This window comes from Corythoichthys intestinalis, chromosome 9 (genome assembly GCF_030265065.1).
Source record: "Corythoichthys intestinalis isolate RoL2023-P3 chromosome 9, ASM3026506v1, whole genome shotgun sequence".
Taxonomy (NCBI): domain Eukaryota; kingdom Metazoa; phylum Chordata; class Actinopteri; order Syngnathiformes; family Syngnathidae; genus Corythoichthys; species Corythoichthys intestinalis.
The window spans coordinates 4170326-4314504 of NC_080403.1; the positions used below are offsets into that span (position 1 = coordinate 4170326).

Below are 144179 nucleotides of genomic sequence, written 5' to 3' on the forward strand. Positions count from 1 at the left end.
TAAGCCAGGTCTTCTGCAAGACCAGTGCCATGTCATTACCTCCTCACAGACCTTATGATTGCGCCATCAACCTCGTCCCCGGGTCCACGATCCCCAGGGGACGGCTCTACTCGATCTCTGGTCCCGAGAGACAAGCCATGAAGGCCTACATCCAGTCCTCGTTAAAGTCAGGGTTAATCCGCCCTTCGTCCTCTGCTGCTGGGGCAGGGTTTTTCTTCGTGGGGAAGAAGGATGGAGGCCTGCGTCCATGTATTGATTATCGCCAGCTAAACGATATAACGATTAAGAACCGTTATCCACTCCCATTAATGTCATCAGTTTTCGATCAGTTGCAACAAGCTAAGGTGTTCACAAAGCTTGACTTAAGGAATGCTTACCACCTAGTTAGGATACGGGAGGGGGACGAGTGGAAGACGGCATTTAACACTCCAGATGGCCATTATGAATACCTCGTGATGCCGTTTGGTCTTACCAACGCCCCTGCTTTCTTTCAGGCATTGATTAATGACGTCCTACGGGAATTTTTAGACCGCTTTGTATTTGTTTATTTAGATGATATTTTGATCTATTCACCTGACCTAGCCACTCACCAGCAGCATGTAGCCACAGTACTAGAAAGACTCTTAGACAACCAACTGTATGTTAAGGCAGAGAAAATCCAATTCCACGCCGACACCATCTCCTTCCTGGGTTTTATCGTAGCCCCTGGTAAGGTTCAGATGGATCCGGCTAAAGTCAGCGCTGTTGTTAACTGGCCAACACCCAATAGCCGCAAGAAGGTCCAGCAATTCCTGGGATTTGCTAACTTCTACAGGCGGTTTATTCGAGGCTTCAGCGCAATAGCGGCTCCCCTCCATGCTCTCACTTCTCCACAGGTGCGGTTCTCGTGGGCCCCTGAGACAGAGGCCGCCTTCCAGAGCCTAAAGACCCGTTTCACCACAGCACCAATACTAAACATGCCTGATCCACGCCGCCAGTTTGTGGTGGAGGTTGACGCTTCCAATGAAGGCGTTGGGGCCATCCTCTCACAGCGCTCTGAACAGGACGGAAAGATTCATCCCTGCGCCTTTCTTTCGAGGAAACTCTCCAAAGCTGAGCGGAACTATGACGTGGGAGACCGAGAGTTACTGGCAGTGAAGACCGCTTTAGAGGAGTGGCGTCACTGGTTGGAGGGGGCGGAGCACCCTTTTCTGGTCTGGACAGACCACAGGAACTTGGAATACCTCAAGACTGCGAAGAGACTAAATGCTCGTCAGGCCAGGTGGGCGCTCTTCTTTAACCGCTTTTCATTTTCCATCTCTTACAGGCCGGGGTCCCAAAACAAGAAGGCTGATGCCCTCTCTCGCCTCTACGACCCTGAGCCTGTGGCCAAGGAGCCTGAACGCATCCTACCTCTGAACTGTGTGGTAGGGGCGGTGACTTGGCCAATAGAAAAGGAGGTTAAGCTAGCTAATGGGGGGGGCCCTTCACCAAGGGGGTGTCCAGAAAACCGTTTGTTTGTCCCGATCGACTTACGCCCCCGGGTGTTTCAATGGGCTCACTCCTCGCAGCTTTCCTGCCATCCGGGAGTTCGGCGGACAATGCACGCCATCTGCCGGAGGTTCTGGTGGCCGGGCATGGAGCCGGAGGTCCGGGAGTACATTAAGGCGTGCTCGGTCTGCGCCCAGAACAAGAACTCAAACCGCCCACGCATGGGTCTGCTACAGCCTCTGCCTATCCCCTCCAGGCCTTGGGCAGAAATTTCCATGGACTTCGTCACAGGACTGCCGGTCTCACAAGGCAACAACACCATTCTCACAGTCATCGACAGATTCTCGAAGATGGCCCGCTTTATCGCTCTGCCTGCCCTGCCCTCCGCCAAAGATACTGCTGAGATCATGATGCGGCAGGTGTTTCGGGTCCACGGATTCCCCAAAGACATTGTTTCAGACCGGGGGCCCCAGTTCGTGTCCCGGTTCTGGGGGGCTTTCTGCAAACTGATCGGAGCCAAACCCAGCCTCACCTCTGGGTATCATCCGGAATCCAATGGCCAGACCGAGCGCCTGAACCAGCAGTTGGAAACCGGCCTCCGGTGCCTGGTGTCCCAGAACCAATCGACATGGAGCAACCACCTGGTCTGGGTCGAGTTCGCCCATAATACGCTGCCCACCTCAGCTACGGGTATGTCGCCGTTCAAATGCGTGTTTGGCTATGACCCTCCAGTTTTCACCACCCAGGAGCCTGAGGTCTCCGTTCCCTCCGCCCACGCCTTGGTCCGCCGCTGCAGGCGCATCTGGGAGGCTGCCCGTCTGGTCCTTGCCAGACAGGGGGACAGGATGAAAAGAATGGCGGACCGTCGACGTCGCCCGGCGCCTGCCTACCAGCCAGGGCAGCGGGTCTGGCTCAACGCCCGGGACCTCCCTCTTCGAGCCTCATCAAAGAAATTAGCACCCCGCTTTGTTGGACCGTTCCCCATCTCCAAGGTGGTGGGACCAGTGGCCGTCCGACTGCGCCTTCCTCGCACCCTTCGGATCCACCCCACGTTCCACGTGAGCCAGGTGAAACCCGTGGTGGAGAGTGCCGTGCTGCCAACTCCGCCCCCGCCACCCCCGATGGAGATTGACGGTGGTCCTGCTTACAAGGTCAAGCGGCTGTTGGCGGTCCGGTCCAGGGGCCGGGGTCGCCAGTATCTCGTTGATTGGGTGGGATACGGCCCTGAAGAGAGACAATGGGTGCCCTCCCTCATCCTTGACCCGAGCCTCATCGCAGACTTTCACAGGGACCATCCTGAGATGCCTGGTCCGTCTGGGATCCGGTCCTAGAGGGGGGGGTTCTGTCACACCTGGGTGTGGGTTGTCATGTCTTGGTATTGTTTTCTCTTCCTGCTTTATTTTGAAGGCTCAACCTCCTGTTTCCACCACTCACCCTTCCTGCTGTCTCACCTGTCTCTGATTATGATTAGCTATTGTTCCCACCTGTGCCCCATTCCTCATGTGCTTAAATTGTTTGTCACTCCCTAGTCTTGTGCCAAAGTGTCTTCGTCCTTCGTCGTCACTACAGCCTGCATTCATAGTCCAAGATATTCTACATTGTGAGTTAATTCATAGTATTCTACAGTTGTGTTCTTTTATGCCTAGTGCCAAGTCCTTTGTTATAATATTCTACTCCAGTGCATTTTGCCTGGCTCTCTTGTTTCTTGTTTTTATTATTTTTGTTTCATAGCCCGTTATTTCCTCCTACTGGAGCGCCCTCAGTTTGTACTTGCCTTTGACCATTTTAAGTTATTAAAAGACTGAATTCTGCATCTGAGTCCGCTCATCTTGTCTAAGTGTGACAGAATGATAGCTTGTTTCTGAACCAAGAGTGGTATTTACTAGTCTTGCATATGTTTTTTCCAGCCATTTCATGTGAGGTGTTTTTCTTGTTACCACTGTTGCTTGGTGTGCTTAGTTGTAGTATTTCTGAATATCTATGTATATCAATGTATATCGACAGCAAATTGTTAAATGATCTTTTCAAAAATGTTTTTTTAACATGTAGAGGGTATTCAAACAAATACATCCGAATAAATTAGAATTATTAAAATACTGTCAAAATATCCTCAAAAGTTTAATTAATTGTCAAGTAAAAAGTGTCTGAAAGTAGCCTGACGCCCAACCCCCTTCCACAGATAATGGCTGAAAAATTTCCCCCAACCTCCCTTCCACAGCTAATGGCTGGTTGCAAGTAAAGAAACAGCATTCTGACTTGTTTACGTTTGCATTCAAACACATTTTGCTTTCATTCAAGTTACTTTTTTTCTCGATTGAAAATATATATTTTGATTGAAAGAACTTTTTTTGGCTTGACCAAGAAATAAACAAATCTAGCTACAAATCTATCAACCTACAGTGGGCTCAAAGCTGTGATTGATTCTCATAACATTTTGTCTGTCTTTATTTGTAGGCAATTTTTGCATTCAAACACATTTTGCTTTCATTCAAGTGACTTTTGTTTTCAATTGAAAATATATACTTTGATTGAGGTAACCTTTTTTTTTTTTTTTTTTTTTTTTTTTTTTGATTGACTAAGACATATACAAATCTACCTACAAATTTGACAACCTACAGTAGGCTTTCAAAGCTGTGAATTGATTCTAATAAAATATAAAAACATATCAAAAGCAAAATAAATATACCAACAAAAGAATTTTTTTGTCTGTCTTTATTTTGAGGCAACTTTTGCATTCAAACACATTTGGCTTTCATTCAAGTGACTTTTGTTTTTGATTGAAAATATATACTTTGATCGAAGGAACCTTTTTTCTTGGATTGACTAAGACATACACAAATCTACCTACAAATTTATCAACCTGCAGTAGGCAAGTAATAAAGAAGTGTTTAGCTGAAGAGGGGGTGGGGCGAAAAAGGCTCAAGTCAGGCTACTTTAGCTGAGGAGGGGGTTGGGCCAAAGAGAAAGCAGCCTCACTCAGCAAGGTTTCGCTCCTGCCATGTAGTTCTAGGCTGGGCCCTCATTTTTCCCATCATGAGTGATGCCCCACGAGGAGAGATTTTACATGGAGCCCCAGTCCAAGGTAGATTATCAGTCATGTTTAGCCCTTTCCATTTTCCAACAATTGCTGCAACTGTTGATTTATTCTCACCAAGCTGCTTTCCAATTGTCCCGTAGCCTTTTCCAGCTTTGTGGAGCTAATCAATTTTTTTATCTGGTGCCTTTTGAAATCTCTCTGGTATTGCCCATGGTAACGGGTGGATTATAACTGACTGTGGGGTGCACAGGTGACAATGATGAGCTCAAACGGGTGGGGTAAAGGTGGACTTTTTTTAAGTTAGAATGACAACTCTTTGAGTGTCATAATTATTGCTGATTCTCAGGTGCAAATACTGAACTGAATCCCAGTAGATAAAAATATATAACAAATAAATTTTAAAAATCAGACAATGTGATTTCTGGATTTTTTTAGATTGTCTTTATGAGTGGAAATGCATTTATCATTGAAATTTCAGACCTCCACCTCTTTTCAACTTGCAAAATCACAAGGAGTGCAAATAATTGCTCCTCATTGTATACCAAGAAGTCCCAGGAAAACAAAAAAATCTTGATAACCTTTCAAAAAGTCCAGTGTAGAGGATAGAGGCTGTATAAGAGGTACATTTATGTGTGTTTTCTATAGTATTTCATCGTTTTGACTTGATAGTTTTGATTTGCTGTGATTACTCTTGTTTGAATCCTGTGCATCAATAAATACGAGGAAGAAAAGACAAAAATTAACTTCGTCAGACTCTTATTTCAGTTTTACATTTGATACTGATTCAATGTTCTATTTTCTGCAGGCATCACAAATATACTGTTATAACAAATATTGCTAGCATATAAAGGCCCCACAAATACACTGTCAGAGATATTTTTTCCGACAGTAAAATCGTAAAACAATACACATTATTAAAATGTGCAAAACCCCATAAATGTAGCTTGACTTGAACTGACACATAATATTACATGAATAGTACTACTGTTGTGTGTTCCCCTCCATTTGGGCCGCATACCAACACAAGTGGTTGCATTTCCATATGAACGGCTGTTGTCTGTCGGACAACGACTTGCTAATTCAAAAGCACTTGGGTCATTTAGGCCACCTCTGGGTTTTTTCGGAGGAGAGGCCAAATTGGCCATTGCTTGGGACTGTTAGGAGTAGCAGAATTCTCTGGGACTTCTAGTGTTAAACCTCCAACTATAGCACACCACAATCAGACAGCCTCACAGTGCAAGAAATTCATGGACTTCTTCACTACCAAAATACACAATATCCGCGCGTCTTTCTCCCATACTTACAGTTCTGTCACATTATGTGACATTGCACCCGTCACCCACAACCTGTCTCACTTTTCCCCCACAGTGCAGCAGGAGGTCGAGAAGGTCATCAATAAATCCAAACCATCCACTTGCTCCTTAGACCCCTTCCCTTCCCCTCTGCTTAAAGCACACTGCCACTCCATTAGCCACTTAATAACAAAAATTATCAATCTTTCCCTTCAAACCGCCATGTTCCGGCCACCCTCAAAACAGCTATCATCAAGCCCCTCCTCAAAAAACCCACTCTTGATCCTGATCCTCTGTCAAATGACAGACCCATCTCCAATTTCCCCTTCATTTCCAAAATTCTTGAAAAAACTGTATCCATCCAACTCCATAACTACCTGAAATCAAACCGTTTATATGAAAAATTCCAATCTGGTTTTCGTGCATCCCACAGCACCGAGACAGCGCTCATCAGAGTCACCAACGACCTTCTGATGACCTCTGACTCCGGTTCTACTTCCCTCCTTATTCTTCTCGACCTCTCTGCTGCATTTGATACTGTTGATCATCACATCCTCCTTCACCACCTCCAACACGATATAGGTATCTCTGGCACTGCCCTACAGTGGTTTAACTCATACCTCACGGGAAGGACCGAGTTTGTAGCCTTGGGGGATGCTAAATCCCGCCCTAACACTGTCGTCTGCGGAGTCCCCCAGGGCTCTGTGCTCGGTCCAACCCTCTTCACCATTTACATACTACCCCTCGGTCGTGTCGTCAGCAGGCATGGAATACAATTCCATTGCTATGCTGACGACACACAACTATATTTCAAGGTTACTCCGTCCTCCTCCCCCCCCTCCTCTGTTTCTCAACTTGACTCCTGCCTGGAGGAGATAAAGGCTTGGATGAGTGAAAACTGCCTGCAGCTGAACAGCTCCAAAACAGAAGCCATTCACATTGGTACCCCTCACCAGCTCCGTTCCGCCCCCATTTCCTCAGTATCCTTTTTCCGCCACAACTTTTCCCTCTCCCCTTCTGTGACTAATTTGGGGGTCCGGTTTGACCCCCATCTTAGCTTTAATGATCACATCAATTACATTTGCAAAACCTCCTTCTTTCACCTCCGCAATATTGCCAAATTCCGGCCATCTCTCTCCCGTCCTGCTGCAGAGAGACTCGTACATGCCTTTATCTCCTCCAGGTTGGACTATTGCAATGCACTGCTCATCGGGATCCCTGGCAAGAGCCTACAAAGGCTTCAGTATGTCCAAAACAGCGCTGCCAGGGTCCTGATGAGGGTGCGTGAACATGAGCACATCACCCCCATCCTCCGCACCCTCCACTGGCTCCCTGTTCACCGCCGTATTGAATTCAAAATCCTCCTTCACACCCATCACTGTCTACACGGTGTAGCCCCCACCTACCTCACCGAACTCCTCACATCACATACTTCAGCCAGAACCCGGTCAGGCCAACAGCTCAGTCTACTCCCGCCCAGGACTCGGCTCAAGACTATGGGCGACAGGGCCTTTACAGCTGCTGCTCCCCGTCTGTGGAACACCCTCCTAGACCACCTCAGAGGCCCGCAGATGGTGGATGCATTTAAAAAAGGACTAAAGACTCACCTTTTTAAAAAAGCTTATTTTAGCTAATTTTAATTGACTGCCTTACTTTTATCTGATTGGTGTCTGATTTTATCTGTGCTTGTGTCTGTTTTGCTCTTACTCTCTTATTCTTAGTCTTTTTCATTTTATTTATTATTATTTTCTTTATTGCCAATGTGCACTTTGAGATTTATTTTCCAAATGTAAAGTGCGTTATAAATAAAATGCATTATTATTATTATTATTATTATTATTATATCTAGGAGCTAGGTTTTGAAGGTGTACAATTAGCTTAGGATCAGTCTTCCCTGGTGGAGGCATGCGCTCTACTGGCAAGACAGTTGAGGAACATCTGCGCTAAAATGAGGCGACCGCAGGAGGTATGCGAATGGCATTCAACCACCATGTCGAGCGTTGGAACCCGTGCTAATGTGCAAGTGCCTCTCAAAAAACATCCTACTAATTACTTCCCAACCCCCTCAGAACACACTCCACACACACACAACCCCCTAGCAAAGTTAAAATTGAAGCATGAAGCGAAGGCTCTGTCTCACATTCTTGGGTTATTCGAAAAAAAGAGAGGCTGCTTAGAGATGCAATCAGGCAGTCATCAACAGTGGACCTGAATAGTAACTGTAAAATAAACCATCATAAACATCTTGAATATCGCTGCGAATTTTGGCACATTGTTTTGAATTTATATGTGAATAGATGTGATGAATAAAATTGGTTATTTCAGCCTTATTTACTGTAAATAATGGACACATTTCAAAAGATTCATTTTCTTTTGGGTGGGATAATAGCTCGTGGATTCAGTGTGTATGTGTGGCCCTGTCATAAGTCAATGATTTTATATATACAGTGTATACGAATTATAGCTACATGCCTCAATTGCTGGATAATAGTGAGTGATGGGCTCACACCGGAAGTGTCATGGAAGTAATTATACTGTAAATAATGTTCGCCCATGTGTGTGTGTGCGAGTGTGTCTTTGTGTCTTACTGCTTGACAGCCAAGGGCAGACAGGCATGACATCATATTTCTTCCTCAGTGTATAAGCTCTAATAGAGGAGGGAGCAAGAGAGTAAGTTTGAAGGATGTTGACATATGATGCATCGTTGCTTCAATGGTATGTCTTTGGCCAATAACTTGAAGCACCTCATGATTTATTTTTTTAATCCCCAACATATTTATGCCTAAAATGTATTCTGGAAACTACATATGTGAAATTTAAGAATGAGATGTATCACAAAAGTGAGTAAACCCCTCGCATTTCTGCACACATTTAAGTACAGTATATCTTTTCATGGGACAACACTGACAAAATGACACTTTGACACAATGAAAAGTAGTCTGTGTGCAACTTATATAATAGAGTTACTTTATTTTCCCCTCAAAATATAGCCATTAATATCTAAACCCCTGGCAACATAAGTGAGTACAACCATTAGAAACTACATCCCTAACTGTCCAAATTGAGTACTGCTTGTCATTTTCCCTCCAAAATGTCATGTGACTCGTTACAGGAGTGCTGTCAGCATTGCTTCAGAGATTGAAGAGGTGGGGGGAGTCATTCCCACCACCATGCTTGACTGTAGGCATGACACACTTATCTTTGTACTCCTCACCTGGTCGCCGCCACACATGCTTGAGACCATCGGAACCAAACAAATTAATCTTCGTCTCATCAGACCGTAGGACATGGTTCCAGTAATCCATGTGCTTTTTTGACATGTTTGCGGGCTTTCTTGTGTACCGTCTTCAGAAGAGGCTTACTCCTGGAGTGACAGCCATGCACACCAATTCGATGTAGAGTGCGGTGTATGGTCTGAGCACTAACAGGCTGACCCCCCCACCTCTTCAATCTATGCAGCTATGCGGACAGCACTCCTGTAACGAGTCACATGACATTTTGGAGGGAAAATGACAAGCAGTACTCAATTTGGACATTTAGGGATGTGTGTAGTTTCTAAGGGGTGTACTCACTTTTGTTGCCAGGGGTTTAGATATTAATGGCTATATTTTGAGTTATTTTGAGGGGAAAATATATTAACTCTATTATATAAGCTGCACACAGACTACTTTTCATTGTGTCAAAGTGTCATTTTGTCAGTTTTGTCCCATGAAAAGATATACTTAAATATTTGCAGAAATGCAGGGGTGTACTCACTTTTGTGATACACTGTAGAACATCTCATTCTTAATATATATATATTTTGACACGGATTTGGGTTATGAGGGGTTACGGCAGGTGTGAAAGTGGAAAGAATTTCTTAAAGGAACTCCCTGACATTACATGTTACTACAGAGCCAGAATTAAAAAAAAAAAAAAAAAAAAAAGAAATCCTTGGTTCCTTCAAAAATCACCGAAATGCAAAGAAAACTGCTTTTGGCACAGTTATACATACAACACACAATAAAACACAACCGGTCTTACACATGCATTCGGCTCCGTGAAGCTGGCCCCCATCCAAGGGCGTAGGTTTGTTTAGGGACGGCAGGGACATAACACTACCAACTTTTCAGGATGCTCAAATTGTCCCCACCAACTTTTTAGCAACCTTATTTGCATCATATAAAAGGTTCAGTTATGTAGGTCATTTAGATTGTCTTCCCATACTATGTTGTAGGAATAGAATAGACCCTAACATTATTAAGTGAATTACAGTACTTTAAATATGTTCAGACTTACATTGACCCCGTTTTGAATTTTGAGTGGAATTAAGACCCATGTTTATTTTTTTGCATTCCTGGATACTTTAGAGACGATTTTATATTTATTTTTTATTTATTATTTTTATATTATTATTTATTTATTTAGTTTATATTTCTTGTGTATAAAAATATAATCTGTGTTCAAAAAATGCAATTCAAATTTGGTAATAAAATCCAGACATTCTTTATATAGTAGTTTTTCAAAACAAAGGTTTGAATCGAAAGGTGTTTCACCTGAACCAATACACATGCACGGCAAAAACCCACCTCCTTAAAACGAAAAAAAAAAAAAAAAATCCCTTGTTTTAAGTGTAAATCTACTAGAAATAAGTGAAATTATCTGCCAGTGTTTCAGGTAAATTTGAATCAGATTTCTTAAAATAAGAAAACTAGCAAGCTGAAAGTAAGCTTAACAGACTTATTTTAGGCAAAAAGTTTGTATATTCAATCTTAAAAAAACGTGTCAGAAATGTTCTTAATTCAAGAATAGATATTTTTCAAAACATTATTTAAAAGCATTTTTTCTTGATTTAGGAGAATAATGACTGACTTTTAGATGTATGGGCTTAATACAAACAAATAGTGATATTTACTAAAAGTAAGTAGAAGAATCGACGCATTAATCTGTTAACTGGCCTTTAATAATCAACACAAGATGGAGAAAATTATTCGATTAAGATGTTATACTTTAAATTTGAAGTGTGAAATTTAGTATAAGTCAATAAGATTTATTTTGCATTAATCATTTATCTTATCAATTAATTAGGTGCTCATTGGTGAGAAATATAGCCCTGACCACCGTTCACCCAATCTGTTTGGTCTTATTAATGTCCCGTCCCCAGCAAAAAGTGTATATGGAGGTTATGCTGTTATATCGTCCCTACCAATATTGAGACCAAACCTACACTCTTGCTCCATCAGATGCAAATTTATATAAAAACAATGTCAATCGTTTGTGTTTATTTAAGCTACGTTTGTGCTTGTTTGTGCTTCATAACGCTTTATTTTGCACATAAGAGGACTTCTGTGTACTTAATTTTACTTAAAGCACATTCGCAACATGCAGGTAGCGTTCAAGACCACATTGTTTAGTTACTTTAAGTACCACCACAAGACCATGTTATTTTTTCTACATCGATAGTATGTGTATTGTTTGTCAATCTATTAACTGCAATCAGTAACTCAAATCCTCAGAGGAAAACCAACAACAAAAGCAACAAACAAAGCAGACAAAAACAACAGAGGGATTGCATACAAGGGTTTACTGAACACACACAAAAAAACACGACATCGCGAAAAGGGTCCATGACAGTCAGTTGGGATCAATAAAAACCCATAGGAAAACCGCGGTGAGATACTGACGAACAAAAAAAAAAAAAACAAGGCAAGGATGCAACTAGAAACCAAGAGATCTGGAATGCAAACTGTGAAATGTCAGCAAGTCAATATCACGGCAACCCGCCTAGGATTGGTTTAAAGACACTGCTGATGAGCTGGAATTGGATTCAGGTACGAACTCACCCCACAGCTCTGTAACAACACAATCTGACCAGCAGCAGAATGTGAGAAAATCATGCCAGTCGTCATATTAGCTTTGCTAGTATAGAGCACAGCTATTATTCCAGTCCAACCCAACCGTGCCATCACCTCATGCATGCATTGCGCGCGTAAAACATAGCACCCTCCGTAGATCAAAACATGTACTAAATATTATAGATTTATAAATCAATAGCAATATTTTATGAGTTTCTAATAACATATTTTAGTAACTGGAGAACAACTGTGGTTTATTAGAGTCTACAACTCTTTCAGTCTAATATACTGTACTATTCTAAAAAAATAAATCAGCTAGCACTCTTTTTTTTTCCAGGGTAACATTTGATTTTTGACATGAGCCAAATCCTCCATCTTTAGAGAAGTGCAAACAACCAACCTTGCAGCACCCGTTGCGAATAGAGGTGGTGGTGCAGTTCAGGCGAAAGATGGGAATTCATGTTTCGAGTCTTGAAATGCACAGCACCGCCGGCGGCCCTGCTACATTTGGTGATAAATGTGGCGTAGCAAAAAGGCCCCAGAGACTCTGCAAAGACAGGGCGGGTTCATTGGTTGTGCACCCAGCCTGCCTTTCCTGACCCCCATGGAAATCAGTCACCCAACATTCAAGCAGAGAAGAGGCACCGGAGACAAAGTATTGGGGAAAAGAGTGCAAGAAAAAAGGAGTGCGAAAAAGCATTGAGAGTTCACTCAATGGTAATCAATTTGTGTTGAAAGATCTTAACACTTTCCATATGGGAATTGTATTCTTTGTGTGTGTGTCAAAAAGGCCAACTCAGATGATAAACACCATTTATTTTTCCGCTTAACAAGAATGCTGCGTGCTTATTTGGAGTGAACCATTTGGGAACTATCTCAAGTCATTTATTTAACCTTAAACCTGCATGTGCCCTACAAGAACTTACAAGCTTAATATCAGGGTTAAAGGAGTTTATGATCAATGTTCTCTCAAAGCTGCGCGCGTGCGCAATCACACTCTGCTTGCACTTACTCAGTGCACAAGAAAATCTATTCAGTGCACAAAATCAAATTCAACAGAAACGTATTGCAGCGTCACTAGAATTACTGTCGGTGCCGTAGTGATGTGTCAGTGTGACACTCCTATTGGTATGGTTGATATGGCAACGCGACGCTGCTATTGGCGCGTTCGATATGGCAACACAGCGCTCCCATTGGTGGGTTAGTACACCATGATTGTATATAGTTGTGAGGTGCATGACTTGGGTGGGCGCGAAGGAAAATAAAGAGTGAAAAGTGAAAAGTTTGCTTGCTTGCTGCTTTAACAGTGAAGCCCAGACTTCCTTCTCCCCAGCCACTTCAACGAGCTCCTCCAGTGGGATCCCAAGGCGTTCCCAGGCCAGCTGAGAGACAAAGTCTTCAGGTTGTCCCGCCGGTGGGACATGCCCAGAACACCTCTCATGGGAGGCATCCAGGAGGCATCCGAACCAGATGCCCGAGCCACGCCAGCTGGCCCTTCTCAATGCGGAGGAGTAGCGACTTGACGCAGAGTCCCTCCCGGATGACCAAGCTTCTCACCCTTTCTCTAAGGAAGAGCTCGGACACCCTGCGGAGGAAACTAATTTCGGCTGCTTGTATCCGGGATCTTGTTCTTTCGGTCACGACCCACAGCTCGTGACCATAAGTGAGGGTATGAACGTATATCGACTGGTAAATTGAGAGATTCGCCTTTCGGTTCAGCTCCTCCTTCACCAATACGGACCGGTGCAGAGTCCACATTAGTGCAGACGATGCACCTGTTGAACTCCCGCTCAACCTACCCTCACTCGTGAAGAAGACCCCAAGATATTTGAACTCCTCCACTTGGGGCAGGACCTCATCCCCACCCTGGAGAGGGCACTCTACCCTTTTCCGACTGAGGACCATGGTCTCGGATTTGGAGCTGCTGATCTTCATCCTAACAGCATCACACTCGACTGCGAACCGCTCCAGTAAGAGTTGGAGGTCATGGCTTGATTAAGCCAACAGCACCACATCATCTGCAAAAAGCAGAGATGCAATGCTGAGGTCACCAAACCGGACCCCCTCAATGCTTCGGCTGCGCCTAGAAATTCAGTCCATAAAAATTATGAGCAGAATCAATGACGAAGGGCAGCCTTGGCAGAGTCCAACCCTCACTGGGAATGAATTTAACTTACTGCCGGCAATGTGGACCAAACACTGACACCAGTCGTACAGGAAGCGAACAGCCCTTACCAAGAGCCTTGGTACCCCATAATCCCGGAGCACCTCCCAGAGGACTCCCCGAGGCACACGGTCGAATCTCTCCTCCAGATCCACAAAACACATGTAGAGTGATTGGGTGAACTCCCATGCACCCTCGAGGACCCTGCCGAGCGTGTAGAGCTGGTCCACTGTTCCACGACCGGGACAAAAACCACACTGCTCCTCCTGCATCTGAGATTCGACTTCCCGACGGACCCTCCCTCCAGCACCCCTGAATAGACTTTATCGGGGAGGCTGAGAAGTGTGATCCCAAGCGTTGCAGTATTAATTAATATCTAGTATTAGAACTGAACAACAAAATTGTTTTCTGTACCATTTTGCAACGTAACTCAATCAGCAACAGGTGTCCAGCCAATAATACGATACAGTTAAATTGTCCGGTATGAGTGCGTGCGTAAGTGGTTGTATGTCTTCTTGTGCCCTGCGATTGGCTGGCAACCAGTTCAGGTGTCCCCTGCCTACTGCCCATAGTTAGCTGGGATAGGGTCCAGCACCTCCGTGACCCTCGTGAGGAAAAGCGGCATGGAAAATGAATGAATGAATGAATGAGTTCATTTCACTTACGCTACGCAGCCAATCATAGCAGTGACAGTGTATATGTGCCCTGCCCAAACACGCCGTGGATTTCAGCTAGCTATCAACAGTGCAGCAGAGTTGAGAGACGCAAATGCTAACCCCTTATCATGGCTAAAGGTACGTTTAGTGTTAGTAAAATAGAAATGCAGTTCTTTTAAGATGGAATGGCTGTCGAATTATTTGCAAAACAAGTGGTGAAACTAAGTGAGATTCTTGTCTTTTTTTTTTTTTTTTTGACTTTTTTTTTAATCTGTCCTGTAAAGCTGTTTAGACATGGAGAATATGAAACTTGAGTGTCCTTATTGTCTGAACATTTTTAATGTGTGAGTTTGATATATTCCTATTGTAGTTTTTCATTATGTTTTTTATGTATTAACTCACCCAGGCCACAACTAGACCTTACCATGGCCAAAGCAGGACTTTTCCTATGGTTAAAGCAGGACTCATACATATAAATAGTACACATCTCATGAACAACGACATTTTTTAATTTTTCATTTTAACTCGACCAAATCAATATATTAAAACTAAAGTAATAACAATTGCTGCAGTAATCTCATTCTTTTAATAAGCCAAGGTTTTGAACAGGCGTGGTACTAGTGTGTGGCCACAGCGTACCCATCTGATGTTGCTCACAGTTGCCCTCAGTGTGCTTAGGGAGCTTGTGTGGCTGCTCAGACACATGAAAAATTAGAGGGAAAATTGTTTACGATAATCCAGTTTTGAATAGGTTAGTATGTATTGAGTTAGCAACTACAGTGCCTTGCAAAAGTATTTGGCCCCCTTGAACCTTGCAACCTTTCGCCACATTTCAGGCTTCAAACATAAAGATAGAAAATTTTAATTTTTTGTCAAGAATCAACAACAAGTGGGACACAGTCGTGAAGTGGAACAAAATTTATTGGATAATTTAAACTTTTTTAACAAATAAAAAACTGAAAAGTGGGGCGTGCAATATTATTCGGCCCCCTTGCGTTAATACTTTGTAGCGCCACCTTTTGCTCCAATTACAGCTGCAAGTCGCTTGGGGTATGTTTCTATCAGTTTTGCACATCGAGAGACTGACATTCTTGCCCATTCTTCCTTGCAAAACAGCTCGAGCTCAGTGAGGTTGGATGGAGAGTGTTTGTGAACAGCAGTCTTCAGCTCTTTCCACAGATTCTCGATTGGATTCAGGTCTGGACTTTGACTTGGCCATTCTAACACCTGGATACGTTTATTTTTGAACCATTCCATTGTAGATTTGGCTTTATGTTTTGGATCATTGTCCTGTTGGAAGATAAATCTCCGTCCCAGTCTCAGGTCTTGTGCAGATACCAACAGGTTTTCTTCCAGAATGTTCCTGTATTTGGCTGCATCCATCTTCCCGTCAATTTTAACCATCTTCCCTGTCCCTGCTGAAGAAAAGCAGGCCCAAACCATGATGCTGCCACCACCATGTTTGACAGTGGGGATGGTGTGTTCAGGGTGATGAGCTGTGTTGCTTTTACGCCAAACATATCGTTTTGCATTGTGGCCAAAAAGTTCAATTTTGGTTTCATCTGACCAGAGCACCTTCTTCCACATGTTTGGTGTGTCTCCCAGGTGGCTTGTGGCAAACTTTAAATGAGACTTTTTATGGATATCTTTGAGAAATGGCTTTCTTCTTGCCACTCTTTCATAAAGGCCAGATTTGTGCAGTGTACGACTGATTGTTGTCCTATGGACAGACTCACCCACCTCAGCTGTAGATCTCTGCAGTGCATCCAGAGTGATCATGGGCCTCTTGGCTGCATCTCTGATCAGTTTTCTCCTTGTTTGAGAAGAAAGTTTGGAAGGACGGCCGGGTCTTGCTAGATTTGCAGTGGTCTGATGCTCCTTCCATTTCAATATGATGGCTTGCACAGTGCTCCTTGAGATGTTTAAAGCTTGGGAAACCTTTTTGTATCCAAATCCGGCTTTAAACTTCTCCACAACAGTATCTCGGACCTGCCTGGTGTGTTGCTTGGTTTTCATAATGCTCTCTGCACTTTAAACAGAACCCTGAGACTATCACAGAGCAGGTGCATTTATACGGAGACTTGATTACACACAGGTGGATTCTATTTATCATCATCGGTCATTTAGGACAACATTGGATCATTCAGAGATCCTCACTGAACTTCTGGAGTGAGTTTGCTGCACTGAAAGTAAAGGGGCCGAATAATATTGCACGCCCCACTTTTCAGTTTTTTATTTGTTAAAAAAGTTTAAATTATCCAATAAATGTTGTTCCACTTCACAATTATGTCCCACTTGTTGTTGATTCTTGACAAAAAAATTAAATTTCATATCTTTATGTTTGAAGCCTGAAATGTGGCGAAAGGTTGCAAGATTCAAGGGGGCCGAATACTTTTGCAAGGCACTTTAAGCACACTTAATACTTATCTCGCGAACTCACAGGGCCTTACGAAGAATGGATTAGCAAAGTCAATTAAAGGAAATGTGTAAAGTCTTAGGAGCCGGTGAACAACTGTAAGGGCAGGGGTCGAGGACATTTTCCTGTAGAGGGGTTGCAGATTATTCTTTCAGTCCTTGGCTAACAGGTCATAAATTGGGCAAGCAAATAAGCTGAAAAAGCTACAAATTCTGTGTCGTTTCATCAACTGGGTTAACTGGGCGATGTTGTCTAATGTGAGAATACTGGAATTTTGGGGTTAGGCAGTTTATACAGAGGTAATGGTTTTAGAAATATTCTACAACTAACTGAGGGCACTCCTACTCATTTACGCAAGTCTAGAAATATGCTTCATTCTTTCTTCCTTTGTTTTTTTTTTCTATTTTGTTGTTAAATATACAGTAGTACCACTACATAAGAATTTAATTAGTTCCAGGACCTGGTTTGTAAGTGGAAATGGTTGTATGTCAAATGGGATTTTCCCATAAGAAATCATTAGAATTCGATTAATTTGTTCCACAGCCCAAAAACCTATGTTAATCCTAATTACACATAACAAAACAAATAAATTATAAATAAAAAATGGCAATGATATAATAATACAGTGTGACTGACGCGAGAGTGAGGTGCATTAGAGTCGAATGCTTTTACTTTCTTTTTCATGTTACTGACAGTAGCCGTGTTGTGTTGCACAAGTTCTGAAATGTTATTAAAAACCTGACGAAGCCGTGTCGTCGAGCCATTTCACTGACGCGCACAACACGCTCATATTTTTTTATCATTTCCTTCTTTCATTTTCAATTTCAATGGTAAGCATCACATTTTTCTTTTTTTGCCACCTGCACTAACCTTCTTGGGACCCATGTTGATGTCTCTCACCCAAAAATCCGATGTACTAGCATCATGCGGGAAAACAATGAAATTGCGACGCTGTCTTAAATTGTCGTATTTCGAGCAGGCCATCATACGTCGAGACAAATGACGAGTTGAATCTCTCGAAAGGATCGGATGTCGAAGCGATCATATGTCGGGGTAACACTGTATTTATTTAAAAAAATAATTTTGAAAGCCAGTAAGATGATAAGAAGCAATTACCGACTAAAATGTGACATTGAGGAGGAGGTAATGGAGGTTAAATAGAATGAACATCTTCAGTGGACTGGAATGATAGCAGTGGTTCATTTATGTCCTGCTGATGAAGACTAATTGGTTATTAGTTGTTCAGGCCTGCACATGTTGTCAAGCGTACGTCATATCTCCATGTTCCACCGACATTTTAGGGAAAAAAGTACCACTGTGTATGTCTTTTTTTAAATGGCCTAATGGTTCCTTTTCAGTATCATGTAATCTGACAACAGTGCGTGTGGGCGTGCATGTGCATGTGTGTGCGCGTGCGTGCCTTTGTGTGTGGGTAGGCTTTGCCAAGCAGGCAATTAAAGTACTTCATTAGTTCTTTGTTAGCTCATCCCATCATCATATGGCAGACAGTGATAAGGCATTTCATGCTTTTCTCGCTCTCTCTCCTCCGTCTGTCTGTCGGTCTGCAGGGAGCAGATATGCTATCAGAGAACTGTCTATCAAATCCGGCTTCGCCACCTTCTACTGAGGTGCTTGAACCTACTGAATAGCAGAATAGTTGAGGAAGCTGCAACTTAGCATCCAAATGGAACAGCTGGACTGGTTTTGTGGGAGCAGCAGGGGCTGTCAACTGGGACCATTTCCTGGCCATCCATGCTAGAATCTGATTTAGACCAACGATCTCCCACCAGTAAAAATGTGCTCTCTTCACCATTGGGGAATAATTTGATTGGCCTTACTATTAGAATTGAGAGGTTCCTTATCTCTAGTTCATGGCCAAAAATGTTTGATTCAAAGGCATAGGCTTGATCTCGACGTTGGTAGGCAGTGTAACCTGCATGTACACTTTTTGTTGGGGACGGGACATTAATAATACCTAACGGATTGGGTAATCAGGGGTCAGGGCTACATCTCTCTCGAATATGAGCCTAATTAATTGATAGGCTAAATAATCACTGAAAAATAAATCTGAATTGCGATATACTAACTTTTGTGTGTATTGGTTCAGGTTCGATTCAAACCTTTGTTTTGAAAACCTACTAAAGAAACATTTCGAAAACTTCCAGAATAAATGTCCGGTTTTTAGCAGCAAACATAAATATAATGAACATAATTCACTTAATAATGGTAGGGTCAATTCCATCCTTAGAACATATAGGAAGACAATGCAAAACATGCAGATTCAATTATAAATAATATATAAATTCGTTATTAATAAATTTTATATACAATAACTACTTATTATAGAATAGAATAGAATAGAATAGAATAGAATAGACCTTTATTGTCATTATACAGTTGTACAATGAAATTGTGGAGTATCTCCCTTTACAGTGCAGGATAAGATAAGTTAAAATCTCAAAACTGACTTGCAAGTATAAAGTATGAAATATAAAATGTGTATGATATAGTCCTATAATTCAGGCAGTGCAAATAATCGATGTGGTGTTACCAGGATGTGAACCTCATCTTTCAACAATCATATAGCCTATTCCTATGCCTTGCGTTTTCTGGTCAGCTTCCTTGACTTGTACAAGTCCCTGTTCCTCGCTGTCTCCTTTCTGCCCTCCTCGACTCTGCGCCTCTTCCTGCCAGTCGGCCACTCCAAGGCCTTGTTCTTCCTCGCTTCTGAAGTCACATCCTTGGAGAAGTTCGCACCAAAACAGTTGAAGAGGGACCTGCTGATGTGTGGCAAAATGGTGTTGGCCAGACTGTGCCCCCCCTGGCACCTGTACCCCTGAAGGTCGGGTCTGAGGCTGCCAGGAACTCCAGCAGGTGGCTGAAGCCGGCACTGAGGAACTGCGCTACTTCTTGTGCTTCCTGCACATCAGGGAGTCCCATAGCAACATTCCGAAGGACGCCATGTGGGCCATGGGAAGAGATGGCCGCTTGAGGACTGCCCGGCCCGTCTCCAGTTCTCCCTTGTCCTCTGTCACTTGTCCAAGATGTCGGCCGTGTCCCTGTGTTCCTCTTTGCCCTTGGTCATGGCGAGGAGCCTCAGCCCGGCGACCGTGTTGGGGTTGACGTCTGCCATGATGAGTCTGACGTTCTGTTTCTCGATCAAAGAGCACGCCAGCACCTTCTGGGCCTTGACTGACTTGTAGTTCTCCAACCTGGCCAGCACTTTCAGGCTCGAGAATCGGGCCGCCCTCATCCTCTCAGGCTCCTAAAAAACATGTTTGTTTTAGAAAGATACTGTAGGTGTTTTGATTAATCTTTTTTTAATAAAGTGAATAATGTTGGCCACTTACTTCAGCCCCAGAAGTGTGCTGGTGCCCATTTTTAAGAACAAGGGTGATGTACAGAGTTCTGGCAACTACAGTGAAATAAAGCTTATGAGCCACACAATGAAGCTATGGGAAAGGGTTGTTGAAGCTAAACTGAGGGCAGAGGTGAACATCTGTAAGCAGCAGAATCGTTTCATGCCAAAAAAAGAGTACTAAAGATGCAGTATTTGATTTGAGGATGCTGACAGAGAAGTAAAGAGAAGGTCAGAAGGAGCTGCATTATGTCTTTGTGGATTTGGAGAAGGCTTATGACAGGGTACCCAGAGAGGAACTGTGGTTTGTGATCTGTGGTGAGAGCAGGGAAGAGGTGAAAAAGAAACTAGAGGTGTGGAAGTTTGCCCTCGAAAGGAGGGGAATGAAGTTTAGCCGTAGCAAGACGGAGTATGTGTGTGTAAATGAGAGGGACCCAAGTGGAAGAGTGAGACTACATGGAGAAGGTGGAGGAGTTTGAGTTGAGTTTGAGTGGACTGCTCAACAGTCCAGCGCAATGGAGAGTGTGGAAAAGAAGTAAAGACGCGTGTGCAGGCAGGCTGGAACGGGTGGAGAAAAATGTCAGGTGTGATGTGTGATAGAAGTGTTTCAGCTAAAATCAAAGGAAATCTTTATGAAACTGTGGTAAGATCAGCGATGTAGTATGGTCTAGAGACAATGCCACTAAGGAAAAGACAGGAGGCAGACCTGGAGGTGGCAGACATGAAGATGCTGAGGTTTTCATTGGGAGTGACTAAGATGTATAAGATCAGGAATGAGCATATCAGAGGGACAGCGCATGTAAGAGGATTTGGTGATAAAGTCAGAAAGGCCAGACCTAGATGATTTGGGCATGTCCAGAGGAGAGATAGTGAGTATATTGGCTGAATTTCAATATGCCAGGCATGAGGTTGAGAGCAGTGGTCTCCAACCAGGTTCTCAAAGGCCTGCTGTGGGTACAGGATTTCATTCTAACCAGACGAATGACAACACTTTTTCACCAATCTGGTGTTTTACAAGTGCAATCAGTTGATTGCAGTCAAGAACTGCTTGTTTTAGCAGAAACCTCATTGGTTCAACAATCTGTGCTGGATCAGCAGGAACCAAAACCACAAACAACAGTGGGCCTTTGAGGACCGGGTTGGAGACCACTGGTCTAAACCAAAGAGGAGGTTTATGGATGTTGTTAATGAGGACATGAAGGTAGTTGTTGTGAGAGCAGAGGATACAGAGGACAGAGTTAGATGGAGATACTGTAACTGATTCGCGGTGGCGACCCCTCAAGGCAAAAGCTGAAAGGAAAAGAAGAAGGATGTAACAGGTTCCCCTACCAAAGTCGGGCACAATCATTTAACATGGATCTATGGGCAACTTGCCTCCGTGGTAGAGTACTTGTTCCCCACCACAGAGGTTGTGAGTTCGATTCTCTGCTCTGGTGACCTCATCTAAGCATCTTTGAGCAAGATCCTGAACCACACGTTGCTCCTGGTGCTGCGCCATTAGTGGATGAATGAGGATATAGTGTCATGTAAAAGTGTAACTCCATTACCAAAATGAACCAAGACTTATGTGTTTCCCCAAGTGACAGTATTTTTCAAACAGACAACCCTTTATTGGTAGCAGTAAGTACAATTATGTTTTTCACGAGCTGTCATGAAAAAGTTAGCATTGAACCAATGCTATCCCATACATCAGTACCATCAGTACGGTTTAAGTATGGCGATGGCAGGTCAATAAGCTTTTCCTCTGATGTATTAAAGATACTCGACATACTTTTCCTCTAAGCTGACAGGCGGTTCCCCACAATGTTGCTTTGTTTGTAGCTCCCTGCATTTTTTTTAACACTGACCATAGACTTCATAATGATATTGACGGGACACGGAGCCGGGGCCATTTAAAAGGGGACCTGCATTGCCGTCAAAGCTGACCGAGTGGAATCACAGACAAAGTTTTTTTTTGTGGAAAGTTCTTGTGAACAAATGCCTAAATCCCTGAATTCTTTATAGATATGGACGTAAAAACGTCTCGATTCTTGGTTAAAAGCAAAAAAAAACAAAAAAAAACAAAAAAAAACCCTGCAGTTAGCATTTATTTTACGTAAATATGTCGGAGTACGTTGCTAGTCTGTTGGTCAATGTGGCGGCCGCCATATGTAAACAGAGCTTTTCCAGTGAAAATTCTTAAGTGAAAATAAATGCTTAAATCCCTAAATTCTTTATAAATATGAACGTATAACAGTCTCGATTCTTTGTTAAAAGCAAAAAAAAAAAAAAAAAAAAAAAACAACAACTTGCAGTTAGCATTTATTTTACGTAAATATATGAAGTACGATGCCAGTCTGTTGGTCAATGTGGCGGCCGGCTTACAAAAAAATGCTTTTTACATTAAAAATTCTTGTGATTTAACAAAAAATATTACCAATCAATCAAAAATATAACCAAACCTAAAGACAATCTTTCCTGTTTGTATGCTGTACAGCTTTCATACTTTTTCAACATAAATCCGTCGTTGGATCGCTACATGTGCCGCAACGACCGACCGCGAGTAACTGAAGCGGATTGTGGGATGGCCCCCTACTTGAAGGCATGGCACAATGAAGTTCGAATCTAACTCGTCAATATCATTATGAAGTCTATGCACTGACATTGTTCATTTTTGTTTTCAAAATTAGATTGTACAATTAGGGGATGGCGTGGCTCAGTGGTGGAGTAGTTGTTCCCCCAACCCTGAGGCTGTGGGTTTGATTCTCCACCCTGATGAACTCGCCTAAGTATCCTTGAGCAAGATACTGAACCCCGCATTGCTCCCGGTGCTGTGTCACCAGTAGGTAGATGGCAATGTAGTGTAAAGTGCTTTGAGTACCTTGAGAGGTAGAAAAGTGCTATACAAGTATAACACCATTTACCAATTACATGCCTCCCCAATCTAAAAGCGAACTCAATAAATGTTTTAATGCAAATAGAGCATCTGTATTGTGGCCATATTAGTCCAGGAGATTTCATCACTGACCCCCTGCAATGGTCCCTTTTTGCCAACACCCCTACCCCCAATGTGTTAATCATTCATCTTTTTTTAAATTTCCTGTTTTAATATGTAGTCACTTTTTCCCTTCATGGTCCCATAGTCAGTACTCCTGTGTCTCATTTGCAATCATTCCAGGGTCTGTGTTTGCCCAGTTTCTCAGCCTTGTTTTCACAATCATTGTTGTACGAGAATGTGTATATGCGCGTTTGTGTTCTCCAGCTGTTTGTTCCTAATGTTTAGATTTAGTATTCAGATTTCCATTTGGTGTCCTTGCTTTGTTTACACTACCTCCTCTGACCTGTCTCACAATGCTTTAGCATTCCAGGTTTAGAACAGCCGGATATCAATTTTACTGATGGGGAAACAAACCTTCAATGTAAAGGTGATGCAAAGCTACTGTGCTGTTAGATGTAGCTCTCCACCTGTCCAGCAGATAGAAGCAGAGATCCCAAGCCTAGCTATTGCAAACAGCACCTTTTTTCTGACTGCACTACTGCTTCTATGCAACCTCAAGGCCCAAACTCCTGTCTTTTAAAACGAGGTGTTTCAAAACCCTGCAATACCATATATTGCTCTACTTTAAAGACAGCGTCTATTGGCAATATTTCATAACGCCTCATTCTAAACCATCAGATTTCAACATGAAAATTAAAAAAAAGTTTAAAGGCTGAATTTTGAATTTAAACTGTAAATATTTGGGTGCCACAATCTTTCAATCGTGATCTAGGATCTTTAAGTGTATAATGAGGTGGGAGGTGGGGTGATTTCAAAGTGCGATCGCTGACAGGAGTTGTCTTGATATTTCATATTTACATATCTTCCTATTAATAAACTATTGCACTCATACGAATTTTTATTGCTATAATAGTAGCTACATATAACGTGCCTATAAAGCCTATGAAGGGGTCATGTTTTCCCACCAAAATACAGCATTTTGTCAGTATTCCTTTGTGTCCCAGTTTATGTACATATGGGTCCAAAAGTAGTTAGGTCAGCCTCTCTCACCCTATTCCTAGAAGCTGGTTGGAGTGGCTTGAATGGGCTGGGTGACTGCCCTGGGGCGTGGATGGGTTCCCATCGATTATGGCCACAGGTGGGCGTATGCTGTGCCTGTTCCCCCCTTGGATGGTGGTGGTAGCCAGCGCTCGGCTTGTCTGAAGGCTCATGTGAGCATTTTTATTCTTTGCATGACTAAAATACACGTTAAAGTGGTTACACGTATGACTGGGTGTAACTAGACACATAGTGTTATATAAAACTGTTGGAGCCAGGATCAGATATTAAACAGCTAAAGGTAGGATGTCGGCTCATAAATGTCTTATAGGTGATTCGTTCTTATACTGGGTTCCCCACTACAAATCACTAACATTGCTTGTTCACTCACCTGCCCTATTACACTCCTATCTGACTTATCTCCTTTCTGATTACTGCAATTTTTTCTTTCTTTAAAAAAAAAAAAAAAAAAAAAAAATAATAATAATAATAATCTTTTTTTTTTTTTTAGTTTGTTCCCAGGACAAATCAATTTACAAAGAAACCGTATGTTTTTGTATTTTACATGAGGAGTATTTAACATTTGTAGGATGGGATGTAAAATGCCCTCTCATTCTGCAATGACCCTTGTATCTCCTTTACTTACAGTATGTAAAGTATGCAGAACAAACTAGTTATCCAAAGCTTACCAAATCACATCTGTTTCCTTGGAGGCCACTTCATACTGTACTTTTCTCATACTTTATACTTTAGTATTAAATATATGTATACTGTATGCAGGGGTGAAAGTAGCTAGAATTTCTTAGCGGAACTCCCACATAAAAATCTCACCACAGAGCCCAAATTATTTATTTATTAATATTATTTTTTTGATTGGGTCAATCATCCTCAATGCAAATAAAACTGGCTTTGGCACAGGTACAACTAGAACACAACAGGTTTTACACATGCATTATATGCATTGCACTTACTGTAGCAAGGCATTCATGCGAAACTGTCATTCAAATTTGTATTTTTTCATTTTGCAATTTGTAAGCTAACATAACGAAAACACCAGTGACCCCATCCTCCACCTCCTAATTGTTATTTTTCCTCATTTCTTCACATCTAAATGCAAAACCTAAATTTTGACTACAGTACTTAAGAACACATTGACTTTTTTGTTTTTGAATAATAAAGATATAAATAAAATACAGTGACAAAAATAAGTACAAATGACTTGCATTATGCACAGTGATATGACATATATTTTGAAGATAATGCAATAGTACAATACATTGACTATTTTAAATGCTAAGGATATAAATTATTAATGAAGAAAAATAAGTCCAAATGTGCACATTAACATGGAAGATGTTCTGAACCTCCCTATCAGAGCAAATACAATAAAATAAGCCTTTACAGCCCTTTCCTTTCTCTTAAAGATCAGCTCAACTTTCTGTTGCATTACCCTTTTTATCACATTAATGTACCAAGCTTGTCTCCCCCCCCCCCCCCCCCCCCCCCGAAAACGTGTGTATTTGAACCAATCAGAGTTAAATATCCATGCTGATCACATGTCAGCATGTCAACCAATGGAGCAGACAACTAAGTCCAAGCACATTGGCACAACTCTTCAGACTCGGATACACTGAGAGACAGAGACGCTGGGCACAGCTCCGTGGAATAAATAACGAATACATTTCGGTGGAAGCGGATTACGCTAGACAAGCACTTTAATAGGCTTGTTGTTAACAATTTTGTATGTAAATCTGACGTTAGTAGATTGTTTTCTTCTTGGAGTTGCGCGTGTGGCAATCCCGATAGCAGGTGACCGTGCGCTGGATCCAGCGTCAGCTCACCAAGTTCGCATAGCAATCACTTCTGATGAATGCCTCAGTGCACCAGATGCGGCCGGGATCATCAGTCTGACAGTCCAAATGATAGGTCATGCACTGGTCCGAGGCGGACCGTGCAGACTAGCGTTAGAAATCTAAAATTCAACGGTCGACATGTGACGTCACAACAGCACGCACCTTGAAGGCGGGAATCCGCTGCGACACTAAACAGGAGAATATGCAGGATTCAGGATACGTCATCTTGGCGTATGGACATTTTTATGGTCAGGGCTTCATTCAAAGTCATAATTGTGTTTTGAAGTCACTTCTTGACTGATAAATTCAATCAAGCGTTAATAAAATGGCCGGTGTATTCAAGTGATCTGCCATGTCTTTCAGCAAGTCAAGGGAGAAAGCATTTAGTCTATGTCGCTGTAAATGTTTCAATGTTTGAATCCTAACTGAGCCCCTACTCCTTGTGTTTGTGTATTTGTGTCACTTCCTTGATTGCACAGATGGGTGAGCTTGGGACAAGGTGCCGCTGATCATCGTCAGCAGCTTACTTTTAGTCCTTGGCCTCACATCATCACCAAATCAACAACTCACCAGCGTGACTTTCAGCTAACAAAGATTCTTGTAATTCTGATACTTAGGTTGTTTTTGTCCCCCCCCCCCCCCCCCGGATCCTGTACTGCTTGCCTTCTAGAATGCCTGCCTGCCTATTCACCTGTTCTATCACCAAATTGCCTACCGGATTCTTTGGACACTCCCGCTCATCATCAGTAAACTCTTGTTACCACTCCTAGTTTGCGTCAGAGCTTAGGTCCCCCGTTACTCTAGAACCTTAAATACAATACGTTGTTCACTGTCTAAAAATGGGTAATCGTTAATGTGAAGTTGCTTCTTCCAATTAAAATATTTTGTGAAAAAACAATGTTTTTATTGTTATTGTGCATTAATATGTTAGCATTAATAAATGGCATGAGAAAGAAGTGTTGTCGTTATTGCTTTTAATTTAGTTGGCAAAATAAACACATTACAGTGTGATGCATTGAACAGGATGGACCTCAAATGTAATACTAATACTAATACTATATTTTGCTATCTGGGCAGGCAGGTTTTTGCATGGGGTTTTGACTGTTGCCGCCATATTTTTGGGATCAAAGCACCGTTTTGGCCTGTTTCATCCCCAAATCTTTTGCCAAAAGGGAGGTTCTGGTCCATTGCGGCCGACTTTCATCCCCTGACTATACGTAGTTTGTAATAAATTCAGGGACATCATTGTTTACATTTCATTGTACCATGTCTAGCAGTGTAACTAAGTACTATGTATAAATTACATACGCGAAGCAAAAAAAGGCAACATTGACCTTCCCCTCCTAAAAACCCTCCCATTGGGAGCCCTATAAACAAATGCAAAGAAATTATATAACCTTGCTTTCACATAAGGCAAATGGTGGACTGAAATTACGTAGATCTTATGTATCTGCATGTAGTGATCATGATGCACTTGGAGAGCATGCACGCAAGCAGGGAAGAGGTTGAAGTCATTGGGCTTGGGTAGAAGAAGGGGGGCAGGGGATGCACCCTGGAGCTGACTTGTGACGCGCCACTCTACCTCTGCTAGACTAGAGATGTCAGAGCAGCTTCCCTCATGTCTGTGTCATCGGTGCAAGTCACACTAGTACACCATCACATGCCCAGATGAGCAAACAGACTTACAAACAAATATTTATGCACAAGGACAAGCAGACACATCACATGCATATGCTCATACAACACACAGACACACACCATGATGTGTTAAATAATTACTGCAACGCTCTTGTTTAAAAAAAAAAAAAAAAAAAAAAAAAATCATGCACCAGTGAGTTCTGATTTGTCTACATGTGCAAATTTTGAAATTCATTCATGGATATTCATGGATGACTGTTAAAATCTACTCAACTCATTCTTAAACAAGAATTGTCATTTAAATCAAACAAATGTTTTTATTTACAAAAACCTTACCTCACAGGTCTGAGATCTAGGATTCAATCCTAGGCTCTGGCTTTCCTGGTGGAGTTTGCACATTCCATCAGTGCCTGCGTGGGTTTGATCTGAGTACAGCGCTACCTCGACATACGATTGCTTCGACACACGATCTTTTTGGCTTCCGACATAAAATTTGACTCGCCATTTGTTTCTACAGCATGGGTCCCCCTTCCCATGGACTCACCACCTGTTGGAGGGGCCAAGGAGGTGTGAGCATACTTAGCCATGGTCTTGAGATCTGGGTCATGACCCAAATGACATGGTTGTTTTTGTAAGAAGTCCGCGGGGTGTCTTGTTCTCCCTTTCAGTTAGGGTGAGAAGCCAGGTCATACAGGAGGGGCTCAGAGTGGACATTGAGAGAGGACAGATAAGGCGTGTGATTAGGATGATTCAGCCAAATATTCCCAATCTGGAGTTAGGGATATGCAACAGGAGACTGTGAAAAATTTTATAGTATTTTGATCAGCGACATGACATTATTAGATTGTATTTGGGTAACAATGCACTATTTAATTTAACTTAGGACTATGTTGTTTCACCACACAAGAAGGCTTGCTTGGTTACTAGCGTATAACTATAACTATACGTACTATGAGATCCGTTCATACATTGACCACACAAAGGTCTTTTTTAGAAAGTGCAAAGTTTGGAAAATTACTTCCATGGTCTTCTCTTCTCTCAAAAGTCCTTTAATGAAAGCAGATTTAATTCCTTGATGCTGAAATTTGGTAAATTGAGGTTGTTTTATATTTAGTCTTATCTAAAAAAAATAAAGACGATAACTCATGTTTTGTAAAGATGTTCACGATAAGTATGATTCAATATAGTTTTCCTGACAACTTTTGGGTCATTTTAGGGTGCCAAGCCGTGGTATAAATTCTACCACATTTGAATGCATTTTGACTCAAGTGAAACATATATTGCCATCTTCAGTGTATTTGCTATCAGACAGTCACCTGAAATCTCAGTTACTCAGGCATCACGCTCTGCAGCCGTTCCTGCTGTGTCTATGCGCATCAGCGTGAGCCCAGTCGGAACATATCAGCGTTGTCCAAATGAACTAGGTCATGTTGGGGGGATGTCTTGGAGGCAAACATTTATTTGTATGTTGGCTACGATGGAAGACGTGGTGTGAAGCGTGATGTCAAGAGATCACGCAGCCATGCAGGTCCTCCGGCAACTTGACTCAGCTTTCCCTGTAGGAGGTCACTTTTTGCTTTCACACTTCTGCAAATCTATCAAGTCGGTTTCCACCAGGCTGGGATGTTTTTGTTTTTTTAAGGGTTCGTTGTGGCGTTATTTTTTTCCCAAGACTGTAAAAAAAAGTTTTGTTCCTTGCAAGGTATATTTTACATGAGCTATCCCTTGATCGCAAACATTGTTTCATTACTTGGAACAGATTGTATGAGAATTACCAGCTGTTTCTGATAAAGGGTAAGATATACTGTATATTAAAAGCGTAACGGTATTTATATTTGTCATGTACCGTCACAGTACGGACATCACGGTTTGGTGCACTCAGTTAGACAGCGAATACGTTCGAATGAAAAAGTAGAAAACAAAAACAAAATCATACTGAAGTTACTTCTCCTTTACTCCAAGGGCGGTAGAGGTAAAGCGCTTCAACCAACAACCAACATTAGGGGAGAAAGAAGAACTAAAGTCGAGGAAGTAGAAATTATCAATGATCACTAGGAAAGTTATGGCAAATGTACAGCGTGGGGAGTATCAAAGTATTAGTAACAGTGTTGGGAATAACGCTGTTGTAAATAACGGCGTTACATAACGGCATTATTTTTTCAGTAACGGGGTAATCTAATTATTTTTTCCGCCGTTACAATGCCATTACCGTTACTGACGGTCAAAAGTGGTGCGTTACTTACTTTGAATAAATTGAAGAAACCACCAGCCGTAGCGAGTCTACTCTGCTCTGTTTATTTGTCATCAAAGACTTAGCGTGCATTCAGGTTCATGGCAATGAAAATAGTAAACACACATAGCCTACCTTTGCAAGAACGATAGAGTTGCCGTTTGATACGGTCATAATGAGCAGGTCCTGCACCCATCCGCAGCAAAACTGTTCGTAGCTTTGTAGCGATTTGTAATTTCGGAATCGCTAGTGAGTTTAGTAACATACACTAAACAATAAATACAGCAGAATGTCCATTTCGAGTAATTGTGGAAGCCTGTCGACATCTTTACTCCATTTGTCTTTGGCTTGCTCGTAAGGCTCGACATCCTTAAGTGTGACCACATATCTGTTCGCTTTAGTAACGAGTTTGTCTCTTTATTGAACTGGCAAGTTAAAGTTTAATGTCCCGTGAGCCAGACCTGCTTCCAATATGGCTGCGTTGTTGTCAAATCTCACGTGATCCCCCATTCTGTGACGTAAACGCTCGAGCCTAATAGCGCACGTACTTCAGAGCCGGTGTTTTCACACAAACCGGAACAGCGCGTGCGGCAAACACACACACGCAAAAGAGATGCAGAGGGATATGATGGCAGAGTATTCAGAGGAAAATTTGTCCTTTACGAGGTGGAGACACTATTTCAAGTGGGTCGAAATTAAAGGAAAGAACTTGCATGTAAAGTGTAATTCATGTCCCGGGGCAAAGCTTTTGTCGACATCTGTGGTAAGCAATTCAAATCTGTTTATTTTTGTTGCACTTCAAGTGTAGGATGAATCTGTTACTGGTGAGGTGCAATAAATATTACAAGGTTCTATAACACAACTACCTGTCTGTTCTTCTTTATTCAACTGACTCGAATACTGCTCAGAAAATTTCAAATTCTTTGACATACAACAATTTCTTTTTAAAGTAACAGAAATAGTTACTTTCCGTGGTAACTAGTTACTTTTGCTTTAGAGTAATTCAGTTACTAACTCAGTTACTTTTTGGAAGAAGTAGTGAGTAACTATAACTAATTACTTTTTTAAAGTAACATGCCCAACACTGATTAGTAAGTTGTATATAAAGTAGTTAGAATCAGTATTATATAACACTTTTTGAAGTGCAGCCTATTTAGTTTATATTTTCAAATCAGTAAATGTTAAATTTGCTTTAGTCTTAGGCTGAAGTAATTGAAACACTGAGCGAGTATTTATTTTTGCATTACAGGTAGTCGAATATATTTTGAAGATGAAGCAAACATTGACTTTTTTTTATTTTTTATTATTATAAGGAAATGAATAAGTAGCCTTACTTAAATGACAAAAAAAAAAAAAAAAAGTCCAAAGTGCACTTTAACACAGAAGATGTTCTGATGTTTCTAAACCTCCCAGTCAGAGCAAATAAAAAATGGAATAAAATAAACCTCATCAACTCTTTCCTTTCTCATAAAGATCTGATCCATTCTTCGTTTCATTGCCCCTTTAATTCAACAAGCTTGTTTTTTCCCTCTATTTGTTGTTCCAAAAAAACCTGTGCATTTGAACCCATCAGAGTTAATTGTCCATGCCGATCACATGTCTGTATATCAGCCAATTGAACGGACAGCAGGGTCCATTTTTTTTTTATTTTCATTTTTTAAACTTTTTGCTGTGTACATGTGCACAGCGACACAACTTTAAAGATACTGAGACAGAGACCCTGGGAAAAACTACATAGAATAAATAAATAAATATAAGTGGAAACGGATTACGCTACACAACACTTTATCAGGCTTGTTGGTAACACATGTGTACTCAAATCTGATATTAATTGATTGCTCTCATTGGAGATGCGTGTTTGGCAGCGTGGCAGTTTTTTTTTTCAACATGGGGTTTTGACAGTTGACGTCATATTTTCGGGATCAAAGCACCGTTCTGGCTCACTTTCCACCCTGATGTTACGTTCAGTAAACTCTGGGAGCTGCAATTACCAGCTATACTGTTATGTTGCCTTTTGTATCCTGAAATTTCTTTCGTAACAAGAGGCAATATTTTCTCGTTGTGGTGTGTCTTAACATACAAATTCTATATGTAAAGATGTTTGTAAGTAGAGATAGCACGATTTGATTGTCAATTTTGGGACACATCATCAGTAGTGCTCCATCGAATCATGGGGTGTTTCGGCCTTTGATCACTAAACACCCTCATCGATGGCAGCCAGCGACAGGTTGATCACGCCCGCGCTTGTGTCCCATGCCCAATCAGATGTTGTGCAGGTGCAGTCCTCAATTGGAGGTGGGAGAGATTAGTGAGGGAAAAGGGGGGGGGGGGGGGGGGATCTATGAGCCCAGCAAGAGTCCTTCCTCTTCATCCAGATCCACTGGCTGCTTCTTTCGGCCGCTTCAGAGATTGATCTAATTGTCTGCCGAAGGGTCTGCCCATGGATTCCCAGGTCTTTCAGCAGCCTGATGGTGGAAGAAGCCACAAACCCTCTACATCCTACCTCCATGGGATAGACCTTGGCTTTCCATCCTCGCTGTTGCGCATCTGCTGCCAGTTCTGTATAGCGCAGCTTCTTGCACTCATAGGCCTCTTCCACTGAACTTTCCCATGGGACTGTGAGCTCCGTGATGTATACGGACTTCAGTGAAGGGGACCAGATTACCAAGTCTGGTCTTAGGGTGGTGGCTGCAATCTCTGCAGGGAAGATTAATCGCTGGCCAATGTCGACCAGCATCTTCCAATCCCCGGCCATAGATAGCTGTCCAACTTCTGGCTTGACAGGAGGATTGTTGGGCTTTTTCTGTCCCTCTCGGATGAATGCTGACGGTGCTGTGATGGAAGTGGTGGCTTTGAAGGGCAAAGAGTTGATGGCATTTCTCTTGCTTTCAAGCACTGCTGCCAAACTCTTGAGGACCTGGTTGTGCCTCCAGGTGTAGCGGCCTTGTGTGAGGCTGGTCTTACAACCGGTCAGGATGTGTTTGAGAGTTGCAGGAGTTGGGCAGAGGGCACAGGTTGGATCTTCGCCATACCATTGGTGGAGGTTTTTTGGAGATGGGAGAACATCATTGGTAGCTCTGCTGATGAACTGATGTTGCTTGCCTCCATTCCCCAGAGATCCCTCTAGCCGAGCTTTCTCTTCTCCAGGCCTTCCCACCTCGTCCATTGTCCCTACTTGGCCAAAGAGACAGCCTTGGCAGTTCTTTGACCCTCCTCCTGGCGGCGCACCTCCTCCACCACCATTTTCCTTCTTTCTGATGTTGAGGCCTTACGCCTCATTGGCTTGCTTTCTGTGAGGCCAAAGCCTCCTCTTCCCAGCTGGACGTGTCCCACAATGTCGCTGTGCCTCAGGGCTGCCGTGGCATGCTGCACTGCACTGGATGGTGTCCAGTTACGTCCAGTTGAAAGGGGTGGTGCTGCTTCACTGATGATCTGGTCTCTGGAGTCCGTCAGAGTCATCTGGAGCCTCACTTTAGAGCACTTGTATTCTTCAGTGAGGCTTGTGACGGGCAGCTCAAGGACCCCTTTGCCATAGAGGCTGATGTTGTTCAGACAGCGTGGAACACCTAGCCATTTCTTCACATAGCCGGTGATGGCTTGTTCCATCTTTTCCACAGTTGTCAGTGGTACCTCATAGACAGTGAGTGGCCACATTACTCGAGGGAGAAGTCCAAATTGCAGACACCAGAGCTTGAGCTTCCCTGGCAGTGGGGTCTTTTTTGATGTTTTCCACACTGTTGGTGATGTCCTGCCGTAGCTGCTGCACTTGGTCTTTGTCCCTAAGGCTTGCGTTGTACCATCTGCCAAAGCTTTTGACAGGTTGCTCGGCCACCATTGGTATTGGGTCATCACCAATGCAGAACTTCACGTTTCTGAGCTCTCTGTTGACTATCGAGATGCTCCGTGACTTGTTCGGCTTGATTTTCATCCGGGCCCACTTGATGTTTCCCTGCAGTTTTCCAAGTAGCCGCCTGGTGCAAGCTGCAGTAGTGGTCAGAGTGGTCATGTCATCCATGTATGCCCGGACAGGTGGAAGGTGGATCCCGCTCCTGGTTCTCTCACCCCCCGCCCCCCCCACCCATTTTGATGCCCTGATGATGATCTCCATGGCCATTGTGAAGGCCAGGGGTGAAATCGTACAACCTGCCATGATGCCTACTTCTACACGCTGCCGTGATGTTATGAAATCGGCTGTTTTGAAGCACAGTTGCAGGTCTTCGAAGTAGGCTTTAACCAAGGTGGTGATGGATGGTGGAACATGGAAGAAGTTGAAGGCTTCCCAGAGGAGGTCATGGGGAACTGAGCCAAAGGCATTGGCCAAGTCGAGGAAGATGACATGAAGATCTCTTTTGTCCTTCTTTGCCGCTTGGATCTGGTGCCAGATCATAGTGGTGTGCTCCAAGAAACCAGAGAACCCGGGAATGCCAGCCTTCTGTACGGATGTATCGAGATACTTGTTCTTTTCTAGGTAGGTGGAAAGTCTCTGCGCCACCACACTGAAGAAGATTTTCCCCTCGACGTTGAGAAGGCAGATTGGCCGAAATTGACCGATTTCTGCCGCATCCTTCTCCTTGGGAATTATAACTAATATGATGGTTTACCATGCATAGGGTCTCCAAAAATGTCTACTGCCTAGGAATAGCCCCAATCTGATCATGTGATCGGAAATTGGGCCGATCACACCATTTTTCAGGGGATCGGAATTAGGGTTGTGCCATCTTAGGCACCCCACGATTCGATTCGATTACGACTCAGGGTGCTACGATTCGATTATTAAACGATGAACATGTTATTGACGATGATCACAATTATCATGATTATCGATGCATCGTACATTACTAATTAATAAACTAGCCAAACAAATTCATGTCCATTATTTATATATCCTAATGATTCCACAGGAACGATGGAAACATGCCCATACAACAAAAAGCTGCCCTTAAACTTTTTATTTTTTTGTCACAAGAAAGTGCAAAAACATTAACCATTTTAAAGGCAGTACTTATTTCTCAACATGCGCATGCAACACAGCTAACCTTGAGATGCTCTTTTTCACAAGAAGGTGCAAAAATATTAGCTGTTTCAAAGGCAGTACTTATTACTCTCAACAATACAATAAAATTTACACTGGTGGAATGAATTCCACATTTTCTGGAAACAAACAAAGTGTCTTTAGAAATAAGACTTCTTTTAACTAATATACTTTCTTGTCACATATTTCTGCACTATTTCACATGTTTCTAGTGTTACCGCTGTACTTAATCCTGGTTAACTTATGTACACCAGCAAACAACACACAAATGGACACGTTAGCAAATTCGCTAATTAGCATAGCGCTCGGCGCTAACTAGCAACATGTCAAAAACAACAACAATAAAGGCTAAACAGTACAAGAGGGTTTGTGTACTCACCTCTCATAGACGGACATGGGACTTAGCAAAACACTAGACTTTAACACGACTTGAACCTTCTGCTGGACAACCGAAAGACAAGGAGCAATGAACTATCTCTCTTCCCCCCTCGCTCTAAAAAACAACTTGGGCACAGAAGCGCGACCGCCAGGTCCCTGCCTGTCTCATACACAAATTTATTTTCCAGTCTTTTGAAAAGGAGTATATCTCTCGCTCAGCAACCGGCAGCATCCATCATAACGTTGTGCGTGCGTCCGTTAAAGGTGTCTGGGCGGCAGACGTGTCTTTAATTTCGTTCCGCTACAAGCGGCTATCAAAGTTATTAGGGAAAATGACAAATTTTGGAACATTTATGACTCGAAATCGAATCACCACGTGTCGAATCGCGGTGCATCTAATAATCGATTTTTTTTGGCACTCCCTTAATCAGAATCGTGTGAAAAGGATCTGGTTTTTAATGAAAAAAAAACACATTTTTTTTTCTGCTTAATGCTCATACAGCGCCACACCCTCCCTCATGTTGAGCAGTGCGGCCAAACTGTCCAGTGCAGCTTGGGTTTGGTACTTAAAGGTAACGATGATTGACAGGTTTGTCACTTTGATCTTGCCAGAGAAGCTTGGTAGCTCAACGATCGAAGGCACAAATGTGTCGATCATTGTTCACAGCACAGTTTAACTGTGCTGTGACAACTCACTGTGTAAGTCAGTGGTCCCCAACTACCGGTCTGCGGACTGATACCGGTCCGTGAGCCAATTGGCACCGGTCCGCACGAGAAATAATATTTCCATTTTAAATCATGTGTACACCATCAATGCTGAAATATAGATATTAGGATTCAATGGCGTGCTGCACCTCAGAGTTGCCAGATCAAAACAATCTCCAGCCCAAAAACCCGCCTATTTCAGCAGGAACCTATCTAATCTGTCAACACTGCTGCCCTTACGCACTCACTGCACATGCGCTATTCATGCAACAAATATGACGGCACACTGTGAGTACATTTCAGAAACTCTTCTTCTTTTTGTAACAGTGCCAACGACGCCTGTGTGATAAACACTCTCAGGAGAAAAGGAATCTGACAAATTAGCCAGATTGCCGGAATCGCGCCAGCCGTACCGCTGGACCCGCGCTGGCGCAGCTCCAATGACCCGGGCCAGCGGAAATCCGAAAACCTGGCCAAAAGGCCAAACTCCGCGAGTTCACCTAAATCTTAACCCCTTGTACTGACTCCATTTTGAAAGCTGGAAAACGGCTTCGAAGCACAAGTTGACAATTTATTCAGGTCGACAGCGATCAAATGGTAAGGCAAACAGAAAATAGACTCAGGCGAGGATTCAGGGTTACCATATCAAATGTCAACAAAAGTTTCCCAAGAAAAATCACAACGAAATTAAACATTCAGTCTTTTTGAAGGCTCTCGCAGGGCGGGCTGTGGGCGGAAGAAGGGTGTGTTTAGGCGTTGTTTAGGATTATTGTCTTCTGTGGATTCGACAGGAGAATTTGAAAAATTGTAACGCTTTACCGGTCCGCGGTGAGAAAAAGGTTGGGGACCACTGGTGTGAGTGAGAGGCTGTTTTCAGCAGCGTGAGCGTCAAAGTGTGAATGGATTTGAGTGTACTCAGTTCAAAGAAGCTTTTAATAAAGACAAGCATTTTTATACATTATTCTTGTTTGAAAATAATTCACATTATGAAGACGGCATGGTGGGACAGTGACATGTTTGGAAATTTTGGATTGGATCGGGACTCGCTATCGGCAGATTCTCAAAATCAGGTGACTCGGACTCGGGTGCAAAAATATGCGATCGGGACATCTCTACAACATCGTAACTGTATGATGTTCTTCAGTTATGCCAACCCCAAACAGTAGGACAATAACACAGCACAGCCATTATAATCTATAGGTCTTTATTTATTTTTGCAGATAACATATATTGCAACCATGCTTTTTCATAAACACATCTAAAGACATTTATTATATATATATATTTATATATGTATTTTTTTACATGTAATATTTTACATCAGGCCCATGAAACAGCTAAAAATATACAAAACAATATTCTTTGACTAGACATTTCTGACATTATTTTTATCATCTGCATTATTACTCTATTCTGTTATGATCGTTTGTACAGCGAAGAGAGATGTGCTTGAGTTTTTCCGAGATGATAATATTGCCGAAAACAGCATTTTATTTTTTATTTTTATTTTTTTTTATATTTTCTGTTTTTCTTCCACATTGAATCAACAGAAAAAATAGAACAAAAAATAGGTTGTACGCACATTCACAGATACATGTATTACACAGTCCAGTTTACAACATCATTATTCAAGAGAGAAAACTGCAGTGTGGTAACTGTACAAAAAATGCACCGAATCCTTCGTCGTCGTCGTGTCCTTTCATTTATGCACTTCAAAAGAAAATACATAAATAAAAGACAAGGAACGGGATGGATTCAACCTGATTCCTGTCGCATGTAGCTGCCACAGAAGCAAATCTTATTATTTCTGTCATAATAAATTTCTTTTTTTAGTCTTTCTTTACAGTAATAAGTTAAGACAAGTTATCATTTATTGATCCCCAGAGGGATTATTCAGGTAATTCATCTAAGTCACTCACACAATGTCAGTCCTTTATTTCTTTACGTCATATTGCCGTGCAAACTTGATATGTAATGATAGGTTTTCTGTTACCCTATAAAAAGGAGTCACCAGGATTTACACCGATCCCACCCAATGTGAAAATCACCTTCATTCGATAGCTCTTTCATCAATATTAGAAAAGAACTGAGGGCAGAAAGAAAGTCCACGCGCACGCAAACAGACACACACAGGTTTGGATCTGTTTTTAAAGATAAAGGGTCAAATGTTTCATATAGAAGTTGAAAATGTGATTTTCATGCATTTCTTCAAATGGTGGCCCTACCTAAAATGCCTATTTGAGATAAATGAACGCCTTCTTTAAATAAATGCTGCTCACACACCAACATTACGGTGTTAACAAAACCTTCTTGGTTTCCGCTGCTAACCAAATTCACCAGTACCTAGCATAGCATGTGAACAATCTCTCAGAAGTCTAAAGACACCGATTTTAACTTGAGTTCCTCCAGGAGTGTGAAAAATTATTTAAACAAGACGACAAGAAGAAGAATAAATGCGAGGGTAATTACTGAAATTATTTAAAGTCAAAGACACTGTTGATCAAACAGCAGCATTAAAAAATAGGTCTGTTTGCACATGGTTGCTAAGCTAAACAGCAAGGCAGAAAAAATGATTTAATGTTAAAGGGGAAGTTCTAAATTTTTTAAATTAGGCTTAATCTTCAAGTTAGTGGGGGCTTAATTAGTTGGTGGAGTTGATTTAAACAAATTCCGTGCAGTTTGTCAGTTATTTGTTAGTTTCATGGCACCAGAGTGGCTAAGTTAGTGCGATGGTCAATGGTCCCATCTTAGCATGCCAATAAAAAACAAAATATGCATGCATGAGAATCACTGACGACCCATACAGTCAATAGTGTTGGCTATATTTTCAGGATAAAGTTATTAAAACTTACCATTACATATAAATAATTGTAGTATGAACAGCAACATTTGTAATCCAGGAGCTCTGCAGGGAACAGGCTACAGAGAGGAGTGATATTTTTTCCACCGGTGTGTTTGTCGTAGCCAGCAGCTAGTAACCACAGTTTATATTGTTTCTCGTTCTTCATAGGGATGTGAAAACTTTAATTTGTCCATTTCTTCTGTTTTCACAGTCTCTAAATGTACATTTCATTTTGTTGCCGTTCTTCAGTCAAGACTAACTAGACTGATGCTGCATTCGAGGAAGGTAGGAAGTCAGAGTTTTCCAACCTCCAACCAGGAAAAATATCATTGAAGCGCCACTCGAGCTGGGAGGCCCTAGTCGCAAAGTCTAGGGAAAGTCAAGGGGAAAAAAGTACCCCAACTTCACGAATTGCTTAAATCTGACGTCACTCGCCAAAACGGCACTGCCCGACGAAAAGCCGACTGTCAATAGTAAAACTAAAGAAGGCAGTTAATTAGAGTCTGCTATTTACCTTAGCCATCGTTTTTTCTCCACTATTTGATCGCTTACGCGATCAGCCATCTTGCTGTTTAGATTCACTTGGAACGTTTTGAGGTGCCAACTGGTACCATCCGAGTAGGATAAGTCAGATAAGTTCACCTTCCTCGAATGCAGCACTAGCACGAGTGGCCAAAGCACTCCTTTGTGCTTTGCATTGTGCATTGTGGTTGCATTACGCATCGAAAAAAATAGTCCTGCAAAATCAAATGAATTACTGCAGTTTGGTGTGACATTGTTTTGGCCGCATGGATAATTGCAACACTGATCTGCATTTTGAATTTTGTTTGACTCTGTTAGACCTGTCAATATTGTTATTTTTAATAATGACATGCTAAAATGGGACCATTGACTCACGCTACCTTAGCCACTCCGTTGCCCTGAAACTAACAGATTACTGACGGAATTTGTTGATGGGGAGAATGCCACCAGGGACTAGGGGGCAGCGCCGTTCCATAGTAATGTTATCCCTACTAATAGTGGGAGGGTGAATAGTTGGATGAGACGTTTATGATGTTGCTCCACAGATATTTGTGGTTCACTCATGAATAAATACCCGTCTTTGTCAATATATGAGAATTATAAATTGACATTGAGGGGTATTTCTTCAATTAAAATCAGCTCCACCGACTAATTAAAACCCTGATAACTCAAAGATTAAGGCTAATGTATTAAATTCTGAACTTCTGCTTTAAATTGGGACAGCAGGTTGAAAGATGACTTGCATTCTTGCAGTGTTGTTTTCCTCAATGATGACTGTAACGAAAATATTTCGTAGACAAACAATTTTTTCATGACGATGATGAGACTATAACGAGCTAAAAACGTGTCTTGGGAGACTAAAACGTAACAACACGAATGCCAGTTTTTGTCTGACAAGACGAGAATGAGACGAAAATGCGCCATAGTTTTTGTCACATGTTCACAATGTGTGTCTGGTTGTGTCACTCATGCATACCTGTCAAGTTGTACGGTTTCGGCATAATTTGTACAAGTGAGCACTGATTTTTAAATTTGTACGCTGTATGTTAAAAATCTGTATGTTTTTCGTGCATTACGTTTTTTTTCCCCGTTCGGATTTTGTCACCGTTTCGGCAACGAGACAATGTGCGTTACTATGCGTTACTACGTTGGTTGAATGACTTGGGAGTGGGAAAGAGGGAAGAGTGTTGTGATGCTGTTGCAAATGCGATTCTAGGCCAGGTGGCTCCAATATTTCCTGACTGTAGCCGACAGCCTACAATCCATGCCCACTTGATGCTACACTAGATATCTCATGCATATAGAACTAGATGCGAAATGACAGACTTGGCGCCCTTAGTAAACAGCCGCCATCTTAAAGCAGCAGACTTCTCAGAAAGGCTCTGTTGTAGTGAACCTTCCAAGCAAACCTAAGTAATTTTTTATCTAAAATTCTCCTAAATCGGCAAAATCTTGACTTGAATCTATCTTTAAATGAAGAAACAGTTTTAAAACTTTCACATTTCGAAAGTAGACACAAGGGAAGTAATGCAAAAACGGGAGTAAACTTTAACAGTTGATTCACAACAATAAATGACTTCCAAACATAGCAAAGGTTACTATGTTTTTTTTTGGTTGTCGTTTTGAATAAAAAAAAAAAAATGAAAGAAAACCCCAGTTACTTTGCCAAGTAGCTAATTAATCTTACATTCAGGCAACTAAGTTACTAACTCAATTACTTTTTGAGAGAAGTAATTTGTAACTGTAATTAATTACTTTTTTAAAGTAAGATTAACAACACTGGTCATAAAGACTCAGTCTGCAGAATGAAATGTGACAAAGGCGGAGATTTTATTCTGCCAATTTCTTGACGAACACAATTTGCTGATCCCTTCTCAAAATTAGCAAAAGAAATGTTCCCTGACTCAAAGATTGCATCTGTAAGTTAATTTTATCAATTGACCTTTTTAATTTATAATTGGACACACAAACGAACTATCTGCAAGTTAAACTGAATTGCGTGCTGAAGTGTCATTAAGTGCAGCCATCAAAAAACGTGATCGAAATTGCCAAAAGTAACAAAAGTCACTGTTAAATTTTAGTAATCATGATGTAGCTCAAGATATACAGTATATTGTTCTTTGATTGCACCAGGTTATATGTGACAATATTACCAAAATATTCATATTATATTCAACAATGAGTTTTATTTTTGTTTCATATTGCATGGTATATAGAACGTTGTGAGATTAGTCACCAATTTGTAAGGGCATACGCCACTATTTGTAAGAATGCCAACGGCCTCGGGTTGACAGGTATGCTCATGTGACATGCTGCGCCCACCCGCTAGGTTCCTCTCCAGTCGTTCCATTGCCTGTTTTGAGATACAAACCTTAAGATTAGTCTTCTTTTCTTGGCACAAGAGAGAATATGCAATGTTGCTTTGGCCTTTAAAGGTCTGTGCTGAGTCACCATCACACACTAAATGTAACTCGTAGCGTTAGCATAGCATTCACATTCACGTTAGCATCAGGCTATTGATAACGACGAGAGTCCTCGTAAACTCTCTGTGCTGAGTGATCATCGCACACTAAATGTAACTCGTAGCATTAGCATAGCATTCACGTTCGCGTTAGCATCAGACTATCGCTAATGGCGAGTGTCCTCTTAAACTGTCAGTCAACTTTTTTAAATTACAGTTCGTGGCGTCCTGGTGGGTATAATTATTTTTTTTTCCATTTTACAGACAAAAGCATTTTTATTAAACATCGACTAAAACTAGACGAAATTAGTGTTGAATTTTCATCAACAAAAGTAGAAGTAGAGATAATCATTTTGAGATGATTAAAATATGACTAAGACAAATAAGTATTGTCTTCCAATAGACTAAGACGAACATTAAAAGGGCTGCCAAAAACAACACTGCATTCTTGGTTATTCTACAAAGTTGTGCTCGTCCATGTTTAAGTTTTGTCAAGTGGAGGCAGGATTTTTAACTCCACAATGTTGTAAACCACATGACTTAAGATGATCTAATGCTATGCGGAGATGGCTTTGGCTACAATTACCCTTATAAGTTTTCTGGCATGCATTTGCTCAGCGATTGTCCATATTTATGTTCTATTATATGGATAGGGTAGCTTGCACTCTGACTTGACTTGGTTATAATGCTGTTCATGTTTGTTTTGTCACTCCACAATATTGTACACATTTCTTTTATTCATTCTGCCCGGTTTAGCCCTAGTTCTAGCTGTACAGTATGTGCTTAATCTGCCTTATTGTTTTCATTTGAACGGAATTTTATACATGACATAAATTGTAATATATATTTTGCTTAGAAATCATTACTCAATGTTATTTGGATAAAATATTCTTGTACAAATAAAGGCCTCTCTGCTAATAGATGTTTCTTCCCCTACCTGTGGGATTCAGTGTATCATATCTGGGGGCATTTGATCATGTCCACCTTTGTTCCTGAGGAGTTGGTCAGTAGTTTTATATAGTCAGTCACAGCGGCTCTGTCATCTTTAGCTTATTTTTCCAAATTCAGACTCCTGCCTGAATGCTTGTGGAATTATAACAAATAATAGGATGTTGACATGATTAACAGATTGCTTGTTGTGGTCACTTCATCGCATGGTGAAACTGACTTTGGACCTGTAATATTCAAACCATTGTGTGCGCTTTGTCTGGTCGTACTCAGTCTGAAATAAATACCTCAGCGATATTCTATTAAAAAAATAATAACACATAATAATAATTTCAACAACATTCTGTACATGGTTATATTTCTTCATAAAATCAAGATAAAACTGTCAACAGTGATGACAGTCTTTTGCTACATATCCTACTGAAGTATATTTATTTATATAATTATTTATTATTGTTTCATTTATTTACTTTTTTTTTTGCTGTTGTCTTGAAGTTCAAACTCGTCAGACTATAATTGTGCTTTTCAAAGGTGTAAGCCCCCAGACGTGGCTGGTAAACAGTCAGGATCAGCATTTGGCCCCATTCGCATTCCATTTTAATAAATGTCTTTCAAAAATTCCATCTAGAACATGACAAGTAATTCATGTATTTACTTAATGTACAAGCAAAAATGCACTGAATCGGATATTTGTCTTTTTTTTTTTTTTTTTTTTTAACAGTTAATGTAGTTTAACTGGTAAACGTTTGAATCAATACAGCCCTCCTAATTTAAATTACATTTTGTCGTGGTTTGTGTGCCCCCCCCCCCCCCCACTCCTATTTAATGCTCTAAAACATCTCTTTTGAATTTCATAAGTACACAAACTTGGCTGGGTAGTTTCCTCTGTATGATACAACACTCAAATAATAAACAGATTTCTAATAACAATAATAATCTGAAATGTGGTCAGGTTGGTCTCACGTGTCCCCAGGAGGTAGGTGAATGAAAGCAGACGTGGACGTCTGGTGGTCGTTCCCAACCTTGATTCCGCTTCTCGTGGGGCGTGTTCGGAGCCCGACGGAGAACAACTGAGACAAGAGAGACGCACACGAGGTTCTAGATGTACGCCTCCTCGGTGGCAGGGTTCTGGTTCTGACTTTCCGTTTGCTGCTCTGGACCGTTTTCCTGAGTCTTCACCAGTACCACTGGCTTGATCATCATTCTCAGACGCTGCCAAGGAAAGATGACCACACAGTCTTTATTTACATGAATCCTTTCAATCTTCATTGCTTTTTCTTGATCTATTTCATTCATCCACAGATTGAGTTATATAATCGATCCAAACTTCCTTCCTTCTTTGAGCTATTCTTCCCTTCAATCCCTACTTCTTTCTTTGATCTATTAGACCATACAATGCTCTGTCAGTTTTGGTCTACCCATTAAGTAGCATATAGGCATCCATTCTATGATCAAAATCCCATCTACCTATCCATTAACATATCAGTGCATCGTTCTGTGATCCTTCCATACAATCATCCTTCCTATTTCTCATCGATGTAACATTCATCCTTTCTTCTTTCACCCGACTACCCTCCTGTATTTGATAAATAGCCATCCACCCACACAACCGTAAACCCATACATATGTATTGAAGAGCCATCCATGCATGGATCAATCTTTCTTTGAACTTTCATCCATCCATCCATCCATCCATCCATCCATCCATCCATCCATCCATCCATCCATCCATCCATCCATCCATCCATCCATCCATCCATCCATCCATCCATCCATCCATCCATCCATCCATCCATCCATCCATCCATCCTTTTTCTTTCATGTGACATCCATCCATACATCCATCTATTGTCTTTCATGTGACATCCATCCATCCATCCATCCATCCATCCATCCATCCATCCATCCATCCATCCATCCATCCATCCATCCATCCATCCATCCATCCATCCATCCATCCATCCATCCATGCAGAAGTCATACAATATAGCAGGTCATGTTTTATAACAATTCTACAAACCAATGCTGATGTTTTCATTTTTGTGGTTCTTTGTACATGAGTCACCCTTAAAATTCGATCAGCATCCACATCATACTCAGCACAATTAAAATGAAAACGGAGCAGCTCCAAGGCACCGTCCACATTTTGTGAGCAGCACTTATAAGCTACAATGTACCGTCTGATTGCTACAATTAAGACAATCAGCTGCCACTGTGTCTCCTGACACCTGCACGTTGCCGCCGACAGCCTATGTAATTAGCGCCCATTTCCTGCCACACGGGTGCCTGTCAAGCTCAGCCATTAGCTAGATGTGTGCTCCCCCGCTTGACGCACCTGCAATAACTGTGCATCCTAATGTAAATGATGCACCAAAAAAACAGGTATTAAATGAAGTTAGTTGTTGAGATGTTGAGAATACTAAAAATGCATTTTAATCATTTCCCTGCATACAATCTGCAGTCATCTTAAGTAGTGCAACAGAACTCATTACGATCTCCATTTTCCAAATCCTTTTATCTAATGCTTGACTTCTCTTGGCACTTATCCCATCTTCACGCCTCATGCTCACGTGTTTGCTTATTACAGTAGTAGTGTTGTGTCTCGCTGCTCTGTTAATACACTAAATCGCATTACGCAAAGCTCGTCAATATGAAAAGTGAAGCCACACTCTGTCGCTAGGGTGATAGTTTTTAAATTCTCAAATGAATGTGCGGGCAACAGGGAAGCTAGGTCAGTCAGAGTTTGTGTTTTAACGCTCAAAATGCGACGTTTACAGTAGTGCTACTGTGCATCCACAAAGTAATTACAATGCTTTATGTTTTTCCACATTTTTTTTTTTTTAGTTTTGCCCCTATTTCAAGATAAATTTTGTGTGATTTTGAGTGAGAGAGAAGTCTCTTTCAGACATTTTCTGAAGTCTAGTTATGTTCCAGTATTTACCTGTTGTGTGTGAATGCAATGTGCCAGCTCAGTTTGATCAGATATTAGCTGTAACTTTAACGGCTCACGACCTAGTCTGAAGTCCTTACCGTTACATTATATGTAAATCACATTACACATCATTATTACATTACATTATATCGGGTCAATGTCCTTCTGAGTGTAGCAGGTAATGTTCTGCTTCAGAGCAGAGGTTGATGACGGTGCTATCACGATTCATTTCCTCTATTTCTTTGACTGTATGACAAAGGGGCCGTTTATATGGTGATGCTGCGACACTAAGACGCAAAGATTGTCTTGCCTCCAAAGTGCGCTCTTCTTTGTGTGCGTAAATACATTTATTTTTGTGTGTACATGTGCTCTTACTTCCGTGTGGAAGAACTACCTGCTCTATGCTTTCTCTGCCAAAATTCAGTGGTAACTCGACATACGATCGCTTTGACACGCAATCTTTTCAACACCCGACGTAGAATTTGACTCGCCATTTGTTTTTACATCCACCGACATGCTTTTGCAATATGACGATTTATGACAGCGCCGCAGTTTCTTTGTTTCGCCGGAAAACGGACGCAAGGCGGATTTTCTGGTGAGAGAAATCAATACTGGTTCCAAGAAGGTTAGTGCAGGTGGGTAAAATGAAGATGAAAATGATAGGAAAAATATGAGCATGGTGTGTGCATCCGTGAACGTCGATCTCGACGGTCATGCTCCGACCTCCGTTCGCCAGGTAACAATTATTATTGTGGTAACATCGCCAAAGAAATCGCCAGGTTCGTCAGGTTTCTAATAATTTCTTCTACCAACTTGTGCAACACAACACGCCTACAGTCTGCTGCATTTGACGCCAGCAACAAAACATTAAAAGAGAAAGTAAAATAGAACCACACTCAAAGTCACGCGGTGTGTTCAGGTACAGCAAAAAACGTACGTCACATTAGAACCCGATTCGTTACATTATTACAGGAAATATTATTATTATATTATTCCGATTTGTATTTCTAATTATTGTTTTGCTATGTGTAATTGCCATTTGTAATAGTACCAGCAGTATTTATTAAGGATTTAGTGTAGGTTTTTGGGCTGTGGAACAAATTAGTGGAATTATAATGTATTCTTATGGGAAAATCCTATTCTACATACAATAATTTCGACTTACAAACATGGTCCTGGAACAAATTAACTTCGTATGTAGAGGTACCACTGTACAAAGCGTGCATTACAGAACAAAAGTCAACATTATTTAAAAGAAAACAAAACAAAACACTGGAGACAAAATGGCGAGCGAGACTCCAGCGTCGTAAAGTCGAAATCACGTCCGGTACGTCGTAATCAGGGGACTACCTGTAGTATCCACCATACTAAGCAGACCTCTCTTTGGGCACAATTAGGTTGGGTCAGGGCACAGCTATTTTTAATTTTCAGCATAGATGTACTATGAAATTCAAGTCTAATTTCTTCCTGGGCCACTAAAAGAGCCTTATTTTTAGGGTTGGGCATCAAACATTGAACATCGAGCATCGACGGGACCCGATTCTAACACTCCGGTTCTCCCAAAACCGTTCGAATTTTAAAATTTTGATTCCGTGTTTCGATGCCCTGACCGCCGAGTGGAAAACTATTTCTGCCAAAAACCACGAAGAAGAAGCCACAAGAAGCCCGTGTTTGTGCATTGCAACTTGATTACAACCATGGACACGGGGAGGCAGCGCTCAAAAATTTGGCTTAACTTTACAAAAAAAAAAAAAGACCAGTCAGCTCATTGCAACATTTGCAACACAACTATATCATGCAAAGGTGGCTGCACGACCAATTATGCACGACCGGCTTCAATACGAGTGCCAAGTGCATAGCTAGCTGAGTGATACGTATTTGGCACGCTGCTCCGTCAGAACCAGGTAAGTAAAACAATACATTACATCTGTCTTCTGCTGCCCCAGCGACCTGACCCCGGATTAAGCAATAGATGATGGATTAATGGATGGGTGGATGGATGGATGGATGGAATAATATGAGAATAAATCGTATTATTACGTCGGGCTATGGTCGGTAGAACTCGATGTGAAATGACAGATTTGGCGGCGTTTGATCATGCAAAGAGAACTAGATGCAAAATGACAGACTTGCTAGCGATAGTAAACAGCCGCCATTTTAAAGCACTATAAGCCTCAGTTAAAATCAACAGTATTAAAAGGATTTTTGTTTTAGAATCTGTTGTGTTGCTTATTTAGAAAGATGCAGCCATATGAAGCATTCGATTACTTTTTTAATGAACTTGTAGCAGTGAAACCATAGCATCACATCACATAGCATCCTTGCCAGACGCTCTTTTCTACGCATTATACGTACACTCCTACAGCGCCACTCACTGGCCTAACTGGTATTGTCACAACATAAATATTGCATGTTTCTGTAAACACAACAGAATCTGTTTTTACATATAAGGAAACCTTATTATTTTGCCTCATCTACATCAAATTATAATCAATAGAAGAATTTATACTAATGCTTTGTCATACCTCCCAGCTAAGGTACATGTATGGCACAAGAATATGAGTAAATGTTGTCTCCGTGAGCTTTTGAAAAATAAACATCTTTGTGAAAGTGCACTCCTGAGGAAAGAAACTTCATCATGAAGGGGATAGTTACCTTTCTCGCAAACACTGTATAACTGTTTGCATTAGTCTAACACATTCATTATAGTAAAGCATTTAACCATAGTTTAGGGAGACGTACTCCATGCCCTTTGAACCAGTAAAGTGGACCAGCTTATCAGCCCTCGCCTGATAATATGAGGAGAAGACGTCAGTGACTCTTCGGTGGGGTCAGAACACCCTCGCCCTACCAAGATAACAAGTTGATAGCTCGGCGCCTTAGACGTCAAGACACGCATCAGTTGCCGTGGCAATCACAACCCAGCCACGAAAGATGACACACAAACTTGATTGCCCAAACCTGCCACAGAAGGATGATCCCAAGACAACACCCAGGCACGCCTTCCACCCAGCCCACTCCACCGCAGCTTTCAAAAGACTGAACATTTAGCTAACAACTGTCGCTTCTCGGGGACAGTTTCGATGTATCCGTTATTTGGCTGACCCTGGATCCAGTATTGCCTCTCCGTCGTCTGTTTTTGCCTTGCTTTTTCATCACTGTCGACGTAGAAATTGTCAAGCTGTTCTCGGTGAGCTTTCTTTAACTGTTCAAAATGGAGTCAGTACAAAGGGTTAACGCTGGAGTGAATGCTCGGAGTTTGGCCTTCCCGGCCGACTTGCTAGGGGCTGCGCCAAAGGACACCTACTGGGAGGCCGAATTTCTTCAATCACATTTAAATTCAAAGACTGATATTTATGTACAAGTTGAAAATAGCCCTGTGAGAAGTTCATATAATTCATAAATATCATATTAATTGTATTAATAATAAATAATAATAATAATAAATAATAATAATAATAATAATAAATTTTAAATTCATATGATTAAAGAAAAACATTTAAAAGTTAAGACATTATTATAAACTAATAAATTCTTAAACTATATTTTTTTTTACCCTGCCTCTTGTAAGAATCGGAATCGAGAATCATTCGGAACCGGAATCGAAACATGGATCTGGAATCTGAATCGTTCAATTTAAAACGCTGCCCAACCCTACTTATTTTGTATGATGTCTACAGTGAATTTGTACCAGGGCAAAAGGGAGTTTTGGATTTGCCTGGTACACCAGACTGACTGCTGTTCCAGCTATAGAGTCTGACGACCGTTGGGCGGATCAAATTCCAAGCAAACAGAGAGCGGCATGAACCAATCAACGACGGGCGGATGTGCAGTTGATAAAGCGACCAGAAACTCTAGCGCGAAGGAATAAACACACGAGGAGAGTGGAGAACGGAGAGGTTTATCCAACATGGCTAGCGCGAGACGGACTGTTGGTTTTAGAGACTTGATGTGTTTTTGGTCATTTAAAACTGAATTTAACGCGGATTAGAACATATTCCCGGCTCTCCCGTTCGCTATCTGTGTTGTTGTGGAGACGACTTCCAATGCGCAGAGTGACGTTGCTCGTTAAGAACACGTTACGCAAATAAACGAATCTGATTGCACGGATGATTTTGTTCTGGCTCAAGAAGCCAATAAGGAGATGGGCCACAGACTCTTCTCACAGTGTTTGAAAAATACAGGGAGAATAGTCTGGTGGTGCCAGGAAAGTTTTGGATAAGATTTTTGTACTTTTGTGGACAGGCAGAAGCTAACACTTTGGAAAAAGGGTGGGATGCACAGAACATCAGTATTTGCTTCCAATCACCAGGCTTTATTCTGTTGCCTTTATCGGCAGGGCATTTGTTAGCGCAGGAGAAATTGGGCAGCTAAATAGAACATTAACTTGCACTTGGTATGAGGCAGTAAAGTAGACCTGCCATTTATATCATATGAATTTGATCAGGGAGATCTGCGCAGTGAAATTGGCACCTAAGGACTGCTCAATAAAAATATGACTACTGTGGTTGGACTTCATTAAGAAAGAAGATATGGAATTTTTGTTTTTTTCTACTGAATAAGTAATTTATATGCTTGTTTGCTTGTTAAAATGCAATTAGCATCTATCACCAAATGGTTAATAATTTAATTTTTAGCCAAATTTATATGATTGTGCAGATGCATAAAATTGTAATTGCTTGTATTGTGTTAATGAAGCTGACAGTCAATGGAATCCCTGAGTAGATTATTCTACCAATGCTTGCATCTTTAAATTTCAATTAAACAAGAATAGGTTGGGTCCCCTTCTTCCTCAATTATATAAAACTTTGATCTTCCCAAAACAATATCAACCAAAAAGTCAATGTGTTTTTCCTTTTTTCTTTATACTACAGCCAGACGTCCTTACTCTGTGCTTTTCAAAGAAAAGCCTGAATATTATTTGCAAAAAGCATTTTGCATGTTACGCTTTTAATTTCATGCTGCTTATGCTGCAATTATTAGATAAGCAACACTCACCCAACCCACACCCTCCCCATTTTGAGCAAAATACACACACACTCACACAGACAAAGGAGACAAAAGCCAGACGGAGCGTTACCTCTTTGTATGTGCCTTTGAGAGTGAGGAACATGTAGCCCATGTAGCCAGGGATGAGGACCATGGAGGAGAGGGCCATTAACCACCCGACACCCTGGCCCCAGGCTGGGAACACATAGTCGCCCATGGTAAGGGGCACCATCTGCACGGCACTGAACAGGAACACTCCCTTGAAACGAGACGCCAGGGAACTAAAGTCATAATCCGGATCCTCACACACATGAAATACAACCTTGGAACTCTATAATTCTGCATCCTAACATTTCTGCCATCAGAGGCACATATGTATCTCTTGAGGGCATTTGCTGAAGCTTTACCCTTGTGGTGTTCAGCTATTACAGTTGTCTTTTATGGCAAATCATGAAACGAAAACTAAAACGTTTGGCAATTTATTGTCGCCCATCTGTCAGACACACATTTCGAATTGGTCGCCATCAGACAAGCATTCTCCCAGCCAAGTCTGTTTTCGAAGGATACCTGAATTTGGCCGAAATTTCACAAAAATGGCCGCTTCATTTGTCTGTTAGTGATAAGCTTATTTGCATGTTGCTAAAAAAAAACTAGCTTCTTCTCCATCCAGCCAGACAGATCAACAGAAAATCCAACATTACTAGCAGTGATGTTTTTGCAGCCCTTTTAATTTTCGTCTTAGTCTTTTGGAGGATAATACTTATTATTAGTCTTAATCATACTTTAGTAATTCCAAAATGTTTTGGTCTTTTTCTAGTTTTTGTTGACGAAAAACTAATTTCGTCTAGTTTTAGTCGACGTTTACTCAGTATTTTCATGTGTAAAATTAGAAAGTTTCACTCCAAAAAAAACAAAGGTTTCCAACTATTTCGAATGAACATTGACAGATGAGCTCATATTGTAGCATCTACAAGCACTATTTTCAATTAATTATACCCACCTAGACGCCACAAACTTTATGTAAAAAAAAAATGGCAGATAGTTTAAGAGGACGCTCGCCATTAAGAATAGCCGAATGCTAATGTGAATACTAGGGATGGGAATTGCTAGGATTTTTACGATTCCGATTCCATTATCGATATTGCTTAACGATTCGATTCTTTATCGATTCTCTTATCGAGTCTAATTTGGGGAAAAAGAAGAACAAATGTTTTGATTGGCATCGAGTTTGTTTAATCAGAAGTCACAACCTTACAAACTCACAACGAGGTCAAAAAAGGCCCAAAGCCTCAATGTTAACTGTGGCAATAAGTGGCAAACATTTTACTGAAACATTTTTCTAATAGAAATAATAAATATAGGTACTTATTGGCATATAGGTCATTGTTCTGCCTTTGGCAATATGTGTTAAAGCAGGGGTCCCCAAACTTTTTCCTGTGGGGGCCACATAACTTTTCCCTTCTCTGTTGTAACAGAAAAAGTGTGACGATTGCAGGAGTGCCTAAACGTAAAAAAATATTGTTTTTCAGAAAGCCACAATCAAATAACCCTTTCTGGATTCTTCACCGAACAAAAGTAAATGAAATAAAAATGATAATATAGTATAATATAATAATAATAATAAATAATAATAACACTATTAATTAAATACATAATAACCAAATAACCCTCTCTGAGTTCTTCACAGAAAAAGGCCAGGAAATAAATAACACTATTGAGAAAAACAACAACAACAAAAAAAAAATCAAAATGCTCTCTGGTATTGTTCAGGGGGCCGTATCTGGCCCGCGGGCAGTAGTTTGGAGACCCCTGTATTAAAGTGTATTATTTACCATTATATTGAAATGCATGCCTTTAAGTTTTTATGGCGCTTTCACGCTCAAGTGGGGGCGCCCTTGCGCTTCCTCACGTGAAGAAGAACGCGCTTACACGTGAAGAAGTGCCGCATCCAAGCGAGTTAGCGAGTTAGTGAGAGAGGGAAACACTGCTATGAGCCTACGTTCTTTGTTAATGTTTGTAAAATATCTACAGAGGCAACGCCTGTATGTATCATCTTTTGTGTTGTTGTTGTGTGTTTCCACTCGCGATCGGACACTTAAATCCAGTTGTGTAGTGGTTTGAACGATGTGCTAATGCTAGCGAATGCATGCTAACAGTTTGTGTTATTAATGTATTTGCAGCTAATCATCGCTGATTTACGTTGATGCAAACCTGTTTGTTATTGGGGATGAAATGGATTTGTTTCATTTCTATTTTTAGTTTCACTCTTCAAGTGATGGTTGAATAAAGTCAGCAAATTATACCAACATCTTCTGTATCGTCATTTGGGAGTTCAGGTAGCTGTATAGCCAGGACTGAGCATTAGCGTCTCGATGAGGACATTGCAGTCGTATTCCCCACCGATGCCGTTATCTCCACCTTGCAATGACTGCAAGTCGCTTTGTTGTAATTTTTTCTTGTGAAGTGAAGACAGACTTTCGAGCGTTTGAACCTACGTGCTGTCATTGTGATGTTTATGGCTGCAATGCTCGTGCTAAACCATCGCAACCTTTCATTTTCACCCTCCTTCCTGGTGAAGTGTAGCCAAACTTTGGAGCAAGTGGTTCTTGGCGCCATGCTAGTTTGATCCGTCTGGACAACAAGACACGTCACGACGCAATATGCATCTTTAGGAATCGTTAAAGGGATCGTTAAGGCTTTTTCATTGTGATGTCGAGGCCTCGAAAGGCTAGGAACCGGTTCGGAATTGGAATCGGATTTCGATTCCCATCCCTAACTAGCAGTGTTGTTTTTGCAGCCCTTTTAATTTTCCTGTTGTCTTTTGGAGGATAATACTTATTATTAGTCTTAATCATATGTCAGTAATTCCAAAATGTGTTTGTCTTCTTGTAGTTTTTGTTGATGAAAAAACAATTTTGTCTAGTTTTAGTCGACATTTACTCAATATTTTTATGTGTAAAATTAGAAAATTTCACTTAAAAAAAAAAACAAAGTTTTCTAACTATTTCGCATGAGCATTGACAGACGACCTCATATTGTAGCATCTACAAGCACTATTTTCAATTAATTGTACCCACCTAGACGCCAAAACTGTATGTAAAAAAAAATAGGCAGATAGTTTAAGAGGACGCTCGCCGTTAAGAATAGCTGAACGCTAATGTGAATACTATGCCAACGCTATGAGTTACATTTAGTGTGTGATGATCACTAAGCACGGACCTTTAAAGGCTGAAGCAACATTGCATCTTCTCTCTTGCCAAGATAAAAAGACAAATCTTACCATGTGTGTGTCTCAAAACAAGCAATGGGGAGACTGAAGAAGGCACTATTTGAGGGGGCGCAGCACGCTACATGAGTGACACATCCAGACACCGCTGCGATGCAGGATAATTACACATCAAATGTCACACATGTGACGGAAACATTTTCGTCTTGTTCTCGCATTTATGTCGATATGTTTTAGTCTCCCAGACACGTTCTTAGCTTGTTATTGTCTCGTCATCGTCATGAAAAAATTGTTCGTCGATGAAATATTTTCGTTATAGTCATCGTTGACAAAAACAACACTGATTACTAGTGATCATAAGATTGTGACTGAAAATGATGCAACATTCAGAAAATAATGAGTAGAATATTACTAACATTTGATTAGTTATGCCCTATATTATGTTATGCGTTATGGGAGAACATATTTTTTACTTGTAACTTATGTAACATGTTGCACTGTTGATAGTACAAGAAATTATATAGAGGCTTTGGAGCTTTTATCACATCACTATTAACAGTTGTACAGCAGTTTTAGCAAGTGTTGTTAATCTTACTTTAAAAAAGTAATTAGTTACAGTTACATCAAATTACTTCTCCTGAAAAGTAATTGAGTTAGTAAATCAGTTACCTCAACGTAAGAGACCTAAGTAACACCCAACGTAAGACCCTAACACTAATCCTAACCCTAATTAGTTACTCGGCAAAGTAACTGACGTTACTTTTCATGTTCAGCACGTTATTACATGATCCATTCTATAACGTCTTTAATGTCAAATATGTTTATATTAACTGGTTGAATTGAATTGTCTTTTTCATTAAAATAAAAAAAACAAAAACAACATAGGTCATCCTTTTTACATATTTTGAAATTTCACCTATATAATAGTTTAATGGTATACAAACTTTAACTTCCAAAGGATGTGAGAAAAAAGCCTTTTTCCTTTTGTACTGAACCGTAACTTGTGTGTACTCTCACACCCCTAATATATACAGTAAAGACATATTTTTCAATATTCAGGTGAGGCTTGAATCTCTTCCCTCTTCTATCTTTGCTCTAGTTGTTTTGATTAAAAAGAAATCACACCAGGTTTATGGATGTATGGATACATCATTCAAGAAAAGCTTCGGGCAAGTGACTATTTTGTTAATAAATAACAAAAACAAGTTATTATTATATTGTAGCATCTACAAGGACGACACCCACTTGGTGATGATAATGCATACTGAGCAGGGAAACAGTCCATTATTTTCAATTAATTGTACCCACCTGAATGCCACGAACTGTATGTACAAAGTTTCCCGAGCGTTTAACATTACGCTCGTGATGCTAAATGCTAATGCTAACGAGAACGCAAATGCTATGCTAACGCACCGAGCCACTTAACATCGTGTTTGCAACGGTGTCACAACCCTCTTCCCCTCCTCCCCTCTCCCACTTTGCTCTCTCCGTGTCTCTCAGACATCTCTCATCATTCAGCCAAATTGTAGTAATGCACGCTAACATGTAACGGTAAGTTTGCAAAGATGGGAAAAGCCATTAATTAGATTACTCACTACTGAAAAAAAAAAAACGCCATTATTAACAACACTGGTTTTAGCATAACTCAAAACAATTATTATTCAGTAGTAGAGATATGACCAAAAATTCAGCGCTGCAAACCTTTGGCCAAAACAGCCAAAATTGCATTTTCGGTTTTCGGCTAAAAGGCCGAAAGTTTACCACCGAATAGTGTCAAGAACCGTAGTCGTCTTGTGATGACGTAATCAAAACACGGTGAGAAGCAACACCACTGGCTCACAGCCAACATTTTCACAGTTTAGAAGTATTGAGGTATCAAAGAAATATATAAATGATGAAATGAAGGAAAATAATATAAATTTGCTTAATCGGTGCTACACGCTCATTCTGAAGTTGCTTTCCATTGATGTCCCACATCACTTTAAGTACAGTGCATTTGATCCCGTGCGTGAGTAGTTTGAAGTTTAATCAAGGGAAGAATATACAAATAAAGCAGTATTTAAATGCATATATGTGCATTTGGTTTAGTACAATACGTTTATAGCATGACCACTTCCTCTTTTTATCACATTTTTTCCGCGACTTTACTAGTTTCGGCATGAACGGAAAAGTTTTTCGTTGTTGTTTTGAATTAAAATTCCACACAAACATACATCAAGATCTAATTTAGCTGAGCAATTAGAGGTGTGAGACACATTTTTCAAGTGTCCCAAACTTCCAAGAGAGCACATTTATCAAGGTTTTATCGGCCGTGATGTGTGTTGCTATGACGACGCCAGCACTGTGCAGAGTTTACCACAAAATGCTCACTGCCCCTGGGAACGCACCCTCCCTTGGGGTTTCAGAATCGGGACCTTTCAAACTAAATGTGTCGAGCCTCCGGAGTAATAAAACAATAATTATTATTACAATTTAAAAAATGAAATAAAAAAAAAAGAATAATATGCATATGTATTTTTCGGCCTTTCAGCCAAGTCTTTTCAGTTTTCGGTTTTGGTCAAGAATTTTCCTTTCAGTACGTCTGTCGTGCAAACTCAAGGCATCTCAATTTCTCTAAATCAGTGGTCCTTAACCTTGCTAAGGGAACCAAATCCCACGAGATTCACACGGCATTCACTGAACCCTAATTTCATAATAAAGCCATTTTTTACGAATTCAAAACCTGGCAAGCTAGAATGTAAGTTAATTCCTGTTCAAAATTCTTCCAGATTTCTAATTTATTACAAATTATTTTTCCTTTTGCTGTTGGCACGTCGCTAATTGAGATTAAACTCATTTCTTTTCACACTGTTCCTCTCTTTGTTTTCATGTCTACATTCTCATTTTATTGTTGCATCCTTGCATCACATACTATTTTCATGGCGTAAAATAAAGCATTTTTTTTTTTTTTTTAAATTATCTACGCAGTTCACGGTGTCTGTAGGTTTGTTCTCCTTCCTCATATCAAGTGCTAGTCAACCTTCCACTGAGCAAACCGGTTTCTCCTCCCATTAGATAGTGGGCTAGCATTTGAAATAAATGGAATAAAGGCTATATATTAAGGGCAAACCAGTCCAAAACCTGGTCTAAAACACCACTTTGCCCAGATTTCAGTCAGCATACAAATTAGGGCTCTTTATTTCTTAACCTTCACCGAAACCCTGAGGCTTACTCACTGAACCCCTAGGTTCAGTTCGATCGAAGCCCCGATAAGAACCACTGCTCTAAATGGAACAGTGTAACTGAACATACTGTAGCTAAATCATTCTGGCACATCATTACGTTCCTGTCTGTCTGATCACATACTTTGTATTTTATTCTAAAAAGAAAGTCACATTAGATAATCAATTCTTTCTGAATTTGCCCTCTGCATGACGACTGTGATGTCTTCACACATTATATCGACCTGGTTCAATACGTCAGTTGGTTTGGTAGGTAATTAAATCAATGCAGGTGCAAAACCTCGTCATTGCATTGTAAAAAATGTCAACATTTATTTTTATGTTTTATTGCTATAGATGAAATATAAATGATTATGTTAAATGTGTACATTATACTATGTTAAATCATTTGAAGCCCTTGAATCAAATCGTTGAAATATTGACAAATATTGTTGACAGAATTTGATGACTGTTTCAACAATTTTGTATGTAACAACTGTGTGTTTTGTATGTTTTGTATGTAAGCAACTAAATTAAGACAATTAGTTTCCTTGGGAATGACTATTCAAGCATCTGTATAGTTCATTTTGACTGACATGACATGGAACAGTATGGAATTGTATGAAAACAATGGACACATGTCAAGTAAGGTTGGTCCGATATTATCGGCTAGCCGATAGTATATAATATCGGACAACTTTACTTTTGGATATGTGTCTATAAAAGCATTTTTAAAATGATATCGGATAATATTGACATCGATTTTTCCAGATCTGTTTTGGGCGAATATGCTTGCTGCCCTCAAAGTGGATGTAGAAGCCTTCTGCCTTTGTGCAAAGGCCAGTCACAGCTTAGCAGAGCAGTTATGCTTATTGGCCATTAGATGTCTCCAAACTAAGATACTTGGGATTTGTTAGGTTAGCATTATCATTATGAAAGCATCCAATGGGGGAATCACAATACAATTACAGTGGTACTTCGACATACAAAGTTAATTCGTTCCAGGATCTTGTTTCACAGGCCAAAAACCTGCACTAAATTTTTGATAAATGCTGCTAGTAATATTGCAAATGGCAATTACACAGAGCAAAACAAATAAATTATGAATAAAAATCGGAATATTAATAGTAATGATAATACCTGTAATAATGTTACGAATCGGGTTCTAATACGGCGAATGTGTTTTGTGTGGTGTACCTGAGCGCACCGCGCAGCTGACATGCCAGAGTGAGAGAGGATGTTTTACTTTCACTTTTCATGTTCAGCTGTGGTGGACAGTAGGCATGTTGTGTTGCACAAGTTCTGAAATGAATGATTAAAAACCTGACGAAGCTGGCGATTTTTTTTGGCAATATTACAATCATAATAATTGTTACCTTAACTTATAAAGACTGGCGAACGGAGGTCAGAGGAGGATTGTCCAGATCCTAGACATTCTACGGCCGTATTGTCGAGCCAGTTCATGGACGCATAGACCACGCTCATATTTTTCTATCATTTCCATCTACATTTCAACGGTATGCCTCACCTTTTTCGTTTTTTCACCACCTGCACTAACATTATTGGAACTCATGTTAATTGCTCTTACAAGAAATGTGTCGAAGCGATCATACTGTATGTGGAAGTACCACTGCATACAATTATTAGGTATCAGATTTTTGGAGTTGGACAATATCAGGATATCGGTTAAAAATTTATTATCGGACGCTCTATCCAACAGCATTTGGAATTGTTTGGAGGAGGGAGAAATTTCTACTACGATGTGTAAAAATGACTAAATGTTGTTGAGGTTGAACTAAACAAATCCAGAATATTTCAGTTCTGATTTGAGAAAAACACTGACTGAGAAAAACTCTAATACAAATGACAAAAACAAGTGTTCTCAGTTTAGGTGTAGAGAAGTCGGAACGCACCATTTTTTAACACCGTATAATATACGTATGCTAGCTTTGTTATTAAGTCAGCATTACAGTATTTTTATTGAGCGCATATTAGCTCATATAAAAACTACAAGAAAAAAAAAAGTGCTATGGTCACTTTAACATCGAGGTAAGGACCCTCTCTATTCTCGACTCTTTTGAGATTTGGCTCTTGAGTCTTACTTACAGCCACAATGAGCGGCGTGAAAACAACCCAGCAGGCCTTCCACCACACACAGGGCTTGTAGCCAATCATTTCCTCAATGTTGTCGTAGAATTTATTCACACCTGTAAAGCAAAGATAAGCAACATGAATATATAACGTAATCTTGGAATCTCCCATATATGTTAATAAAAATACCCCTATTTTAGAAGTAATGTTGTCCCGATACCATTTTTTTGTAGCACCTGATGCCAATACTGTATTAAATAAAAAATAAAAAAATTACAAAACAGCTTTTTTTGTGTGTTTTAATACTAAATAACTGCAAACCGACTTGAATGATAATTGATGACTGATAATAAATGCAATTAATGATTTTTTTTTTTTTTAATTATCGATTAATGGGATAAATGTCACATTTTTCAATTACCTTCACAATTTAACTTGAAGTTGTTTTAGGCATGTTGTAAGTAACAACGAAGACAAAATAGATGACTATTTCCTTCAAAAATAATATTTAATTACAGCTTCCTGACTTAACTATAGTCTACAACTGTTTGAAGTACATAAAAGGTTTTTAATAAAGGTTCTGAGTATAAAACATAAAAAATATTTCTCAGTACTCAAATCAGACAAAAGTCCTGTTCATTCAAATTAAAAAAGTGTTGCCGATTGAATTTTTGTTGTTGTTGTGGGCAAAGCGCTGTTATAAATTTTGTCAATGCCTCATTCATTTTCTTTAAATAAACTAAACATCAAAATCGAATAAAGAGGAGGCAGACTGTAGTGAATCAGTTTTCTTTATCAAATAGTTGTTCATAAATACTGTACAATCCAAAATCAAATTCAAAGCACAATCTCTTGTATGACAATTTACAGTTTCAATGGGAGTTTGTGTTGAAAGGAGACTGTTATATCAATGGGTTAACTGTATATGTGTGCTTTCTTTATATTTGAGACTTGAGACAACAACAATTGAGACAGCTTTGCTATCCAACAATAACTCAAGTGCTAATATGCTTCTCCATAACACAATACAAACGGACTCTTAAGACACCGTTTAGCATCATCGCTAACAAGCTTAAAAGAATACACACAATAGCACAAAGGCACACTGGATCTAACAACACAAAAGACAATCTAACTCTCAACACTTCTTAATAATATTGATTCAGCAATCCAACTTGAATGTAGCAGTGAACTCTCTCTCTCTTGCTCTAATCACTGGAGGGTGCGCAAAGCATTACATTACAAACAAAGAAAGACCCAAACAGGACTGATCAAAGCTGCTGGCAAAAATCAGTTATCAATTTAGTTGACAAGTAATTTATTAATCGATTTTAATTGATTTAATCGATTAGTTGTTGCAGACTTAATTGCTATCATGGCTTGGTCAGGCCTGCTTAAAAATCGTTGTGAAAGACTAAAAGCCTAATGAAGAAAACCTAAACCAAATCCCTTAGAACTTGATTTATTGAATACCTACAGTAGTATGGGTGACAATCACTTCCGTTTCCAAAAATTAGCTGTTTCAGACCGCAAATCTTGCATGTCGCTGTTGTACTTCCTGGAGTTTCTATATTAAAATGCTTCCAAATTGCATTTTCACTCCAGTGAAAAGTTTCCTGGTTTTTCCTTAGCATGAAAAAAATTACCCGCCATCACGGGCGTAGATTTGCATAGGGACGGCAGGGACATGAGACTACCAAGTTTTCAGGATGCTCAAATTGTCCCCACCAACTTTTAAGCAACCGTATTGGCATTATATCATGAGTTCAGTTATAAAGGTAATTTAGATTGTTTTTCTATATGTTGGATGGATAGAAGTGACCCTACCATTATTAAGTGAATTACTTTCATTATTTTCAGGCTGACATTTAACCCTTTTCACTTGCTGAATGTGCCAGTCCATTTTTTTCCCACAAAGACACATTGATTGGCTGATGACATGCCCGCCACATACGCACTCACAGCCCAGACAGAAATACAACATATCGACAACATGCCGCCTCCTCCGCCCCCTTCGAAGACGAGGGATATTAGAAATTTATTCCTGCCAGCAGCAACCAATGTAAGTAATGTAAAAAGACGTCAATGTTGTGGTGGTGGGGAACACACCATTAATTTTGCTACAGAAAGTCCGACCTGCAATTAAACTGTATGAATTCGCTAACCTGCAAAACTTGAGTAGGAAGCTGCTTAGAGAGAAGTGTCCTTCGGTATGTTATCTACTGTTAACGTTGATTGCGAGAAATGTAGTGAACAGAGGTTTAACCTCTTCTCCCCAATTTTCATTTTCATTTCATAAATGTGGTCTTAAAGCAGCCCAAAGGAGCTTTAATTTTTTTGTTGAGTTTGGTTGTGTTTGTGGACAAAAGCAGTAGTGTTTTACCTGAAGGACGGTTCCATTTTTATTTATTTATTGTATTCCTAACTAATACTTTTTTTCAGTATTTTATTTCTTTATCTAGAACGACAATGTTGAGTGGTCTTAAGATAATTGTTTATTTTTTGCACTGCTGGATAGTTAAAAGATTATTGTGAATGTTAGTATAATTTAAATTCTGTTCAAAAATTACAATTTAAATTTGCTAAACAAACAAACAAAAAAAAATCCAGACATATATTGTGGAAGTTTTCAAATTTTTTTCTTTAGTGTTTTTTAAAACAAAGGTTTGAATCGAACAATGTATCACTTGAATACACATGAAAGTATCAGTCATTACAGATTTATTTTGCATTGATCATTTAGCCTATCAATTAATTAGGTTCATATTCATGAGAAATGTATCCCTGACCCCCGTTCACCCAATCTGTTTGGTCTTATTAATGTTCCGTCCCCAGCAAAAAGTGTACATGCAGGTTATGCTGTTATATCGTCCCTACCAATGTTTAGAATAAACCTACGCCTTTGCCCGCCATTGATTAAGAGCAATTATTGGCCCGCTCTCATTGGCGCAGAGAAGGCCAATAGCAGAAGCTGCTTGGCGATGTATGCACTGAACACGTGATCACACAGCAGTCAGGCAAGAGGACATGCAAGGCACTGCGTTCACAGTTCCATATTAGTGTCGGTAAATGGTTATCCGTGCCTTATTTGTTAGTGCTCGTCGATACGGATGTCAGCATTTTTGTGTCGCATCGGTTTTCCTTCTGATACTAGTGTCTATATAGCACAAATAAAAGTGTGCCCTCACCGTAGAACCACGAAATGGAGACGCATTCGAAGAAGACAAGGAATAGCAAACACATCCCGCTGGCTGAGTAGTAGTCAAAGAGCTTAAAGACGTACAGGCCACCCTGCAGAATGAGACACAAGAGGACATTGATGAGGGGGCAGGGACAGAACAGTAGCATAAACTAAGGCAATTAGGGTGCTCCAGTCAAGTGGATGAACATCGAGAATGCGATGTCTCGTTGTTGAGGACACTACATCTCTGCAATGATGCCGATGTCCTTAGAAGGTCCATCTCAACTGGACTTGTATGCTCATCAATTCCTTGGAAGCTTTTGTTCAGAACACTGTCCTCATAACATGTCTGTACAGAGCTACTGTGTACCATTTTTTCCTTTTCCAAACGAGACATCATTTCATCCAGCATGAAAAGATTAACTTGCGGGTCAGCAGCATCTTTGCTAACTAAAAGCGAGATGTGGGTTACACCCTGGTCTGGTGGCCAGACAATTACTGGAACAAAGGACTTTCATGAACAGTATTTAGCTTTTTGTTCATGTGGTGCATTTAAGTCACGTCTGTGTGTTGTTGGATAAGGAGTAAATTCAATTCAATTCAATTCAATTTTATTTGTATAGCCCTCAATCACAACAGAAGTCTCAAAGGGCTTTACAGAGGCAATATGATACACAATTAGAAATGAAGCAACAAAGATGAATAGATACAGTTCAGGTCCCGGGTATCCCCTATCCTTAAGACCCTCCATGCCGGCAAGGAAAAACTCCAAAAACTCCAGAGTCAATTGGGAGAAAAATGAGAAACCTTGGGGAGTACCACAGTCAGGAGAGATCCACTCCCAGGACGGATAGACAGGAACCCCAGAACTGCTAATGGGAATTAGCAAGCGAAGTTATAGTCCGTAAAAATACAGTGGAGTAAAGGAGCAAGAAGAGGTCCCTCTAGTCAGATGAGATGAAGGTAGCAGCGAGGACGTCTATCCAGCCAGGCGTGTACAGTGGGGAGAACAAGTATTTGATACACTGCCAATGGGTTTTCCCATTGACTGTGTATCAAATACTTGTTCTCCCCACTGTATATAAACTGCAGATGCCTCGTTCAATTTAGTTAATGAAGTCAGCGTACCAGACAGCTGCCCTCTTGGATGGGCCTCCCATCTGATTTGAATGCATTTATTTAGGGTAATTTATATAAACTTTATCCTAATTTCTGTGCGACAAACGTCAGGAATATAGCGCTAGTTATAATATAGAGTGAAGAGCAGAGCATTACTTGCACCCGTTGTGATTATTCAAGTTCACCCACTTAAAAAATAGGTAATGGTAGGAAATCTCCACACAAATCTTCTTTAGATATGTCAGGGTTAGGGGCTGTCGTTAAGAAGCAGGAAGTTTCAACTCCATCCAAAAAATTTCTATTGGATTGAGATCTGGAGACTGGCTGGGCCACTCCAGAACCTTCATATGCTTTTTTACCCAGCCACTCCTTAGTCAGCTTGGCTGTTTGCTTCAGATCATTGTCATGTTGGAAGATTCAGCCACGACTCATCTTCAAGTCTCTGACTGAGGGAAGGATGTTGTAGCTCAAAATCTGAAGATACATTTCACCATTCATCCTCTGCTTTATACCGTACAGTCGTCCTGTCCCCTTTGCCGAAAAGCAGCCCCAATGCATTATGTTTCCTACCCCATACTTCACAGTGGAGTTGGTGTTCTTGGGATTATACTCATCCTTCTTTTTCCTCCACACACGACGAGTAAAGTTTGTACCAAAAAGTTCTACTTTGGTCTCATCTGACCCCATGACTTTCTCACATGACCCCTCTGCATCATTCAGATGGTCCCTGGTAAACTTCAGACGGGCCTTCACATGTACTGGCTTCAACAGGGGAACCTTCTGAGAAATGCAGGATTTTAAAACATTCCACCGTAGTGTTTTACTGACAGTAGCCCTTGAAACTGTTTATCCAGCTCTTTACAGGTCATGACCAGTTCCTGCCGTGTAGTTCGAGGTCAACAGTGCAGTACAGTACAACACGTTACTCTTTGCTTATTGTTAGTCTTTGTCTGTAGTTGTCAAAAACATGGCAATTTTGCAACATATTGTTAATTTTGGGCTATTTTTCAACTGCCAGTTATATACCTACTTTGCTCAAAAATAAAGGCCAAAGGCCAATGTATGGACTTTTTTCAAAAAAAAAAAAAAAAAACCTGATAAAAATGGATTTTGATCAGGCATCTGTGTCGGCAACTGCACAGATAACTGACTGACAGTAGGACCCCGGAAGGACCCCGCAGCAGTTTGAAGGCATGCTGCTACATGTAAGAATCAGGCTTGCTTGTTTTGTAAATATTGTAAGAATTAAAAAACTATTAGGGCTGTCAAACGATTAGATTTTTTAATCGAGTTAATTACAGCTTAAAAATTAATTAATCGTTATTCATCGCAATTCAAACCATCTATAAATGATGCCATATTTTTCAGTATATTATTGCTGGAATGGAAAGATAAGACACAAGTACTGTATTTGTTTATTATAACAATAAATCAACAAGATGGCATTAACATTATTAACATTCTCTTAAAGCGATCCATGGATAGAAAGACTTGTAGTTCTTAAAAGATAAATGTTAGTACAAGTTATAGAAATTTTATATTAAAACCCCTCTTAATGTTTTTGTTTTATTAACATTTGTAAAATTTTCAATCAAAAAATAATCTAGTAGCTCGCCATTGTTGATGTCAATAATTACACCATGCTCACTCATTGTGCTTAAACCCATAAAATCATTTGGACCCAAGCACCAGCAGCGGGCGACAAACACCAAAAAACAAGTAACAAGCGGACATTACACTGCTGTCATTTTAATCTGTTTAAGCGGGGCATGTGAGTTAATTGCGTCAAATATTTTAACGTCATTAATTTAAAAAATTAATTAACGCCCGTTAACGCTATAATTTTGACAGCCCTAAAAAAATGTATATAGGCTATCATGAATTGCCTTTCATAAATTATGTGCATAAAAAAAATGAAGGTACAGTATATCGGCTTAGAAAATTGTCTTTGGATATCGGGAATCGGCTGAAATTTTTTTTAGATATTGGTATCAGCATCGGCCTTTGAAAATCCCATAACGGTCGGCCTCTACACAAAATAGCGCTTTGCAATCGTTTTACGATTCACAAAAACTTTTTTTTTGCAAAAAAAAAAAAAAAAAAAAAAGTCAGATTTGGATTCAACACCCAAAATTAGGTAACAACAATGTAACATTTGCCTCAGATAGGTTTGGCCAATTTAGGTACTCTTGCTATAATGTTAACAGCCACTTATTATACTTTTTTAACCCAAGTTAAATTGGGTCATCTAAAGTCGCTATGTGCAACTGAATATATTCCCAAAAGCTAAAGGATGTACCTTCTTTGCTTTGTTCACAGAGCTTTTTTTAAAAGGGCTAATTTGTTGTGCTACTTTCTAGTTGAATGATTTATATACCAGTACATATTAGAACAATCAGGTCCAATTTTGACCTAATCTCATTTGAATCTAAATGAGATATTTCTTTTTTTAAATCAACCGTATAGTCGTTCAAATGGAAGTCTGTTATCTTACCTGGGTGATGTTGGATAGTCCAATGATGTAGGAGACAAGGCAGACGACAGCGATGAAAATCTCCCGCCTCTTCCTCAGAATATGAGGGAACTCGTCCACAAGTGCGGTGATGAAGCCTTCCACAGTGCAGAACTATGGGAATAGCAAACCCAGTTGTTTTTCCTAGTCACGCTGTCTTTCATTATTTTCACTTCCCACGTTGTCAGTACCTGGCTGTCGATTCCAAGCATCAGCAGCATGGAGAAGAAGAGGATGGCCCATAGAGGGGAGATTGGAAGCTGGGTCACAGCTTCGGGATAAGCCAAAAATGCCAGCCCAGGTCCTTAAGACACACATTAAGGAATAGGCACTGAGACCATCCATCAAGCTACTTTTTATACTGCTCATCAGGGCACTGATCACAAGTCAATCACAGGGCTGCACTGAGACCATCTATATACCCATTTTCTTTCCATACCGATTATCAACCATAGGGTTATATTGGTTAGCTGGAGCCCGATGGATGGAAGCACAAGCTGTCCTATAGTGGTTGTGAGTAAATCACAAGGTGGCAGTAAAAAAATCCATCTACAACCATTGACGAAAATTAAAAAAAAAAAAAAAAAAAAACAACAAGACGGAACATCCAAACTCCAAACAGGAAGGACGAGAGGTCACAGGCTGATATACTGACTTTCTTCCAACATCAGCCATCGGCCGATTAACAAAAAGAATAAGCCGATGAAAAAGGATTTTGATATAGTAATATACATAATATATTTTACATATCATTTATAAACATGTATTTTATCTTGCATGAGAGAATATGTAATGTTGCTTTAGACTTTTAAGGTGTTTACTGAGTGATCCTTACACTCTAAATGTAACTCGTAGTGTTAGCGTAGCCATAGATTTCATCATGATTTTGACGGGTAACATCCGTCATACACTGCGGAACGCCTTCAAGTAGGCGGCCTGCCCACATCAAGAGTTGTTATTCACAAACACATGCACGCAGCGATCTAACGCAGGATTTAGGTTGAAAAAGCATGGAAGCTGTACCGCATACAAACAGGAATGATTGTCTCAGAAGTGATTTGTTCGAGGATTCAAGGTAATGATTATATTTTTCGTACCATGCATGCATTTTGAAAAAAATCAATTGGAGAAATTAGCCGGCATGGCATTGGCAACATAGTTTGCAATATTTCCGTAAATATTTTTTTTTTGCTTTTAATCAAGACTCGAGACTGTTTTACCTTCATATCTATAAAGAATTCAGGGATTTAAGCATTTATTCACAAGAATTTTCAACGGAAAAAGCTCTTTGTTTTTACAAGGCCACAACTACGGTGGCTTAAAGACTTGCAGCACATTCAACATATTTACGTAAAATAAATGTTAACTGCATGTTTTTCTTTTTTTTTTTGCTTTTAACCAAGAATTGAGATTGTTTTACGTCCATATCTATAAAGAATTCAGGGATTTAAGCATTTATTCACAATAATTTTCAACGGAAAAAGCTCTTTGTTTATATGAGGCCGCAACTACGGTGGCTTAAAGACTTGCAGCACATCTGACATATTTATATAAAATAAATGTTAACTACTCATTTTTTTGCTTTTAACCAAGAATCGAGACTGTTTTACATCCATATCGATCAAGAATTCAGGGATTTATGCATTTATTCACAAGAATTTTAAAAAGCTCTTTGTGGTGATAAGGCAGTGCCACAGTGGCTTAAACACTAGCAGCACATTCGACATATCTACGTAAAATAAATGCTAACGACCCGGTTCTTTGCTCTTTTAACCAAGAATTGAGACTGTTTTACGTCCATATCTATAAAGAATTCAGAGATTGAAGCATTTATCCACCAGAATTTTCAACATAAAAAAACTCTGTTTTTCCACTTGGTCAGCTTCAGATTGGGGGGCCATCCTATTAATCTGCCATGCGCCCCGAGTCCTGTCAATATCAATATGAAGTCTATGGCGTAGCATTCACGTTAGCATTATTTTTGGCGAGCATCTTTTTAAACTCTCACCTTCACTTGTTTATATCTCATCGTGACGTCCTGGTGTGTTTAGTATTTGAAAATAATGAACTGTTCTTCCTGAGTGTGTGTAATCATTAAAAGAAGTGCTGTGTCCGTTGGTTTGCTAGCACTAGACCGAATTAAGCCTTTAACACTAGAATTACCATGGGTGTCCCATTTTGGGACAACCTAGGATCATCCCCAAGGGTGTCCCATTTTGGGACAGCCTTATAAGGAGATCCTCCGACAAGCCCATCTCATTTCTACCCCTTGGCCCACCTCCTGGCCCACCCCTTGGCCCACCCCTCGGCCCACCCCTCAGCCCACCCCTTGGCCCTTCAAACGAAGCGATAAGGGGTAAGGGGTAGGGCTTGAAACATCAGCAAGTAAAGAGAAAGCAGCCTACTCAAGAAAGTTTTTTCCCCCAACCCCCTCCTCTGCTAATGGCTCAATTTACGAGCAAAGACAAAGCAGCCAGCGGGGGCCTCAGAATTGTGACACAAATAAAACTCCATACAAAGCAGCCTCACTCTGGAAGGTTTCGCCCTTACTTTTGCATTCAAACACATTTTGCTTTCGCTCAAGTGACTTTTGTTTTTGATTGAAAATATTTACTTTGATTGAAGGAACTTTTTCTCTGGAACTGACTAAGAAATAAACAAATCTACCAACAAATTTATCAACCAACAGTAGGCTTTCAAAGCTGTGATTGATTTTAATAAAATATAAAAACATATCAAAAGCAAAACAAATACAACAATTTCTTTGGCTGTCTTTATTTTGAGGCAACTTTTGCATTCAAACATTTTGCTTTCATTCAAGTGACTTTTGTCACGCAAAGAGAACAAGCTTCGTCAGCAGCCCCTCACACCCAGTCCCAGTAAAAGAGCCAAGTGTCAAGTTAGAGTTGAATGCTCACAGAACTCTGCAACCAGCAGATGTGTTCACTGCTACAGGTACACCTGTGGCAAATGCAAGAACGAGCCAGCAATGGAGTGCCAACCCTGTTATGACAGCCCAGACAGAATACGCCACCACCACTGCTGAGACACCATGTATTTTGTATGATGACTATAATGAAAAAACAAGTCACTTGAATGAAAGCAAAATGGGTTTGAATGCAAACGTTGCCTCAAAATAAAGACAGATAAAAAAATTCTTGTGTTGGTATCTTTATTTTTCTATATTATATTAAGCAAAGCAAAGCAAACAAAACAAACACTTGTAACAAACGTAAGGGTCCACAACACATGCACATAGATGTGGAGCACGAGTTCAGTTTAATTTAGTTTGGTTTCAAATTCAATGTAATATTTACACCATTGTATGAAACCTGAATGATAGTTTGTTTCTGAACCAAGAGTGGTATTTACTAGTCTTGCATATTTTATCCAGCCATTTCATGTGAGGTGCTTTTCTTGTTACCACTGTTGCTTGGTGTGCTTAGTTGTAGTATTTCTGAATATCTATGTATATCAATGTATATCCACAGCAAATTGTTAACTGATCTTTTCAAAAATGTTTTTTAACATGTAGAGGGTATTCAAACAAATACATCCGAATGAATTAGAATTATTATACTACTGTTAAAAAATCCTCAGAAGTTTAGCAGTTTATTGTCAAGTAAGAAGTAACAGTGTCTGAAAGTAACATGACACCCATCCCCCATTCACTGATAATGGCTGAAAATTTCCCCCCAACCCCCTTCCACAACGAACAGCGGAATAGCAAGTAAAGAAAAAGCAGCCTGACTTGCAAAGGTTTCGCCCTTACTTTTGCATTCAAACACATTTTGCTTTGCTTTCAAGTGACTTTTTTTTTTTTCTCGATTGAAAATATATAATTTGATTGAAGGAACTTTTTGTTTTGGCTTGACCAAGAAATAAACAAATCTAGCTACAAATTTATCAACCTCAAAGCTGTGAGTGATTCTAATAAAATATAAAAACATATCAAAAGCAAAATAAAGATACCAACACAATAATTTTTTTATCTGTCTTTATTCTGAGGCAACGTTTGCATTCAAACCCATTTTGCTTTCATTCAAGTGACTTGTTTTTTCATTATAGTCATCATGCAAAATACATGGTGTCTCAGCAGTGGTGGTGGCGTATTCTGTCTGGGCTGTCATAACAGGGTTGGCACTCCAATGCCGGCTCCTTCTTGCATTTGCCACAGGTGTACCTGTAGCAGTGAACACAATTGCCGTTTGCAGAGTTCTGTGAGCATTCAACTCTAACTTGACACTTGGCTCTTTTACTGGGACTGGGTGTGAGGGGCTGCTGACGAAGCTTGTTCTCTTTGCGTGACAAAAGTCACTTGAATGAAAGCAAAATGTTTGAATGCAAAAGTAGCCTCAAAATAAAGACAGCCAAAGAAATTGTTGTATTTGTTTTGCTTTTGATATGTTTTTATATTTTGTTAAAATCAATCACAGCTTTCAAAGCCTACTGTTGAATGATAAATTTGTTGGTAGATTTGTTTATTTCTTAGTCAGTCCCCCCAAAAAAGTTCCTTCAATCAAAGTATATATTTTCAATCAAAAACAAAAGTCACTTGAGCAAAAGCAAAATGTGTTTGAATGCAAAAGTAAGGGCGAAACCTTCCAGAGTGAGGCTGCTTTGTATGGAGTTTTATTTGTGTCACAATTCTGAGGCCTCCGCTGGCTGCTTTGTCTTTGCTCGTAAATTGAGCCATTAGCAGAGGAGGGGGTTGGGGGAAAACTTTCTTGAGTAGGCTGCTTTCTCTTTACTTGCAATTCCGCTGTTCGTTGTGGAAGGGGGTTTCAAGGTGATGTTTCAAGCCCTACCCCTTACCCCTTATCGCTTCGTATTTTCAATCAAAAACAAAAGTCACTTGAGCAAAAGCAAAATGTGTTTGAATGCAAAAGTAAGGGCGAAACCTTCCAGAGTGAGGCTGCTTTGTATGGAGTTTTATTTGTGTCACAATTCTGAGGCCTCCGCTGGCTGCTTTGTCTTTGCTCGTAAATTGAGCCATTAGCAGAGGAGGGGGTTGGGGGAAAACTTTCTTGAGTGGGCTGCTTTCTCTTTACTTGCAATTCCGCTGTTCGTTGTGGAAGGGGGTTTCAAGGTGATGTTTCAAGCCCTACCCCTTACCCCTTATCGCTTCGTTTGAAGGGCCAAGGGGTGGGCCGAGGGGTGGGCCAAGGGGTGGGCCAGGAGGTGGACCAAGGGGTAGAAATGAGATGGGCTCGGCTTGGGGGCGGATCCCAGGGTGTCCCAAAATGGGACACCCTTGGTAATATTAGGAGGTGCCAAAACCCCTGGTAATTCTATTAAATCTCAAGCAATTTAAAAAAAAATTGCCTTTCATAATTTACGTGCTTTTAAAAAAAGTATATCGGCCTCAGATATCGGCTTACAAAATTTGTCTTGGACATCGGCATTTGGCTGAAATATTTTTTTAGATATCAGTATCGGCATTGGCATTTGAAAATCCCATATCGGTTTACCTCTAGGAAGGACAGCATCGAGATTCAAACCCTGAACCATCAGACTGTAAAGAAGACATGTTAACTACTATTCCACGTTTGCAGTGGTTCTTAACCTGGGTAGATTGAACGGTAGGGGTTCGGTAAGTAAGTTCAAGGGTTTGGCGAAGGTTAGGGCACATCGAGCCTTATTTTGTACTGATTTCCACCATTTTCTTTCAACTGCTAGTCCTCTATCTGATCAGAGGACAAACTGGTTTGCTCAGTGGAAAGTTGACTAACACTGGGTATGAGGAAATACATGAGATTTTGACCTGTTTAAAAACACGCTTTCAAAATGTGAAGAAATTTGAACATGAATTCTTGTAGATTTTAGCTTGCTAGCTTAGATAAATAAGTTTCTTTTATTATATAATTCTGAAGTGTTCGGTGAAAGCACATGTGAAACCCGATGGGTTCGGAACCTTTAGCGAGGTTAAGAACACTGCACTATGGGTACTCTACCAAGACACTTTAATGTTACATTTTATCTAAAAATAAATTATGTAATTCCTTCTGAAAAGGTCAACAATTAAAAGGGCGCTTTTGCTTAAGTGTGATTAAAGTGCTGCGACTGTAAGGCAAGATAACATGTACTAAATAAAAGTGAAAAGGAAGAAGCTAAAAATAAGGCCAACACGTCCTTGGGGGTGCTGAATGACGAACTAAACTTCAGGATTTACAAAGGACGAGGAGATTTGCAGAATCACTGCACAATTTTCTTCATCTTTTTTTTTTTATTAATTAACCCAGGAATCAAAACCCAGTTGCGATTTCCCCTTTCTGACTCAAAGAATAACACATCTAGCGAATTCAAGAGCTAATTATTTGCACGGCACCGAGTGGCTGTTGCCTTTGCTGATTGTCGCCATTGAGCTTCAACATTGATTGCAATTACCTGAGGCTGCCACATCAGCAATGGGTCTTTTTGTCACGTTCGACATGAATCCCACAATGGAGAAGATGACAAAGCCGGCAAACATGCTGGTGAAGGAGTTGATGCAGCAGACAATGACAGAATCTCTGTTGGGAGGGAGACAAAGCACAAGGCGGCCATTGTCACAGCGATATCAATTCCTTATCATCCGGCACACATGGGTGGCGGGATGGAATTGGATGGGGAACCATCTTGTATCCAATGCTAAGGAAAAGACTGCTTATTTTGGACCTACCCCCTTTGAAACAACAGTCAGCTAAAATCATTTATTGGGATGCTTACTCTTCTTGTTAAAACGAAAGCAGCATAGCAAAAATACTTCAACCACTGTAAAAACTAGATTCCGAAATACACAGTCATGGTACAGAGTTCTTTTCATCAATGGCTTTAGGGAGGGACAAAATATTTATATCATCATACTGTATGTCTTATCGCATAGTGTCTTTATGTCAACACCTACTAGTGTCAATAATCTTGCTGATAATACTAGCCCAGTGTTCTGTTAACAATAAACAGCAGTAAAAACAACTTGGTTTAAATAAGCCAAACAATGGAGAAAATTAATAGGTTAAAAAAAAGGAAAATATCAATTTAGAGTCTCAATAAAGTAAGTTGCATGTAATATGGCATTTTATTTGAGGTCTTGTTTGACTTTTGAGGAAACTCACAGCAACCACATGAACAACCTGCGTGTTAATGAACATGAATGAATTCATAAGCAAAACACCCCCAACACAGAGCTCAACATTCAGGTGCTGACTTTCGTGACATTGCTTTAAGGAAACCATGTGTGAAGAAAAACCTTATGTTTTAGCTATAGCTTTCAGTGATTGACAGTAAGAGCAAATTTTCATCCTGTTTGACGTATGCGGATAAAAAATGGATATCTTGCTAGGAATTATTCTCATTTATTTACATCAATTCATTTTTAGTGTACAGTGATCCCTCGTTTTTCATGGTTAATGGGGACCATAACCCGCCGCGATAAGTGTAAAACCGCAAAGTAGCGGTAGTAGATTTGTTTATTTGCGTGAAGTGTTCTTAACGAGCAAGGTCACTCTTCCGCGTCGGAAGTCGTCTCCAAAACAACAGAGATGGCGAACAGGAGAGCCGAGAGTATGTTCCAATCCACGGTAAAATCACTTTAAAATGACCAAAAACACATCGACACAAGTCATTGACAACAGTCTGTCATGCGCTAGCCATGTTGAATAAACTCTGCGCTCCTTGTATGTTTACTTCCGCACGCAAGTCCCTCGTCGCGTTGCTAATGTCACATCCGCCCGTCGCTGATTGGTCCACTCCGCTGTCTATTTGCTGTGGCTTGCTCCGCCCTGGAAATTTTATCCACTTAATGGTGGCTAGACTCAATAGCTGGAACAGCGGTGAGTCTGGAGTTCCAGGCCAATATATATATATATTACAGATGTAAATGTGCATCGGTATCGGATCGGCCAACACGGAAAATTTCTGATCCAGACTTCCGATCAAGTTTTTTTTTTTTTTAAGTCAGGTCCAGGTTTTCCAGCGCACTGATTTACATAATCCATTCCAGTTTTTGCTTCGGTTTCCCTATAATCCGGTCCGCATTTTACGGTACAGCTTCAACACACTACATTTACATTCCCGTCTCCCAATTTACCGAGAGACTTTATCGGTAAAAATGTCAGCCGTGTGGGATCATTTCACCTTAAAGGACGACAAAGATGAAAAGGCAGAGTGCAACACATGCCACAATAAAGTCAAGCGTGGAGGTAAAACGGTAAGAAGTTTTAATACAACCAACCTAATCAAGCATTTAGCGAAATACCACCACAAACAATATAAGAAGTATGTTAAGAAAACCGAAGACAAAAAGAAAGGTCCTGAGCAACTAACACTGGCAGAAACTTTTGCTATGCGTGACAAACTGGCACTCGACGTCCCAAAGCCCAGGGAATAACAAGATTCATTGCCGAAGAATTCATTCTGGATGACGAGCCATTATCTCTCGTGAGTAAAGACGCACCATCCAACACTTAGAACCACGGTACAACATGCCCATCCGTCATTACATCCTTGAGCGATTCGGCCGTGGAAGATTCGAGAACGATTAACAAACATCCAAATTCCGATTATTGAAATATGTCAAGTAAAGCGGAACTAATACACAGCGCGGTCTTCGGGACACAATGAGAAACGGACCGGATTGCGTCCCGAGAGTAAACCTCATGCTTGTCACAGACCCCGGTAATTCCAATGCTCAACTCACGGCTTTAGCTCAACTCATGCCGCTGGATAAAAACCACAAGAATACCTGACTGCTGCTGACAGCCGCTACACAAACTATGTCAACATCGTTTTACTGTAGATAATAGATATCATATGTATATAGAACTAGATGCAATGATGACGGACTCGACGGCATTAGCAACATTGAAGTATTGAAAACTAGTTGCGTTAGTAAACAGCCGCCATCTTAAAGCAGGAGACTTCCCTAGTAGGCTGTTGTGAACCTCCCAAGCGAACCTAATTAACTTTTTATCTAAAATACAGTACTCCTAAATCGGCAAAATCATGACTTGAATGTATCTTCAAAATCGTTTTAAAACTTTCACATGTCGAAAGTAGACAAAAGGGAAATTATGGAATAACGGGAGCAATTTTAACAACTTTAACAGTTGATCCACAAAATTAAATAAATTGAATGTAGTTTAAAGCTGCTGATACAGAATGGGGACTTGAGTATTTTATTTACTGTTTTAAAATGTAGTGAAATAGTCGTTTATTTAAACGTGAGAGGCTTTTTTATACAATTTTTGTAACTAATGCACGAAACATTAAACGCATCTAATAGCTTGGGGGGTTTGTGGGATTTTCCACTGAGGGTGTTTGTGTGTTTTGCTTTTTTAAGACAGTTTACAATATTATTTGCACGTTCTACTGACTGACTATGCCATTTCTGTTTGTTATTTATAATGTTTTGTGTTTGTCATTGAATAAACAGGTTTCTTGTTACCAACCGTTGTGTGTTATTCAAACTCACCTAATTCAGCTGGGTAGTTGTTATCAAGAGTACTAAAACCTTTTTCAACATGAGTCTGACAACTAAGTAAGGAGGCTAAATAACTTTAAACTTTAACACATGCTCAGATAGGCCGGTATCGGTATCGGCCAGTATCGGTATCGGATCGGAAGTGCAAAACAATACACACACATGTATATTTTACTTGGTTTTTACTCACTGAATGAAGCATTTAATAAAGTCAAGGATTTTTATACTTTATTCTTGTTCAAAAATAATTTGGTGGGACAGTAACATGTTTACAACTTATAATTATTACATTTGAAATGCTTATAAAACATTTATTAGAATATACATATACATAAAAGTTTTTTTTTAATTATACTTTGGGGAAAAAACTGAAAAAACGTGTCTTGTGTTTCTCTTTCCAATGCTAAATCTGAATAAATATATTTATTTATTTTTTATTTTTTATTTTTTTATGGGGTGCTACTTCACTTTTTTTTACTTATAGCGGCGGGTTCTGGTCCCCATTAACCGCGAAAAACGTGGGATCACTGTATAGGACTCCATTGATTATACACTGTACCAGTGTATAGGGATGCCACAATACCAGAAATTTAGTAGTCGATGCCTGTACCATTGAAATTTCACGATTCTCGATACCATGGTAAAAATAAAAATGAATAAATCCCATGCACTTAAACGTACACTCCTTTATTAGAAGTAAACAACAATATTGTGTGCTTTCACAAAACATTCGGTATGTAGCTTAAAATTGTTAAAATAAAATAATGTACATTAAAGTATCAAACAATAGAATAAACAAAATCAAATACTGTGCATGTACTGTAGGGTATTGAACAATAAAATAAAATATTGTGCATCGTGGTCATGTATATTCAATTAGAGAAAAAGAAAAACAAAAAAAAACTGTTTTTCCTTCTAACATACACGCATGACCACAACCACACAGAGATTGCAATCATTGACAGACATGGTGTGGTGAAACCAATTTTTGTGATAGCCTATTTAAAACATTTTATGACAGAATGACAATGAACGATAGCCTATTGTAATGTCCGTATACTAATATGTATGTCTCTTTTAAGAGGAGCTCGGGGCATATGAAGTGATATATACGGAAGTAAGTTAGCGAGCGAGTGAAGCAAGCTGAGAGCTGGCATGGGTTGTGGCTGCAAAAGCAGTTATATTGCTGTGCATTTATTTTGTTGCCACAATAAAGAAGCATGTGAGGGACAATTCGTATAAATATACAGTTGTGGTCAAAAGTTTACACACACTTGTGAAGAACATAATGTCATGGCTCTCTTGAATTTCCAGTTATTTCTACAACTCTGATTTTTCTCTGATTGAGTGATTGGAACAGATACTTCTTTGTCACAAAAAACATTCATGAAGTTTGATTCTTTTATGACTTTATTATGGGTGAACAGAAAAAAGTGATCAAATCTGCTGGGTCAAAAATATACATACAGCAGCGCTAATATTTGGTAACATGTCCCTTGGCTATTTTCACTTCAATTAGGCACTTTTGGTAGCCATCCACAAGCTTCTGGCAAGCTTCTGGTTGAATCTTTGACCACTCCTCTTGACAGAATTGGTGCAGTTCAGTTAAATTTGATGGCTTTCTGACATGGACTTGTTTCTTCAGCATTGTCCACAAGTTCTCAATGGGGTTTAAGTCAGGACTTTGGGAAGGCCATTCGAAAACCTTAATTCTAGCCTGATTTAGCCATTCCATTACCACTTTTGATGTGTGTTTGGGGTCATTGTCCTGTTGGAACACCCAACTGCGCCCAAGACCCAATCTTCGGGCTGATGACGTTAGGTTATCTTGAAGAATTTGAAGGTAATCCTCCTTCTTCATTATCCCATTTACTCTCTGTAAAGCACCAGTTCCATTGGCAGCAAAACAGCCCCACAGCATAATACTACCACCACCGTGCTTGACGGTAGGCATGGTGTACTTGGGGTTAAAGGCCTCACCTTTTCTCCTCCAAACATATTGCTGGGCATTGTGGCCAAACAGCTCGATTTTTGTTTCGTGTGACCACAGAACTTTCCTCCAGAAGGTCTTATCTTTGTCCATTTGATCAGCAGCAAACTTCAGTCGAGCCTTAAGGTGCCGCTTTTGGAGCAAGGGCTTCCTTCTTGCACGGCAGCCTCTCAGTCCATGGAGATGCAAAACACGCTTGACTGTGGACACTGACACCTGTGTTCCAGCAGCTTCTAATTCTTGGCAGATCTGCTTTTTGGTGATTCTCGGTTGAATCTTCACCCTCCTGACCAATTTTCTCTCAGCAGCAGGTGATAGGTTGCGTTTTCTTCCTGATCGTGGCAGTGACAAAACAGTGCCATGCACTTTATACTTACAAACAATTGTTTGCACTGTTGCTCTTGGGACCTGCAGCTGCTTTGGAATGGCTCCAAGTGACTTTCCTGACCATGTATGTATATTTTTGACCCAGCAGATTTGATCACTTTTTCTGTTAACCCATAATAAAGTCATAAGAGAACCAAACTTCATGAATTTTTTTTGTGACAAAGAAGTATCTGTTACAATCACTCTATCGGAGAAAAATCAGATTTGTAGAAATAACTGGTATCTCAAGAGAGCCAATGACATTATGTTCTTCACAAGTGTATGTAAACTATTGACCACAACTGTAGCTAAATGCACTAGTCTACCTTAATGAACTGGTCAAACTGCAGCACTCTACCTGTAGCCTCCACTCCACAAATACCAACTTCCTCATACCCACCAAAACTAACCTTCTCTTAATGGGAGACCGGGCCTTTTGACCTGTTGCCTCCAAATGACCCCCCCCCCCCCCCCCAATACACTTGAGAGCACCACCATCAATTGACTCTTTCAACAGCAAACTGAAAATGCACCTCTTCAGCAAGGCTTTTTAACGGCCTACTAAACTGAATTTTAAAGAACTTTTTCTATGTGCTATGTGTTCTTTTATAAATTGTAGCACTTTATATGCTGCATATAAATTTCATAATTGTTAATATTATTATTACAGTAATTTTTGCACTATATACCCTACCCACCGACGTCACAAAACCACGTGCTCGCTGTGTGGTTCCGCCCACTTGTCCGTCATTTTGTCTCTGTATTAGCATTGTTTTCAATTGATCGAGGAATTTAAAATGCATTTCATGGAAGACCCGGTGCTTTCTGATGCCGTAAACTCACTGGATGTGTTGCATAAAAGGCATTATGTGGAAAAGCTTCGTTCTATACAGTCGCCAGATCCATATTTGATGCCCAAATCGATGTTTTTCGACCCGCTGTCTCCACCGTATTTGCCTGACATCTGCTAGCTACCCTGAACTGTACAATTATCTTGTCCACACAAAATCAGCCTATTCTCACGAAAGTTTGAAAAACTTTAAGAGCTTGGAGGCTTATAAATACTTCGTTGCTGGTTGGGTGAAACAGGTCCTCGTCCACGAAAATTCGGCAGGAATCTATCTTGTGCTTGGAAAGGTGAGTTACGAAATTTTCAATTCAAAATCTTTTGTTATTGCTAACATCCACTGTCAAGTCTAATGTATTTCATGTCGTTTGTCAATGGAGTTAAGGCTTTTAATGTTTATATGGTTTAGCGATAGCACTCTCACTACATACATACGTGTATGTTGTCGGCGATTAGCCTAGCAATGATCTTAATTGTGGTTATTTGTCAGCCCCGTAGACGAGGCCAGTTTCTTTCACTTGGTACCAGCTAAATATTATTCAAAAAATAACGATGGTGGAAGAAAGGGAAGTCACAAACTTCTTGAATTTGAAACTATGTCGTACTACGTCGTATGTTGTCGGCGATTAGCCTCGCAATGATGTTAATTGTGGTTATTTGTCAGCCCCGTAGACGAGGCCAGTTTCTTTCACTTGGTACCAGCTAAATATTATTCAAAAAATAACGATGGTGGAAGAAAGGGAAGTCACAAACATCTTTGAACCAATTGGCTTCACTGCTTAAAGGAGTTTCATTTGGCCATCACTGCTCCCTTGGAGGAGACAGTCAACTTCTTCTGCCACCTGCTGTCAACACTGTTGTTGTACAACACGCCTCCTAGCATGCATTGCAGCACTACAGATGTCAATAACAATCAAAGTTCATGTTCTGTGCTAATTATTTATTCAGTTACTGTTCCAGTTATTTCATTAATTGCTAGTTATGGTATTTGGTAACACTTTGACAGTGGTGCTTAGGACTGTCATTAGACAATCAGGATTATGACATGACACTGTCATGAGCATTAATGAATGCAAATTATCTCCCTTTTGAATGGTTGCAAAAGATCCGAGCTGGCCATAAATGGAGTCTTATGTCTTATGACGCCGCTGTCAAAAAAGTGTTACCAAATACCAAAACAGGCAATTAATGAAACAACTGCAACACTAACGGAATAACTAATTAGCACAGAACATGGATTTTGATTGTTATTTATATCTGTAGTACTGCGATGCATGTTAGGAGGTCTGTGTTGCCATTAACCCAAATAAATCAACAAATAAGCCACACTGGACTATAAGCGGCAGGGTTCAAAATGAAGGAAAAAAGTGGTTTGTAGTCCGAAAATTACGGTACCACAAATAAAGCTTTTGGATAATGAGCCACCCCCCAAGACGCAGACACACACATGCATACACGCACCCTCACAATAGACGATAAACATACCTGTATACATTGTTGTTGAAAGGGTTGTAGCTCCCCAGTGCAATCAGAGAGCCCAATCCCAGTCCATAGGAAAAGAAGATCTGAGTGGCAGCATCGAGCCAAACCTGACCACAGTGACATGGCAAGTAAACAAATGCAGAGGTAACTATCTTTTACATTCTTTAGGGCTTTCTCAGTGCCAAGTAGACATGTTTTAAGCAACATGAACCCACTATCAATATACAATTTTTCTGAACTCTTTTCCCAATATACAGTGGTACCTCTTCATAGAATTAAGTCGAAATGGTCGTATGTCAAGTACTATTTTCCCATAAGAATACATTATAATTTGATTAATTCATTCCACAGCCCAAAAACCTACACTAAATGCCTACTAAATACTGCAGGTACAATTACAAATAGCAATTACACATAACAAGACAAATAAATTACAACTACAAATCGAAATAATAAATTAATAATAATGTAAAGAATCGGGTTTTAATGTGGAGGTTGTGTTTTGCATGCTGTTCCTGAAGGCAACGTGTGACTGAGGCGAGAGTGAGTTGTGGTGTTGTTAGCATCGGCTACAGCGGACAATAGCCGCGTTGGGTTGCACAAGTTCTGAAATAAATGATTAAAAACAATGATAAAGCTTGTGACTTCCTTGCCGATGTTAAAATAATATTAATAATAATGAAAGTCGTCCTCGAGATCGTAGACATATTCCGACCATATTTTCGAGCCAGTACACTGACACGCACACCACGCTCATATTTTTCTATCATTTTCTTCCTAATTTCAATGGTAAGCGCCACCGTTTTCCTTTCTTCACCACCTGTACTAACCTTCTTGTGACCTATGTTGATTTTTTTCACAGGAAAATCTGACATGTGTCCGTCTTGCGGGAAAAACACTGGCACAAACTGTCGCATTTTGAGCATGTTGTCATATGTCGAGACAAATGGAGAGCTATTCTACGTCGGATGTCAAAAGGATCATATGTCGAGGTACCACTGTACTTAGTAGACTAACATATATTTTCAGGTTCATTAGAAAGAATTTGTGGTGTATTTAGAGTATTTAAGATTTTCAATAAAAATGTAATATTTTCATGAGAAGAACAAAAACAAGGTATGCATACCTCAGACTTTGTTAGTTTGTCAAAGTCTGGTGTGATGTAGAAAAGGATTCCATCAATAGCTCCAGGGAGACTGATGCCACGACAAAATAGGATGAACAGCATAAAATATGGGTATGTGGCTGAGAAGTATACCACCTGAAAAGGAAAGAAAGTCTTTGTGAGACAAGTTCAGTTTGAGACAAAATACCTTAAAGTAACTCAAACTAAATCTGCTGTGGCACCAACCAACACCTGTCACAAGGCAAGGGTCGCCACACTTCTTCTAAACTACAGTATTTTTTGTAATCCATTTTGGCTCTTGGCAGATTGTTTGATTGAAAAGTAAAAGAAAAGTTGGTTGTAAAGTGTCCTACATGAAAAAGTACTTCCGTGGAACATCACAGAAACTCAAGGTCAGTCCCTGCTGCAAGTTTGTTTGTTTGTCAGTCTCTCACCCATGTTATAAGGCAAATTCCTAGTCCAGGAAGATTACATTACTAACAGACTGGCATGATTGAACCATTTGTTATTCAGTGTTAGGAGTAAATATTTCAACTGTGAGTCAAAAGAAAAATAAATTGTACATCATTAAGGAAAAGTAAATCTTATTTGGGTGTTGTTTTCATCAACAATGACGAAAACGAAAATATTTCGTTGATGAATTTTTTTTTAATGACGATGTCGTGACTAGCTAGAAACGTTTGGTAGACTAGAACATAATGAGACGAATGCCAGTTTTTGTCTGATGAGACGGCTACGAGACGAAAATGTGACATCGTTTTCGTCATATGTTCACAATGCGTGAGGTGTTCACATTGTACGTGGAGTATGTCAGCTTGCATGGTGGCAGTGTTTGGGCCGTGTCACTCATGTTAGATTATCTGCGCCTCTCCCTCACTCTCCTCCTGGAGTTTAGGATGTGTGTCACGATAGGCTGCGTCTCAAGATAGGCTGCACTCCATCTTGCTTGTTTGAAAACATGGTAAGATTTTTTTTCTAATCTCAAGGGAGAATATGCAATGTTGCAATGTAATCCTAGTGTTAGCGTAGCATTCGTGTTTACGTTAGCTTCAGAATGGCGAGAGTCCTCTTAAAACAGAGCCACTTGGCTTTTCCGGTCAGTAAGTCCAGGGGATAATATACACTCGGACAACTTTTTTTTAACAAACAGTTTGTGGCTTCTACAGTGGTATAAAAAAGTATCTGAATCTTTTGGAATTTCTCATATTTCTGCATAAAATCACTATCAAATGTGATCTGATATTTGAAAATCACACAGATGAAACAATGTCTGCTTTAACTAAAACCACCCAAACATTTATAGGTTTTCATATTTTAATGAGGATAGTGTGAAAACAATGACAGAAGGGGGAAAGATAAATAAGTGAACAATCACATTTAATACTTTGTGGCCCACCCTGTAGCATGAATAACTTCAACCAGACGCTTCCTGTAGCTGCAGATCAGTCTGGCACATCGATCAGGACTAATCTTGCCCTGTTCTTCTCTACAAAACTGCTGTAGTTCAGTCAGATTCCTGGGTTGTCTGGCATGAATCGCTGTCTTTAGGTCATGCCACAGCATCTAAATGGGGTTCAAGTCTGGACTTTGACTTGGTCACTCCAGAACGTGTATTTTGTTCTTCTGAAACTATTCTGAAGTTGATTTACTTCAGTGTTTTGGATCATTGTCTTGTTGCAGCCTCCATCTTCTTTTTAGCTTCAACTGTCTGACAGATGGCCTCAGGTTTCCTGCAAAACATCCTGATAAACTTTTGAATTCATTCTTCCATTAATGATTGGAATTTGTCCAGGCCCTAAGGCAGCAAAACAGCCCCAAATCATGATGCTCACTCCACCATGCTTCACGATGGGGATGAGGTGTTGATGTTGGTGATCTGTTCCATTTTTCCTCCACACATGACGTTGTGTGTTACTCCCAAACAATTCAACTTTGGTATTATCAGTCCACAAAATGTTTTGCCAAAACTTCTGTGGAGTGTCGAAGTGCCTTTTTGCGAACATTAAATGAGCAGCCTCTCTGAGTATTCTGCGCTGTACTCTTGGCGTCATCTTTGGTGGACGGCCACGCCTTGGAAGAGAAGCAACAGTGCCATACTCTCCATTTTTAGACAACTTCTCTGATTGTCTATTGATAAACATCCAGACCTTTACAGATGGTTTTGTATCCTTTTCCAACTTTATACAGATCAACAATCTTTGATCGCAGGTCTTCAGACAGCTCTTTTGACCGAGCCATGATGCACATCAGAAAATGCTTCTCATCAAGACATTTCTTCCCACGTGTGTGTTTTATAATGGGCAGGTCAGCTTTAAACCACTCATCAGTGATTGGGCACACACCTGACTTAAAATATTTAGTAAAAATTGGTTTCAATTGCTCTTTAAGTCTCCCTTAAATTTCTCCCCTTCTGTCATTGTTTGCATGCTATCCTCATTAAAATATGTATAAATTAGGGCTGTCAAAATTATTGCATTAACGGGCGGTAATTAATTTTTTAAATTAATCACGTTAAAATATTTGACGCAGTTAACGCACATGCCCCGCTCAAACAGATTAAAATGAGAGCACAGTGTCATGTCCACTTGTTACTTGTTTTTTGGTGTTTTTTCGCCCTCTGCTGGCGCTTGGGTGCGACTGATTTTATGGGTTTAAGCTCCATGAGCATTGTGTAATTACTGACATCAACACAGGCGAGCTACTAGTTTATTTTTTGATTGAAAATTTTACAAATTTTATTTAAAACGAAAACATTAAGAGGGGTATTAATATAAAATTTCTATAACTTGTACTAACATTAATCTTTTAAGAACTACAAGTCTTTCTATCCATGGATCGCTTTAACGGAATGTTAATGTTAATGCTATCTTGTTGATTTATTTTTATAATAAACAACTACAGTACTTATGTGTAGTATGTTGAATGTACATATCCATCTTGTGTCTTATCTTTCCATTCCAACAATAATTTACAGAAAAATATGGCATATTTTATAGATGGTTTGAATTGCGATTAATTACGATTAATTTTTTAAGCTGTGATTAACTCGATTAAAAATTTTAATCGTTTGACAGCCCTAGTATAAATGTGTGGGTGGTTTTAGATAAAGCAGACTCTGTATCTGTGTGACATTTACAAAGATCAGATCACATATGATGGTGATTTTATGCAGAAATGTGAGCAATTCCAAAAGGTTCAGATACTTTTTGATACCACTGTAAGTAGGTTTAAGTGAAAATAATGTACTGTTCATCCTGCTAGTGTGTATTATCATCACAATGTTAGTGTTGTCCTTCCTGACGCTACAATTTGTGCTCGTTTGTCTAGTTTCATTCAAAATTGTTGAAAACCTTCATTTATTTCTGGACTAAAACTTTGAATTTTACAGACGAAAACATTTTGTGTAACTGTTGACTTAAACTAGACGAAGACAAAAACCTTTTGAAATGACTAAAATATGACTACACTAATAAGTATTTTTGTCCAAAAGACTAAGGGGACATTTACAAGGTAACGCTCTGAGAATACAACAAATTTCATGTGTGCATTTATATGGTTCCGTATCCTTTCAAATGATGACGCAATTCCACGTGAAAACGATGTAGTATTCATGTCAGGCCTTAGAGGGCAGCGCAGATTTACAGTGATGCACTTTCTTGACACCAACAACCTCCTCAGCACGTTAGACAACATACCCGCCCACTCCAAGCAATGGCATTTTTCTTTTGCTCCAAAAGGCACAAAAATGAAAACATTAAACATATTTAAAAATTTTATGAAGACAGTAAATTAAAGCTGACATTCCGCCATGTTTGCTGTTTTTAATGTTTAGTAGCAGCGCTGCGCACGCCCAGAGTGACGTGTGTTATGATGTCATCGATGTGAGAGCTTTCCATTTACTATATGGTTGCAGAGCATGCCCCACAATTTAATCATTCCACTTTGGAGCCCGGAGTCAAAGACTTACACCAAAATAAAATGGCTCACAAAAACTTAATTGCACTTTTAAACTCAGGGGAGATAACAAAATGAATCCACTCAGTGTGGCAGAGTACATTTCGGTTTAGGACAAATCCACGCTTTAAAGGTTTTTGTGATGACACAACGCCACAACATTTAAAATTAACACTTTCAAATTGGACAATTGAAGGGTAAAATGAAGTTACGTAAACCTCAATCATCCCCCACCCTCCCGCACAGTAATCCAGCGTGTCACGGTGATGGCTCGGCGACCTTGAGCGATGAATCGCGCGTCTTGTTTGCGGAGATACCACACAAAATGTTTCCTTTGTGCTGCGTCCTCGGCGACTGACTCACTTTGCCGGTCCAGCTGACCCCCTTCCAGATGCAGAAATAGACCAGCACCCAGCCAATGGCCAGGGTGATGGCCAGCGGCAACCTGATCTCTCCAGGTTTCTCCAGGCCATCGGTTAGCTGGTGCATATTGCGTCTGCATGTGAAGGAGGCGAAAATTGTCTTTTACTACAGAATATGTTGGAATTGTCAAGATGACCTAGAGTAAATTGTATAAGTCAAATAGATCAACTAAATAGTCAACTGCTGTATTTAAAGAGACAGACAAAAACAAGTAATAATTAACTTCACGGTTGCTATATTATATATGAAAACATGCAAATTGTGAATGTTTAAGACCTCTGATAATCGAGAAAATAATGTTTAAACACAAATAATGATACCACCTGCGAGTGGAGCCATTTCGTGATGTCACTTATACCCGCACACATAAACACTAATAAACTCTTATACAGGTGCATTGGATAATTAGTACTACTGATGTCTCGAGAAAGATAGGACAATTTGAAATACTCGCATTTGATTGACTAAAATAGTACCAGCATTGATAAAATATGAAATTCAGTTTGTTCAATTTATTAAACAAGATTTTTTTCACTGCAATGCAATGCAATGCAATGCAATGCAATGATGAAGGTTTTATCTGTCAATTTCACTGCATAGTTCAATAAGAATCACTTTTTATCTTAAAAAAAAAAAAAAAAAAAAAAAAACTTCTTTTGCATTAATAAATATGATTTTAGAAAAAATAAGATTTTTCTGGTGTGATGCAGATTATATTCAAAATGTACAATAACACTGTCAAGTCATGTGAGTCTGAGAAATTGGACATCCCCTATTTACAAGGGCGTAGGTTTGGTTTCAATATTGGTAGGGACAGTATAACAGCATAAGCTGCAGCTACACTTTTTGCTGGGGACAGGATATTAATAAGACCAAATAGATTGGGTGACGGGCGGTCAGGGCTTATCTGACCAATAAGAATCTAATTAATTGATAGGCTAAATGATTAATGCAAAATAAATCTGTTTTGACTTGTACGAACTTTCACACTGCAAATTTTACAGCATAATATCTTAATCTGATCATTTTTCTTAAATCCCGTCGAATTTTTTTTTCATCTTATTCTGAGTTTTAAGGGCTAGTTAACAGATAAATGCGTCAAATTCCTCAAAAAATTAGGCCCATACATCTAAAAGTTGGTCATTTTTCACCTAAATCAAGAAAAAAATGCTTTCAAACAATGTTTTGAACAATATCTATTCTTGAATTAAGAGCATTTCTGACAAACGAGGTTGTAAAGATTAAATATACAAACTTTTTGTTTTAAATAAGTCATTTTCAGCTAGCAATTTTTTTTTCAAGAAATCTGTGTAAAATTTACTTGAAGCACTGGCAGACAATTTCTAGTAGGTTTACACTGAAAACAAGGGAATCCCCCCCCCCAGTTTTAAGAGGTGTTTTTTTTTTTGCAGTGCATATGTATTGGTTCAGGTGATAAACCATCCGATTGTACCCTTTGTTTTCAAAAACTATTAAAGGTACATTTTGAAAACTTCCAGAAAAAATGTCTGGATTTTATTAACAAATTTAAATTGTATTATTAACCTTTTAATCATATCTTAAGTATCCAGGAATGCAAAAAATAAATAAATAAATAAAATAAAATAAAATAAACATTTTTCTTACTGCCACTCAAAATTGTCTTTCTAAATAAATCAAATATAACAAAAACGTTCTTAGTCATGGAATAACAAAAATAAATACAATTTGAGCTTTTCTTCAGGATTAACACTACTGTTTTTGTCCACAAGCACAGCCGAACTCAACAAAAAATGAAAGTTCCTTTGGGCTGCTTTAAGACCACATAAGTAAAATAAAAATTAAACCTGGGAAGAAGTATGTAAGACTTGGTTCACTACATTTCTTAAAGTTGAGCAGAGTTTACTATATTTCTCATAGTTTAATTATCGTTAACATAGTGGAAAACACATACAGGCTGACTCTTCTGGTGTACCTAAGAAGCTTCCTACTCAGGCTGGCAAGTTCACATAGTTTATCGTAATGGTAATGCCAGCTCTATTACTTCTATTAGTTACAGTGGCCGCTGGCTGAAAAAAGCTTCTAATATCCCTCCTCTCTGAAGCGGGCAGAGGAGGGCATGCCGACATGTAACGTAATTCTGAACTGTGAGAGTGTGCGCGTGCATGTGTGTGTCGGGGGTGGGTCAGGTCATCAGCCAATCAAAGGTGCGTTTGAGGGAAAAAAAATGGAGCGGCACACTCAGCAAGTCAAAAAGGGGTAAATGTTGGTCTGAACATAATGAAAATAATACCTTTTATAATGGTAGGGTCAATTCTATTATTACAACATATGGGAAGACAATATAAATTACCTTTATAACTAAACACATTATATAATGCAAATAAGGTTGCTTAAAAGTTGGTGGGGATAATTTGAGCATCCTGAGAGTTGGTAGTGTTTTGTCCCTACCGTCCCTATGCAAACCTATGCAATGCCTATTTATACAGTACAGTGGTACCTCAACATACGATCGCATCGACATACGATCTTTTGCACATCCTGCACATCCGATGTTAAATCTGACTCATCATTTGTCTCGACATATGGCGACATGCTTGAAATACGACGATTTATGACAGAGTCGCAATTTCATTGTTTTCCTGCAAGACGTACGCAAGGTGGATTTTCTTGTGAGAGGAATCAACATGGGTTCGAAGAAGCTTAGTGCAGGCGGTGAAAAAAGGAAATGTTAGGAAATTAAATGTGCGTGTGTGTGAACTGGCTCGACAATATGGCTGGTGTCCTGGGACATCCGTTCGCCAGTCTCTATAAGTTTAAGGTGACAGTAAAATCGCCAAATTTCCCATTCATTTCCAATGTCATTTGGATTGCATTGACGCACAAGTAAACAATTGCAAATAGTGCTGCAACGATTAATCGATTAACTCGAGTATTCTGTAACGGGTAGACACACAGTGTATCCGTTGTAGCACGTGGAAACCTCCCCGCCGATTCCTTCATGTAAGGACGCTAACGGTTGCACCGTTGGCTTGAGCTTATTGGTGCAGTGGTTACCGAACTTGCCTGCCGACTAGAATCGTCGCGGCGCGCAGGTTCGCGTCCCAGCCTAGTCAGAGGTGGGAGCGGAACGCGGGGCGGCGCAGAACAGACTCGGGTTGCAAATGGGGGCTCGTCCGGGATTGGCAGCGAAGGTTTAGGGGGGAGAGTGTAACGTGTACACAGAAAGTGTATCCGTTGTAGCACGTGGAAACCTCCCTGCCGATTCCTTCAATTAAGGTCGCTAACGGCTGCGCCGTTGGCTCGAGCTTATTGGTGCAGTGGTTACCGTCCTTGCCTGCCGACTAGATTCATCGCGGTGCGCGGGTTCGCGTCCCAGCCTAGCCAGAGGTGGGAGCGGAACGCGGGGCGGCCCATACAACCCGAGTGTCAATTTCACGTGCTACAACGGATACAGTGTGGGTGTACCCGTTACACTTATTGGCGCAGTGGTTACCGTCCTTGCCTGCCGACTAGATTCGTCGCGGCGTGCGGGTTCGCGTCCCAGCCTAGTCAGAGGTGGGAGCGGAACGCGGGGCGGCAGAGAACAGACTCGGGTTACAAATGGGGGCTCGTCCGGGATCGGCAGCGAAGGTTTCGGGGGGAGAGTGTAACGGGTAGACACACAGTGTATCCGTTGTAGCACGTGGAAACCTCCCTGCCGATTCCTTCAATTAAGGTCGCTAACGGCTGCGCCGTTGGCTCGAGCTTATTGGCGCAGTGGTTACCGAACTTGCCTGCCGACTAGAATCGTCGCGGCGTGCGGGTTCGCGTCCCAGCCTAGTGAGAGGTGGGAGCGGACCGCGGGGCGGCACAGAACAGACTCGGGTTACAATTCGATTAGAAAAAAAAATCTGAATTAAATTTTGCTGCTTCGAGTGTTTGCTTAATTGTTAACCAGTGTTGCAATGGTTTGTTTTGAAAGTGTTTGCATTTCGGTTTATTGATTTGGGTGGATACATGGCCCTCTAGTCTACCTCATTTCACATGACTGAATCCATCTGCTCCCTGTTAAGACCAAAATAAGCTAAAATTTTGTTTGAGCAAAATGCTAGCTTTTTTTTTTTTTTTTTTTTTTTTTTTTTTTTTTTTTTTTTTTTGCATTCGTAATTTAGTTTATAGGTATATTTAGCCATTTTTGTGGGAATATGTATCTGAACCATTTGTTAACAGCATTAAAAAAAAAAAAAAAAAAAACGCTAGCATTTTATAGCATTTAAACTAGCAGACTTTTGCTATGTAAGTTAGTTCTTTTGTTGTATATAGATCTTCATTTATTATTATTTTTTCATACCGTTGAGGCTCAGCTCAGGTATTTTAATTTTTTATGTACTTGGACTCTATTGACACATCTGTAAGTCGATGCCATTGACGGCCATGGACGTCCAAATTTTCCCATTCTTTTTCAATGGCATTTACTTTGTTGAATGCCATTGACGGCCAAGTTTGTTGATTCTATTGATGTCAATGTACTTGGATTCCATTGAGGCAAATGTATGTTGATGCCATTGACGGCCATGGACGTCCACATTTCCCATTAAATTTCAATGGCCAAAAAACAAATCAACAAGAAATGACCAGATATCAATAGGACGTGTCCCCAAAATGTCCCCAAATGACCTGATATGACCAGGACACGCCCCCAAATGTCCCCTAATGACCTGATATGACCAGGACACGCTCTCCTAATGTCCTCAAATGACCTGATATGACCAGGACATGCCTCCAAATCTCCCCAAATGACCTGATATGACCAGGCCACGCACCCCAAATGTCCCCAAATGATCTGATATGACCAGGACACGCCCCCCAAATGTCCCCAAATCAACAGGAAGTGACCTGATATTGTCCCCGAAATATCCCCAAACCAACCTGGGGCTAAGATCTGTATCTCCACACAGAAAAGACCCAGAGTAATATCTCCAGAAATTGCAGTTTCTAGTTGAAAATTATGTACTGTTATCCTCCTGAGTGTAAATAATCAGCAAATTGGCATCGTCCTTGTAGACACTACAATATGTGCTCATCTGTCAATGTTCATTCGAAATAGTTGGAAACTTTAAGTTATTTATTTATATTTGGAGTAAAAAAATTACAAGTTTACAGACAAAAACATTTTTAGTAAACATCGACTAAAACTAGACAAAATTAATCTTGTGTTTTCGTCAACAAAATCAAGACGAAGACAAACACATTTTGAGATGACTAAAATATGACTGAGACAAATTATCGTCCAAAAGACTAGGACGAAAATTAAAAGGGCTGCCAAAAAACAATACTGAATCCTACTCACTCCCAGAACTCCACTACAGCGCTGGTGAGGTTTGTAGTATCGGCAATGCTGTAGTTGGTGTAGCAGCGGTCTGTGTTCCAAGAATTACCGCAAGTCTGCCATGGCAGTTCCTGGAAAGAAAAAGGAAATCTTTTGACTTGGAACTGCACTTTCCCACCTCCGGGTCCAATTCTGTGTGCCAACTCCATGATAGTCTTTAGAAGGTGGGGGTAGAGGGGGGACATTGCGATTTCACGCTTCCCTCTAAAAACGGGATGACTCATCGCCAGAATGCATTTATCAATAGCTTGTGTAAAGCACTAATTATGTGGGAAAGGAAGTAATAAATGTCATCGTCCGTCAAAGGTTTTACAACCTTTGACCAGAGGTGTTGTCTCTCAGTGCAGTCTGTTTACAGTAGGTACTCCTACATCACGATTTTAGCTTTGCATTTTTCAGTAACATTTACATATTATTGTGAAAAATACTTACTGTGGTGAAGGAGTTGTACAGATAGTAAAGGGCCCAGGAAATGATGACAATGTAATATATGTTTAGCCAGAAGGAGAGAACAGCAGCGGCCAAACCAACACCTGAAACAACATAGACATTTGAATGATATATATATGAGATTTAAAATAAAACAACAATATTATTCCTATTAATTATTTTGAGCCCTTTTCAGCATGATTATGCATTTTATGACCTTTCTAGATTCTGATTGTGAATAACATACTAGCTATATAAATGATCACTATTGTTTTGGATGTACAATTTCTAAAAACAACAACAACAACAACAAATAATAATAAATACACTGTATATTTAATTTTTATGTACCTTTGAACATGGGAGCAAGCTTCCATACTCCGAGTCCCCCAATCGACGTGTACTGACCAAGAGCCGTCTCCAGAAAGAAGAGGGGCATGCCAGCAAATATCAAGGTCAGAAAATAAGGAATCAAGAAGGCTCCTGAATGAGAGGCAAAATTAAAAAGGGAGAGTTCAGTGATCTGAACTATAAACTATTCACATTCAATAGAATAATCCAGATGTTTAAAAAAAAAAAGAGTAAAGGAAAAAAAAGATGCATTCTGCTCAGTAGGCGCCTGTGCGTAAATTACGCACGGCTACACATTTGGATCTAAGAGAAATTGAATCCCGGTATAGGTTCCTTTGGAAGGAAAAACAACTCCTATTACCTCCTCCATTTTTTCCACACAAATAAGGAAATCTCCAAACATTTCCGAGTCCGATTGCGTATCCCACACAGGAGAGCAAGAAGTCAAATTTCCCGCCCCACGTCTCTCGGTCGGGTACGTCCTTTTTGCTCGTCTGCACCTTCACCACCAGGGTTTTGGGTTTGTCGTTGGCCGTGCTCGTCGGTGCCTCGCTCACGGTCTCCGTTAGGACGTGGCCGTCCGACGCTTTGGTCCCGTTCGTGGCCATGTCCGCGTCAAGGGAGGAAGGAAGGAAGAGAAGAGGCTTGGCACCACTTCAGCAGCACCGGGTCGGGTCACGCAGCTTCTTCGTCCACCCAGTGAACTGTCGAAAAATAGTAAAACGTCCATTAAACACACAAACATGACTTTCACGTGGATTCAAATGTGTATTCAAATGCGTAAATGGTAGGGGGAAAAAAACAAAAACAAAAAACTATACCCTGATAGCAGACCGACGTTGAAAAGATGTTGGATCAACATTCCGCTATTGATCTTATATCGTTGGATCAACGTCACTTTTGCACCCTCAATTAATGTTGTTTCAACGTTGAAATCGTTACAAATTTAAATGTCATGTCGATTATTAACAATATTGGAACAACGCTATGTTTTCGACCAAAACGCCCGCTCATCTATAATTCAATGACTTTTCAATGATGGTCATATATCAACTATTTGTCAACATTAGTTCATCAACTATAAAACAATGTTAACCCAACCATCGCCTGACATACCATAAAACAACGTTGTTTCAACGTCACTTGACGTCGAAAATTTCGATGTTAACCATACTGATGATTTCGATGGAAAAATCATTTATTCAATGTCGGTCTGCTAGGTGTAAATACTGTATGTATTTGAAGAACCGGACGTCGCCAGTGACAAATCTGTACATTTACGCACGGAAAAAACTCAGCATATTAAACATAAAAATATATACTGTATACAAAAAAAGACATTAACTTTTTGGAAAAAAAGTACTTATTAAAATGCTGCATTTTTTAATTCATTTTTTAAAACTGTAGCTTTGTAAGAAAACAAATGCACGGAGCGGACGAGTGCGCGCAATTACGCGCGACAGTTGTTTTTCCTTCCTCTTTGTAGGACACGCATTTACGTCAAATGTTTTCAAATTATCAACATGATTATTCCTGAGAAGAAAACTAGTTATTAAACCATAACAACTGGGAAAAATGATTTGGTGCTACTATTAACTGTTTTATCTTTCAAAGCAAATTATAGGGAAGAAAAGTGAAATACTTACGGCTTTTGTCTTTCTTGGGTAAATAAATCCCCCAAAGTTATTCCTTGCACTTTTGTACGTCTCGATTGAAAATCTTCTTTGCATTCGATTCGCTCGCTGGCGAGTAAATGATCCCGAGAGTGGAGGATGGAGGGATGGATGGAATAAGAAAAAGGAGGGATAGAAGGACACCGGAAGGGGGTGTGCGCTGCTTTCCTTAAAGGAAGGGTGCTGAAAGAGAGGCAGCCAGCAGACGAGAAAACGCAAGGAGAAGGAGCCGTCTGACTTGGAGCGAGCAGGGGCGTAGCGACGTGCAGCGCGGCCTCATCCACATAGTTGGTCGAGCCCCCTCCACCTCCGCTCACATTCTCACACGCACGCACACACACAGGGACTCGTCCAACATGTCCCTGTCCAGCCGGGATGGACGGCAGCGGCTTTAGGAGAGGAGCTTCTTCTTGTCCCAACGCTTTATATCCTTTCTAACCTCCTCTTTTTTCTTCTCTCTCTCTCTCTCTCTCTCTCTCTCTCTCTCTCTCTCTCTCTCTCTCTCTCTCTCTCTCTCTCTCTCTCTCTCTCTCTCTCTCTCTCTCTCTCTCTCTCTCATCACAAGTAGTTGTAAGCGTTGAGGTGAGAGTTTTGGACTGCTTGCTAATGTTCTCGGGTTATATTTGTTTTATATTTTTTCATTTGGAATGAATGTACTGTATGTTAATGACTTTGTAGAAGAAGTATATGTCTCGCGCCTCCCGCCTCCAACTTTCTGCTGCCAGTGTCAATAGTATCATTTGTCTATAAAATTATTATAAGCACACATGTGCAAAACATTGTTTACTTATTAACATTAAAGAACATATTGAACAACTTACAATAAAGTCATAGACTTCATAATATACTGACGGGACACGGGCGCTGACACTGTCACGCCCAGTGTTGTTAATTAATTAATTAGACTAATTAATTAGACTAAACTTAACTAGACACAGGGGAATTGTGGATATTGCGATAACTAGATAGTAACCTTTGCGATGTTTGGAAGTCATGTAATGTGAATCGACCGTTAAATTTGTTAAAATTGCTAAAATTGCTCCTATTATTGCATTAGTTCCCTTCTGTCTACTTTTTACATGCATGTGAAAGTTATAAAACTGTTATAAATTTTTTTTCATCATTTTATGATAGATTCAAATCAAGATTTTGCTGATTTGGGAGTATTTTAGAAAAAAAGTTACTTAGGTTCGCTAGGAAGGTTCTCTACAACGGAGCCTTCCTGAGAATTCTACCGCTTTAAGATAGTGGCTTTTTGCTAACGTCGGCAAGTGTATTATTTAGCATCTACTTCTCTATACATTTGCTAACGCCGCCAAGTCTATCATTTTGTATCTAGTTCTACATGCATGTGATATCTAGCGTAGCATCAAGTGGGCGTGGATTGGAGGCTGTCTGCTACAGTCAGGAAATATTAGAGCCACATAGCCTAGCATCACGTTTCCAACGGTGTCACAAGTCCCTTCCGTCCTTCCCATTTCAGCTCTTCTCTCTCCGTGTCTCAGACTTTTCTCACGTCATTCAACCAATGAAGTAAAGCGTCGTAACATACGCCTTTACATCCTCAGTAACGGCAACAGTGTTGCAAAGATGAGAAAATTAGTCAGATTACTCACGACTGAAAAAATATAACGCCATTATTAACGCCGTACAACTCTAACGCTGTTATTCACAGCACTGGCCACGCATTCGAGGAGGGGGCCTGCCCACACCTAGCGTTAAGAGGAGTTATTCTCAAATACACGCACGCAGCGATCTAACGCCGGATTTAGGTTGAAAAAGTACGAAAGCTGTACTGCATACAAAAAGGAAGGATTGTCTCAGGAGTAATTTGTTCGAGGATTCAAGGGAATTATTTTATTTTTCGTACCATGCATGCATTTTGAAACGTTGTGAATAAAATGGAGTAATTAGCTGCTAAGGTATTGGCATCATAGTTCGCAATATTTACGTAAAATAAATGCTACCTGCACGGTTTCTTTAGCTTTTAACCAAGAAACGAGACTGTTTTCCATCCATATCTATAAAGAATTCAGGGATTTAAGCATTTATTTACAAGAATTTTCATCGTAAAAAACTCTTTGTTGTGACAAGCCGGTGCCACATTGGTAAAAAGACTAGCATCACATTCGACATGTTAACGTAAAATAAATGATAACTGTCCGTTTTTTGTTTTTAACCAATAATTGAGAATGTTTTACGTTCATATCTATGAAGAATTCCGGGATTTAAGCATTTATTCACAAGAATGTTCATCGTAAAAAGCTCTTTGTCTGTGTTTCCACTCGGTCAGCTTTGACGGCGATAGGCTCCCTATAAATTTGCCCCACGCCCCGTCAATATATTATGAAGTCTATGATAAAGTATAACTTTATTCACATTGTTTTTGTTTGTAACAGAGAAGATTTAAAGTGCATCAATTTGCCTGATACAAAATGTATATACTGTTCACCTCCGTATTGAATTCAAAATACTCCTTCACACCCATCACTGTCTACACGGTGTAGCCCCCACCTACCTCACGGGACTCCTCGCACCAAATACATCAGCTAGAACCCGGTCAGGCCAACAGCACCGTCTACTCCCGCCCAGGACTCGGCTCAAGACTATGGGCGACAGGGCCTTTGCAGTTGCTGCACCCCGTCTGTGGAACGCCCTCCCAGACCACCTCAGAGCCCCGCAGACAGTGAATGCGTTTAAAAAAGGACTAAAAACTTACCTTTTTCGAAAAGCTTACTCTGGCTAATTATATCTGACTGTCTTATTTTTATCTGATTTGTATCTGATTTCATCTGTGTTTCTGTCCGTTTTGCTTTTATTCTTTTATTCTTAGTTTTTTATTTATTTTACATGGTAATGTGCACTTTGAGATTTGTTTTTCAAATGTAAAGTGCATTAAAAATAAAATGTATTATTACTAGTATATACACTTAAGGGACATTTTTTGACTATTTGATCGAGAAAAATAAAATAATAAAAATAAAATTAAATTAAAAAAATCAATCAATGATAATAAATTCAAATTGATTAGCAAAAATAACTCAGAGCACAATATGCCAAACAAAAATTCATAAAACGAAAACGAGTGTCATTGGACAGAGGGACAGTTTTTATTTTGCAGCACTTGTATCATCCAGCATGACCGAGACCATGTCTATTGTTGCAGGCAGTATCAGCTCCTCTGCTATGGTATGTTTTTTTTTGTACTGGGCAACTTGTTATGCCACCTTGCATGATACTAACAGTACTCGCTAGTTTACTGATCTAGCACTCATAAAAAGGGACAATTCTTGGCAATATTCGGCACATTTTCGCTGAAAAAATTCAAGCGGCTTATCAATGTGATTGGAGTCTAAAGTCTTTAGATGACATCTTCATTGATATTGCTTCAAATTTTTGGACACAGTAAATATACTGGTCTTTCCTCGTCTCACAACTTATTAAAAGTGAAGCCAAACGCTACATACGCTTTATCATATTTCCTTGTCTTAGCTTTCGGGAGACTTCATATATCCTGCTCTTTGCTGTGTGCTCTTGTTTAATGCAAAAATACTGTACATACTTTGAAAATGATAGCGTCACTGCCACCCACATGAGTGGATGTGCAATTACACGTCATTCTAGTACGGGAAAAAATATGTACACTCACCCCCTCACTTTGAGAAGTACAGTACTGTTATAACAAGTAAATAAATAAAAATGGACATAGCGCCTACTCATTCCAACCTCGAAAAATTTTCATTTTCCCTTCTTGTGTGAGGGAAAAAAAGCCAACAACTTTGACACGTTGCAATTATTATACAGGAGGTTCTTCTGTCACATTTTTTAGAGCATCTTGTCACTTGTGGCCCTTGAGTGTAACAGGGAATGTGACACTGGGACCCCAGCTGTCTGGCTCTGTATTTGCCTTTTACCAGACTCTATTACTACCACCTTCTTCTGTAATTACAAGCTCCACTGCACACAGGCTTGCCTTCAGGTGGAGGTCACCAGCGGCACCAGCTCCTAGCTCCATTCGTACCTCCAGCCACCCTCCTCCGCCCATCCGCCACGTGCCAACTGGAGGCTCTTCTCCACGAGCTAGGTGCACCAATCAGACTGCCAGGATTAGAAATGCATTTTTTTTTTTGGTGGTGGGGAGGGTGCTCATATAACAACACACTTTGCTCACCCCTCATTGGCTGGCCATCGGGGCGTCACTGCATGCAGTTGGGTGTAGCTTTCAAATTGGCACATGCAGATGAAAAGAAGAAAAAGAAGACGAAAAGGAAAAAAAAGATTTTAAATTTGAAAAAAATATATTTTATTGACTTGTACAGAAAATAAGGAACAGGAATACACTGCTACTTCATTATCAAGATAGCACTGTTTTTTGTTAGAATAATATGATATAGTAATCATAGTAAAAATTCCATAAAATCCCTTCATAATTCCACAACCTGTAAAAAAAAATCACATTTCCTCTGGTTTTCATGAAGAAAACTACACTACAAAAACATGAGAAACATTTTTATTCAAATTACGGAAAGGATAGTAGATAAAAATAGCAGGATTAACAACAGATAAAAATGCCCTGGTTGCATGAGCAACCGTGCAAAATCTTGTATAAGAAGAAGAAAACGAAAGCAAGGATCGCGCGACATGTGCCAAAAGTAGGCTAAATGTTCACGCTGGGACAGTGACATGAAAACACAAAATCATCACGTCTCCTTGGCGCTTTAATCTCCTCTCATTGTCCACAGTCGGCGTTAAAACTCCTCGTTTGGGATGTTCCACGAGGGGGTTTCATTTCGGAGGATGTGGTAGGAGATTAAAAAGCAACATTTTCACTTTATCTCACACATCCCGACTCCCTTTTAGAGGCCTGGGCACTTCTTATCATGTTGTGCCAGAAGCTAGGGTTAAAAAAAAGAAAAGCATCCATGGAGTTTAGGACAAATGCATTTCTAGCTCCCAGGTTCCCCAAAACCAAAAGAGGGTGTTCATTTCATACCCTTCATACGGCACTCAGTTTAAACTATTAGCAATTATTGACGTCTAATATTCATATTCATGTGCATTACTGGTTTTACGGATTCAGTTACTCCTGCTTTGGTGGCACGGGGGTTTATTTAGTCATGTCAGAGTGATATCGGCACAGTGTTGACTAGGTGGCAGGTCCTCCTCACTGGACTAAAATCAGGGGTTCGATCAGGAGTCTGGCCTTACTGTGGAGTGTGTCTTCTAGTGTGTCTACGTGGGTATTCTCCAGGTACAGTGGTTTCCTCCTATATTCACAAAATATGCTTCGTGCCTATTGTGTATTGAGATAAGATCTTGCACCACTGAAAGGAGAAATGTTTACAAATAATGGATGGAGGGTTGGTGTCTGAGTGACAGGGCGGCACGTTTCAGATTATTTGTGTAAATCATAAAACATTGAGATTTAAATTAAGTACAGGGCGTCCCCCAAAAAATGTATACGAAAAACTAGGGCTGTCAAAATTATCGCGTTAACGGGCGTTAAGTTTTTAAAAAATTAAAAGTTAGAAATATTTGACAATATTTGACGCAATTAACACAGATGCCCCGCTCAGACAGATTTAAATGACAGTACAGTGAAACGCTGAGTTGTTGTGTTTTATAGAGTTTTGCCGCCCTCTGCCGGCGCTTGGATGCGGCTGATTTTATAGGCTTCAGCACCCATGAGCATTGTGTAAGTAATTATTGACATCAACAATGGCGGGCTACTAGTTTATTTTTCCATTGAAAATTTTACAAATTTTATTAAAACGAAAAAATTAAGAGGGGTTTTAATATAAAATTTCTATAACTTGTACTAACATTTTTCTTTTAAGAACTACAAGTGCCTCTATCCATGGATCGCTTTAACAGAATGTTAATAATGTTAATGCCATCTTGTTGATTTATTGTTATAATAAACAAACACAGTCCTTATGTACTGTATGTTGAATGTATATATCCATCTTGTGTCTTATCTTTTCATTCCAACATTTACAGAAAAATATGGCATATTTTATAGATGGTTTGAATTGCGATTAATTGCGATTAATTACGATTAATTAATTTTTAAGCTGTAACTAACTCGATTAAAAATTTTAATCGTTTGACAGCCTTAGAAAAAACCCAAAGTTTTAAACATGGTACTGTCCCACCGAATTATTTTTAAACAAGAATGAAGTAGAAAAATGCTTGTCTTTATTTAATGTTTCATTGAAGGAGTCCATTCAAATCTGTCAAGCGGCTCACTGACAATGAGTTGCACCAGCAACTGTAACTCTTTAACAAGTTAAACAATGATTGCCGCATCCGGTGCTTTGAAGTTTCAGCTTCCAGGCATCTCTAGCAAGATCAAACCTTAACGTGGGAAAATGAGACTACGTAATCGGATCGGGACAGGTCATCTGTATTCATTTAAATTTTAATTTTAAAAAAATTTCCGCGATGGACTGGGGGCGCGAAGTTTGAAGCACGAAGTAGTGAGGGATCACTGTATACAGTTTTTCGGGACACCTTGTATATATATGTTTTTCTCTACATTACAGTTATGGCCATGTCTGCAAGTAGCAGGGTATTTGGCAAAAAGCAGAACTTTTTTTTTACGGTTTGGCCTATCATCCACACGCACATGCACATTTTGGTCATTGAAAATGAGGGTTCTTAAAAGCTCCGTCCAAAGTGAAGACATGCAAATTCTGTGTTTATAGCGCCATCATGTACACACTGATAACTGAAGGTTAAACTGTTCTTACGTTACACATGAGACCAATGTTTACATTTGGAGTAAACATGGATACCTTCGCAGTGGGTTTAGATCTATTCATTAAACAGCTGCCTTTTGTTCTTTATTTATTTATTTACAAACTCTTGCAGGGCTTCATGTTGAAAAACACTTGCGAAAGATGGGGCTATTATGGACAATTATTTTTCGCTCATTGTTTTGAATGCACTTAAAAATGAGTGAATGCGATTGGCTGTGGAAACTTTTTTTTTTCTGTAAGCCTGCTGGTGTAGACATATTTATTTGTTTCCAGACGTATTAGGTATTAGGATCCTCGGTTAAAAAAAAAAAAAATGCCTGCTAGGTGTAGACATAGCCTATGTGCCACTCTATGCCAGTTTGTAACAAACGGGAAAGAGGAAAAAAGCTTCAGTGGTTTAAATCAATTTTGAATTAAAAAATAAAATTTATGATTTATTGAACAACTAATCTTAATTCACTGAACTGGGTCTTTTACATATTACAAATTTTGCCCCACCTGCGATAATTTTTAGTAGCCTAGTAGTAGTATGTAAACTATCCATGCCTGTGTACTGCCATTGTGCACGCCTTGTACAGTATGGAGAAAAGGTGAGAGCATGACAAATTTGGACCGAAACGACTGTTTTTGGATGGGAAAAACCAAAACAACATCCTCAGCACCCCATGCTGTGAGTGACGTCCAGCGCCCCTAAACGTGAGTTCTCTCTAGTGGAGAAAACATATTTCCTATTACGAAACTAAAAGGATTCTATGTCTGGGTTTCCGTAGTCAATCGGTGCCAAAGAAAAACTGAGCGAGGTTAAAATCTGTGCTTTTGAGTCATGTCGGCGGCAGCGCTATATGTCAAATACTTAATTTTTTAGGGTGCTTTAAAGACGCCACATGACTGAACAGGCCAGCATGATCATAAAACGACAAGCTTGAGTCTGATTGGCATCACAGAGTCATGTGATTATTGTTGCGACGTCTCATTGGTAAACTGGAGACTCGCGTCTCTAGTAAGAAAAAGAGTAAAATCTAATATGTAAAATGAAGACTGTGATGATCTAAATTTGTTACATGTCCAATAATTTTGAAGATATTGTAGGCTTTATGCAAAAAAAAATGAAGGCGTGCCAACAATGGTGAGGAAGACTGTATGGTTGCTGCAACCGTGAATTCTGCATTTTCCAGAAAATCAAGTTGATGGATGTTCATCCACGGAGTTCATCACATCAATCTGAAGCACACATGGGTTCTGCAGCAGACCAATGTTGGCAAACGCATCGCAGAGTCGACTTCTAATTCATTAAAACAAAATAAAATGAAAGTTTTGTAATGGCCTACCCAAGATACAGATTTTAAAATGATTTGCCATGAGAGTAAAAGTCTGTTCATGCTTGGAAAGCCTTCAGTGTTGTTGGATTTAAACAATTGTGGAAGGTAGACTAGGTTAAAATATCACAGAAAGACTAATTGCTAGTTGAGAAAAACACTTGATGTCACTTTGTTGCTGCTGAAAGTGTCGCAATAAGTTTATTGTGCAAATACTACCCCATACAGGACCAAGCGACCTCCTAACATAATAAAGTCACCGTTTGAAAAATGCATTTGAAGTCATCTTTGTCTGGGATTTACAACTGTCTGATGATTTTATATTTTAAAGTGGTGACACTAGGCCAAAAAAAATAAAACACTGCGTAAGACGCAAATACATTTTTACAGCATTAACCTACGCAACTCATCAGTTTTATCAGCTTTGCAGAAAGAGACTGGATGGAAGATTAGTATAAAAACGATTTAAAGGATTTAGAACAAGACTGGAACTATGCCACTTAATTTGGTTTATTTACACGCTAATGAAATAGCTTATTGAATGGATAAATGAGGAATTAAAATGCTAATTAATTGAGATTAACATATTTTCTCATTTATCACCTCCTCCTGCGCTTGAAAATATTCAAAGATCCTGAAAAAAATTGGAGCAATCTTGGATTGGAACAGGAATTAAATGTGTGCGCTTCCTTCATGCACGTTGTGTGGAGGAGGTAAGGACCTGTCATTTACTGTGACAGGATTTTGTTATTTACTCATGTAACTGGCACAGATACTAGTATATGTAATAATAATTGTAAAAAATGTAAATAATCATATCAAATGAAATGTGTTGATATTCATTGGGAGTATAAAACAACAATTTTTAGAATTATATACAGTGGTATGAAAAAGTATCTGAACTTTTTGGAATTTCTGGAATTATCACATTTCTGGATAAAATCACCATCAAATGTGATCTGATCTGTGTGATCTTTGTCAAAATCACACAGATGTAAAAATAGTGTCTGCTTTAACTGAAACCACAGAAACTTTTATAGGTTTCCATATTTTAATGAGGATCACATGCAAACAATGACAGAAAAATAAGTAAGTGAACCCTCTGCCTAAGGAGACTTAAAGGGCAACTGAAACCAAATTTTACGAAAAACAATTTAGTTCAGGCGTGTGCCCAATCACTGATGAGTGGTTTAAAGCTGCCCTGCCCACGATAAAACACACACCTGGTAAGAATTGTCTTGATGAGAAGCTTTGTCTGATGTGCATCATGGCTTGGTCAAAATATTTGTCTATATACCTGCGATCAAGGATTGCTGATTTGTATAAAGCTGGGAAAGGATACAAAACCATCTCTAAAAGGCTGGCTGTTCATCAAGCCACAGTCAAAGAAGTTGTCCACGAATGGAGAGAGTATGGCACTGTTGCTTCGCTCCCAAGGAGGGGCCATCCACCAAAGATGATGCCAGGAGTTCAGCGCAGAATACTTATAGTGGTAATAAAAAAAGAACCTACAGTGTCTGCTGAAGACTTAGAGAAATCACTGGCACAGTCCAATGTCTCTGTGTACATATCAACAATATGTAAAACTATGGCCAAGAATGGTGTTCATGGGAGGACTCCACGGAGGAAGCCACTGCTGTCTGAAAAAAAGGCTCGTTGCTCGTTTAATGTTTAATGTTCGCAAAAAGGCACTTGGACACTCCACAAAATATTTTGTGGACTGATCAATCCAAAGTTGATTTGTTTGGTAGTAACACACAACGTCATATGTGGAAGAAAAATGGAACAGCTCGCCAACATCAACACCTCATCCCCACCTTGAAGCATTGTGGAGGGAGCGTCATGATTTGGGACTGTTTTGCTGCCTCAGGGCCTGGAAAACTTGCAATCATTAATAGAAGAATGGATTCAAAAGTTTATCAGGATTTTTTGCAGGAAAACCTGAGGCCGTCTCTCAGGCAGTTGAATATAAAAAGAGGATGGCTGCTGCAACAAGACAATGATAAAAATCACAGAAAAAAATCATCTTCAGAATGGTTTCAGAATACAAAATACACGTGCTGAAGTGGCCAAGTCAAAGTCCAGACTTGAACCCCATTAAGATGCTGTGGCATGACCTAAAGACAGCGATTCATGCCAGACATCCCAGGAATCTGACAGCAGTTTTGTCAAGAAGAATGGGCCAAGATTAGTACTGATCGATGTCCCAGACTGATCCGCAGCTACAGGAAGCGTCTGGTTGAAGTTATTGCTGCCATAAAATATTAAATGTGGTGCTTCACATACTTATTTTTCCACCTTCTGTCATTGTTTGCATACGATCCTCATTAAAATATGAAAACCGATAAATGTTTAGGTAGCTTTAGTAGAAGCAGACACTGTTTTTTTCTTCTGTGTGATTTTGAATCAGAACATATTTGATGGTGTTTCTATGCAGAAATGTGAGAAATTCCAAAATGTTCAGTTACTTTTTCATACCACTGTAGCTCGTATGACGAAATTGCGCTTCCAGGATAAAACAGGTTTGGAGGATCATAAAAATTATTAAAGTTAATCTCCAATCACACAAGCAATTATTAACCAATACATGACAATTATAAAGTTTATTGCTCTTTTTTCTCTTAAATCACTCTGCAAGTAAAAGTAACTAACTCAGAATCGAACCCCAAACACAAACCCTATTATAATGATAAATTCTAACCTTAATTCTAATCCCATGTGACTACTACACCACACTAAGAACACATCAGAAACGCATGTGCTTCAGTGACTCCTGAAATGTTTTCAGAGGTGTAAAACGATAGCTTGATTGGTACGACTTAGGTGTTGTGTTGTTGTTGGAGTATACCTCTGCCTTGAATGAACATATAAAAATAAAGATGGTACCAAAACTATTCTAAGTAAATGTCAATTCATTTACTTTATTGTTTCTATTAAATTTTCAATAAACACTGAATACACAAAGTACTTAAAACAACCAAAACAACAACCTGAAAACCTTTCATAAACATAAATTACCACATATATCACATTATATAAGCATGTGAAAAAATTAGGACACCACATTAAGTATTCAGTTCTTTATTAAAAAATGTTCACATATCAATGTCTGATCTTGTTTTTCTTTATCTGTGGAAAAGAAAGTGATTTAATTGCGGGTAAACAACAAAAATTAACATTTTTTTTTTACTCATTAAACCAAATACATCAACAAAAATGCATATTCTAACTGAGGAAAAGGTAGGACACCCTACCACCTAATAGCTAGTGTTACCCCCTTTGGCTGAAAATACTTCAGTGAGACGCTTTTTGTAGCCGTCTACCAGTCTTTGACATCGGTCTAAAAAAAGTTTGACCCCACTCCTCAATGCAGACAACAGTGACTGACTGTTGAAGTGAGGGAAAACACTATGGTGGGATCAAAGGAGCTATCTGAGGCCTTCAGAAAGAAGATTGTAGACGCTTATGAGTCTGGTAAGGGATTTTAAAAGATCTCAAAAGAATATAAAATCAGCCGTTCCAATGTCCAGAAAATAGTCTACAAGTGGATGACATTCAAAACAATTGCCAACATGCCCAGGTCTGGCTGTCCAAGCAAGTTCACCCCAAGAGCAGACTGCAAGATGCTAAAAGAAGTCTCCAAATACACTAAAATGTCATTATGGGACCTACAGCAGGCATTTGCTACTGGTGATATGAAAGTGCATGCCTCTACAATCAGAAAGAGACTCCACAAGTTTAACCTTCTTGTGAGGTGTGCATGGAGGAAACCTTTGCTCTCAAAGAAGTACATGGAGGCCAGTCTGAAGTTTGCCAGAGTGAATGTAGACAAAGACCAGAACTTCTGGAACAATGTTCTTTGGATGAATCTAAAATTGAATTGTTTGGACACCAGGACAGAGGACATGTTTGGCGTAAAGCCAGTACAGCATTCCAGGAAAAGAACCTCATACCGACTGTGAAGCATAGAGGTGGATGCATCATGGTTTGGGGAGGCAGCAGGACCTGGCCAGCTCACCATCATAGAATCCACCATGCATTGTAGCGTGTATCAGACGGTGCTTGAGGAATATGTGAGATCATCTGTGAAAAAATTAAAGCTGAAGCGAAAGTGGACCCTGCAACATGACAATGACCCAAAACAAACCAGTAAATCCACCAAGGACTGGCTGAAAAGGAAGAAATGGAGAGTCCTGGAATGGCCAAGTCAAAGCCCAGATCTTAATCCCATTGAGATGCTTTGGGGGTGACTTGAAACAGGCTGTACATGCAAGAAACTCCTCAAATATCTCACCGCTGAAAGTATTCTGCATTGAGGAGTGGGGCAAACCTTTTTCAGACCAATGTCAAAAACTGGTAGATGGCTACAAAAAGCATCACACTGAAGTTATTTCAGCCAAAGGGGTAACACTAGCTATTAGGTGGTGGGTGTCCTAACTTTTTCCTCAGTTAGAAGATGCATTTTTGTTGATATATTTGGTTTAATGAGTAAAACAATGGTAATTTTTGTTGTTTAGCTGCACTTAAATCACTTTCTTTTCCAGAGTTAAAGAAAAACAAGATCAGACATTGTTATGTGAACATTTCTTAATTAAGAAATGAATATTTAATGGGTGTCCTAATTTTTTTCACATGACTGTATATTGTCAAAATGGACTGGGAATGGAGAGCAATACATTTACAATACAGTACATTACTTGTTTACACACATGAAACAGAATTAAAAGATCAACAAGAAAATAAAAAAATCAAAATTTATCAAGGCAGCTTTGCTGTTAAAACATAAAAAAATGCCATAGGTGGTCAGATGGCAGATTCTTCTTTGTCGGCTGAGCGGTGAGGAGGAAACCCGAAACACACGCAGGCTCAGGAGGATGACGCAAACTCCAAACAGGAAGGCCGGAAGCCTCTTTGACAAGGCTACTTCATTTGCTAATGACAAGTTTCCGAAGTACTTCAGCTTTACTCCCGTATATCTGCTCAACCTCCGTTTTACACTTTCTCAATCAAAAACAACAGTGGAGCTGGAGTAACATTACTCATCAAAATCCCTCAAAAAAGACAATTTGGAAATACCGCATCAATCTGCCATCATCGTGACACGGGAGGACAACATGTTCATGAAGGCAGATGTGGAACCAAGCCCGTGCCACCACATAGAGCGAGTGTTTATGTAGCCAGTTGCCTCTGGTGTTATGGAAGATATGTTCTTCCTATCCCTACAAGAATGACGTACTATTTTCTGTTTATATGTTCATAACTTGTAGTATTTCCTTGTAACAACAAAATCCGTGTTAGCCCTTCTGCATTTGGCAACTTTAATATTATTTGTAATTTCACTTCATTTTGGTCACTCAAGTGGCTGGCGTATCAATCTACACCTCACGTCAACATAGGCTGTTATAATTTTGTCGACCGATGATCAACAAACTGATATGAACAAATATACAATCTTCTAGGTAGATCCTTGGTTTAAAGCACATCCTTAACCTATTGTCTGCAGACAGTTTCAATTTAAGGCGTATGGCGAGGGAGATCCATGCTGGCGCTTTGAAGCTGGACGCTGTTCAAAACTTTCCACTTTCAACCATATGTATAGGCGCTTCCAGGAGTTCACGCACAGCACAAAAAGGCTCGGATTCTCATCTACGTTGTGCTGAATCAATTTTTGGACATTGGGTTTCTCTGGTTTGATTTTGCAGTTTTAAATTTGTCAACACACTGCTTACTTCAACCGCACTTCATGTTGTTCTGTCTAAACCGGAAGTTCGGAGCAGAAATTATTAAAGATGACGCCGCCCATGTTTCGCTCAGGAAACTTGTCTATAATTTCTGCTATAGCAAAGATGGACTCATTAACTATATTGTAGATGAGATTTTCAAATAATCTAAAGATTTGTGAATTTTCAGTTATTGAATCTTTGAAAAAAGTTATTGAAATGACCAATTTGATACCCTGGGCAACATATTTGCAGGTGCCCCATGTTTAATAACAAATGCTTGCATTTAAATCCATGGCAATTTTAGTCCTCCGTACCACAGAACTATTAAAATATTAATTAAATATTTAATTATGTATTTCTTTCTTTAATCTTGGCACTTCTGGCAAGGCAAATTTATTTGAAAAGCACAATTTACCACAAGGTAAAAGTGTTTCACACCACATGAAAATTAACAAGACAATTTTAGTCCTCCATACACTTTGAGTCTTTCCAACTTTCTCCAAAATGGGAGAGGAAGTAACTTTAACTGACACTAATCCAAAACTGCCTGAATACTGAAAATATATTTTTTAATCATAAAATGACGTCTCAGTATTTATACTTACTCAGTGTGAAACGAGCCTGTTTAGATAGAGCCTGCCGATATCCAGGCAGGAATTGGAGAAAGACACACACGAAGCTCTTCTTCAACAGCTCTCAATTTCTCTCTGTTTTTTATTGCAATTAGGCTTTAAAAGCTCAGAATTTTCAGACAGGGTGACTTTAGCAACATCTTTAACTGCATCAGGGCCGAGCATCTCGCTGGCAATGGCTTTGCAGGTAGACAGTATTAATGTCTCTGATACAGTGTGGGACTTTTTGGATTTAGCAACAAGTTTGGCAACGAGGTAATTGGCTTTGAGGGCTTTCTCATTAACCTTTGTAGTTTTTCTAAAAAAAAGTTGCCTGTTTCTCTGTGTTTCACGAAGGCGAACAAAATAGTCCATCAGCTTGTTTTGAAGCGATGGGTGTTTGGAGATGAAGTTTAAGGTTGCTTGGCACCATGGCGCCATTGTGTCGTTTCTCGTGTCGCGTTCAAGAACTGCTCGGATTTCTAGCCATTAGCCACCTTGCTGTTCTCGACAATGTGTTGGAATAATAACACAAGGGGAGAATTGACGGTCTTCACATATGGATAAAATGGAAAGAATATTTTCATGTATATCGACACTTGACGAGTCGAATCAAATGATGTACAGTAGACATGCTGGAGTTCACGTTGTTGTGGACAGCAAGGTGGCTGATTGCTAGAAATCTCAGCAGTTATTGAACGCGACACGAGCAATACCTCGCTCATCTGCACACGACTGAAACCTTCATCCTACTCCTTCCTTCCTTCCTTCCTTAACCGATTGATTCATTCGGTGTTGAATGATTCGAATGATGCATTTGAACGAATCTTTTTACTAAACAAATCGTAATAGAGTCGTTACTTCAAGTGAGCGGTTTATCCAGTCACTACTGCGAGGGTGAGTGAGATTAGGGATTGTGGTGGAATTACCACATAGCAGGAAACAGTGAAATGGACAAGGCATATTAGAAAAAATATTTCATTATTATTTAAAGATATATTACTATATGTACTTTCGTTGTTTTGTTTTATTTTCTTGTATATATATATTTTTATACTGTTATTACCAAATATTGTTTGAACATTTTTTTCTTGACGCCCCTGTACTAATTTTGGACGCTGCGACGCCCCTAGCACAGGCCGAATGTTTCTCCAAATGATTTCCACATTGACATTATAGTCCCGTTCCTTTGTATGGCTCTTGTCTGATCATAATAATATTCACTTGTCATTGTTTTTGTGATGAATGGCAAGCCGTTTTTTGTGATGAACGGTAAGCCGTTTAGGTGGATCTCAATTACAGACTCAGATTTCAGAAATAGCGAATAAGTTTGAATTTAATAAGAAGTACAATAAACAGGCATGAAAATCTCTCACCTTTCGGCGAAATTCGCCGTTTTGAAGTCAAAAAGGGTGACCTTTGTGAATTGCGTAGATCCGAGGAGAAATTCTTTTTTTTGGGGGCGGGGGGTTGGGTGATTTTATTTGATGAATTATTATTATTATTATCATCATGTGATTAACTTAGAACTAAACTGAGCAATTCAAAAATCGGTCCTTTAAAAAAGTGACACTTGGACAGTCGGCAAATGCTTCGAGATGCTTTGCTTACGATAACCAATCATCGGCCCAAACTGCGTTCCATTATTCCAATCGCGCGCACTCTTTACGTGTACATGGAGTGCTTGGAGAGCCTTTGGTTGCATTGCAAAGCTGCGAAAACAAAAAGCAGGCCTTATCCACACCGGGGCAGACCAGAAAGCAGCATACACACTTGCCTGTATTTGCCTGCAGATTGAATTTGGTGAGTAATGGTTTCAATCGTTTTCCTTTTTTGCGATATAATAAAGTTACTGCCATTCGTTGCAGCTTACGTTGAACACTGCCAGAGCTAGCCAAATCTCCCGTGAAAAAATAGCTCCCGTTAAATTGGCGTCAAGCTTGTGTATTTAGCGGTGATATAAACAAAGAAACGCAATGCTGGGTCAACTTAAGCGGCATGCTCTTGGATGGAGGGGGGTGTTTCGAATCGCTCCTGTCGTCCGCCTGAGACGCGTTATTTTCGGCTGGGACTTGAGCTGACGGCCGGTGTCGGCACAACACCGGCCCGACGAGTGGTGGGAATGATTCTTGCTTCTTAAAGTGATCCTCTAACTTAAATACATGTAGGCTCTAATAAACCACAATTGTTCTCTTGTTCTAAAATATGTTGTTAGAAACACATAAAATATTAAATCAATGGCAATATTTTATAATATTTAGTCCATATTTTGACCGTTAGTTGGCGCCATGGTTTGCGGGCTCGCAGTGATGACACCATTGGTATCTTCAACAATTGCTTATTGCTGCCTAAACTCTCGAAGTAAAATGCCACGATGTGCTGCTTTTGGATACAATTTCCAGTCAAATGGAAACAAGGGGAGTGAAGTGAGTGGTCAAGGTGGAATTATTGTTTTTAGTGAGTAAATGTGCATAAGTGGAAGCTTCTCCCCCTTTTTGGTCCCTGTATGTATGTATCCTACCCACCACGCGTTACAACTAGCGCCCGAACATTTTTCCTGGATCCTCAGTCAAGTAAGGGATCCGTATTTTCTGGATCCGACGGTCCCACCTTGTCTGCAATATTGGTTTCGGATCTGTCCATTTTTTTTGATTCGTCGGTCCCACAGCGGCTTTTCGGATCAGTCTATTTTGTGGAATCGACGGCTGCAACATTGCCATGTATCGGTGTACTTCCTGGATCTTCGAGTGAGTAAAAAACGCGGATTTGGATTTGCGGTCTTTTTTGTTGACTATTCTTCGTGGGAGTTTTCCCCAAATCATACTAAATAATTAAAGCACTATGGCTGTCACGTTCTGCTCCTGGTCAGATTTTGTGTTGTTGCAGAGCCGGCTGTGGGGGCGTTCCCGACGTCGCACCTACAGCTCATCAACAACAGTATAAAGACGCAGGCGATCCACTGGAAGGACGCCGAGATATTTATTCTTGCTGGTCGCCATTTGACATCCTTGCATTTCGAGTAACTTGCTATTTTGGTAATTTCGCACCCTCCGTGGGTTTTAGTCGCCAGTCACTTTAGTTTTGTATGCCTCTACCTTGTGTAGGTATGTGAGTGTATTTTAGTTGTTTTATTGGCTCTGCCTAGCACCTTGGTTTACCCTCGCGTTTGTATATTGATCCCCGTCGACCTCCTGTCACGGACCCGTTTTGTTATTTCTCCTTTTTGCCGCGATTGCGTGTTTTTTGTTTTGTATTTAATAAACCCTTGTACGCTTCCTTCAGTCGTTTGTTGTCTGTTGTGAGGTCCAACCTTGTTTCCGCATTCGCGGACCCTAACAATGGCACGCTACAGTGACGACAGTGACTCTGACGTGGACCTTACAACAATGTTGGGAGTTCGTCAGGGAACGCGTGTTTGCGTACTGCTGAGCTCCCGAGTGAAGAGTGGTCAAGGTGGAAATATTATTTTTTGTGAATAAATGTGCGTAAGTGGAAGCTTCTCCCCTTTTTGATACTTTTATACACGTATCCTATCTACCACGCGTTACAGTGTACAAGACATGGATTAGACAAGGTGTGCTCTTTGGCCTGTACTGTAAGCACACGACAGCTCTGAATGCTAACAATCTACATAATTATATTGGGATAAGTTTGAAAACACAATATGCTTACCTTGAATATCTGCTAATAAAACCGGACAGCATATACTCTCGCTCCCAACCGGACTTCCCAACAGGACTCTCTCGCATCACCAGTTTTGCCCAACTTTTGTCTTATCAGGTATTTTCTGCACGCATTTTTCCCTGAAGCTCGTCTTGTGAACGACCGACAGTGCTGTCCTGCTTTTCACTTTTCAGATCTGGTTCAAATAGGAAGGGGAGAACTGACGACATGTTGGGAAACCTAACGAGTGACACGCTGGAATTTCGGCAACGGGGCCAGTGACGTCACGCACTGCGACGTAACAAAATTGGCGACCTATCACTTAAAATAATTTTACAAACGTTATTAAAACAAAAACATTAAGAGGGCTTTTAATATCAAATTATTATAACTCATACTAACATGTATCTTTTAAGAATTAATTGTCTTAAAACCAGAGGATCCTTTTAAAGCTTTTCAGAAATTTAGTGATCTCTCGTTTTTCGTGGTTAATGGGGACCAGAACCCGCCGCAATAAGTGAAAACCGCGAAGTAGCGCCCCCCCCCCCCCCCTCAATTTTTTTGTGCATGTTCAATGTATTTATTCAGATTTTACATTGGGAAAAAAGATACATATATAAGACATGTTTTTTCACTTTTTTTCCCCCCAAAGTATTATTTAAAAATGGTTTTTAAGCATTCCAATGTGTAAGAATTATGACAAGTTTTAAACATGTAACTGCCCCACCAAATTATTTTAAAACAAGAATAAAGTAGTAAGGAAATGCTTGGCTTTATTAAATGCTTCATAGTGAGTCTACTCAAACCCTCTGAGGCTGCTCACTTTGTTAAACGATGATTGACACATGTGGAAACTTTTTCTATGATTGAATTTTTTTTTTTTTTTTTAGATGTATATTTCATTATATAGATATGCCTTGTAAGGAAAGGAGATTGAGGGATTAAAAAAAGAGTTGGATGAAGCTCCTAAAGGCAGTGGATACCTCATCAGCTGGGTGAATAGCACACTTGGTAAGAATAAGTTTGCAAGGATAGTCAGGTATAAAATATAATTATAAACACAATTACAATGTTATTTTTCTATAAGATTTTATGCCATTGCTTTATTAATTATTAGGGTGCTAGAGTTGTTAAGTATGGATAATAATGAAATAATAGTTTTGAGAAAACTGCTGTTGGTGGCTGAGTGACCATCTGATATGGTTTGTTCTCAGATAAACAAGTTGAGGAAGGAAGTTTTGATGCAGAGGTTGAAGGAAGAAAAGAGGTAGACTGACTGAGTCACAGCCAGAAAGTGTTGATGACAGTGTTGATTTCTATTCACTGATGCCCCCTCCCAATTAAAGTATGTCACAGTTGCAGCCAATTATTATCTAAAGCTGGTTAAAATTGAAGTTATGTTGTTTTAAGGTGTATTAAGTACTTGTTCATGTGCCCCTTTTGATCTACGAGCACCCGCCCCTCCACCGGTCTCAGCACGGCCCTGCTGAAACACAGTGTGGGTCGACAGAGCTCAATATTTTGTTGGGTTGTACAGTGTATCGTAACAGATTTTCTCCACACCCTTCTCAGCTTTTTAACCCCTGACCCATTTTCATGTCTGAATAAAGGAAGTATGCCAAACAGTACGCAAATTTAACAAAGTCCAATAGAAAAAGAGCACAAAAAAACTGATCAAAGTAGGATACAACCGGGAAAGCATCAAGATGAGGACACACACAGTGGTAAGCAAGGCAATCGTCCGACAAAGCTGAGACACACAGGCGTCCTTAAATACAGTGCGCTCCTAATGCGTCACAAAGACGGTGTACTCCTTAATGTGTTATAAAGAAATGAGAATACAAACATGTCATAAAGAACAACTGAGAACAGTTCAAATGAAGTGTACGTCTTAACTCTGTCAATGGCAGCCAATGGATTTCAATGAAACTAGATGTAATTTATTATGTAATTGTGATATATTCAAAATATGTCAAATAAAACTTTCACACAGTTTAAACTTGGTGTAACAAATGACAAGTCAAATTTTACGTCAGCTGTCGAAAGGAGTATGTCGAGGTACCACTGTAGTTGGAAACCTTTATTTATTTATTTTTGGTATATATATATATATATATTTTTTTACAGACGGAAACATTTTTAGTAAACGTCTACTAAAACTTGATGAAATTAGTGTTAAGTTGTCGTCAACAAAAACCTAGACGAGGACAAACACATTTTAAAATGACTAAAACATGACTAAGACTAAAAAGTATTATCGTCCAAAAAATCAAATACGAAAATTAAAAGGGCTGCCGAAAGCAAAGCTGGTTGAAGATATTATTTTCATGCATCTGTACATATTATTAGTGTTGCAGATACTGAACATTGATCTGAACAACATACAGTACACGCAGTACACGAACAGATACAACTGCTATTTTCTGTGTCTGGACATTAAATATAAGCATAGTGGCTAACTGATTGGTATTGTTTCATAAGGTTACGGTTGACTCTTGCATCTAATATATGCGCGGTATTAATGGCTTAGATATTTTCGAATTCTTTCCAGGCTGCTTTGTTTTGCGACCACCAGTCAAACTAAATGATGAAGACAGGCTGGGATCCCTCAAGTCAAGACTGATATTTGGACTTTAATGGATTCCGGAGAACCACCTGAACCCTCGACACACAGGAGGGATGGAGTGAGAGAGGGACTCAAGTGTTCATCTGCCTTTTGCCACATTCTTACTGACCAGCTTTAGGAAACATACACTACTACACTACATACTTGTTGTCCCCTGAAAAGGTCACTGGTGAAACAAATTCAGCATCCATTGCATATGGTTTCAAAAAGCCGACATTTTGAACATTAAACCCGGCAGCAAACTGAGTCACTTTGACTTAACATTTAAATGCAAATCCCATGCTGTGATAAATGAAATATGCCCTGATGTGTTGCTAGGCAACAGAGTGACGGGCTAGCCGGTTGGTTAAAGCCCTTTGACCATGTTAAAAGGACTTTAGGTGGGCCAAAACTGTCCTAGTGGCAATGAATGCACCAAACGGCGAGAGTCAATGTTTTGCATTTAGGGTGCCGATCTGACGCTCATAATAAAAAGAGGCAGCATGCTCTCTGAGGGCAAGTCTCGATTTAAGGAGCCTGTCCTGACATCAGATGGATACAATCGGACACTTTCGACCAGGGGTCAAGAAACGTGACTGTGAGGACACTTCAGGCCGGTCCGCCAAGGACAAAGAGCTTGTAAAAGTCTGAATTATTTGCTCTTTGGGAAAGTTTAAGAAACTGCACAACACTCTACAATTTAGCCTGAAAGTGCCAATGACACCATAAAAAAAATCTTAAATAGCATTATTATTGGACGGAAAATTATGTTTTGAGACAATTCGACTACATACAACCAGTCTTTTCATCTGCCGTTTACCCCCGCCTGTCATTATTGCGCTCTGGCGCCTCCACCTGGATGATGACCTCGGCGGAGGAATGATTTTAGAATTCAGCCCAATGGAGAAGAATGCGTTTTTTAGTGATTCAGTTTCAAGTGTGGATCTTTCAAGTGATAATGTCAGTCTAGAGGAAGCCTGTGGCATACAGCCATATTGTATATGTTTAAGTCGCATTTGGAGAAGGAGGAAGGTTCAGAACGATAACAAACAGGGGGCATACTGTAAATGTCATCATTGTTTTCTCTCTACTACAATGGTTTTACAGGATATTCTTTGGCTCTAAGTATTTTTCCTCAATTGCTAAATAAATTGTACGTTCATGACAAATAAATGCTTGTGTTAAATGGAATATGATATATTAAAAATGCATTTATTCAGTACGACAGGGCTGAATTACCGCATAATGGTCAAAACTACTGACTTCTTAAACCTCCCGAACGGTATTTTATGCCACCGGAGTTAGTGCAGCTCTTGTCATTTCCCTCCCGACGACTCGGAGACGGAGGAACGGACGTAAAGAAAAGAGGTCACGTTCGAGCTAGACTACATGCTAATCAGAACCAAGCGGCTCTTCCAATCTTTTTCCCATTTTTAAAATCACACAAAACTACCCCGACTCATGTCACACACGGAAGTGAGAGTGACAGACTTAAGCGATCGGGTGGCGAGCAAGTTTCGGCACGTCGTGTCCTTGCTGCGGCACCGGCAGGAGTGCTCATTGCCGAGGACGCAGCTGGAGAATGACCGCCGGACAAACCGGCCAACGTCGGAGGAGCGCGTGGCTGCCCAAGCCCAAGCCGAGGATAGTGGTCTATTGGCAGGCACACGAAGAGGGCCGAGGAGGTGGGAGTTTGGACACAATCAAGAACCGGAGACTAGAGCAGGAGGCTCCCTGAGCACAGAGGCTCATTGGCCGGCGACCATAGTTTGTGACAAGCCTCCAGTCATCGGCCGAGTGGCCTTCTCGGTGGACAGGGAGTATTGTCACCCACAAAATGCGAGCTACATCCTTATAAAAATGTGTGCCATGATCCGAGTATTTGACATACTATAAAACACATAGTTTACTCACTTCCTCGTCGGTCCAATGGTCCCACAATTGTCGGACATGTTTTGTTCATTCTCCATGGTGAACGGGAACTTTTTGAAACCCAAAAAGGCTCACATGCATCTCCCTTGTGCAGCAACAAAAGCCTGCAGCACATTTGGCTGTCGTGATGAAAAATAAACAAATTAATTCGCAAAATCAGCTGAATCTGCAGTCCTTCTGCATACGATACTAACGGCTGTATTGTGAAGATGGTTAGTCCGCTGACGTCACATTCACATTTTCCTTAATCCAGGAAGTCACTCATTTTCATGGCGCCGGATTAAAAAAATTGAATAAATAAATCGATCGCTTCCACACATATCCAAGCGGTCCGTTTCATTCAGTAGCATACCGCGAGAAATATGAAACATGCTTTTTGCTTTAATAGGCACTTTAAGATATCACCCAGGCTTCTTTGCACACAATTGTCTTTGCTTCTCTCACAGGTGGTAAGCCCATTAGACTTACCTTTATCCATTATTCCATTTAAAGTCATATAAAATTCCAGATTTCTTCTCTACTTTGGACTGGATTGTTGTAAATCTCCTCTGAGTCTTGTCTAAATCTATCGCAACTGTGTAATCAGATGCCCCTCTGTCCTATTAAAGGTACGCTACAGGAGTAGCTTATAAGCACTAGTTTATTAGCATCTGAAAGTATAAGTGACAATAATGAGAACTGTCAATAGAAATATGTGAACTGCCTTGAGTATGTTTGTATATCTTTTTTATGATATAAACGCAAACAAATCGTGACAAATTTCGCACGTTTTCAGATAGCTGTTGAACGTGGTGAAAAAGCAGTTCTCAGTGGCTAAAACAGATTTATGACTTTCTCATTGTGGTGCAGGTGGTTGAGCGGGTCAGCCTTTGATCTAAGGCAGGGGTGTCCAAACCGGTCCTCAAGGGCTGCTGTGGGTCCTGTTTTTTTTATTCCTGCCAATCGAGAACAGACATTTTAACCATAGACTTCAACATCCCTTGACAAGAAAGCTCCCACAAACATTGCGTCATGCCTTCCCGTTGGGGACCAACCCAGGCAGAGCATTTGGCTTTCACTGTGATAAACTCAGACACATGCTGCGTTCAAACGTCGCATTAAGGTGGAAAAAGGATGAAAGTTTTAGTGTATACAAGCAGGCAGGAGTGTCTCAAGAGTGATTTGTCGAGGATTCAAGGTAATTCTTATATAAAATTACATGCAAATTGAAACGTGAAAAAAATTCGTGGAAAAAAATTAGCCTAACTTTAGCTCAAAATATTTACATAAAATGAATGATAACCAACCGTTTTGTTGCTTTTCACCAAGAATCTAGACTATTCTATGTTGATATCTACCGTATTGGCCCGAATATAAGACGGCCCTGATTATAAGACGTCCCCCTCTTTTTCAAGACTCACGTTTGAAAAAAGACTTTTTGAACACTAAATTATTTTTCTATACAGAAAATAATTACAGTACATCTGAAACAAATAAATATAACAATATATTTGAGAGAAAAAGCATGTTATTTTATTTATATACCTCATTCAGATCTTAATATCTGAACATTTAAATATGTAAACTAAAGTGCAATCACATTCGTAAATGAATGGCTTCTGTTTTTTTAAATGTAAATAAACCAATCTATTGTGATAAAACAAAAAAAAAAAGCAATAACTGCATTAACCATCAAAGTGAAGTGTAACTGTAGCTGTAGTCATGAAACAAATCTGAATAAGGAAAAACATTGCAATAAAATAATGCAAACTGGTTAAACTTGAGAGTAACTGAGATCTGTCATGACTGAACATCACTTCAATGATATCTGGCGCCGTCTAGCGTTGTGAATGGGTATAACGTCTCGAACACGAATATAAGACGACCCCCACTTTTTCAGTCTTATTTCAATGCAAAAAACACTGTCTAATATTTGGGCCAATATGGTATATATTCAGGGATATACGCATTTATTTACAAGAATTTTCGACTTAAAAAGCTTTTTGTTTTGTGATGGCCGCCACGTTGCATTTACACAATAGCATAATTTTTGCTCGAAATATTTACAGTATGTAGAATGAATGATAATTGCCCTTTTTTCACTTTTAACCAAGAATCTAGACTGGTCTATGTTCATATCTATCGAAATTGTTGGTATACTGATTTATTTACAAGAATTTTCAACTTAAAAAGCTGTTTGTTTTGTGATGGCCACCATGTTGTATCCATAGACAGAAGTGTAAGTTTACATTCAATTGATCAGGTAATTTTTGGCCAACTGCCCATTTTTTTTTTTTTTTTTTGGCAAAAAAGTAGTAATTTAGACATTTCTTCGTCCATACAAAAAAATGTAATTTTAATTATTTTAAAACATTTCAATCTAAAAACGTTGAGGGCCAAATAGCCGGCAAGACGTGCCTCCGTGCTGAGGCAATTGTAACATCGGAATCAACCTAAATAAGTTGTGATTGGATATAGAAAATGCACATTTTGTTTTTGTTAAGTAAAAGTAAGATGATTCTGCATACTTTCCTCAAATATTAAGTTTCTGATGTGAAAATTGGGTGATTTATTAGCTGTTGAAAAATATGTTAAATATTGCGACTGATCCTGAAAATACAGGTGATCATCTCTGCATTTTGTGATTTTTGTGCATCTAGCGTAAAAATTGAGCTATTATAGCCGTTTTAAGTTTTGTTATACTTGTATAAAAAATAATTAACCGGGATTTTATTTAGGATCGACTTTGAATTTTTTTATGTCGCTGCTAATGGAGTATCATATATGCCTAAGGGAGGCGCCTGTTTTGGTTTTAGGTCGCTAGCGGCTTTAGTTTTGAAAATATTTGAATTTTAGGTTTTTTAAAATAGGCCCCCTATGGATCAGCCCCAGCCCCGTCAACTGATAGTGAAATCTATGGTTTAACCAATGAAGTTTCTGCTAAAACAAACAGCACCTAAATGCTATCAACTGATTACACTTTGAAGGAGACAGTACCTTTTAGCACTGGCACCGTCTGTTTGCATTACAGTGTTTGCATTGGAATAGTATCGTTTCTCATATTTACTTAATTACTGTTTGTATTACTGTAACACACCCAATATAAAATAAATAGCACTTATACCGTAGTTGAATGAAAACAAACAGAACATAGGGCATAAGAGACAAACAACGCCTTCTTATCACGGAAGCCCAGCGCGTGTCATACAACTAACTGAGCAAGATTGACGCTGACAAGCCCACGTCTGCACCACCAAGTCTCGCAACCAGTTCTCCCGGACTGTCCACAACAAATGGCAGGACAGTCTGTCCTAACTCGAGGAACACAGGAGAACACCCGATATCCAACTGATAACACGACTGACAAGACTCCAAGAGCCCCGTTGACGCTGAGGTGGCAAAATCCACATCCTCGTTGCCTGGACAACAGTAACTCCTGAATCCTCCTGTCCAATCCACAAACAGAAAATAATTCCAAACACACCCTTCTTCCTGCCCACTGCCCACCCCGTGAGAGCCTTCAAAAGACTGTATTTTTAACTAAGTGTTGTAATTTTCTCCCGGGAACTTCTGATATGGTGACCTTTGAACGAGTTTGCCTCCTCGCCTGAGTGTTTCTCGTTCGCTTTGCCGTTTTGATATCTGTCGATCCTGAATAAATTGTCAACCTGTTTTCGGTGAGCCTCCTTTAAACCTTGCAAAAATGGAGTCAGTACAAAGGGTTAAAACTAAGGTGAATGCGCGGAGTTTGCCCTCCTGGCCCGATTGCCGGGGTCCCTCCGGTCCAGACCTTTGGATCTACGCCAGCGCGGGTATGGCAGTTCGAATGGGGTGATTCCAGCGATCTGGCTGGAAGGTTAGATTCCTTCAACTTGTAAGACACCAGATTGGTGCAAAGCTGTCATCTTGTTTTGTTGGAATGAAATCCAGCTCCCACTTTGGCCCTATGTGGAATAGTTTGGACACCCCTGATCTAAGGGGTCTGAGGCTCGAATCACAGCTCCACTTGAGCATATTGTTGCTATGTCCTTGGGCAAGACACTCCACCCAATTTAACTGCGCGTGGGTGAGTGGTTGGTGGAAGTCAGAAACCTCAAGGGCACAGATTGACTGCCTTGCTTGTATTAGTCTGCCCTAATACAAGGGCAGCTGTGGTGACAATCAGAGGTGGGTAGTAACGCGTTACATTAACTCTGTTGGATTTACTTGAGTAACATTTTGAGAAAAATGTACTTCTAAAAGTAGTTTTACTAAGCCATTCTTTTGACTTTTACTTGAGTAGGTTTGTAAAGAAAAAACGCTACTCTTACTCCGCTACTTTGGGCTACACTAGTCGTTACATTTTTCCTCTTAATTCTATATATTATAGTTTTTTGCCAGCGATGCCAACAGTAGCTCCTGTTAGGGTGTGCGACGAGGAGGGATCTAAGTGCAGACACACGGTGGTTGCGGTGAGTAATATTTATTTACAGACACCAGAGATAGCGTGGTGGATGGAGGTTGCTTCGTGAGCCGGCGTGAGACGTGGGAGCGTGGAAGGAGGCAGGCGTGGAAGCTCGGAAGGAGGCAGGCGTGGAAGCTCGGAAGGAGGCAGGCGTAGAATCCGACAAGGAGCGCGCAGAAGACAGGACCTGGGGCGAGAGCAAAGTAGTCGTGAGCCGGGAATCAGTGATATCATATAAAGAATGCGAGAAGCAACTGACGGCGAAACCAGACGAGTTGATCGGGCGACGAGGTGGAGCGTCTGCTTGGCTTTTAAAGCTGGCTGATGTTAATTGCCCTCAGGTGTGGTCGCTCCACTCGTCTGACCTGTAATCACTAAAAACATGCACACCTGCTGGAGGTGGGCATGTCTCAGAAGGAAGGGGAAGAGGACCTAACAGGACCTCCCCCCCTACGGGCGCCACCAGGCGCACAACGGAGACGCCCCGGATGGGTGCGGTGGAAGTCCCGGATGAGCGCCCGCGACAGCACCCACCGTGCAGGGATCCAGGACCGCTCCTCCGGGCCATAGCCCTCCCAGTCAACAAGGTACTGGAGCCCACAGCCACGGCGGCGGACATCCAGAAGCCGCTCCACCCGGTAGGCCGGATCCCCGTCGACCGACAGAGGCGGTGGAACAGGGGGGGCCAAAGGACTAGAGGACACCGGTTTGATGAGGGAGACGTGGAACGTGGGGTGGACCCTGTAATGCGCCGGGAGCCGGAGACGCACAGCGGCGGGGTTCACTATCTTCGTGATTTCGAAGGGCCCAACGAACCGCGGGGAAAGCTTCACCGACTCAGTCTTCAAAGGCAAGGACTTTGACGAGAGCCATACCTTTTGGGCGACAGTGTAAGCCGGCGCGGGCGAACGGTGACGGTCAGACTGGGCACGGGATCTCCCGGAGGCACGGAGGAGCGCTGCGCGTGCCTGTTCCCAGATTCCGGAGCTACGGTCGATGTGGTCTTGGACAGACGGGACGGCGATGTCACTTTCCTGGGATGGGAATAATGGGGGCTGGTACCCCAAGGAGCACAGGAATGGTGACATACCTGAAGAGGCATTCGGCAGGGAGTTGTGCGCATATTCAATCCAGGGCAGTTGATCGCTCCAGGTGTTGGGGTGAGCTTGAGTGGTGCAGCGGAGGGCTGCTTCAAGCTGTTGGTTGGTACGCTCACACTGTCCATTCGTCTGGGGGTGGTAACCGGAGGAGAGGCTCACGCCAACGCCCAGGGCCGCACAGAAAGCCCTCCAGACCTGGGAAGTAAACTGGGGTCCCCTGTCGGAGACTATATCTGTCGGGATGCCATGCAAACGGAAGACATGGTTAGTGAGCAGGGTTGTAGTTTCCGTGGCTGACGGAAGTTTACGAAGGGGAATGAAATGAGCGGCTTGTCTATCCACTATAGTGAGGATTACAGTGTTTCCTTTGGAGGGGGGCAAACCGGTGACGAAATCCAGGGCTATGTGGGACCAGGGTCGGCTTGGGACAGGTAGTGGGCGAAGGAGTCCAGAGCTGGGCTTGGTTGATGTTTTGCTGCGCGCACATACCGTACAGGCGAGGACATAGGATCTAGTATCTTCTGGCATGGAGGGCCACCAGAACCGCTGGCGTAGTACAGCCAATGTCCTACGGATGCCGGGGTGGCAGAACAGCCGGGATGAGTGAGCCCACTCCAAGACCTGGGAACGGAGACTCTGGGGCACAAACAGGTTAGACTGGGGACCGGCTCGAGGATCTGGGTGCTCACCATGGGAATCCTTTACTTTGCGTTCGATCTCCCATTCCACGGAGGCCAGGAAGCGGGTTTGAGGAATAATTGGCGCGGGTTCCTCCTTAGGTTCAATGCTTTGGAATTGATGAGACAGGGCGTCGGGCTTTGTGTTTTTGGAGCCTGGGATGTAAGAAAGCGCAAAGTCAAAACGGCAGAAAAACAAAGTCCACCTGGCCTGTCGTGGATTCAGTCTCCTAGCCGCCTTGAGGTACTCTAGGTTCTTATGATCAGTGAGCACGAGGAATGGCTGTGGTGTGCCTTCCAGGTGGTGACGCCATTCTTCCAGAGCCAATTTTACTGCTAGGAGCTCTCTGTCCCCGATACTGTAATTGCGTTCAGCGGGTGAGAGCTTGCGGGAGAAAAAGGCACATGGGTGGATTTTGCCATCAGTGGGCTGGCGTTGGGAGAGCACCGCGCCCACGCCCGACTCCGAGGCATCAACCTCCACAATGAACTGGAGTGACGGGTCGGGGTGGACCAGCACGGGGTCTGAGGTGAAACGACTCTTGAGGTCGCTGAAAGCGGCGTCTGCAACGTCGGACCAGAGGAACGGTTTTGTGGTGGAGGTGAGGGCCGTGAGGGGTGCTGCGATCCGGCTGTAATTGCGAATGAATCTCCTATAAAAGTTGGCGAAACCGAGAAAGCGTTGTAGTTGCTTCCTGTCAGAGGGGCGAGGCCAGTCCAGAACAGCAGTCACTTTTGCCGGGTCCATCCGCAGCTTCCCACGCCCCACAATGTAGCCAAGGAAGGCAGTTTCTGGAACATGAAACTCACATTTTTCAGCCTTTACATACAGTCTGTTCTCGAGGAGCCGCTGGAGCACTAGACGAACATGGTTCTCATGCTCGTGTGGTGTGGGAGAGAACACCAGGATATCGTCCAAGTAGACCACCACAAACTTATTAATCATGTCACCGAGTACATCATTACCCAAATTCTGGAAGACAGCAGGGGCATTGGTGAGCCCAAATGGCATAACCAAATATTCATAATGACCGATGGGTGTGTTGAAGGCAGTCTTCCACTCATCGCCCTCCTTAACACGGACGAGGTGGTAGGCACTACGTAGGTCTAGCTTCGTGAAAATCGTAGCGCCCTGGAGGGGGGTGAACGCAGAATCCATCAGCGGAAGAGGGTATTTGTTTTTAACGGTGATCTCATTCAGGCCACGGAAGTCTATGCAGGGTCTTAGGCCTCCATCTTTTTTACCCACAAAAAAGAACCCCGCACCAACGGGGGAGGAGGACGGGCGAATAATACCTGAGGCTAAGGACTCTGTGATGTACGACTTCATCGCCTCCCTCTCTGGAAGCGAGATGTTATAAAGACGACCCTTGGGGAGAGTCGCTCCAGGAAGAAGGTTGATGGCGCAGTCGTAAGGACGGTGGGGAGGAAGCGACAGCGCGTGATCCTTACTAAATACCTGCCCAAGGTCATGGTAGCACTCCGGCACCGCAGACAGGTCGGGCGGCCCCAATTCCCGGACCGGACCGGACAGCACTAGAGCAGATTTTAGACAGTGAGTATGGCAGTAGTCACTCCATGCAGTTACCTTAGGGTGTGTCCAGTCTATGGAGGGGTTATGAGTTTTAAGCCATGGGAGACCAAGGACGAGCGGTGTTCGAGGACTACTAAAAACCAAAAAGGAGCTCACCTCTCGGTGGTTGCCTGACAGGATGACGTCGATGGCCTCAGTCCGTCGGTTCACGTTAAACAGGGGCTGTCCGTCCAGTGCTGTGGTCCTTAACGGGGCAGGAAGTGGGTGCGTGCACAGCCCCAACTGGTTCGCCAGGCCTTCATCAATAAAATTTTCGTCCGAACCACAATCGACTAGGGCGGTGACTGTGTGAGACTGGCCCTTCCTGGAGAGGGTGGCTGTGAGTTGGAGTCTGCGTGAAGAATGAGACATGTGGCTCACCAATAGTCCTTCCTCTATTGGCGAGCCATTTCCCGGACGCACCGGACAGCCACGAATAAAGTGCCCTCCCTTACCGCAGTAAATGCATAACTGAGCCTTATACCTGCGTGTGCGCTCCTCCGGGGTCAACCTTGTGCGGCCCAACTGCATTGGCTCAGTTTTGTCAGAAGGGGGCGACTTCGCCTGCACAGCGTCAGCTGCCTGGGCAGGAAGTGGCGGTGGTAGTGGAAGGGCAGGGAAGATTTTGCGTGTGGCGTCCAGCTCTTCTATGCGTTGTCTTTCGCGCTCGCGTAAGCGATTGTCAATATTTATTGCCAAAAGAACCAGGTTTTCCAAGGAACTGGGCTCGTCCCGCGTGGCCAATTCATCCTTGAGGGATTCGTTCAAGGCGCGGGTGAACACTTCTTGGAGCGCCGCGTCATTAAACCGGCTTTCCGCGGCCAACGTCCGGAACTCCACCGAGAATTCGGCGACGCTCCGAGGCCCCTGGCGAATGGACATTAGCCGCTTGGCTGCCTCTTTGCCACGGATTGGATGATCGAAGATTTTGCGCATTTCCTTCGTGAAGCGGGAGTACGACACACACACGGAAGAACTCTGCTCCCATATTGAAGAGGCCCAGTCCAAAGCCGCTCCGCGAAGGCAGCCGATGAGGTAAGCAATCTTTGTACGGTCCCCTTGATACATGGACGGCTGTAGTTCGAAAACAAGGCTGCATTGGACCAAAAAAGCCCGACACGTACCGAGGTTTCCATCGTAAGGCGCCGGTGCGGGAACGTGCGGCTCCCGGTCTGCAGCTGATGACACTAGGTTAGTTACGGGAACGTGGCTTGGCGAGGCGGCGGCGCGGCGAAGGGGAGGCGGGGAGAGTTGTGCTTGTATGGCCTGGAGTGAGTGCGAAATGTTCGTTACCTTATGGAAGAGGAAGTCAATGGCTTGGTGGTGGTCTCGGAGTGATGTGGGCGAGCCGGTGGGTTTGTCTGCGAGATCCATTATGGCCCGATCAAACTGTAAGGGTGTGCGACGAGGAGGGATCTAAGTGCAGACACACGGTGGTTGCGGTGAGTAATATTTATTTACAGACACCAGAGATAGCGTGGTGGATGGAGGTTGCTTCGTGAGCCGGCGTGAGACGTGGGAGCGTGGAAGGAGGCAGGCGTGGAAGCTCGGAAGGAGGCAGGCGTAGAATCCGACAAGGAGCGTGCAGAAGACAGGACCTGGGGCGAGAGCAAAGTAGTCGTGAGCCGGGAATCAGTGATATCATATAAAGAATGCGAGAAGCAACTGACGGCGAAACCAGACGAGTTGATCGGGCGACGAGGTGGAGCGTCTGCTTGGCTTTTAAAGCTGGCTGATGTTAATTGCCCTCAGGTGTGGCCGCTCCACTCGTCTGACCTGTAATCACTAAAAACATGCACACCTGCTGGAGGTGGGCATGTCTCAGAAGGAAGGGGAAGAGGACCTAACAGGACCTCCACCAGTTTCACCAATTAGACGTCGCAACAAAAGTCCCATAACTCCATTATACTAATAAAACTCAAGCTTGCTGTTTTATGATCAGGCCGGTGTGTTTAAAGCACCCTTAAAAATTAAGTATGTGACATAGAGCGCTGCCCTCAACTTGACTCGAAAGCGCAGATTACACCTGTGACCTTTTTGTGACCCGCACTGATTCCATCATTATTAAATACACATATATATAACAAAGTGCCTTTGGGCTATGTGTAAAAGAACAGCTGTGTAGCTATAATCATGTATAAAAGTACAGCTGTGTAGCTATGTATAAAAAGTTAAACTATGTACTAAAGTACAGTGAGTTCCTTCCTTTGAGAATACAACTGCCTTCGACAATAAAGAGCCTAACCATGATTGGACACGACAATAAAGAGCCTAACCATGATTGGACAGGCAGGGTGTCTGCTGAGATCAGGGGTTGGCCCCTCTGTTCTCATGTGACATATGCCTATAAAGAGCCTAATCCCGCGCCACACTTTAGGGTCGGTCAGAGGATTTCACGCGTAGTCGCTCGGCTGGAGCTCCTTGATCGCTCAAACCAGGAACGTTGTGTGGCCCTCCGTTCATTGTCGACAGGTAAGAGCTTGATTTCAATATCATAGAGGAACTCATTGCGCTTTGGTGCGGGGATATTTTAGCTTCGACAACTAATTATCTAGCGCCATTGTTATGTGTGTTGATGTGTTTTTAACTGCTTCGTAAGGGTTTTTGACAATTCAGACCTAGCGTTGTAGTGATTCTTGATTTTGTCTTTGCTTGCTTTTGTGGGATTGTAATCAATTAAACTTCATTCATTCATTTATTTGCAATTTCTAATCAATAAACATTGTCTATTAAGCAAAAGTGTGCCTGTTGCTTACTCACTGCGAACCTGCTACGAAATTTCTTTCATCTTCCATAAAAGTGTGATCCGGAAATTTCGTAAAAAAATTCGTAAAACATTTTGGTGAGTAAGCAACAGGCACACTTTTGCTTAATAGACAATGTTTATTGATTAGAAATTGCAAATAAATGAATGAATGAAGAAGTTTAATTGATTACAATCCCACAAAAGCAAGCAAAGACAAAATCAAGCATAACTATAACTACCACGCTAGGTCTGAATTGTCAAAAAACCCTTACGAAGCAGTTAAAAACACATCAACACACATAACAATGGCGCTAGATAATTAGTTGTCGAATCTAAAATATCCTCGCACCAAAGCGCAATGAGTTCCTCTATGATATTGAAATCAAGCTCTTACCTGTCGACAATGAACGGAGGGCCACACAACGTTCCTGGTTTGAGCAATCAAGGAGCTCCGGCCGAGCGACTACGCGTGAAATCCTCTGACCGACCCTAAAGTGTGGCGCGGGATTAGGCTCTTTATAGGCATATGTCACATGAGAACAGAGGGGCCAACCCCTGATCTCAGCAGACACCCTGCCTGTCCAATCATGGTTAGGCTCTTTATTGTCGTGTCCAATCATGGTTAGGCTCTTTATTGTGGAAGGCAGTTGTTGTATTCTCAAAGGAAGGAACTCACTGTACTTTAGTACATAGTTGTACTTTTTATACATAGCTACACAGCTGTACTTTTATACATAATGATTACATAGCTACACAGCTGTTCTTTTACACATAGCCCAAAGGCACTTTGTTATATATATACTTTGTTATATATATGTTTTTAATAATGATGGAACCAGTGCGGGTCACAAAAAGGTCACAGGTGTTTTTCTCCACACATTCCCCCCTTTGACCCGCATTGGGTCACCATCACGACTGACCACGGAAAACCGGAGATATGATCCATTTCATTTCATTATAGGACCCATGAAGGAACTATTCACTATTCAAATGTTTAAACTAGGAACTATTTTCTCCACTAGAGGGCAGTCATGCTCTTTGGACAAATGAGCAGTCATGTTTTTTTGGACAAATGATGCTTCATTTCTGTATTTTATCTCTCTCTCTGGAATTCAATGGTTTTTTTGTGTGTTTTTCTCTGGCTTAATGTTGTTATGTAATGGGTTATTGTACAGTATAATAGTAACAGTTCATATGGATATAATTCCATTGTGTAAAAAAAAAAAAAAAAAACATAAACAGTTACTCACATTCTTTTCACCAAATACTTTTTTACTTGTACTTGAGTACATATTTGGGATGACTACTTTTACCTGATTAAAATTATTTTGAAGTAACCCTACTTTTACTTGAGTAAAATTTTGGGCTACTCTACCTACCTCTGGTCACAATAGCAGCTTATCACAACCAAATGTGTAGTGAATGAATAATGCCATGTAAGCATCTTTGAGTGTCTTGAAAAGCGTTATATAAATCCAATACACTCATATAGCTATTATAAACTGGGCCATCATCAAGTTCAACCTATATCTAGACCAGTGGTTTTCAAACATTTTACAGCAAGTGCCACCTGAACTAATACTTGGCTCTCCAAGTACCACCATCACGGTCAACATTAAAGTTTTTTGTTTTTTTTTTATTTGTTCGTATGTCACTTTTTGAACATGAGCACTGTGTTTGGGATTTTGTGAAAGAATGGTAATTTATTTAAGGAGTTTATTTAAGTAGTTCCTAAATGAAAACAAAGAGTTCTAAAATACTCTATGCATATTGCTTGTAGTTTATGACGAATGCAGCTGAACTGTACTTGATAAATGAACTTTAGATTGTAAAAAAGTAATTTAAGCATTTAATTGTTTCAATCTTTCAATTTTTGACAGCGTCCCAATTTCATTGTTTCCCCGCAAGACGGACGCATGGCGGATTTTCTTGTGAGAGAAATCAACATGGGTCCCAAGAAGTTAGTGCAGGTGGTGAAAAAAGGAAAAAGGTGATGCTTAGCACTGAAACTCAGATATAATGATAGAAAAATACGAGCGTCTTGTGAGTGAGCTGGCTCGACAATACAGCCAAAATACGTCCACGATCTCGATGGTCGTCCGACCGCCGTTTGCCAGTCTTTATAAGTTAAGGTGACAATTATTATTATTGTAACATCGGCAAGGAATTCGTCAGCTTCGTCAGGTTTTGAATCATTCATTTCAGAACACAATACGGCTACTGTACAGTGTAGCCGACGCCAACAACAACAAACAGAAAGTAAAGTCTTCCGCACCTCTGTCACTCTGTCGTCAATCGCACGGTGCGTTCAGAAACAGCATGCAAAACACAACTGCGACATTGGAGCCCCATTACATATAATAACATAATTATTATATTATGATTACGATTTGTATTTATAATGTATACGTTAGTCAATTTTTTTCTTTTATCCCAGACAATAGTAGGTGATTTAATTACCTGACATATTTCGGCGAACACTTTCACCTTCGTCAGAGAGTCACTGGTGTTGGTGTGACGCGTCTTCATCAGCTGATAGATGAAGGCGTGACTCACCTGTCAGATTAACAGGCGAGTCACGCCCTATGCTAACTATTCACTCTTCCAGGACGCTGGTCCAGGTCGTAGAGAGCATGTACGCCCCCTCGTCCCGCTTCACGGGTCACACTTTCATCCATCAGTCGATAAAGACGCGTCACACCAACACCAGTAACTCTCTGACGAAGGCGGAAGTGTTCGCCGAAATATGTCAGGTAATTAAATCACCTACTATTGTCTGAGATAAAAGAAGAAATTCGACTAATCTATAAGTGTAGGCAAATGAACTCAATACAACTATAATGTATACGTTTTGCAATGTGTAACTGCTTTTTGTAATTGTACCAACAGTATTTATTAAGGTTTTAGTGTAAGGTTTTAGTCTGTGGAACAAATCAATAGAATTAAATTGGATTCTTACGTAAAAAATTCCGTTTGACATACGATCAACTTACAAACCATGTCCTGGAATTAATTAAATTCGTATGTAGAGCAATGACTGTATTCTCAAAAGCAGAAAAATTACATGGCAATCTTACATGGCTAACTAACACAAAGAAACAGCAAACTAACAGCATAATACAGCGACTTATCCAAGGACTAAGGTGAAAACCAGACGTACTGGCCTTCTAAAAAAATAAGCATATTGTGATAAAGTTCATTATTTTCTGTAATGTACTGATAAACATTAGACTTTCATATATTTTAGATTCATTACACACAACTGAAGTATTTCAAGCCTTTGATTGTTTTAATATTGATGATTTTGGCAAAAAAGTCAAGAAAAAATAAAAATCCCTATCTCAAAAAATTAGCATATCATGAAAAGGTACTCTAAAGAAGCTACTAACCTAATCATCTGATCAACAAATTAACTCAAAACCACTGCGAAACATTCCTGAGTCATTTAAAAACTCCCAGCCTGGTTCATTACTCAAAACCGCAATCATGGGCAAGACTGACATCCTGACTGCTGTCCAGAAGGCCATCATTGACACCCTCAAGCAAGAGGCTAAGACACAGAAAGAACTTTCTGAGCCCGTAGGCTGTTCCCAGAGTGCTGTATCAAGGCTCCTCAGTGGGAAGTCTGTGGGAAGGAAAAAGTGCGGCAGGAAACGCTGCACAACCAGAAGAGGTGACCGGACTCTGAGAAAGATTGTGGAGAAGGCCTATTCCTGACCTTGGGGGACCTGCAGAAACAGTGGACTGAGTCTGGAGTAGAAACATCCAGAGCCACCGTGCATAGGCATGTGCTGGAAATGGGCTACAGGTGCCGCATTCCCCAGGTCAAGCCACTTTTGAACCTGAAACAGCGGCAGAAGCGCCTCACCTGGGCTACAGAGAAGCAGGACTGGACTGTTGCTCAGTGGTCCAAAGTAATTTTTTCAGATGAAAGCAAATTTTGAATGTCATACGGAAACCAAGGTGCCAGAGTTTGGAGGAAGACTGGGGAGAAGGAAATGCCAAAATGCCTGAAGTCCAGTGTCCAGTACCCGCAGTCAGTGATGGTCTGGGGTGCCATGTCAGCTGCTGGTGTTGGTCTACTGTGTTTTATCAAGGGCAGGGTCAATGCAGCTAGCTATCAGGAGATTTTGGAGAACTTCATGCTTCCATCTGCTGAAAAGCTTTATGGAGATGAAGATTTCATTTTTCAGCACAACCTGGCACCTGCTCACAGTGCCAAAGCCACTGGTAAATGGTTTACTGACCATGGCATTACTGTGCTCAATTGGCCTTCCAACTCTCCTGACCTGAACCCTATAGAGAATCTGTGGGATATTGTGAAGAGGACGTTGAGAGACACCAGACCCAATACTGTGGATGAGCTTAAGGCAGCTATCGAAGCATCCTGGGCCTCCATAACACCTCAGCAGTGCCACAGGCTGATTGCCTCCATGTCACGCCGCATTGAAGCAGTCATTTCTGCAAAAGGATTCCCGACCAAGTATTGAGTGCATAGCTGATATAATTAATTGAAGGTTGATTTTTTTTGTGTTAAAAACACTTTTTTTGTATTGGTTGGATAAAATACGCAAATTTTTTGAGATAGGGATTTTTGTTTTTTCTTGACTATATAGAAACATAGGTAAGTAAAACAAGACTTCGTTTGGGCCCTGTTTTCTACATGCTCCTCCATCTTTAACAACAAAATTATCAGATATTAACACTTAGATTAGGTTTTCCAACAGTTATAGAAATACAGTGGTACCTCTACGTACATATGAAGTTAAGTCCTTCCAGGACCTTGTTTGGAAGTGAAAATGGTCGTATGTCGAGCGAAATTCCATAAATTTGTTCCACCGCCCGAAAACCTACACTCAATCCCTAATAAATACTGCTGGTACTATTACAAATGGCAATTACACATAGCAGAACAAATGAATTATAAATAAAAATCAGAATCTCCATGTTCGTCAGGTTTTTAATCATTTATTTCAAGGCAAGGCAAGGCAAGGCAAATTTATTTATATAGCACAATTCAACACAAGGCAATTCAAAGTGCTTTACATCACATGAAGATCATAAAATCAAATTTAATTCAATACAACGTAAAAACCAAGACAATCAAAATCGGAAATAAAATTATACATAAAGATCGCATTTAATCACAAATAGAATAAAAATAAATAAATAAAAATAAAACAAAAACTACTATTTTGGTCCAAGGCCATTAAGTATTTTGTAGACGGGCAGTAGTATTTTATAGTCTATCCTTTGACTCACTGGAAGCCAGTGTCACGATTTCAAAACCTTGATTTGTAGCTGTAAGTGACATTGTGCAAAGTTGCCTGCTTATCTTTGACCTTTCCTTTTTTGGCCCAAAAATGATCACCTCTGTCTTCTCCACATTTAACTGGAGAAAATTCTGGCACATCCATTCATTGATTTGATGAATGCATTTACTCACGGAGACTAAGGGACTATAATCATGTGGGGACACAGAAATGTACAGTTGTGTGTCACCGCACCTTTCACACTCTGTCACGTCAGCCACGCGGTGCGTTCAGGTAAAGCACGACAAACACATCCGCCACATTACAATCCGGTTCATTACAGGTACCACTGTATTCATAACAATCCTCCTGCCAGTCTCAGCCCTTAATTTTAAGATAACTGGGATAACAATGTAAATTCTTATTATTGGTGATGGGTTATCAAATATTACAGAACTTCTTCATCTAAGTAAATTTACCATGATTCATTTATCCTTTGGTTTAATCGCCGTTTTAGATTACCGTGGAAACATTCAAACCATAGATGATTGTAACTAACACTGGTGGTTGGACTGATTCGGTAGATGCTGCATGTCAAAGGAGGAGGGGCCTGCAGAGGATGATGCTGTGCTCTGATTTGTTGAGCATATTCACGTTTACATATGAGAGAGCCATGCAGACTGAGCATGTGAAAATAATATCTAATCCTCGGTGTTACTTTTAAATACAGTCTGTGAGTGATAATGCCAGTTTGAATTGCATTATTTGTTTATTTGACTGGAGTTCGGCCCCAGAGTGGACTACACTTGGGGAACCACTGATTTGGACTAAATGAAAAGCCTGTGTATTGATGCACTCGCATCTTTTACATCTAAGACACTTTTCTGGTTCAGATATTTTATACCCTTACTACTTATTGCATCTGCCTCACTAATATCAAGTGGGTTCAGATTCAAGCTATGATCTTTGTGTGTGACGTTTGCATGTTTTCCCCATGCCTGCATAGGTCTTCACCAGTTTTCCCGGTTTCTTCCCGCGTCCCAAAGGAATTCACTGAAGGTGAATTAGATTGATTACATTTTCTGGAGGTGTGACTGTGATTGCGCATAAGATTGGTTGTTTGTCTACTTTTTTGCGCTGTGATTGGTTGGCAATCAGTTATGGTGTAATGAATGGACACGTCACAAAGATAAAGATGAATGTTATCGTAGACAGACACTTCAAAAGTGTCAGGGTCAAATGTAACAACATTTCGTTCTGATACACCTGTGCATTCTAGAATGACAAATAAAGTCTATATCTATTTATCAGTTAATTATATCAGATTATAGCATGTGAGTTCATCCAAGGTCCTCTAGGTTTTCCTTTTTCATTAGATAAATACAATCATAACACAACAATAATAAATTACAGGAACTGAGATAGCATTTTTATAATGAAGAACATGATACATTATCTAGAGACAGAAAATAAAGAAAACAAACAAGAATACAAGGTTAAATGAAGAGAAAAATAAGGGGGAAATTCAGGAAAATACTGAATACAATACACAAAAACAAAATATTTTTTCAAAAGTATTAATTTTCTTTGTCTTCCTTGTCTAAAGATATGAATTGTGTCAGGAAAATAGGATCAAGTTAAAAAAAAAAAAATCTAAATCAAATGTATTACAGTATATACATATATACAGAGACACCCCCCCCGCACACACACATATATACTGTATATATACAATGGGGCAAATAAGTATTTACTCAATCACTAATTGTGCAAGTTCTCCCACTTGAAAATATTAGAGAGGCCTGTAATTGTCAACATGGGTAAACCTCAACCATGAGAGACAGAATGTGGAAAAAAAAAAACAGAAAATCACAATGTTTGATTTTTAAAAATTTATTTGCAAATCATGGTGGAAAATAAGTATTTGGTCTATACCTAAAGTTCATCTCAATACTTTGTTATGTACCCTTTGTTGGCAATAACGGAGACCAAACGTTTTCTGTAACTCTTCACAAGCTTTTCACACATTGTTGCTGGTATTTTGGCCCATTCCTCCATGTAGATCTCCTCTAGAGCAGTGATGTTTCTGGGCTGTCGTTGGGCTGTCTGTCATTTGCATCTAGTTCTATATTATGTGATATCTATCGTAGCATCATGTGGGCGTAGTTTGTACGCTATCGGCTACAGTCAGGAGCCACCTAGCATCACATTAGCAACGCCATCAAAACTCCCTTGCCTCCTCCCCACTCCTGCTCTGCTCTCTCGTCTCCGTGAGTCCATCTCTCTCAGACATTTCTCGCGTCATTCAACCAACATAGTAACGCACGCCTTTCCTGCCTCAGTAATGGTAATGGCGTTGCGAAGATGAGAAAAGTAATTAAATAGATTACTCACTACTGAAAAAAAATAACGCCGTTAGTTACACCATTATATTCTAACGCCGTTATTAAAAACTGTCTATGTGTCCAGTCAAACCTCTCTTCAGCCTTCCCCAACAGACACACCTAAAACATTGTAACAGTCTAAGGCAGGGTGGGCAAACTATTCCACAAAGGGCCGCAGTGGGTGCGGGTTTTTGTTGCAACCCATTAAGAGGACACCTTTTCACCAATCTGAAGTGCAATCAGTCGATTGCAGTCAGGTGCTTCTCATTTCTGCTAAAACCACATTTGCTTAAACTATCTGTGCTGGGTCAGTTGGAACAAAGACCAGGACCCACTGCGACCCTCGAGGACCTGTTTGCCCACCCCTGGTCTAAGGTGTGTAAATAACTCTAACTCTAACTGTGACCTTGATTTCAACGCTATTTGCCTCACGGGTCATTTTGACCCGAAGACCACCTCCAAAGGTGGATAGAGCAGCCAAAAATTTTACTCAAGTAAGAGTAGCATTATTTCAAAATAATATTACTCAAGTAAAAGTAGTCATCCAAAAAAATGTACTCAAGTACAAGTAAAAAGTATAGAGTGAAAAGATTACTCAAGTAACGAGTAACATTGTAACTGCTTATTTATTTATTTATTTATTTATTTTGAAACAATGGTATTTTTTTCTCTCAGCACAAACTTCTCTAAATGAACTGTTGTTATAATGATACTGTTCAATAACCCATTACATAACCACATTAAGCCAAAGAAATAATAATTAAAAAAAAAAATAATAATAATTGAATTCCAGTAAGAGAGAAAAAAAAAAGACAGAAATGAAGCATTATTTGTCAAAAGAGCATGAGTGCCCTGCCCTCTACAGGAGAAAATACTTCCAAGTTTGAATAGTAAATACTGCAGTACCTTCATAGTTACTATTATGAAATTAAAAGGATCTTATCTCCGGTTTTACGTGGTCAGTCGGTGCTAAATAAAAACTGGGAGAAATCCGTGCTTTCGAGTCCTATTGAGGGCAGTCTCTATGTCCAATACTTCAATACTTCATTTTTAACAGTGCTTTAAAGACGCCATGTGATTGAACAGGCTGGTGTGATCATTGAATGGCAAGCTTGTGTCTGATTGGTGTAATAGAGTCATGTGATTATTGTTGCTACGTCTCATTGGTAAAATTAGTAGTGCTACTCTTGGCAATGGCAAAAAATGGCAAAAAAATAAAAATAAATCTAAAATGTAGAATAAAGAGGAAAAATGTAATGACTCTTGTGTAGTCCAAAGTAGCGGAGTAAGAGTAGCATTTTTATCTTCACAAATGTACTCAAGTAAAAGCAAAAAGTATGGCTTGGTAAAACTTCTTTAAGAAGTACATTTTTCTCAAAAAGTTACTCAAGTAAATGTAACGGAGTACATGCAACGCGTTACTACCCACCTCTGTACTTTTTTTTGTACAGCTTACATGGAAATGTGAATAAAAACAACAACAAAAAATAAGTTAAAAAAATATTGTCTTGGGGAAATTCTTTTTCGGTTTTGACACAGTGGAGGGCCATTTTACCCGAGAACAAGAGGAGGGTTAATAGACAGCAATAACAATGACTGCCTCAATAGTAGCATGCGGAATCCGTTCCCACTCATGATAGGAATGGTTGTCTCTCTCTATATGTGCAAACTAATTCACTGACGACCAGTCCAGGTTGGAGTATGCCTCTCGCCTGTTCTCAGGTGTGGTAAATTCCAGCTCCTAATGACCAGATGAGCAGGATATGTAAAAAGAAAATAGGACTAAATGGATGGACCGATAATGCACGTTTTAAAAATCCACGAATGGCTTTTTTTAGTCAAGGATTTCACCTAAGTACTTTTCTTGCCTCGCTTTGCAACTTCAAGTCTGTTGCCCGGTTAGTTCAGCATAATTGGCTGTGTAATGAAGTAATCACACAGCTCCTGCACATCGCTAAGCCCCACTAGCCTTTCATTTCCTGTAAGACTGCTCTAATAAGAAATCTAATGGATGATATGTTGCTGAAGTCACTTTGAGTTTAAATGGGGTAGATCCTGTTTGCCTGTCATGGATGGTTGACACGTGACACTTGGTAATTTTGCCTAAATCCTGTATGATGACCTCTTATTAGCCACCACTAGTATGTAAACTAAGAGAAGAGAGATGCACCTCCATCTTTTATGACACGTCTGACCTCTGCACCTTCTATTTGAGACACCTCTGTATGGAGAATGGATCAACCATTTCTGAAGATAAAAGGAGATAACAAAAGTAATATGTGAATGTTCATAACACAGGGATGAAGTTCACTTAAGGCTCAAGTAAGTCCATTCATCCACACAAGGCTGTAGCCTGAATAGGGTACTAATTAGTGTGTGCCAATGTGTCAGTGATGGACCTTTCCAATGACAAAAAAAGTGCTGGCACATGCAGCATACTAGATTGCAGGCTGAAGGAAAGGCGAAACAGCTATTTAGCATTATATTATTGCTATACTATTGTTAACATTGTTATTGAAGGATGTAGTCCTGTACAAATGTACAGAAAACCCTGTTTTTAGATGATCATATTTATTACTAATCAATTATGTTATGTTAAAAGTGAAAGTCAATGGTATATGTTAAACATAGTAATTCATGTCCAATAGTGATAGGAGTTATTAGTAACTGTACAGTGGTACCTCTACCTACGAAATTAATTGGTTCTGGAAGTAGTTTCGTAACTTGAAAATTCTGTAAGTAGAGATGCGTTTTGCGTGTAAATGCCCAAATCCGTTCCAAGGGTTAGGGTTTAGACATACATCTTTTATAATTCGTAAAAATGCATCAAAACATGTAACAAATACATGTTACAATTAGGTTATTTCACAAAAAACATAAAGTCAGAGTTGAGCATAATGTAAAAAAAAAACAAGATTAGCGTAAATAATAAACTTAATACACGCATGTAAAGCTGTCGGAACACGAGGGGCAAATGAAGAGAAATCTGGGATAAACACATAGACATTCAGTAGAGGTCCCTCTTAGCCAGAGGTGGGTAGGGTAGCCAAACATTTTACTCAAGTACGAGTAGCGTTACTTCAAAATAATATTACTCAGTTAAAAGTAAAAGCATTCGTCCAAAAAATGCACTCAAGTACAAGTAAAAAAGTGTTGAAAACAATACTCAAATAATGAAAAAAATTGTGAGTATCTGCTTATATTTCTGTTGGATTTTTAATTTTTTCAAACAATGGTATTTTTTTTCTGAGCACAAGGTTATATATATGAACTGTTGTTGCGATGATACTATACAATAACCCATTACATAACTACATAAAGCCAAAAGAATACCAAAAAAAAAAAAAAAAAAACAATCATTGAATATCGATTAGAAAAAAAATGACATAGATGAAGCATTATTCGTCCAAAGAGCATGAGTGCCCACTGGTAGAGAAAATAGTTCATGGTTTGAATAGTGAAGAGTTCCTTCAGAATTACTATTTCGAAATTAAAAGGATCATATCTCCGGTTTTCCGTGGTCAATCAATGCCAAATAAAAACTGGGAGAGAGGTTAAATTGCGCACTCTCGATTCATGTTGAGGGCAGTACTCTATATCAAATACTTCATTTTTTACAGTGGTTTAAAGACACCACATGATTGAACAGGCTGGCATGACGATAAAACAGCAAGCTTGTGTCTGATTGGTAAAATGGAGTCATGTGATTATTGTTGCGACGTCTCATTGGTGAAATTGATTGAGCTACTTGCTACTACTACAGCTGCTACAGCTATTTGGCATCGCTGGCCAAAAAAAATAATGAATCTAATATCTAGAATGAAGAGGAAAAATGTAGCCCAAAGTAGCAGAGTAAGAGTAGCGTTTTTTTCTTCATAAATCTACTCAATAAAAAGTAAAAAGTATAGCTCAGTAATACTACACTTAGAAGTATTTTTTTCTCAAAAATTACACAAGTAAATGTAATGGAATACATGTAACGTGTTACTACCCACCTCTGCTCTTAGCCAACTGGATGCCAGTAATGCTAGGCAGTAGCCAATGGCAGAGCAGCTATAAGCAATATTCCCTCTAATTTTTCATGTGTTTGAGCAGACACACAAGCTCTCTGAGCACACTGAGGACCACTGTGAGCAACATCATGTGTACCCTGTGGCCGCACACCAGTATCATGCCTGTTCAAACCCTTACATCATAGCAAGTTACACGGCTTAATAAAAGAATCAAATTACAGCAACAATTTTCATTAGGTTTCTTTTAAAATTATTTGGCCAACTTAAGATAAAAATGACAAAAATATCTGTATTATGTTTTTTGTAAGAGTGCTGCTTTAACCATTGGAAATGTCCTGCTTTGGCCTGGGTAAGGTCCAGTTGTGGCATAGGTGAGTTAATAAATAGTAAATAATAAAACACGATGAACAACCACAATAGGAGTATATCAAATTGCTACATTATAATTGTTCGGACATTGAGGACACTCAAGATTTCTATTCTCTGTGTCTACGCAGCTTTACAGGACAGGTTTAAAAAAAAAATGCACATACTCCAACAGCCATTCCATCTTAAAAGAACCAATTGGTTCTTATGTTACGTTCAGTAAACTCTGGGAGCTGCGACTACCAGCCATATTGTATTTTTGCCTTTCGTATCCTGAAATTTCTTCATGACAAGAGGCAATATTTTACCGTTGAGGGGTGTCTTCACCTGAAAATTCTGTATGTAAAGACTTTCGTAAGTACAGGTACCACTTTACTGTTATTTCCTACTTAAAGATAATCATGTACAAGTGCATGAAAGAGCTGAGCTCATCATGTTAAGTAACTTGTTCATTCACTTGTTATGTGACGTGGGGAGTAAGTGAGGAAATAAGGAGTGGACCCAAGTGCATTGAAGCAGGAAGGCAAGGCACTGAGCAAGGTGGACTCAAAATGGCATAATATTCAAAATGTCAAAAAACAAAATACACACAAAAAAACAACAAAACTGGATAACGACAAAGAGCCCAACCTAAAAAAAAAAAAAAAAAAAGACTTACGAGATAAACAGGCATGGGCAGATGCAGGCATGGGCAGATGCCAAGCTGGAGACACTCATGACATGAACAATGGCGCAACTGAAAAAATTGGACAACGAAATCCAGATACATGGGTAAATGAGAAACAGGTGTGTAACAAAGGAGGCAGAGGAGGAACTGATTGGTCAGAACACACATGCAATAACAGGTGACATGAACCAGGGAACAGAAGCAAAACAAAACACACTAAACAAACATGAACCGTGACAAGGCATGGATACAATTCTCACCTTTTGGAACAAAAGACCACCACAATGATTTTTAAATTGAATAAAGAAGTGTTCTAGCATCTTGCATCTTTCATTTGAGGGTATTTGCTGTAGGAATTATAACAGTTCAAGTATGCGCCTCGATTGCTGGCTACTTCTGTCCTAGCGTCGCGTACCCTAAGGTTGAGGTAGCAAAACAACGCAATCAATTTCAATTATAATTCTAAGGGGACATTTACATGGTGACGTTGCGATGCCGCTGTGTTGCGAAATGGCCTCGCCTTTACACGGTGACAGTAGCCACGTTTACATGCTGACTTTTATCCATACCGATTCAAATCATTCCGAATGGAAATTTCAGATCAGCTGTTTACATGTCACTTCATCTATTCCGATCCAGCGTTTACATGTGACTGCCTTTATTCCGAAAGGACGTTTGACAACTGCCGTCTGACATGCGCAGATTAATCAAAACAAAGCGTCACGTTGCAAAACATGGAGATCGATCGTCGGAGTGCTGCTGTTTTAACTTTAACCCACTTGTTGTGTTTGTGGGGTCGTATCCGCTTCTGCTGTTTTGCTCTTTTGCCTTGTAGTAGCCGGTTTTCCACCGGTTTCTAATCTGGTCAACGCTCCCGTCTATTCCGGCTTAGTGTAACCTCTCGTGAACTTTTTTAAATAGTTCACTGTTCCTTGTTTTACGCCCGTCTAAGCGAGCAATTATATTCAATTCTTTTAAAGTTTGAATTTAATACAATCTTTCCGCCGGACTTAGGTGCGCTGTGCTTGGAAGCCATGTTGCAAGTGACGTTACTTACGTCACAAAGTGACGTCACCACGTCAGTACGGAGCATGTGGAGAAAGAACGCAACCAGACACCATTCCGCTTCCCTGTTTACATGATATAATTTTACTTCTAATTGGTTTGGGAAAAGGAATATTCCACCCCTGTGAATCGGAATGAAATTCCATTCGGTTTGGGCCTGTTCATTCCGAATGAGGTGTTTATATGGAACGCATTTATTCGGTTTGAACAAATATTCCGATTGTAATTGGAATATTTGGCTCCATGTAAACGTGGCAAGTGTCTTGGTACAATGATGTCAGCACTCACACACATCACTTTGGGCATGCACAGTCACTGCTACTAAACATTAAAAACATCAAACATGGCCAGACGTCAGCATTAATTTACTGTTTTTATAATGTTTTTAATCTAAATATATTTAATATTCACATTTTTGTGCCTTTTGAATCAAAAGAAAAAACCTGTGAACGCCATTGCTTCAATAGGGCAGGTACAATGGGGCAGATAAGTATTTAGTCAACCACCAATTGTGCAAGTTCTCCTACTTGAAAAGATTATAGAGGCCTGTAATTGTCATCATGGGTAAACCTCAACCATGAGAGACAGAAACAGAAAATCACATTGTTTGATTTTGTGGAAAATAAGTGTTTGGTCACCTACAGACAAGCAAGATTTCTGGCTGTCAAAAAGGTCTTTCTTCTAACGAGGTCTAACGAGGCTCCACTCGTTACCTGTATTAAACGCACCTGTTTTAACTCATTATCGGTATAAAAGACACCTGTCCACAACTCAGTCAGTCACACTCCAAACTCCACTATGGCCAAGAGAAAAGAGCTGTCAAAGGACACCAGAGACAAAATTGTAGACCTGCACCAGGCTGGGAAGACTGAATCTGCAATAGATAAAACACTTGGTGTAAAGAAATCAACTGTGGGAGCAATTATTAGAAAATGGAAGACATACAAGACCACTGATAATCTTCCTCGATCTGGGGCTCCATGCAAGATCTAACCTCGTGGCGTCAAAATGATAACAAGAACGGTGAGCAAAAATCCCCAAACCACACAGGGGGACCTAGTGAATGACCCACAGAGAGCTGGGACCACAGTAACAAAGGCTACTATCAGTAACACAATGCGCTGCCAGGGACTCAAATCTTGCACTGCCAGACGTGTCCCCCTGCTGAAGCCAGTACACATCAAGGCCCATCTGCGGTTTGCTAAAGAGCATTTGGATGATCCAGAAGAGGACTGGGGGAATGTGTTGTGGTCAGATGAAACCAAAATAGAAGTTTTTGGTAGAAACACAGGTTCTCGTGTTTGGAGGAGAAAGAATACTGAATTGCATCCGAAGAAAACCATACCAACTATGAAGCATGGGGGTGGAAACATCATGCTTTGGGGCTGTTTTTCTGCAAAGGGACCAGGACGACTGATCTGTGTAAAGGAAAGAATGAATGGGGCCATGTATCGAGAGATTTTGAGTGAAAATCTCCTTCCATCAGCAAGGGCATTGAAGATGAGACGTGGCTGGGTCTTTCAGCATGACAATGATCCCAAACACACAGCAAGGGCAACAAAGGAGTGGCTTTGTAAGAAGAATTTCAAGGTCCTGGAGTGGCCTAGCCAGTCTCCAGATCTCAACCCCATAGAAAATCTGGGGAGGGAGTTGAAAGTCTGTGTTGCCCAACGACAGCCCCAAAACATCACTGCTCTAGAGGAGATCTGCATGGAGGAATGGGCCAAAATAGCAGCAACAGTGTGTGAAAAGCTTGTGAAGAGTTACAGAAAACGTTTGGCCTCCGTTATTGCCAACAAAGGGTACATAACAAAGTATTGAAGTGAACTTTTGTTAATGACCAAATACTTATTTTCCACCATGATTTGCAAATAAATTCTTTATAAATCAACCAATGTGATTTTCTGTTTTTTTTTCCACATTCTGTCTCTCATGGTTGAGGTTTACCCTTGTTGACAATTACAGGCCTCTCTAATATTTTCATGTGGGAGAAGTTGCACAATTAGTGGTTGACTAAATACTTATTTGCCCCACTGTATATAATAATGTGTTAATAATTTCACACTTAAGTCGCTCCAGAGTATAAGTCGCACCCCCAGCCAAACTATGAAACTATTTGTGATTGAATTTATCCCAAAACATAGTCAGTAAATTTATGTACCTTATATTAAAAACTCATTCACGCCCAGTCATTTTCACCGGAGCAAGGCCCTTCGCTTCCTGCGGTTTTACTGGATTTTGACTGATTTTGCAAGGCCCACAGAAAATTCTGTTCTACTGTTATATAAACATGGAACCCACCAAAAGAAAGATTAGAATCTCTTCTTTCAGCAGGAAAAAAAGTAAGTTCATATATTTTTCCATTCTTTAGAAATCAGCATTAAAAAATAGCTTAGTATGAGCAATTTTCCAATTTCTGATGAAAAAAACTGAGAAATTGAACTTTTTGTGAAAGCATACATTTCCAACATAACTTTGACTTTAACACAGCTATTTTTTGCTTTAGTCACATCCCAAACATCTGAATAATGTTTTCCTTTTCCAAAATAGCATAAACAACAAGACAAATAGAGCTTTTGATAGCAAAGTAACAATTTATTTACATATAACTGAGAGATGTCGCTGTTGTCGCCGATGACGCTGTTGTCGCTGCGACAGCCGGGTAAACTTTTCCCTCATCGCCACCTGTCTCATAAAGATGGATTTTTTTGAGTGCCAGCGGGTTTTGCCCGGCGAGCAGCACAGACTCAACGGCATCTTCCGCTGCACTGGTGGTCCTGGTTGTTCTGCTCGGTCGTCCAGCGCCTGGCATCCCGGGCGTCCTCTCGGTTGTTCTGCTCGGTCGTCCGCCGCCTGGCATCCTACTGCCGGCGCTCCGACCCTGGAGCGCGGCCGTTCGTTGCCGTTGAATTGGGTTGTGGGTCTTACTAAATGCGCTACTGCCCTCCAGTGGCCAGTTTTATTGCTTTAAAATGGATTTTCAGCTTTGTGCTATGGAGCTCAGTTGGAATTAGAATCCAGAGATGTCTCTTATGACAAAAAAAAACGTAAAAGACGTATAAATACGTCTTTGGGACACTGAAACAAATAAAAATAAAACATATTTATATGATTTTGGGAACAAATGAGTTAAATAGAAGGAATGGGAACCTCTGGGTATGTCACACTATGATACGTGACAATAAAAGCTCATGAGAAGAATTAACTCACGATATGACAACACAATGATTTTTGATACATGGGTCAGAAAATATGCAATTCAATGATATTTTGGTAGAGTAAAAACAAGATATTTCCGAAAGGTTTATATTTTTGCACTTCCACAGACAAAATCTGTCAAAAATGTTTATCTTCTGCATTGACTACAGTAGTAATTGTTTGGAACAGTATTATTGTTCTAATACGTAATAAGCAGTTCCGTTCTGTAACTCTGCAAGTTTATCCCATCCAACTGTTCCATTACGGGTCAATAATAAGTAAGACGGCGGGAAGAACCAAAGAGACTGGTTTAATGTCATGGGTGCGACTTTTTGTGTGTGCAAGGTTACATAACGCATAACATGTATTTATGAAGAATGTTATTGAATATGTGCATGTGGAGAAAGGAAGGAGAGCAGGTGTCAGCAATCTCCACGCTTTCTCCTACTTATCTGCTATTCACCCGAGCCGTTTCCATGGTAACCGATGAATTGATTGCCACATGGATGATTGGCTGCATACATTCTCGCTGGCCTCATAATGGACAACCAC

General features: G+C 40.4%; 1 protein-coding gene across 1 annotated transcript; it reads right to left on the minus strand.

The window, feature by feature from the left end:
* Positions 1-37265: 37265 nt before the first annotated feature.
* Positions 37266-93957, minus strand: slc6a1b (solute carrier family 6 member 1b). Its single transcript, XM_057845017.1, has 15 exons — positions 93526-93957; positions 92241-92583; positions 91880-92011; positions 91532-91632; positions 91061-91170; positions 85690-85822; positions 81373-81507; positions 80250-80353; positions 72489-72613; positions 66293-66405; positions 66084-66215; positions 62478-62580; positions 59305-59405; positions 50864-51031; positions 37266-44063 (listed from the first exon to the last, which is right to left on the minus strand). Exons 2-15 carry the CDS (start codon positions 92485-92487, stop codon positions 43950-43952), a joined length of 1818 nt encoding a protein of 605 aa, XP_057701000.1. The 5' UTR covers positions 92488-92583; positions 93526-93957; the 3' UTR covers positions 37266-43949.
* Between the last annotated feature and the right edge of the window lie 50222 nt (positions 93958-144179).

Coding starts and splice junctions, on each gene's coding strand:
- slc6a1b (XM_057845017.1), bottom strand. CDS start 92,487: ATGGCCACGAACGGGACCAAAGCGTCGGACGGCCACGTCCTAACGGAG. Junction 85,823..91,060: donor GCTGTAGTGGAGTTCTGGGA/GTGAGTAGGATT, acceptor CTTCACATGCAG/ACGCAATATGCACCAGCTAA. Junction 44,064..50,863: donor TCAAAGGCACATACAAAGAG/GTAACGCTCCGT, acceptor TTTCCTTGGCAG/CGTCTGAGAATGATGATCAA.